The 137,009-nt window shown below is 46.5% G+C and overlaps 4 protein-coding genes and 1 long non-coding RNA gene across 7 annotated transcripts in view; 2 read left to right on the top strand and 3 right to left on the bottom strand.

Annotated features, from left to right (window-relative positions):
- PROK1 (prokineticin 1) overlaps positions 1-9,647 on the bottom strand; it is a 9,717-nt gene extending 70 nt beyond the window's left edge. The window contains exons 1-3 of the mRNA XM_039537616.1: positions 9,517-9,647; positions 6,290-6,415; positions 1-1,439 (exon numbers count right to left, since the gene is read on the bottom strand). The exon at positions 1-1,439 is cut by the window's left edge and continues 70 nt beyond it. Coding sequence (XP_039393550.1) covers positions 1,320-1,439; positions 6,290-6,415; positions 9,517-9,588 — 318 coding nt within the window. The 5' untranslated portion in view covers positions 9,589-9,647 and the 3' untranslated portion in view covers positions 1-1,319. The remainder of the gene's footprint in view (positions 1,440-6,289; positions 6,416-9,516) is intronic.
- Positions 9,648-38,923: 29,276 nt separating this feature from the next.
- LAMTOR5 (late endosomal/lysosomal adaptor, MAPK and MTOR activator 5) lies at positions 38,924-43,212 on the top strand. Its single transcript, XM_039534090.1, has 4 exons — positions 38,924-39,400; positions 40,410-40,471; positions 41,406-41,523; positions 42,838-43,212. Exons 1-4 carry the CDS (start codon positions 39,366-39,368, stop codon positions 42,896-42,898), a joined length of 276 nt encoding a protein of 91 aa, XP_039390024.1. The 5' UTR covers positions 38,924-39,365; the 3' UTR covers positions 42,899-43,212.
- Positions 43,213-46,332: 3,120 nt separating this feature from the next.
- On the top strand, positions 46,333-61,899 carry SLC16A4 (solute carrier family 16 member 4). Its single transcript, XM_039536021.1, has 9 exons — positions 46,333-46,344; positions 46,617-46,787; positions 48,709-48,841; positions 49,648-49,791; positions 50,658-50,819; positions 51,510-52,097; positions 56,346-56,557; positions 57,311-57,404; positions 61,255-61,899. Exons 1-9 carry the CDS (start codon positions 46,333-46,335, stop codon positions 61,404-61,406), a joined length of 1,668 nt encoding a protein of 555 aa, XP_039391955.1. The 3' UTR covers positions 61,407-61,899.
- Positions 61,900-72,199: 10,300 nt separating this feature from the next.
- RBM15 (RNA binding motif protein 15) lies at positions 72,200-80,139 on the bottom strand. Of its 2 annotated transcripts, XR_005597500.1 has the most exons (2): positions 76,408-80,139; positions 72,200-72,933 (listed from the first exon to the last, which is right to left on the bottom strand). XR_005597500.1 is itself a non-coding variant. In XM_039534088.1 (1 exon), exon 1 carries the CDS (start codon positions 79,961-79,963, stop codon positions 77,096-77,098), a length of 2,868 nt encoding a protein of 955 aa, XP_039390022.1. In that variant the 5' UTR covers positions 79,964-80,139; the 3' UTR covers positions 72,230-77,095. The 2 variants fall into 2 exon arrangements, 1 of the variants encoding a protein (XP_039390022.1); XM_039534088.1 differs by having other exon boundaries at positions 72,230-80,139.
- Positions 80,140-83,735: 3,596 nt separating this feature from the next.
- On the bottom strand, positions 83,736-136,695 carry LOC120403244. Of its 2 annotated transcripts, none has more exons than XR_005597501.1 (3): positions 108,310-108,661; positions 91,450-91,660; positions 83,736-84,157 (listed from the first exon to the last, which is right to left on the bottom strand). It is a non-coding gene; the product is annotated as an uncharacterized LOC120403244 (long non-coding RNA). The 2 variants fall into 2 exon arrangements; XR_005597502.1 differs by lacking the exons at positions 83,736-84,157; positions 108,310-108,661 and adding exons at positions 135,833-135,995; positions 136,521-136,695 and having other exon boundaries at positions 91,360-91,660.
- Positions 136,696-137,009: the final 314 nt, after the last annotated feature.

Here is a 137,009-nt window from a genome sequence, read left to right as displayed (position 1 = left end):
AAATTCCACTGCAAACAACCAAGTTTTGCAAAGCATTTTGATTTGATGGACCTGTAGGTTCTCACAAAATATGGTTCTATCAAAGTTTCTCTGACTAGCTGAGACTTTCAAAAATGAAATGGAAAAAAGAACTTACACTATTTAGTCTGCAATGTTGTAGTAGCTGTGTGGGTCCCAGGATATGAGAGACACATGCAGGGGTGAGGTAATAGCTTTCATTGGACCAACTTCTGTTTGGTGACAGAGACCAGTTTTTGAGCTCCACAGAGCTGGTCTTCAGTTTAGCATTTCACTGTGGTTGGTTAATGAAATTATGCTGGTTAATTTCACCTGCTGTTTATTTTCTGTTTCAGTTCCTATTCCCCTGTACTAGCCTGATTGTAAAGCCTGTACTTGCTCTGATCAGTACTTGCTCCCAGAGTAGATGCACTGGATACAACAGGACTGCATGGAGCAGCTGTTGTTGGTGTGCAAGGATGTGGGGTTTGGCTGCAGAGGCCAAAGTTCATCTTCCATTTGCAGGGTGGAGCTCTGGTGTAGACTGCATGGAGCAGATCAGACAGTGGATGCCATAAGCTGCAGCCTGCCTCTGCCTCCAGTCTTGTATTATTTTTATTCAAGCATCTCAACTGTTCAGTATGAGCTCAATGCCTTAACCCCTGTGCTGTTATTCTCATTATTTGTGTGAGAAATCACTTAAGCAGATGAGTGAGGGTTACACAATTTGCCCTAATCTTTTAATCTTGAAAATCTTTCTAGTAAAACCCCTTTGTTCCGCTATATAAAATAAATGTTGGGTCTGAAGTATTGTTGACAGCATCCCTTTTGTTACATGCAAAGTGGCGTTTTCAGAAGATGTTGGGGGAAATTTTCAAAGGGCAGTTAGGCACCCAACTCATTGAAAGTCAATGGGAGTTAAGCGAGTACGCACAGGCTAGTGGACAAAGCACTGGACTTGGACTGAGGAGACCAAGGTGCTATTCCTGGCTCTGCCACTGGTCTGCTGAGTGACCATGGGTAATTCACTTTGCCTACTTGTGCCTCAGTTTTCCCCATCTATAAAATGGGGATAATGATGCTAACCTCTTTAGTAACGTGCTTTGAGATCTACTGACAGCAATGCTAAATCAGTGCTTAATGTTATTTGTGCCTTTGAAAATCTCCCTCTGCCCATATTTTTTGTCTTTACACTCACTGTGTAGAATAATTGGTGGTGGTGAAGAGAAATAAAAAAAAGAGGCGGCAGGTGGTGCTCATTTCTGAGAGTAGTGCTGCCCGGTTCTCCAGCTGGGAAGGGCTCTGAAGCGCCGTCCTGTTTGCTAAAAGTCTATGTTCTTGAAGTCTACTGAACACCGGAATCGGCCATCGATGAACCTGGAGCATATAAAGTTTGGCAAACACGGGCAAGTGTGGTGTTGGCGTTTTCCAAGGAAAGGGACCTTGAGGAGAAAATGGAAGAGACAAAAGACACCACAAAGAATGTCAGAACTTCAACCACAGAGCAATGCTAGGAAAATCCTTGGCTGGGTGAAACAGACTCCTCCCTATCTTCCTGTAGGGGTTTCATGTCCAGTGACAATGAGTCAAATCCTGAAGTTCTTTACTCTGGCCCCAATCCAGCAAAGCACTTAAGCTAATGGATAACTTTGGCCATGTGAGTAATCCCCACTGGCTTCAATAGGACTGATCAGATGCAGTGTTGTCAATGCCAAGTGTTCAAAACTCAGGAGTCAGGTCCCCAAAACTCAGGAACTTGGCTGGACAAATCACAAGCCTTTTTAAAAGAGGCTTGGCTTATTTAATTAGCCTCCTAGTTTGAGTTTTTAGGGGGCACCCGGGTCTTGCTTAACCAGCTTTTCTTTACAACCATGGGGGTTAACAATTGCCTCTTTTTAAAATGGAAGCTGAGGTTCTCGCATAATGGCATGACTCCAAGAGCTGGGGCCTCGTGTAAAAACACCCGCTGCTACCCAACTGAAAAGAAAATGGTCAGAGTTGGCAACCCTGCAAATCAAAGTCTAATCCCCCTCGCTGCCAATGGGATTCCAGGCAAGAGTAAAGGGTTGCAGGATTGGGCGCTTGATCCTGACTCGGGTATCCTCATTAAGCTCATTTGGACCAAAGCCATCTGAGGCTCCCAACTCAAAACTCCTTACAGTCATGAGTGAATTTAGCTTGGCAACTCCCGGGAGTAGGGTGACCAGGTGTCCGGTTTTGGACCAGAACCCCCAGTCAAAAAGGGATCCTGGTGACTCCAGTCAGCAGTGCTGACCGGGCCGTTAACTGTCTGGTTGGCAGCGCCACACCGCCATGTAGCAGGGCTGGCAGGCTCCCTGCTAGCTGCCATACCACACGGCTCCCAGGTTGGGAAGCAGCCGCCAGGTCCGGCTCCTAGCCTTAGGAGTGGCCAGGGGGGTGCATGTGCTGCCCCACCTGCAGGCGCAACTCCCATTGGCTGGGTCAGGGCAGGTGAGGAACTAGCATGAGTGCGACTCATGAGTGCTCAGCAGGTGGCTGTTGAGGGGTCGTCGGGTGTCTTGACTGTACAGGTGGAGAAATATGGTTCCCCTTTGGATCTTCCATTAAAACATGCTAGTTTCACAGCCCTGCCTGCATGATCCCCTGCCCAGCCCTTCCACGCTGTGTGCCGCTTGGGCTGTCCTCTCACATCTCACGTGAGTCGGTGTTAGGCTGTCCCCCCTTAGGGATGGGCCTGGTCGCTGTACGTGTTCTGAACAGAGCTCCCCGTGCTCTGTACACAAGTCGAGCCCCATTCAGTGCCTTGCAGTACGTTGCACGGCAAGTCGTGAGCTGAGCTGGGAACAGAACCCAAGGGCCCTGCGTCCGAGCCCACTGCTTTCACTATTGGACAATGCTGCCTCTTTCCGCTGAATCTAGGAACCAGCATTTTCACACCGGGGTGTATAAAGTTAGGCCTTTGAAGTGGGGGTGGAGGGGCTAAGGCACCCAATTTCCCTTGAAAGTCACTTTGGCTTCTTTGACAATCCCAGTGGGCAGTGACATAAGAACAGCTTGACTTCCAGAGGTGCTGGGGTCTGCAGGAGGCCCCCCACCTGTTTCTCATTCTGTTCTACTTCACTTTTCATAGATTTAGAGATTCCAAGGCCAGACGGGACCTACTATATCTCCCAGGCTAGAGAACTACCTCATAATAATTCCTAGAACAGATCTAGTAGGAAAACATCCATCGTGATTTAAAAATGGTCAGTGATGGAGAATCCACTGTGACCCTTGGTAAATTGTTTCAGTGGTTAATGACCCCCCCTGTTAGAAATGTACGCCTTCTTCCCAGCCTGAATTTGTCTAGCTTCAACTTCCTCCCTGTTACAGGGATGGGAGGGCCAGCCCCTCAGCTGGTGAAGTTCCATTGAAGTCAGCCATGCTGCCTGCATTCAGACCCGCCCGCAATGAGTACACATCATTCCCAGGAGAGTTAACTGAACTGTGGTGCGCAGTGCTCCTGATTCTCCTCTCCCCTTTCCTGGGGCAAGTCCACTGGAGCCGGTCCTGACGGACACGCGTGAGAGCAAGATCAGGCCCTGTGAAGTGTAGTGGGAGGAAAAGTTTGGAGTAAGGAGTCCTGTTGTGTGGGTGTTTGTGACTGGGGACTAATTGCATGAGATCTCTGGGGGCAAAGGGAATACTGATTAATTTTCTCCTTACCTCTAGACACTAGAGAATCCATAGGGACATAGGCCTGGAAGGGACATGCTGGGTTATGGGATCCTGTCCCTGCTATTACAGGCAACCCTGTCAGAATCCCATTCATACTTACCAAACTCCACCTTCAAATCACTTGGGTTGTTTGACGCGCCCTCCCCCCCAATTTTTACTGGGAGGCTGTTCCAGAACCTCTGATTAGAAACCTGCTTCTAGTTTCCAGCCTCAGTTTATTCCTGGCCAGTGTATCCTCAGTTGTTCTTGTACCAACGCTGTCCATTAGCTTCAACAGTTCTTCTCCCTCCCTGATGTTTATCCCCTGATGTATTTAGAGAGCCCTGGGAACCCCTTGACTGTCTGGAATATATAATCCCGGGCAAGCTCTCTGCTTTCCCCAGGTGGTTCAAATTTGCTTGTAAACCTTCACCTGCCACTCGAACTGCTGCATCCTTGCTCCATCTCCTGGTGGATACAGCACATGCTAGAGATTAGTGGCTGGGCCCCATGTAAGTTAACTGGGTTTTGCTGTTTGATTATGGCGGGGGAGGGTCGGGATTTCACCGCTGGGTTCTATGCCTAACTCCACCAGTGGCTGCGTGACTCTAGGCGTCGCAGTGTTGTAGCTGTGTCGGTCCTAGGACATTGGAGAGACGAGATGGGTGAGCTAATATCTCTTATTGGTAAGAGAGACCTGCTTTTGAGCCACAGTTGCTCTAGCTTGTCTCTCTCTCTTCCTCCCCTCCCCCCCCACCCCCGAAGTTGGTCCAATAAAAGATATCACCTTGCCCATCTCCTCTCTCTGATCCTGGGCTAGTCACGGCTAGATGTTCAAAAGAATATGCTATCTGTTTGGGTGGTAGAATAAACGGACAGATTTCTGCAACAGCTTGGCACGCTGGCCCCAGCTGTGCCCTTGGCAATGCTGGCCTGGAGCCTCTGATTATGCAGCCATTACAGGAGTAGTCTCATTTAATAAAGGTTGCAGAATCTAGACCACTGTGCCTCAGTTTCCCCTTGCTTTAACATGGGGATAATGCCTCCCTCAGAGGGAGACTTATACAGCACATGGAGGGTCTCAATAATGAAAGGGGATGAGCGGGGCAAATTATTGGGATAAACTATCCCTTGGCTATCAGCAGCAATCGTTGAGCTGTGTTTGCTGAGATTCGACATTAGAACAGCCAGGGTGGAAAGGGCTTGGATTCCCCAATGTCTTCTGCTTCCTCCTTCGCCTCTCCTCCATTTGTCCTCCTCATCCCCACCCCCCCATCCTCTCTCCCTCATTTCTGGCATTAAATAGAAAGGTGAGGAGCTGATAGATGTTTATCTCCTGACTTTTCAAAACAATCCCTTATGAAATTTAAGCCTCAAGAATTTATCTTTATTTCCCCTTCACGGTGATTTTAATAAAGTCTGATCCCTTTTGAATCTTCCCAATCTCCTGCAGGCTGATCCCGGGCAGAGCGCCCTGCATTATTTACTGAGTCTCCCTCCCACGAGATCAATATCTGAGGAGTTATTAGCAGAGTCCCTCAAAGGCCTTAGCCACTGGTGCTAAGTACTCCCACTTTGGGGTAATCCTAAGGCTTTTGTGTTGCATGCTGGACAAAGCCACCGAGTTTTGAAGGTTCACAGATGTTATCCTGGCTTCTGGTTTGCTTTGTTGAGTATTTAGAATTCAATCTCAAGTGACAAAAGCACCTTTCTTTAAATAAACTGAATGCACAGATTGAGCCCCCTGGAGCCACGTGCACCGCACTAGTTGAGCTGTTAAACAGGCTTGTACAGCTCTGGCCATAGGTCAGCTGTGACCTGTAGAAGCTGTGACAGGTTGATGTTAGTAGAGTGCTGTTTGAGGATCTAGCTGAAAGCGTGAGTGGTCATGGTAGGGGAAGCTGGGTGTCAGGACTCCTGGATTCTCTTTTCAGCTCTGCATGTTTGGGTAAGACTCTGTGTGCTGATGCAAATATGGGGAAACCGAGGCACAGATTAGGTACCACAGGCCATGCAGGGATTCTCAGAGTTTGAGAGCAGAGCCCAGGGTGCTTGGGTCCCAGACCAGTGCTTGCCCCACTGGCATATACATCAACAGATGGATGGCATTGTGCGTCCTGATCCCTGGAAGTCCTTCAGACTACAGTGTGGTATATTAAACTGTAAATTACAAGCTGCCCCTTTAAATCCTAAGGGGTTTCCTAGTCTTGCTAGTAGGCTAGGGGGCTTTGTAGGGATGTCTGCAATTGGAGTCCCACTGTAGAGAGCCAGTCTAGAGTAAGCTAGGATGAGTTGTGCCTCTGTTTTAGGGAGCAGCCTGTTTTCTCTCTCTCTGTGTTTGGGTTCTTCTATATTTATCGAGAAATAAGGTAATGTTACATTGCAGAATTCTTTGTGCATGCCATGAACATACCTTACAGTATCTGGTTAGCAGGGTTATAGCACTGCCTAGACTAATGCGATGTGCCATTTAAAAAAAAATACTAGCTTTGAACTCATCCCTCCCAAAGAAAAGTAGATCTAGAAAATACAGATGCAGCAGTATTGAAAAAGATCAGTCCCTGGGCCATTGCTTAGACTAGGCTGTGAAAGGGTTAAGGCTGCTGGGCCATACCTTGTGACTGAATGGGTGGCATTCATCTCCTTCCTGTCCCAGTGGAGTGCACATCCTTAGCCCTCGAAGCCACAGGCTGATTGCACAGCATGTCCCGGCTCCACACTGCAGATCCCTCTCACACGCCTAACGGGGAGGCAAAACAAACCAATTAGCCAGAGGTGCATTCAGATAGGCTTTAGTGTGTGCCAGGGAAAATTCCTGTTCCAGGAGGATCGGTAAATAACTCGAGCTGGGCTGGCAAGTGCTTCAAAGACCGGCATCAATTCTTAATCGGAACAAGAGATGCTTTAAAAGCAACACATCTCAGGTTAAGTTGATGAGGGCTTGTGATGAGCGAGAATCCGATTCCGTCTAGAACGGCTTTACATGAGCTCTTCTGACGCGTTCAAGACTCCGATGCCAACAGAGAGGAAAGATCTCTGTGCTCCTGAGGCTGACAATTATGACATACAAGGTGAGCTAGGGAAGCCAGCCATGCTGAGTTCAGGGCAGCCCAGCATTAAACCAATAGCTACATAATAAAATAGTCACTTCTTTGTTTGCATTACAGTCAGGGATCAGGATCCTGGCAGAAATCAGTGTTGCTCCCATTGCAATTAACAGCCATGCTGATTTACACCGGCTCAGGATCTGGCCCCAGATCTTTCATTCTCCAGAATCTGGGAACCCAAAACTGAAAGCTGGGAACAGGGAACATGTAACCAAAGATCATGGTTCTAGGCCCAAATAGTCTAGGAAATGCTGAGAGCTAAAGGAAGTTATTTTCTTTTGACAATCTGTACAGATTTTAACTTTGGAAAGCAGGGATCCAATTAGGCATTTGAAAAGGGCCCCTACCTGGCATTCTTATTCCCCGTATCCAAAGTCACCAAGCTACTGTACCGTGCAGAGTGACGAAATGCCCCACTTACACTGGTTTGAGACAGTGGTATCAGCTTGCTTGATATTAGCCAAATCAATGGGAGATTGGCCTGAGAAAGGGCCACAGGTTTTAGTTTCTCAGCTGCTAAAATTACACGTATGGCTAGAATCTGATCCCCTCCCTCACACGGCCTGGGCCTCTTTATTTCACAAGTGATCCTACTGAAATCAGCGGGAGTTTTTTTGCTGCTTTTGAGAATCTTTACAGTTTACTTGGTAGTGGAGTGTCATAATTTCTAGGGCTATTTTTTTTATTTTTTTTTAGTGTTCCATTTAACAATGGATGAAATGAAGTGAAAAAGGCCTTTGTTCTGTGTGCTTTATCAGATTAAGGATAGCCACTAGATTTTTAAAAGGAAGAATATTGGAGTTCACAATGGAAACCAGTGGGATAGGATTGCAATCTCTTCTGGAGTATTTACGTGTGTGTGTGTGTGTATTGAGAGAGACAGAGGAACTATAAGTTTCAATTTTTAAAACAAACTAGATTTGATCAGTAAGGTGTAAAAAGCATAAACCTTTTAGAAGGAGAGCCTGATGCTGATCCTATTTAAGTCAATGGCAAAACTCCCAGCTGTGGGACGAGGATAGGGCTCAAATTGCACAGAAAGGCAGGTGTGAATCTATTTTTTGTGGGGGCGGGGGGAAACAAATTGTACATTCTTTTTTTTTTTAAATGAAGTTCTCTTCTTTAAACAATTTCTTGGACATAAGTCTCCACTACAAATTTATTTGCAGGGAGAAAAAAGGGATAGTCGAGACTAGGATTTGCTTTCTGTCATGAGAAAGTGAATCTGCTTTTTCGTACTTTAATCCTTTTCCGAATTCATGTCTCTGAAATGGAAAACAAGGGAAGCCAGGAGTTTGAAATGTAAAGAAACATAAGGGGCTGTGGAGTGATGCTCAGGAATCTCGCTATTGCTCTGTGCTTGGACTTCAGCCTGGCCCCTCCAACGGCTCAGAGTTCACTGTCACACAAGAGCAGCTTAATAATATCATGCTCTCACATAAGCAGAATTTGTATGCCTCCAATGCAAATGAACACTATTTAAATACATTGCTTGGACTTTTTGCCTCTCTCCTTTTCTCTTTAAATTTGGATTTTTTTCCCTCTTGAGATAAACTCTTAATTCTTTGGATATAAATTAATGAGACTGATGTTAATTGGGATGCTAGGGCAGATAGGCTACATTGACTTCAGTGGAGCTAGGACAGCTTATGCCAGCTGAAGATCAGGGCCTCTTGCTGAAGGTGCTGTGTTCCTATCACATCTAGTGAAGTCAGTGACCGTTCAGATGCTAGTACCTCCTGAGATCAAAGCCCCCAAAATACTCATGGGCCCGTGTCTGTTAACACATCCTGACCTTTGTGTTGAGTTTGTTAGAACTTGATATTTTTCTCAGCTTGAAAACTTTTTAACATTTCTCCCCTTCCCTCTTTGACTCAAATACCAGTTTATGGCATGCTAGTGTTATGAACAAGAGCCAACAGTTCCCCAGCCTGATTTTTATCTGCATACATTTCTCTCTCTCTGGATTCATAGCTGATAGAGTATAAAAGATCAGTGAGTAAGAATTTAGTGTTTAGTCTAACTCATAAAAAGTACTGGATCCTTGTATCATTCAGCTAGCCGTGTCTCATTCCAGAGAGAATTTAATTAGATGCGAGTGATCACAGCTCAAAAAGAAATCATGTATAATTAAAACCATTATTTGTGTTACTAATAAACCTCTACAGAAACCAAACAAATGTAAAAATCATAACACATTTTTCCCTATTTATTTGATTTCTTTAATTTTTTTTCTATAACTTCCTGCTCAAATGCAGGGGTGGGGGAATCAAGTCTGTTTCACTTTTTGTTTATAGTCCCTGTCACTTTCAGATTCACTGAGCAGCAAGTGCTGCTGGAGGAATGTCGATTTAGTTCAAACTAAGAGTTTCCATCAGAAAATTAAAACCACGCAAGCATTTCTCTTGGGTTTAGGATTGCTTATTTTTTATCACTGATCTGTTGGGACCAAAATTTGAGCTAATACACACACACAATGATATTTCATTATAATTAATATAAAGACTGCTTATATCGTCAAAGCATCAGTATACATTTTTGCTGTTCGTATTCTTATTTGAGCTTTCAGGAGGAAATTCTTTTCTGAATTACAGAAAATAAATATTTTCACTGCTAAAGATGCGATTATCTTCTCTGATCTTAGGGGATCTCATACCACCCACATCTCAGAAGGAATACAAGATCTCAGACATGTTCAGATGTCACATTAGATAGGCAAGAAAGTCAGACTTACCCCAGTGATGACTGCACATTTGTAAAAAGTTATTAAAAGGAAGAAGCACAAGATTTGGATGACCGTTTTCATGGTGACTAGGAAAATAAGGAAACTCTTGTCTCTCTGGTGTGCCAGACTAACCGTGCAGTGTCTGAAGTCCTTGTCCCCTTTCTCCTCGCTCTCCTCCTGATGAGATCTGAGAGCACCCTCCCTCGCCTGGCTCTGTATATAACATTTCAGCCCCTTCAATCTCCTTCACTGATGTGATGTTTTTTTCTGATGATCTCAGAATAGGCAGATGAGACCCAACTCTGCTGATAGGGGGATGGTGGAGGTGGGGGCGGAATTAATAAACTAGAATGAGGAGAAGACTATCGTTCTACCCTTACAAATTATGCCGTTTTAAAATGATTTAGAAACATCTGGATTTGTTTTAAAGTGTCCTCCTATAGCCACTATAAATTTGTGTTAGCATAAAATTAAGGGTTTGCACCTTTTTGCAAACACAAAGACACAATTAGGCTGATTTCTACCTCCCCCCCTATGCTACTGCAGAACATGCAAAGTGTTGGTATCCGTGATAAGTGTGTTTAGCGTGTTGTGTGGGTGTGGGGGAGAATTGTGAGATTATATTATATCTGAATATAGTATAAGCAGCAAAGAGTCTTGTGGCACCTTATAGACTAACAGACATTTTGGAGCATGAGCTTTCATGGGTGAATACCCACTTCGTCGGATGCATGTAGTGGAAAATTTCAGGGGCAGGTATATATAAGCAAGCAAGAAGCAGGCTAGAGATAACGAGGTTAGTTCAATCAGGGAGGATGAGGCCCTCTTCTAGCAGCTGAGGTGTGAAAACCAAGAGGAGAAACTGGTTTTGTAGTTGGCTAGCCATTCAGTCTTTGTTTAATCCTGAGCTGATGGTGTCAAATTTGCAGATGAACTGAAGCTCAGCAGTTTCTCTCTGAAGTCTGGTCCTGAAGTTTTTTTGCTGCAGGATGGCCACCTTAAGATCTGCTATTGTGTGGCCAGGGAGGTTGAAGTGTTCTCCTACAGGTTTTTGTATATTGCCATTCCTAATATCTGATTTGTGTCCATTTATCCTTTTCCTTAGAGACTGTCCAGTCTGGCCGATGTACATAGCAGAGGGGCATTGCTGGCATATGATGGCGTATATTACATTGGTGGACGTGCAGGTAAATGAACCGGTGATGGTGTGGCTGATCTGGTTTAGGTCCTGTGATGGTGTCGCTGGTATAGATATGTGGGCAGAGTTGGCATCGAGGTTTGTTGCATGGATTGGTTCCTGAGTTAGAGTTACTATGGTGCAGTGTGCAGTTACTGGTGAGAATATGCTTCAGGTTAGCAGGTTGTCTGTGGGCGGGGACTGGCCTGCCACCCAAGGTCTGCGAAAGTGTGGGATCATTGTCCAGGATGGGTTGTAGATCCCTGATGATGCGTTGGAGGGGTTTTAGCTGGGGACTGTATGTGATGGCCAGTGGAGTCCTGTTGGTTTCTTTCTTGGGTTTGTCTTGCAGTAGGAGGCTTCTGGGTACACATCTGGCTCTGTTGATCTGTTTCCTTATTTCCTCATGTGCGTATTGTAGTTTTGAGAATGCTTGGTGGAGATTTTGTAGGTGTTGGTCTCTGTCTGAGGGGTTAGAGCAGATACGGTTGTACCTCAGTGCTTGGCTGTAGACAATGGATCGTGTGGTGTGCCCAGGATGGAAGCTGCAGGCATGAAGGTAGGCATAGGGGGGGGGTTTTTTGTATAGGGTGGTGGTGTATGTGTCCATCACTTATTTGTGCTGTGGGTGGAAGGGAAGTGACCTGTAGATTGGTCCAGGCTGAGGTTGATGGTGGGTGGGGGTGATTGAAATCGTGGTGTTGGTTTTCCAGTTTCCCATCGGTCCAGATGATGAAGATGATGATGATGAGATCAATGTAGTAGTAGGAGTAGAGAGAAGGGAGCTGAGGAAGAAGAGAGGGGGCATGCGCCATGCGGGTGCCCCCTGCTGATCCACTATATATATGATATCATCATAAATCAAATGTGTGTGTGTTGTGTTGTGTGTGAAAGGAGCAGAGCTCAGCACTGTGGTGTCATGTGGCATCATCTGTCCTACCTGTTGTATTCCATCTGTGTGGTGTGTGTGTGTGTGTGTGTGTGTAGAGAGCCTCAATGGATGATGGTATGCTGATGGGGATGGCTCAGATGTGCCACCACCCTATCTAGCCAGCTCTCCCGTGACACCACTGACCACTGATTCCTGAGAAATGCATTGACTGACAGAAAAAACCACCAAACAAAAAGCTCATGCTCCAAAACGTCTGTTAGTCTATAAGGTGCCACAAGACTCTTTGCTGCTTTTACAGATCCAGACTAACACGGCTACCCCTCTGATACTTGAATATAGTATGTAAATATCCTAATGTAGGTTTGAAAATATTCTGTGTTTATATTTGAAATATCTTCCAAAACATTTTAAGTCCAGGAAACAATATGAACAACACACCTGTTTAAATGGATACATAGGCAGATAAGAGAATTATAACCTGTGAAAAGTCATATTGCTATTTCACATGATGGTCCAATGGATGGAAAATGCAGCTGGGTTTCAGGATACTTCTATTCTATTCCTGACTCTGCCACTGACCTGCTGTGTGACCCTAGCCAAGTCTCTTCACCACACTGTGCCTCAGTTTTCCTTCCCTCTAATACTGGTTGAAATTCAGAATTTCTGCTCCATGGGAAATTTCAAAATTTGTTTTCATTCCAAACTGGAACAAAACCAAAAAGTTTCCCCAAAATGAAATTAGTTCAATGAACTATTTCAGGTCCATCAAAATGTTTTTATTTCTTACAAAACCAAAAAGTTTTGTTCTGATTTTGACTTTTCAGTTTTGTTTACATTTTGAAATTATATTCTTTTAAGCATATTAAAGTCATTTTAAAAAAATCAGAACATTCCATTCTGAGGCAGTTGAAACAGAATGTTTCATCCTTATCTAAACACTTTCACTCTCCACCCCCAATGAAATGATGTTGAAATTGACGCATTGCAATGGAAAGCATCACTTTTTCAACAACCCGGCATTTTCACTGGAGAGAATTTCTGACCGCTCTACCTCCCCCGCCCCCTTCCCCGCCCCTTTGCCTGTCTTGTCTACTTAGACTGTAAGTTCTTTGGGCTGGGGCTCTGTCTCTCAGGCCTTGTCAACCCTTGTGGCAGCATGGAGGGAGAGTGTGGCAACACGCAATAGTGAAAAGCAGCCTGCATCCATGCTGTGTTGTGTAGCAACACTCAGCCATGAAAGACTCTGGCAGCAGGAGCTACACTGCTTAAAAAAATAACAATGTAGACATGGGTGGCACTTCCTGAGTGTGCAGAGAGCTGTGTAGGATGCTCTAAGTGTTCAGGTGTGTCTGTACTCATCTAAGCAGTGCCTCCCTGTCTACACTGTTCTTTAGCCCCATGCTAAGGGTGCATATGGTGTGTGTTGTCTACACACCGCTGTATGTGTACACAGAGCCTTACTCGATGTATGTGCAGCACCTGTACGAAAGGATCTCAGATTTGGCCTCTAGGCACCACTGTGATGAAAACAATAAGACAGGGATAATTACATTGCCCTTCCTTTGATAAATGCTTTGAGGTTTACAGAGGTAAATATTACTGAGGCTAATATTACTGAGGCTGATGTTTGGGGGTTTTCCAAGGTGCCTGAATCCCATTTGGAGTTAGGTGCCTAACTCCCATAGGTTCCCTTTTGAAAATTCCTGTCTGTAGGGGCTTTCCTGTCCTAATGAGAGGAACCTAGAAGCCAGATGCAGGCCTGGGTTCCAATGTTCACTGGAGTCAGTGAGTCTTCCTGGTGACTTCAGTGGGCTTTGGAGCAGAAACCTGGAGAAGACCACATTTGTCTGGATCAGGTCCTATCGTCAGGCTGTATTCATAAGTAGGCTTGGCAGAATTCTGTTTCTGGTGGGCTTTTTCCAATTTCAACAGATAATGTCTGTTCATTTTTAAGCATTTTTTTTTCAATTTTTATCAGTTGTTTTCACAGTTGCAGGAAATTATGGGGGTGTCAGGCATTAAGGGGGGGTGAGCCCATTATTTAATGACAGAAGACATTGTGAGTTGAAAAGTTAAGGCTTTTTAACCCTTAACACACACACTGTCATCATCACATGTCAAAATATACCAAGTAAACAGCCCTCCGTGAAACTTGAGTACGTGCTCAACCCTATTTTTCTTTGCTAGCTGTAAATTTCAATTCACATTGATCGAAATATTTGTGCGTACAGTGAAATTGAGGCCTGAACCACATTTACCAATACAAATTGAATCCTTCCAAGCATTTTCAGAAGCTTGTTAGTAGCTGCATTTTATTCCTTAACCCTGATAAACCCCACATAGCAGCATGAGCAAGAACCACTACCCATGAGACTCACTCTAGGGGCATGGCAAACTATTCCCTTCCCCTTTCCTGGCTTCCCTTCTACCAGATCATAATCATAGGTTATTAGGGACCTCAGAAGGTATCTAGTCCAACCCGCTGCTCAAAGCAGGGCCAATCCCCAACTAAATCCCCAAATTGTCCCCTCAAGGATTGAGCTCACAACCCTGGGTTTAGCAGGCCAATGCTCAAACCACTGAGCTATCCCTCCCCCTATGCTGCATGTTGTCCCCTCCCCATCAACTCTCTCGTCCCGCTTTTGTCCAAGTGTATTTTTTTAAATCATTTTATCAGAGAAAAAGTTAAAGCATCCCAGAAAAGGTTCCGAAGGAACAGTCCAAAAACCTAGTGGAGGGAACAATTAACAAAGTGGCTCCAATCCTGCAAGGGGTTCTGCTGGCTGGCAAGATCCATGCACCTACATGGAGCCCTATTAACCTCAATGAGCAGAATAACTTGCGGGAGAAGGGTCTCTCCCTGAGAAGAGGGGAAATGTTCTGAAGTGCCGGTCGAGGCTCAGATGGGCATATTTGTCCCATGGATATTAGAACACTTCCATAGCTCATCTCACAGCCTGTCGCATTAGCAGGGTCAGAGGCAGGCCAGCATCACTGCAGGATGATTCGGTCCCATAAGGATGTCAAGAATTACCTCCATTCGCATTAGCAAAGGCGGCTTGGGTGACGTCTGTGCTAGCTAATTCTCTGCGCAACTCATTCTTGCAGCATTAAATTGTCTCCTAAAATGGATCACCGCTTGCTAACGAGCCTTGAAGTGCCTTGTTTCTCTGTGCCTGCCAGCCACTGTGTGCGGTAGACAGAAGTCCTCCCATTTGAGATGGGGACATGTTTGCTTGCTCTAGGAAACACTGGGGCAGGCTTCAGAGGGTGACACTGTTTTCTCTGAGAGGAAGGATGGCTCTGTGGTTAAGGCACTGGCCTGAGCAGCAGGGGATCTGAGTTTAATTTCTGGTTTTTGCCACTGACTTCCTGTGTGACCCTGGGGATATCATTTCACCTCTCTGAGCCTCAGTTATTCACCTCTAAAATGGGGATGACAATACTTTAGTCTGTATTGCCTGTTTTTATTACCATAGCACCCATGGAACCCATTGTGCACGGTGCAGTATAAATACAGAACAGACGGTCCCCGAGTGTAAGCTTTTGGGGCCAGGGACTGTCTCTAAGTAGGTGCATGTAAAGTGCCTAGCACAGTGAGGCCCTCATTAGAGCTGCTTGGGAGTTTTCTGACAATGTTTGTTTGGGTTTTTTTTGTTTTTGTTTTTTCCCCCCACCCTACTGGAAATTGCTGATTCATCAAAAACAAAACCATTCACTGGATAGGGTCAGTTTGGACGACTCTCTCAATTTCAAAACATTTTCTAAATTAAGAGTTTCATTGTCCAGGCTGAAGTGACTGTTTATTTAAAAATGTTAGTTCTGACTTAAAAAACATTTTTTTAAAGACTTGATTTTGACTTTTAAAAAAATAAACACGTCTTTTGAAATAACTGAAACAAAACATTTCATACAACCTGAATGCAGTTTTGTTTCTGATTATCAGTTCACAAAATATATAAAGATTTGACGTTTTAGGTCAAATGACTTTAGGTTTTGTCCTGACTTGGGGTGGGAGTGAATTTTAAAATCTCCAGCTCTTCTAGGACTGGAAAACCTTCCCCATCCTCAAATCTCTTTGAGGCCTCCCAGGGCTACTGGAATACAACTAATATTGTAGGGGTATCTAGGGATCACTAAATGAAATTAATAGGCAGCAGGTTTAAAACAAATAAAAGGAAGTGTTTCTTCACCAATGCACAGTCAACCTGTGGAACTCCTTGCCAGAGGATGTTATGAAGGCCAAGACCATAACAGGGTTCAAAAAAGAACTAGATAAATTCATGGAGGATAGGTCCATCCATGGCTATTAGCCAGGATGAGCAGGAATAGTGTCTCTAGCCTCTGTTTGCCAGTAGCTGGGAATGAGCGAGAGGGGATGGATCACTTGATAATTACCTGTTCTGCTCATTCCCTCTGAGGCACCTGGCACTGGCCACTGTCAGAAGACAGGATACTAGGCTAGATGGACCTTTTGGTCTGACCCAGTGTGGCTATTCTTAACTAATTCCAACAGTACCGATAGACTTAGCCCCCGAATGCACTGTTCCCAGTTCCTATCCCATGCACATTCTGGGGTCCCTGAGCTTCTTGGGCCAGCTCATCTCATTTCTCTGTGCTGTTCCTCTCCCACTGGTGGGGTTCATCCCTTGCCGCTGGGACAGAGAAGACTCACAAGAATTGTTTGAGGAACATGGGGAAATGCTCTAGAAGACAGGATGGAAACTCAAATGAATTAATTTGCTGCTCCACAGTGTCTGTGGTAATATGTAAAAGGGGGGGAAATGACACCAGACACTAATGCAGTGAGAAGGAGTGATGGGCTTCAATTAACAGCAGCAATATTCAGCTGGGATATTGTGTGTGTGGGAGAAACAGTGTTAAGGGGAAGGACGCTCATTGCAGAGCAGAACAGTTTGCCTAATGAGGGAAGTCCAGCCAATGGTTAGGGGAGAGGCCGATCCTGCTTGATGTAGAACCCTGGGGCAGGTGATCTCAAAAGGCAGCTTGTAATCCATGGGTCAAATTCTCTATTGGGGTAACACTGGGTTTATACTGAAGCAACAGCCAGTATGGCCACATGTGTGGCTCAGGTGTGTCTACACATGCAGACCTAACGGAGAGCACATAGGCTTTACAGGGTTGTAACATGGTTTATAGCAGACAATTTGGTCCAGTCCAGGCAAAGCAGAACTAAGTGTTATCATGGTTAAGGCACTGATTATTGCATTGCCATGGTACCCTGACACCGTAGATAAGAGTGAGTAAATTGGTCCTATGGATATAAAGCCCTAAGAGGATCGGTCCTCCTTGCTATATTTAAAGTACCTGATTCTGACCTTCCTCACGTTGGTGCTATGAGAGTGCTATGTCTGTAGACAGGTAAGCAGAAAATGTGCCGCAGATGGTGCTCAGAAGCATTGTCCAGGGGTCTGAGCGAACCCGTCGTTTGCTGGTGTTGTGCCCTGCAATTTCCTTCCTTTTTGCTGCTCTTTACAGACCTCACTGGAATGACGCCTGCTTTGCACAGGCAGGAGTGAGCCAACTCAGCACTGATGCCTCCTCCCCAAGCCTTGCATTGATGCCACCTACGTGTTAGGGAGCCCACTATAGCATCTTAGGTTGGTGGATAATCAGCCTGCTGCCGCAGTGACCCCCTAGGCTGTGGAACTTACTCTCCCATAATGGCCATCTCAGTCCCTCCCTCCTCACATAGACAAGTTCTTCGTCATGGGTGTTTATTTAGCATGATCACCACCACTGGTCCCTTATTTCCTTCTCCTTCTCCTTTGTTCTGTGTCAGTGCCTCTCTCTCGCTCTTTGCTCTCTTAGCCCAGGGCTTTAGGAAGAAGGTACCTTTGTTTCAGCACCCTGAGGACCTGGGCAGGAAAAGAGGAGTCGATGCACTTCACGAAGGCACCCAGAGCCAAACCCTCCTCTTACGCTGCTCCAGCTTGCACCCGAGTGATGGAGAAGAGAATCTGGCCCTTGATATTATTAATTAGAGATGCTGAACCACAAAAATTCAGGCCCCAAACTAGATTTCAAATCCAACCCCCCAGAATTCAGGGACTGCCCTTATAAATCACAAGACTGGCCATCCGTCCCCAGCCACATGTGTTCTTCATTAGAAACTACCTCTGCTATGGATACTAATACAGACAAGCATTGCACTAGTAAGTAGAAATACCGGAAGGACCTGCTTCAAAAAGCCCATCAGAGTGAGTTGGAGTCCTTGCATTGATTTCATCAGGCTTCGGGGCTCAGGTGTAGAGTGAAATGACTAGAAAGAAACAAATCCTGCATCTTGGCCGGGGCTTAGACTAGATGACCCTTGTGGTCCCTTCTAACCCTCTGATTCTGTGATTCTAAAGTGAAACTGACTGGCTTTAGTCTAAGTCACCATCTAAGATGAGTGAATTACAAATAAAGTACATGAACAGCAGAGAGAAAAAAGTGCATCCCTCCTGTTTGAATTAATCCAAGTAATGCAGAAAGGGGATTTTTAATATATAGGATTTTTATGTTGGCAGTGTCCCTTTCAAAAAGCAAATGGGGAAATCCAAAGAGCAAAATAACATAAACAGGGGAGGCTGTGGAGCACTGGAAATCTAGGGTAAAATTCATCCCTGGGCTGTGGACCAATGCCAGGCTTCAAAATTGGCATGAGGTGGGACTTAAGTGGTACCTAGGATGTATGCTGAGTGAATCTCCCCCTAAGAGCTTACAGAGATCTGATATTATACACGGCGTTGATGCACGTTGGGAAAAGTCTATTTCTGCAGCGGATGTTCCTTTCCTCATGTAGAGAATGATTGGGTCCGACCCTGTTTGATGAGAACAGACGGGTACAAGAGAGGCTCTACCTGGCTGGGCAGAGGGATCACTTGCACCCAGCCCAGTTGCTACTGAATGTGTGACATAAGCTCTTTGCTTCCACTAGGCAAAATTACCCCTTGTGCAGAAGGCCAAAGCACAAAGCCCAGTCAACAATGAAACCCCAGTTAAGCTTCTAAAATAGGATGTAGGTGATGCTGAGGCCTCTCTGGCCCCTCTGCACTGTGAAGAATGTCTCTCTTTGTAAACTCAAGGCACAGGCTCATCCCCCGCCCCCACCACACACACACCCTGGTCCTTTCCTTTCAGATTTTAAGCACTCACTGTAGGCCCTGAGCCTGCTATTTTCAGAAGTGCCTAAGAGAATTAGGTACCCAGTTCTCCCTGAAAAATCAGTGGGAGTTGGGTGCCTGGCTCTCATAGCATGCTTTGAAAACCACAGCCTTCCTGTTTATCTCACACGTAGATGGGCAGGCCACTTAATCACAGCCCCATCACACACACTAACTCAGCAGTCACATCCATAACCCACCAATGAACTGCCTAACAAGTTAAGTGCGGAGAAGCCGCGTTTCCAGTTTGCCAGAAAGAGCCACTTGTGGCCGTTGATGTATTAACCTCAGACAAGTTGTGTGATAAACCCTACAGGCATCTGCATCGCTCCCCAGGGGCTTGTGGGGCCTCGGCTGGCCGTTAATCAGCTACCAGCCTGTGTCTATTCGGCTCTGTAGCATTTGCTTTATGGCGACATTTACTCATCCAGGAGCACGGCTGCCTCTTGCCACTGGTGCAGTCAGCAAGCTTGTGCGGTCCCTGGGCAAGCCCAATATTATTATTATTAAGTATTTATAGAGAGCTGTAAATTTGCATGGCACTCTACAGACAGCAAAACGCTTCCATGCCTGCCCCCTGGGTAAAAATCCTGGCTCTGAGGCTGAGATCCTCAGTGGTGAATGTCAATATCTCTCTATCGGCTTCAATGGAGTTATGCTGATTTATATTAGTTGCGGATCTGACTGCCAGGCCACAGAACTCAGCGCATCCCCTGGAGACAAGCCTATACACCTAGCCCCCAATTCTCTGCATTGCCCTGCAAGCCCTTGGGTAGCACAGGGGTAACAACACCCCAGGGGTTCCTCCAACCAACAGCTCTCCCAGGGATGCCTCTCAAGAGCGGGGCAAACCACAGCTGGGGTGGCAGCATAAGCTATCTGCCAAGCCCACTGGGATGCAGGGGGGCGGTGATTTTTGGGCAGGGGAAGGGGAGAGAATTCGTCAGGATCCATCTCCTTGTCTGCTATCTCAGACAGGTTGTACATGGGCAGTCAGCCTATGCCTCTGTGGCCACACAAATTTTCCTGTATCAGAGGGGTAGCCGTATTAGTCTGGATTGGTAAAAGCAGCAAAGAATCCTGTGGCACCTTATAGACTAACAGACGTTTTGCAGCATGAAAGTCTATAAGTCTATAAGGTGCCACAGGCTTCTTTGCTGCTTTTACTAATTTTCCTGGGCTCACTCATGTTTGGCTACCCGAGCTGAGATTTACAGCTCCCTGCCTCAGTGTAGACGTACCCACAGAGAGTCTGAGATGAAACAACCGACCCAGGTCTCCCACAGCCCAGAGCAATGTTCTAGCCACAAGATCACCCTTCCACTCTGCTAATGGTTCACCGTGGCTTTCTCTCCACATTCCATGTCATCGGTAGAGAGACCAGCTGACCTGTGGGTGGGGCTTTTACCTGTCCTATTGGGAAAGCATCTCCCAAGGCTTTGTTGATGGGATCATCACCTCACACCTAACTCCAGGCCTCCTAAACCATGAAGCATGTGAGACGCCGGCTCACCACTCCGTGTTTCTCTAACATTCTTGTGCGGGGATATATCACTGCAATTACCTCCCAGCCAAATGGGCTTCACCGGAGCCGCTCTCCATCTCAAGTTGATTGGCCTGTCCTTCCATCTCGCGCTCTGTTCCTCCGTGGCTAATTTTTGCTTTTGCTCTTGAGCAATAGTGGCTAAACCAGGCGAGCGCAGGAGATACGTTAACACACTCAGGGTTGTGTACCTGTAAAGAACAGCAGGAGGGTTTTATGTTAGGGTGACCAGATAGCAAGTGTGAAAAATCGGGACAGGGGTGGGGGGTAATAGGCCTCTATATAAGAAAAAGCCCCAAATATCGGGACTGTTCCTATAAAATCGGGACATCTGGTCACCCTAGTTTCTGTCAAAGTTCAAAACTGCCAGAGCTCTAAGGCCTGGATCTGAAGCTCGCCGAAGTCCATGGGAGTCTTTTCATGAACTCCAATAGGCTTTGGATCAGGTTCTAAGTAGAGTGGGAGACCTCATGCAATGCAGAGAGAGCTCCTGAGCTGGGAATCGGAGCACGGGGGGATGGGGAAAAGGGGGGTCAACAGTGCAAAACAGGGGTTGATGGTAACGCTGCATCAATGTGAACTGTTTGCTGGACACCTCCTTCTCCACTGCTAAGTGGAATCGCAACCTCAAGAGGTTTTTAAAGCCCTCAATTAATATATATTTATATTGCAATAGGATCTAGTGGCCAACCTGGCTGGAACTGCTGGGTGCTGCACAACCATCTAGAAAATGACAATCCGCGTCTTGAACAGCCTGTGTCCATTTGGTAGATGTGGGATATGTTAACCGTAGGCAGAACAGGCTCATATCTGAAAGCGAGCACCCATGTGCCTAGAATCCCATTCACACAGGAACTCTGCATACCTTTCAAGCTTCCTGTTGCTCTGCTGCATTATTAGGCCTGGTGTTACTTAGTTAACTCAATGATTAAGACAGAAGGGGCAAATTCATAAGAACGGCCATAGGGGGTCCGACCAATGGTCCATCTAGCCCAGTATCCTGTAGTCAATGCCAGGTGCCCCAGAGGGAATGAACAGAACAGGCAATCATCAAACAGAGGCTAGAGACACCATCCCTGCTCATCCTGGCTAATAACCATTGGTGGATCCAGAGGTGAAAGTAAGCTGGTACGGTCTGGTATGGCATACTGGCAAGAGCCAGTACACAGCCGACTGTACCAGCACGGGACAGCTTCCCTAGTCCAGCAATTTAAAAGGGCCCTGGGCTCCCGGCAGCAGCTGGAGCCCCTGGCCCTTTAAATTGCCACCAGAGCCCCAGGACAGCAGCAGTGGCCAGGAGCCCCAGGACTCCGGTGGCAATTTAAAGGGCCTGGGGATTTAAAGGCCCCACCCCTTCTGCTAGAGGCCCCACCCCTTCTGGTCGAGCCCCCCTTGCTCAGGACCCCAGCCCTGCATACCAGTAAGTCCCTTAAGTTACTTACACTCCTGGGTGGACCTATCCTCCATGAACTTATCTAGTTCTTTTTTGAACCCCATTATAGTCTTGGCCTTCACAACATCCTCTGGCAAGGAGTTCCACAGGTTGACTGTGCACTGTATGAAGAAACACTTCCTTTGGTTCCTTTTAAACCTGCTGCCTATTCATGTAATTGGGTGACCCCTAGTTCTTGTGTTCTGGGAAGGGGTAAATAACACTGTGACGTCCCTATTTACTTTCTCCACACCAGTCATGATTTTATAGACCTCTGTCAAACTGAAAAGTCCCAGTCTTATTAATCTCTCCTCATATGGCAGCTGTTCCATACCCCTCATCATTTTTGTTGCCCTTTTATGAACCTTCTCCAATTCCAATATATAGAGGCAATATGATATTTTCTGTCTTATTATCCATCGCTTTCTTAATGATTCCGAACATTCTGTTTGCTTTTTTGACGGCCACTGCACATTGAGTGGAAAACATAATCCCAACTATACATATACAATGATGGGGTCTAAATTAGCTGTTACCATTCAAGAAAGAGATCTTGGCGTCATTGTGGGTAGTTCTCTGAAAACAGCCAATGTGCATTACTTTGCATTTATCAACACTGAATTTCATCTGCCATTTTGTTGCCCAGTCACCCAGTTTTGTGAGATCCCTTTGCAACTCCTCGCAGTCTGCTTTGGACTTAACTGTCTTGAGTAGTTTTGTATCATCTGCAAATTCCAATCTCATTTACATTGGTGTAAATCCAGAACAACCCTAAGGAGTTCAACAGAGTGACTCCTAATTTACAGCAGTGTGAGATTGGAATCTAGCCAAGGACCCACAATCCTTTGCAATCTCTGTCCACTCCACTCCACTCTCTCCTCACTGTGCAAAGGCCTTTCTGATTCAACAACTTCTTTCTCCTTTAACCCCTTGCCTGCACTCCTCACTTGGACCCACCTCCCACCAGGGCCGTCCTTAGCCATAGGCAGAACAGGCAGCCGCCTAGGGCACCACTAGGTCTGGGGGCACCGCTCTGCTGTGAGCCCGGACAGATGGGAAGCAGTGGAGCATGTAAGAGCAGGCTGCTGGGTCCTAGAGAGAGCCGAATGCAGCACAGTCTGAGGGAGGGGATTGGCTGCTGGGGTCTCTGGGAAGGGGTGGGGGAAGGAACTCACCTGTAGGGTGACCAGATGTCCCGATTTTATAGGGACAGTCCTGATTTTTGGGTCTTTTTCTTATATAGGCTCCTATTTCTCCCCACCCCCCATCTCGATTTTTCACATTTGCTGTCTGGTCACCCTAGGTGGGGGTAATTGGTGCCTATATAAGAAAAAGCCCCAAATATCGGGACTGGACCTATAAAATCAGGACATCTGGATCTGGTCACCCTAGCTGGGGAGTGCGTCTCTCCCCCGGGCTGGCAGTGATCCATCTCATCTGGGGGGAGCTGCACAGGGCAGGATGAGCTGCTGTGGCTCCATGGGTGCCCCGTCCCTGAGATCAGATGCTGTGCTAACTTCACCATGGTCATTGGGCTGGCGGTGGTGCCCATTGGCGTGTGATCGGAGATGAGGGTTTGCTGCTGCTGTTGCCACTCTGCACCCCAAGAGGTGGATTTTGGTGTCCTGCAGTTTTCCACCTATCTCCTCCTCTACTGCAGCTGTTGGACCAGCAGGCTGTGGGGTGAGCCAAGCATGAAAGCAGTACTGAGTTGCAATTTAGATTGTCATTTAACAACTTTGTTTGCCAAAAGAGCTTGCTAACAATCCTGAATTAAATTTCAATATTTTTTTAAAAAAAAATCAATATCTTAGCCAAAAACAGAAAATTAAGTTGTTGACAATTATTTGTGACAAGTTTGGTATGGGGAAGGGAGTGGGCCAGTTTTCATCAGAGAAACAAAAAATGTTGACTGACTTTCCTATAGCCCTGTTACTGCTAAATAGAGCCCTCCAACAACTGTAATATGCTCATCTCCTTACTAATGTATAGAGCAGGGGTCGGCAACCTACGGCACACGTGCCAAAGGTGGCACACAAGCTGATTTTCGATGGCACGCAGCGGTGGGCTGAGCGGCTCAGCCCACCACTGCTCTGGGATTCTGGCTGCTGCCTCATTGCCACCCAGGGTCCCGGCCGCCGGCCCCACTCAGCACCCACTGCTGGCTTGGGGACCCCCAAGGAACCCCAGGCTGGCAGCGGGCTGAGCAGGCTGGCGGCTGATACCCTGGCTGAGCCACTCAACCCGCTGTCGGCCTGGGGTTCCAGTCACTTAGCTGGTAGTGGGCTGAGCAGGACTAAATTCAATGAAATACGAAAACAAGAGCAACTAATGACAAAGTGCAAGAACCTAGAACAGTGGTCCCCAACCTTTCACCGTGGCAGTGGACGAGCATCCGCCGAAATTCGGCGGCATTTCAGCGGCGATGCCTCTGGATGACGCTGCTTATCGGTGGCAAGCGGCATCATCCAGAGGCGTTGCCGCCGAAATGCTGCCGAATTTTGGCGGCATTTCAGCGGATGCTCATCCGCCGGCCAGTATGCAGGTGCACTGAGAGGCCCCTGCGGGCGCCATGGCACCCACAGGCACCGCATTGTGGACCCCTGACCTAGAGAGCCTCCTGAAGCACGGCGATCGTTTTGATTTAAATGGACTTGAACTGTACAAAGAATTGAGTACACGGTCATCAATGTTGCCACATGCAAAATCGATAATGGACATTGTACAGTTTACTCATATCAGCAAACTTGTTGACATATATCCTAATGTGTACATTGCCACTCGTATTCTACTGACAATTCCTGTAACAGTAGCATCAGGAGAATGGAGTTTCTCAAAACTAAAGCTCATTAAAAACTATCTCTGCTCTACAAGGAGTCAGGAACACTTGACTGGTCTTGCTATTCTTGCAATCAAACAAGACATCACTTTGTCTTTGTCATACGATGACATTATTACTGATTTTGCAGCCAAAAAAGCCAGAAAGATTGCTTTTAATTAAAAACAAATCCTTGTTTCAATACCTCTTCATATAAATTTCCAATAAAATGTTGACAAATTAAAAAAATTACATTATTTGCATCATTCTGTCAAATCAGATTTTTTTCTATAGGGCTACTTCTTTAGTGCTAGTCCATCAGCATTACAGTGTGCTTCATTAAGTTAAACTGGTTTTAATAACATGCATGTGGCAAGTTTTCCAATAGTGTAAGCTTATGTTTGTGTTGCTAAGAGCAAGACAGGCACAGGGGCACCAGTTTAATAATCCTGCCTAGGGCACCATAAATCCTAAGGATGGCCCTGCCTCCCACTGTCATTGATATTTATTGTTTGTATTGCAATAGGGCCTAGATGCCCCAGGCATGTTTCAGGGCCCCATTGTGCTAGGAGCTGGAAAGACAGCCCTCTTGCCCCCAAAAGCTGACCACCTGACACATCGGGGCTAATTCTTTTCTGCGAGGGAGATTAAAACGATGGGGCCAGATGCACCAGTATGCTCTGGCTGCAAAACTGCTCTAATCCCAGTTTAACTGGCCAGTTCAGCCAGGTTTATGCCTCCTTGGCCTGGCTGGAGTAGCACAAAGCAGGTGGAGTGGTTGATACTGATGAAGGAACTTGGCCTAGGCTGTTGGAGGGTGTTTGTGAAATTAAGAGTCAGATGGATGGACAAAGCGAGTGAAACAGAATGATACCTCTGCAGCTCACTCTGTATATTTCAGATGGATTTTTCCACTGGGAGCAGAACTCCTTTCTGCGAGACTATCAGCGAGATGCTGCGTGGTCTATATATTTAATTAGTCTGTGGTCTAAAAATACCCTAGCAGTTTTCTGCACTGGAGTCCAGTCATTCCTTTGAAGCGGCAGCTGTTCTAATTCATCTTAGTGCTTCAATAAGGTCGAACCCACGTGGGCCCCAACTAATTACTTCCAACCACAAAGAAAACAAGGCAGCAAAGGCCTGGCCCAGGAAATGACCTGAAATCAATCACTCCGATGATTTTCCCCCCTCAAGGATTCCTGTGGGGCAGAGAAGACCTGGGTCCTGGACCGAATCATGCAACTGGGGCTTTTCAGTCCTTTTTGTTTGTCTTGTTTCCTTCAGCTATTTTCTGGTCCTAGATTCCAAGGCGGGAGGTGTAATTCCCAGCGCAGGTAGACATACACGGGCTAGCTCTGCTCCAGCTAGTGCCTAAAAATAGCAACGTGGCCATGGTAGCACAGGCCGCAGCTCAGGCTAGCCATCCGGTACGTACCCAGGGGGTTGTACTTCAGTGGCTAGCCCAAGCCGCTGCTCCTGCGGCGGCCACACTGCTATTTTGAGCTGCTATCTCGAGCATGTACATCTACCCCAGCGTGGCATCACGTCTCCCAGCGGCTGCACAGACACACCCAGAGAGGTTTAAGTGACTTGCCCCAGATCACCTAAACAAGTCAGTGCCAGAGCTGGAAACAGAACCCAGGTGTCCTGCCTCCCCTCTGTAGCAGGGTGGACCCCTGCTCCTGCCCTGAAGGAGTTAAAAACAGCCCTGGGAAGGGGCTGTGGCTGGAGAAAGCAGCCTTTAGGCTGGGGCAAGAAGCCTGGGCTGATTGGGGAAAGTAGGCTCAGCTGTGGCCATGCTCCAATCAGGCCCAGCTGGCCCCTATAAGAGGCTGTGAGCCAGAAGCCAAGACAGTCTCTCTCTAGCTATACAGGGAAATGGGCCTGGCTGCAGGGAGCTGGACATACGGTACCTGAGTGAAGCAGGGTTGGGGAGCTCTAGCCTGGAAAGCCCCAGGCTGCGGCTTAGCATTGGGCTAATAGGTACTGGGGGTTGCAGAGGGCAGCCCAGGGGTAGGCCAAGGCAGCAGGTCCAAACCCTCCTTGCCAGTGATGAGTGGCTGATACTGCAGCCTGTCCCAGGGCGTGGGGCTAGACAACGACTGGCAGTAGCCATATACTGAGGCAAGGTGGGGATAGAGGGTGGGGGTTCCCTGGGGAGGGGAGACCCTGAGAGAAAGGGGTTACTGCCATGGGGCAGCACCCCATGGTAAAAGCGCACCGGGTCCAGGGAAGGACACGGGGGCCAGAGGACAGGCGGATCACCAGCCTGCAGAGGGTGCTCCAGAGCTGAATCGAGCTAATTCCCAGAAGTCACCAGCAGGAGGCACCGCAGGGGCGAGTCCGACCCCATTACACCCTCCCTCAGGACTTTCCAAGCCTTGCGTCTCTTGCCCTAGAGACGGCATCAGACAAAGTGCATCAGTTCTGCGACATCTGCTGCTGGAAAGCAGTGTGAAAGCTGCACCAACTATGCTGATGGATGGCATTTCTCAAAACCATTTAAAAAAATTCCTTCACTTCCCCTATCAATAACATTTTAATTTTCTCCTCTGACAAGCCAAGATCTATTGAAAGGAGATGAGTGAAATGACTGCAGCAAGCACCTTATTTTGTATCTGAGGCTCTCCCTAGTACTCTCCATAAATCAGACTCTTACTTTCATACAGTGGCTTTTTCAGAGGTTCCTGGGGGGCAGAGGGGAGCCTGATCCCTTGTAGAGGTAAAACGTTTCATGCTTAGCAATTATCAGAGTGTATATTTGTGATGGGCTAAAACCCTCAGAACTCAAAGCCACAGGAAATAGCTGCATCACAGGCTCTGGCTACACTTGCAAGCGCTGGCAGGCGCCAAGCGCGCGCGGGCAGTAAGTGTAGCCAAAGCGCCAGCTGGGAGAAACTCGCTGCGCTGCTGTCTCCTCTCTCCCTGTGGGAAATAACGCTGTGCGCTGGGTGGCTGGCCAGCGCTGGGGCTTTGCGCACACTGGCGCTTAGCGTAAGCGCTTTGCAGCGCTGCAGAGGGTGTGTTTTCACACCCTGCTGCAGCGCTGCAAATTTGTAAGTGTAGCCAAGCCCTGAGACGCTTAGGACTCACTTAGATTGTAGGCTCTTTGGGGCAGGGACTGTCTTTTTGTTATGTTCGTACAGCGCCTTGCATAATGGGCTGATCTATGGGTGGGGGTGCTACTGCAGTACAAATAATAAATATGTTTACTAATAATGGTCACTCCAAACAAGACACCCCTTCCCTGCTTGCTGAGAACAATGGGCCTGATTTTCAGGTCCCCTGTTCAGTGCCGGGATGGAGATGGGGTAGTTGAGGTAGCTTGAAGACTCTCTTTTCATTCTAGAGCTGTTCAAAGGGCTGCTCAAGTCCTTCAGCATAAGTCACTCAGCCTCAGGGCTGCTCTACCTTACGCTCGGCTTCCCAGAAGACCTAAGGCTTCAGCCAGCACAGACGAGGATGGGGAGGAAAGAAGTTACCATTATCCCATGTGGGGAGAGTCCCCTCACTCCCGATCTTCCTGCAGCTGCTCCAAGGGAGGAATGAAGAGGCTGGTTTTACTACAAGCTGTTTTACTACAATGTGTCATCACTCCCACCTGCCAGGCTCCATGCAACCTCCAGGGTGAATAGAGACCCGCAAGGAGTCTCCACTCCTGCCATTGAGCTGGGGGCAGAGCTTAATTTGTGCCAGGGCTTGCGAGGGCTAAGCCCCAGTGCCTCTAGGCTTGGCAGTTCATAGCCCCGGCACCTCTGGGCTTGCTGCATAAACAAATGAGAAAGGCGGGGTCATTTAACAGTGCAATAAACGAGGGAGCAGCATCTCCGAGTTGGGCTTCTTGCAGGGATAAGTCACCTGTGCAGTGGAACTCACAAATAAAATTAACGTACCGCCATTTAAATGTGAATGGGGCCAACAGGCCAATTTTCACAGCTACCGCTGCTCTAATGTTTTCCCATTAGAGATTATTAGCCTTTATTGGGCAATTGAACCCACATCTCCTGAACATCATGCTAGTATTTTAACCACAAGATTAACCTGCATTGCATGCCCAGGTGCTCCAGCTACTGACCTTTACCTGGATTACACATCACTGGTGGCTGAGAAACAAGAACAGAGGTTTGGGTCTCCAATTGTGACTTCTTAAATCAAGGAGAGGCTGGTGCTGAGGGATGAACAATGCTAATTCAGAGCACATGTCAAGTGCTTCTCTTCCTTGTTCTCCAGCTGCTATTACCCTTCAGGCTCTTAAACAAAGGATATTCCGGCTCTAGGGCAAATGAAGGGACCTTCTCCAGGATGATTGACAGAAACCAGCTTCTTAATGGCAGAAATCTAGTGTCAGTTATGCACTGCTGCTCCCAAGGACCACGACAGGAGAAGTGTAGCAGAGTTAACAGAGTTGCTGTTCAGAAGACAAGAAAGCAAAGCTTGACCCTTACCCACTGCAACTGTAAGAGGAGCCTTTGAAATAAAGATGACCCCTGAACTGTCCTCAGGGAAATCTACAGCAGCAGGAGGGTTGTAACCCCCACACCCCAGCATTACTTGGCTGGAGAAATTATCTGGCCTTTGACGGAGCGTGCTGATAAATGTATGGAGCTTTTGTCCCGGCCACTGCAGATTGAATCACGTGGTTCTCCTCCGTAAGAGGCTTGTCTGGCTGGCTTCATAAAGCCGTTCCCAGGATAAAATAAAAGGTTTGTGTGTTATTTGTGTATATAGGGCTAAAGGCCGCAGCTGTGATTGGTGCCCATTATGCCAGGTGCTGTACAAACACACAGTGAGAGACAGGGCCTTGCCCGCAAAGAGTTTACAGTGGAAATAGACAAGTGAGACCAAGGATGGATGAAAGCAACATGACACAACAGTTTAGGACAGGAAATGGAGAAAAATACTGTTTCCTATTGAAATTGCAAAGGGATTTTAGGGCGGCAGGATATAATCATTTCAGTTATAATTTGGCGAGGAGGTGGGATTGTTGGTGTTTAGAGTGCAGTCAGCCAAAAACACCAATCAAGACTGAGGTCCTATTGTGCCCGGTGCTGTACAAACATGGGGATACCCGCTTCCACTCCTACTCTCACATAAAAGGCTCTGGGATCTTCAATGTCCCCCAACTGCTGTGTTAAGATTTTGGGGGCTCTACCAGCTGGAGTTGGCCCTGAATAGATAAGCCAGAAGAGAGAGATGCAATTCCAATCACTGTCCCTTGAGCCATCTGGCCCCTCTGCCTTCTCTTATTGTGGAACGGAAGGTGATTGGTTTTGTGTTGTTTTGTTGTTTCTGATCAGTGCACTGCCAGGATTCTTTTCTGGCTGGTGCACCTCAGCTGCCCTGGGATCTAATCGAAAGGTCTGTCTTTGTTGCCTGTCTTCTTTGTTCTCTGCCAGAAATATTTAGTCATGAGGCTTAGCCACATAAAAACAAACACATTTTCAGCTGGAATAAGATGATCTGAGGTTGATACAACCTCCTCTTTGCCACCCCATCCTCAGGGGGAGCCATTTGCCAGAAGGGGCCATTCAATCTTCTAATCGGACCTCCTGCATAAGACAGGTCCTTCAATTCTACCCCCTCCCCATCCCCCCAGTATTGCACCCAATCACTTGTATTGGGCTAAAACATCTCTTCCGGAAAGACATCCAGATCTGAAGCCTTCAAGAGATGGAGAATCCACCGCTTCCCTTGGTAGTTTGTGCCAATGGGTAAATCACCCTGACCGTTAAAAAATTGTGCCGTACTTCCAGATGGATTTCGTCTGGCTTCAGCCTCCAGCCACTATTTCTTTCTCCTTGTGCTGAATTGGTGATAGCCAGGTTGATGGGCTCCTCCAGTTCAGCGGAGGAGCCCATGGACCTGGCAGCTAGGGAATTGGGGTACAAAGCAAATAAAACTTCCCTGACACCTGGGCTGAGGGTGTGAGGGGAAGCTCATCCTAGGCCCATCCTTAGGTGGTGCTGACTGCGAATGGGGCATGGCCAACAATGTGCTGACCTGGAGCATCCCCTTAGCAGCCTTCAAGGCATCTCTGGAGCCCAGAGTGCAACCTGCAACTCCCGGATAGGTGGCAGACAGTGCTAACACCTCCTCACCCTCCCTTGGTGTGAATTCTCACCCTCACTGGGGCACCGTGGAAAAGGCTGGTGATTAGGGTAGGAGGGGTAGAAGGTCACCATAGCAGCCGGCATAACCCCATAATGTAGATGCAGCCTACACTGATAGAACGGGGTTATTCTGTCAGTGAAGGAACAACATTTCCCTTGGAAAACAGCAGCTGCGCGGACGGAAGCATATAGCATGGACCAAGTCTGAATTAAAACGTGAGCTAACACATTTTCTGATAAAGCCCACCTTTTAGCCCGGTGTAGACATAGCCTCAGGTCTGGTGCATATGAGGAAGGGTTTGCTGGTCCAGCTATGCCGGAGTAACCATGCTTGTCTGCAGAGCAAGTAACAGGGCTGCACACCAGGGTGTGAGTCTACAACCCACTAGCTTGCTGTGCCGTAACATCCCACGAGGACACTGCTACAGGGCACTGAAAGGACCGGAATGCAGCTTACATTACACCTACTTGAAAGTGTAGATTCACACCCTGATTGGCCACACAAGAGCTTGCTATGTAGACAAGCTCTGTATCAGCAAACCTTCCTAGGGGAGATGCAACTTGTAGACCAATTCCCTGAATGAAATAAACTAGACAGGCAAAAAGACTTTGTCTGCCCTCGGGCTTTTGCTGGCATTGCTCTGGTGGTTAGGTGGGTGGCATTTTCCTCACTCCTAACCAATGTAGCTTGGCCAGCAAACTTTTAAGTGTAGATCAGGCCTTGGAGAGACATTTCTAAGGGTGGAAAACAACCTTCCCATTTAGCATCTTCATCTGGGACACAGCACATAGTCATCGCCGGCCTGTCTGAAATATCTCCAGAGAGAGGGAGGGAGGAATACGGATCATTTACAAGCATGAACCCTGACGAATTTGGCAGCAAACTGAATTGCCAAGGGGCATGTTTGTTGTGTGACTTCAGAAGCAGCCACTTGCCCTGATTTCCCCTGGGAGAAGGGCGTAAATAAAAGTCTCCCCTTAATCCTGGCCTTGTGAACATTCTAATTCTGACATTTCCAAATCAATAGGCGCCATCACTGGGGTGACTCTTCATCCTTTGCTTGACTCATGGGCTGTGCATTGTTTAGGCTTGCTGCAGCCAGGGCCTCCTTTGTGCTGCGACGGATAATCTCTCTCGGGGGCTGTGCCCGTGCCAGTGAAGTTTGCTCTGTTTTCCTTCTGTCTGGCATTGTGCCTTGGGTGAGCTGAAAACCAGAAGGTGAATGTTATAAAGCCAGTAGAGCTTGGGCACTGGAGCCCCAAACTATCACTAGTCCTCTGTTTCCCCACAACTTCTTAGCATCTGGATTGGAGCTACAGCTAAGCCTGAGCCACAAGGCTTTCCAGAAAATGCCACCTCCTCTCCCCCCACTATTGCTCATCTCTGACTGGTACAGAGCCAGGCGATCCATGCTGCAGAAGCCTCGACAAATTCTGAGCTCCTCAGCCTGGCAAAACTCGCATGTAAATCAAAAGGAATTTGCGTGTGTGAAGGCTGGGTAGAACCCGAGCGCCCAGGTTTTTGTCTGATGTTGGTGTCACCTAGTTGACTTTAGGCCTGATTTACACTAGGATGAGCCAGAGGTGAATCAGCCCCACCGTTTCTTTCCCGCCCTGTGCAGCCTCTGCATACCTTCTCTGTGGAGCTTTAGAAGTAACAGTAACCGTTCTCTTTCCCTCTCCTCCTTGCTGTTTGTTTTGCTTTCACCCTCTCTTCTTCTTCTTTTTCCTTTACGCTGCTTTTTCCTGGTGGCAGCATTGAGAGTAGGGAGGACCAGACCTCCCTTTCCTCTGCAACAGGTTCCAGCGCCTCCTGGGGGGATTGCCCAGCGTTCCCAGGTCAGCCGGGAGATAAAATCCCTCCAGTGTGTCCTGGGTCGCCCAGTGGGACGTGCCCGGAAGAGTTCCAAAGGAAGCCTCCTGGCGGGCATCCTTATCAGGTGCCCACACCACCTCCTCCCGATCCAGAGGAGTGGTGGCTCTACTGTGAGGCCCTCCTAAATAGCCGACCTTCTCCCCCTGTCTTGGAGAGTAAGCTCAGCCACCCTGCGGAGAAATCTCCTTTCCTTCGTTTGTACCCATGATCTCGTCCTTTCGGTCATTACCCAAAGTTCATGACCATCGGTGAGGATGGGGACATAGATTGACCCGTAAACCGAGAGCTATTTCCACGAACTCAGCTCCCGCCTCACCACCACGGATCGGTACAGCGCCCGCATCACCACCACTGTCGCACCAATCCGCCGGTCGATCTCCCGCTCCCGCTTGCCATTGTTCATGAACAAGACCCCTAGATACTCGAACTCTTCCATTAAGAGCAGCTGCTTCCCCCTCACCTGGAACGAGCAGTCCACTTTCTTCCAGGAGAAGCCCGTGACCTCTGATGTGAAGGTGCTGACTCATCCCAGACGCTTCGCACTCAGCAGCAAAATGTTCGAGTGCATGTCGGAGATCGCAGTCTGAAGAAGCAAGAAGGACAATCTCTGCAAGCAGCGGAGATGCCACCGCCACGTCCCCGTACTGGATGCACTCCCCAGCTTGGCTGCGCCTTGATATCCCGGTCATGAAAATCACAAACGGGAGTAGGGACAAGACACACCCTTGGCAAAATCCAATATCCACCGTGAACTAACTCAACTTGATGCCAAGAATACGAACACAACTCTCACTCCAAGAATAGAGGGACCGGATAGCACGCAAAAGCCCGATGCTCCGGTTCTACCCGGTCGTCTCACCAGCAAACTCTTTTTGATTTAAATGTGAGTTTTGCCTGGCCGAGGAGCTTGGAATTTGTCCCCAGGAAGCCCAGCCTCCAGTGAGCTTAAAAGGCAGAGTCCCACTTGCTGTGAATGGTTGCCAATGAACCAGAAAATACAGGCATGCAAAATACCCTAAGAGAACAGCTACCAACCCCTGCTCTCACCGCCTCCAGAAGCCCAGCTCTGCGCCCTCCCCTCTGGGAGCTACCACGGGCCAGGCAATGACTCAGGACTTGTATCCCCAAATTAAAGAGCTGATGTCATTGGCCAACATGTGTATCTTCCTACAGATCCTGTTTTCAGGCATGGGAGCCATCCTCAGAGCTTGGGTGGCTAGAATACTTGTGAGGTGTAATGACAGCTGGATAAGGGGTATGAGTCCCAGTGAGACTAGAGAGGTTTATGGGTGTAATGTACAATGAAAGGGGCTGGTCAATTATACTTCCAGAGGGTCCCTCTTGACTGATCACTGAATTTGACCTGGGATCAGCTCCATAAGATGTCATAAGAGATTTTCACACCTACAGTAAGTGAAAGTTTACCTCCTTACTAACAAAGCGCATGTCTCATGGGCTCTAGGGTGTGTGTATTGGTCATTAGAATACCTATAATGGCATCTTAGATTACAGAGTGCCTTCAGACTTTATACATACAGTCAGGAATCACTTTAAGCCCTGAAATGCAGCTACCTCTGGGGTGGAATTTGGCAGCTGCATACCAGCATATAGCAACATGGTGCAAAAGTTGCCCCCCCTGCCCCTATTGAAACCACGGGAGGAAGAGGATGCAGCTCAGCTGGTACAAATGGACATAGCTCTGAAGTCATTGGAGCTGTGCCATTGATGCCAACTGAGGAGTGGCCCTGCTGCTTACAAATAGTGCTGTGGGATCTCAAATACTAGGTGGTTCACATGGACACCACTGTTAGCTGATGAGTAGCTCAAATGGCCACAAGTGGTCATGTCTCAGGTTTACCATCTCCTCACTGTATTTGGCTTAGCAGTGTCCATGTGCAAATAGTAAAGGGTATCGAAAAAGATGCTCACACAGAGTGTGTGTTAGCCTGGGAGGATTTGCTTCTATTTCATTGTGGTTACAGCCAGGAGTGCCCTACCACTTACCAGCCATCTCAGAACAACCTCTATGAGTTTTTGCTGCCCTTTGGGTAAACAATTGATCAATATGGCTGGGGGTCCCGGTTCAGTTCCAACCTGACTAATGCTCAGTTCTTCCCCCAGGAAGCATCAAGTGCAGAATTCCCCCCTTCCTCCATCATTGCAAAATATCTTTCTGCCAATGTCACCAAACATCGATCGAAGACATCAGCTGCAAATTACTGTGAAGAGGCTGTGTGCCCATTTGCATAGATGTCGAGGGAGCATTAATTCAGAGCGTCATTAGCCCACAGGGGCAGATAATGCTTCAGAATGTCTTCTGATGGGTGTAAGCAACCCCTGATTAGATCTGGTCTTCGTGGCGTTCCTCATGTCGAGGCTTTGGGATGCCAACCCAGGCACTATTTGCTTACACGAAAGAAAGTGCCTGACAATGAACTGATGCCTCTGCAGTGTGAGCAGATGACTTTCCCACCTTGCTCCAAATAAAGTCTATACACATGCACAAGCACAGACTTACCCTCTTTCTGAATAACACCAATAACAATGGAGAGTAAGCTTTTGCCCCCAGATTTCCTGCAGGGTCTCCTTCTCTGTCTCTACTTCCCTCTGACCAGACAGTCACAACTGCTGTTATGGCAATAAGTACCAGAGTGCCGTTACACAGAGCTGTACGTGTTCTTTTTCTTAGCATGCGAGCAGTGTTCGGTCCTGGAATACATGCCCTATTGTTTTTCAATATTGTGTTCAGGGAAGTTGTAGAACAGCTAGCAAGGTTCTTCACTGCCTTAATCTCACCAACTAGCATCATTTATTGGGGGAGAGTTGCTTGCTGTTAACTGGGCATCGGCGGCTGGGCTGAGATTTCAGAAATAAGGGATTGCCTTTGTGCCATTTGTGCCCACCTCTGTTCCAGGTCTGCTTCAGCATAAATAAACAAGTTACATGATGAATAAATCCAGACTTCCTATCACTGAGATGTCTGCCAATGGGAAGCTACCCTGCTGGGCCCCCTAACATCTGCTGCTGCTAGGCAGAGAGGTGATGCTATCCTGGTGGAATGAACACAATTGCACTGCGGGGCTGATTCAGATGCTTTCTTCAGGATTCCGGGTAGGCTGGTAGAGGAGCATGTGCCGCATTAGGTGTGTGTATGTGATGTGTACGGAATGAGTTGCAGCTGTAGGGTGAGCAGCTGTAGCGTGGAGCAGTGCAGGATTTCAGAGGGCAAGGGAATTGCCCCAGGGTGGCTGGATGATGGAGGAGGTCTGGCTCTGTTTCATATCTCCGTGTCCACAGAGTGATAAATCTTTATCTCCCGCAAGTAATTGATGCTGCCTGCCTGCGCGGGCCAGTGCCACTCTGACAGATGGGATATTTTGCCGCTGGCAATTGGAACTATCAAGGGAGGCATTATTCTCGCTGCCTCTGACTTTCTCATCAGGGAGAGAGTGCTGAAGTGCTAGAATTAACGTGCCATTTGATTTAATATGCAGCACCCGACACTCAATTCAGATCATTACACTGGAAAGCTGGGCCCGACCAACTGGGGCTGTCCAGTAGGGGGGAGGCTGGGATATCATTTCTATTCCAGTCAAGGGAGGGGAGGGGGACTGTAGTGTACAGGAATTGGATAGTATCCCTTTAAATAAAATAAATGGTCCAAATGAGAAGGTACTTCCCCAATGTGGGAAGATTTGACTTAGCCCTGGATCTGACCATCCCTTAATGATGTAGTTTTTGACTTTGAGCTTCTGGCTTCTGAAGCACCTTGCCATTTAAACCAGTGATACCCAAAGGTGAGTCAAATGCAGGTCACTTGGCCTCTGATCTTGATCACTGTTCTATGGGAGCAGATCCCTGAGCCTGCATAAAACTCCAATTTCATTCATCTGCCACAGCTTGCAGGATTGGGCCCTTAGTTTAGATATGGATGTGGGACGTGCCCTGACCAATGATTCTAAACTGCAAGCCTCAGGCAGGAGCAGAAAATAGCTTCCCCTGCCACGCAGGGCCCCATTGGCCTAGCAGGAGCTTCCTCCCTCCCCCCCCGCACCCCTGCCAACTATAGAAGTCAAACTATGCCTATGGAGTAAGGCAATCACAATGGGGCCCTAACAGAGGTTCTTGGGTCTCATCTGCATCTCCCAGGAGCTGAAATCCTATAATAGATGAGAGGCTTCAGCACCAGCCGAATGGTCTTGCATAAATTTCCATCAGCAACCTATGTAATGAATTTTCCATTCATTTCCAGCGGCTAACTCCATTTGCTGTGGGGACGGGGCGACTAATGGCAATTTGATCCGATCTGCACTCCCACCCAGCCAGAGTCACGCTGCCCCGAAATGCGTCACCCTGCAGCCAAGGAGGCATTTACGCCACTGTCTCTTACGCACGGCATCTTCCTTTCCGTTTGTCATGTCCGCCCTGCGTCAATAGGGCAAGAAACGAGGGTGTCCGTTCACAGCGCCAGAAGCCAAGGCCACGGTCACCTTCAGATTCCAGGCTTAATAGGGAGGACAAAATCCCAACTCTATAGATTCTGGGTCTGACTCACCATTGTCCTGCACCTTGGGTCATCACTTACACCAGTGGGCGGAAAACACGACCATTCTGATTTGGGAGCATTTGACACCTGTTTCCCAGCAGTATCAATGACAACACATATTTATACCTGCCTCTGGAAATTTCCACCACATGCATCTGATGAAGTGGGGTTTCACCCACAAAAGCTCATGCTCCAATACGTCTGTTAGTTTATGGTGCCACAGAACTCTTTGCTGCTTTTTACAGATCCAGACTAAACACGGCTGCCCCTCTGCTAAATGACAACACAAGGTGCAAAGTAATGGAGTCAGGCTTGGTGCAGGGTAGCTGTTTCCTCAGCACCTCCTGTTGGGACAAGCTGGAGGCAGTAGGAGTTATGAGCTCCCCACACCCTCCATTCCAAGCAGTTGGGGAGGCTTGGCTTGGAGTAGCGGTGGTTTCACCAGTCAGCCCTCCTATGCCGTTGCCTACAGTGAGTGCTGCAGGGACTGGAGTAGCCACGAGCTCCCATGCTACCTGGAACACAGTCTCTACATAGCTATTGGCTCGAGTTTCTGTATCTTTGTGTCATTTGCTGCTACGGTAGGTCAGGTATTTTGTCTGGAAAAGTTTCTGTAAACCGGATTTAGGTGTGCAGTTCCAGTCAGTGTGGTCTCTATGTGGATGCAAGTGTAGTGCCCTCCAGTGGGGAATGAAGAGCTTCACACCTCTGTAAATGAACTCCCCTATTCTGTCACTTCCCAAAAACAAGTATGTTAACGTATTAAACACCTGCCATGTATTGGTGATAAAGATCTTACACATGAGATCAATGACCTAGAGGAGGAGGCTGCAATGGAACAGGACAGACTAAATTGGGCATCTGCAGTAGGATTTTTCATTCCAAAGCAGACTACTTGTGGGGGGAGGATAGCTTAGTGGTTTGAGCATTGGCCTACTAAACCCAGGGTTGTGCCTTCAGTGCCTAAGGGGACCACTCAGGGATCTGGGGCAAAATCAGTACTTGGTCCTGCTAGTGAAGACAGGGTGCTGGACTTAATGACCTTTCAGGGTCCCTTCCAGTTCTACAAGCTAGGTATATCTCCATTTATTATTTATTATATACTCATCAAGCTCAGACTCTCACAGTAACCAACAGTTGATATCTTAGAGAAGTGGCTCTCAACCAGGGGTACATGGACACCTGGGGCTACTTGGAGATCTTCCAGGGGGAACTCAACTCATCTAGATCAGTGTTTCTCAATTGAGGGGTTGCAGCCCCCAGGGGGATCACAGGACAGGTCTAGGGGGGTTGCAAGTGCAGGCTGGCAATAGGGGGTAGCAAGCAGGGCAATTGCCTGGGGCCCCATACCACAGGGGGCCTGCAACACTAAGTTACATGCTTCAGCCCTGGGCGATGAGACTCGGGCTTCAGCCAAGGCTCACAAGTGAAAAACAGGCTCAAGTATTGCACCGAAACGTAAGTACAATATTTATATTCCAATCAATTTCTTTGATGGTAAAAATGAGAAATAAGTAATTTGTCAGTACTAGTGTGTCTGTGACACTTTCATATGTTGATGTCTGATTTTGTAAGCAAGTAGTTTCTAAGTGAGTTGGACCTTGGGTTATGCCAGACAAATCAGACTCCTGAAAGGGTGGAAAAGTTGGGAGCCACAGTGCAAGAGTGACCAGCTGGGGGAGTAGAACCTTTAGTTCAAGTCTCCCCCTGGGCCCCGTGAGAAAGGAGCTAAACAGTGTCGGTGCTGAGGCTTTCATCCTGCAGCAATTCCACTTTAATTATCTGTTAATTGGGCCAAAGGAGAGGCAAGTGTGGGACGCCTCTATAGGGCGGCGGATGGGGCACTCTCGGGATGCTGAATCCCGTCTACTTGCATTGCCAAGCTGTGAAAGTCCAAAACTAGGGAGTCAGACCCCGACTCATCCTGGGACTGGCCCCGGCCGATTCCCAACTGGTTTTGGCCTCAGTCCGGCGGGAAGCGGCGCTGTGCACCGGGCCACCCGCCCGGGGGGGCTCCCTGGCCGTGGCTGCCGGCCAGGCCCCCGGCACGCAGCAGCACCGAGGCGCTTGCACAGCGCAGGCTCAGGCCGGGCTGCGACTCTACCAGCCGTGGGCCCCGCCCCTGCACCGCGAGCCTCGGTCACGCGCCTAAGAAATTTGACCCTCCTGCGCCGCCGTCGGGCAGCTCTACTGGTGTCTATCACGGGGGGGGGCTGCACAGGAGTAGCTGCTAGGGGCGGGCGGAAGAGAGAGACCGAGATCCCCCCGCACCGGACGGTGGCGCAGCCGAGTAACATGGAGGGAACGCTGGAGCAGCACCTGGAGGACACGTACGTGCCATTGACCCCAGCGGGCGGGGGCACTGACCGGGGGGTGGAGGGGGCACTGGCCGGAGGGAGGGGGACGGGGGCGCACCGGGGTGGGTTGTATTGGTGGGGAAGGAGGAACGCTGGGGGGGGCGGCACTGGCCGGAGGGAGGGGGAACGCTGGGGGGGGGGCGGCACTAGCCAGAGGGAGGGGGAACGCGGGGAGCACGGGGTGTTTATTGGCGGGGCGAGGGGGAGCACTGGGGATGCTGGGGGCACTGGCGGGGAAGGGGGGACACTAGCAGGAGGGAGGGGGAGTGCTGGGGGCACTGTTGAGGCAGGGCTGGGGGCACCTGATTGGTACTGGGAGGGTGATTGGCAGGGGGTTCTTTGGGGACACCAAGGGTGGGGTGCTAGCGTGGGGAGGAGGGAGCATTTGGGCTACTTGGATGGGGGCACGGCCTGGGAAGGATCTGCAATGGGCATACCTGGGTAGGTAAGAAGAGGGAGTACTGGGGTGAGAGTGATTTTTGGTTGGTAGGAATTGGGGAATGATGATTTTATGGGATAGAGAGAGTAGGAACTTTTCAGGTGACTGGCAACTTTTGCTCTTTTCTCCCTGGTAATTGAGAACCCTCTCTTCTCCCTCATCTCTTTTCTCTTCTGCTTCCACGGAGCAGGGTTTCCTGTTGACAAAAGTCCTAGAGCTTTTCTGCTCTCTTGCTCAGATGGAAACAAACCCCCATTCTGAACAGGGGATTCTCAGTGAGGCTTACCCCGCTCGCTGACTGAGATGGTATCAAATTAACCAGCATTTCTAAATAATGAAATGCATTTTGCAGTTATGAAAGTTCCTGCTTTCCCTCCACCCTGAACTATTTTGACAAGGGGGGGGGCTGTTATCAGGCTGAAAAGATGGCACTGCTTAAATTGTTTCAGATTTAGGTGAGGCTCTCACTGCTGTCTTGATGTCTCATTTGTTTCTTTCCCATCTAATGCTTAAATTGCTGATCTCAGGTTTTATCTTTATTAGAATGAAGAATCCTTCAATAGTTGGAGTCCTTTGCACAGATTCACAAGGCCTGAACCTTGGCTGTAAGTAACAAAGCAGCTTATTTGCTTCAGAAAATGGGGCCCCTTTCCACTTTCATGTTGTACCAGGAACATTTTCATGTTGAAATAGTGTACATGCTTTAAAATACACACTAGAAAAATAAATCTGCTGTCTGTCAGCTTTGGGCAGATCCCTGCAGTTTCTGTTAAACTCTCCATCTCCTACTCCTTTAAAATCCCGTGTTTTATTCTTGCTCTCTCCTGTCCCAATATTTGAAATATCAAAGTGTACATGGTCTGCTTGCCTCTCTTTACCAGTGGTTGCCAACTAACTCATTTTTTAAAGAAAACCCACTAATCTGTATAGGGGGAACAACTAGCCTTTGTTTCAATAATGAACCAATTTGTATGGCTGTAGCTAGGGTCCCTTGGTGCTATGGACCAGGTTTCTGTTTGTCCTAGCACACAGAACAATTGAAGTATAAGACACAGCTGTTGCTGATTTGGTAACAGGTATCATCTGATTATGGCCCAGTTAATTAAAAGGTGGGGACAAAATGTGGAATGAGGAGCCCAAGAATGAATTGTAATTGTAAACATTGCCATTGACATAGGTATCTTTATGGGTTTATAGGTAAACAGATTAGCTGCCTCTTTCAGTCAAAATTAAAAGAATGGGTTTGCCTGAAATAAGGCAGCATTGGATACTGAATATTAGGGTATGCTACAAATATGACTATATAAATCCACCAAAATCACAGTTGTGATGACTGTATTTATCTGGGAAGAGTACAGATAACATGGTGGTAAGCACTGGCAGGGAAAACGCCTTAGAATGCATTAGCAATTATGGGGATAACCTGAAAAATGGGTTCAATTAGTGCACATAGTTCAACTAAATTCTTGGGCTGGCTGGTTATGTAGTTACTGTCATGTAATGAGGGGTTTTACACTTACATAAAGATGTATTTTATAGGTCGTGGAACCCTTTCAGATGAACATGCAGGTGTGATATCAGTTCTAGCCCAGCAGGCAGCCAAACTAACTTCAGATCCTACTGATGTTCCTGTTGTGTGTCTGGAGTCAGATAATGGGTGAGCATCTGGAGCTGTATGTCTATCATTCCCTTTTCTTTTTGGTTTGCCCTGTATCTTATCATTAGGATCTTCTGGGAATATTAGATCTTTAGAACAGCCTCCTTCACTTCTAGGTGGTTCTGCTCATGTGCCCCTGGTTACAGTGACAGATAAAAGGCTACAAAGCTTTACCCCCAGTGGCACACATGGCAGCAACTCTAGGAAAGTCATTCTTGCCTTTCTCTGGAGCTGGAATGTGGATTGCTTATTAAAATTGAGGCCCTAAGGCATTGGTGAATGTAACCTTGTTTCTATACATACTGCATGCTTCAAAAAGCGGAGAGGCTGCTGCCAGATACAAGGATGCAATACTAGCTATTAGTCATTCCTGCAGCATGTTTGTAATGGCTATTTAGACCTTATGATCCTGTTTTAATCCTCCTGAAAACTTTTCACAAAAGAAGGGAGATTTGATTCCCAGGAATCTCCCACTTCAAGCTTTTGAAGTACCTGGAGGTGTTGGTGTTTGGGGGGGAAGATTAGAGCCCAAATGTTTTCAAAGTAGGCAGAGATGGAAAATGGAGTCCTAGTCCTTTGTGTACAGGATCTAGTCCAGGGTTGTTAACAATTTTTTTGGTTGCCTCAGTGTGGCCACTATGACAACTTTTCCTAAAATGCCTAATTAACTTTAGAAAAAACAAATTACTGTGATTTGGACATACGTATGTGCATATTTATGTATGTAGAGTTGTCTCTATTCTTTACTGGACCTAAACAGAAAAACACAAATAATGTGCTTTGCATGTTCTGGGTGTTTTTTGTTTTGCTTTTTTGTCTGTTCTTTTTAGACTTGCTAGCTAGTAAGTCTGCATCTGGGAAAAGTAACATTTGTACGTGTATTGTCACTTTTCACAACAGATTTACTTAGCCCTGGTTGTAGGGGGAGATGGACAAATTAAGCTGTGGCTAGGGAGGCAGCAGGGGCCAGGGCAATGAAGGTGATAGTGAGCCCTGCACTTCAGGGGATGGAGCCTGCCAACATACAGCTGCAGTCTGCCACCCTAGGGCAGAAGCCTGAGCCCAACTGCCTGGCCCAACCCCTGCCAGCAGCCCTGGGGGAGGGGCTGCTGTTTCCCCCACCCTCACTGCCCATGAGACAGTGGCTGTAAAAGCCCCTGGTGGCTGCATTTGAGAAATGCTGATCTAGTCAGTGCTTCCTCTTTGACAGCATGCAGCAGATACTAAACTTCTGCTACATCTTTGCTAGTGACCTGCAGATTAGCTGCACTGTAGTAGCTATACCTATCTTCAATAACTGTTTGTTTATTTCAGGAACATCATGATCCAGAAGCATGACAGCATCACTGTGGCAGTGCACAAAATGGCATCTTGACCTTTCATACATCTGCTTGGTTCTTTTCCACCCTTGGAGCAACTCCTTGTTGTTGGACTGATCTATTTCCTCTGCTGATCATATCCAGAAAGTGCTTGCAGAACTAATTTTGGGCCAATCTTAAATATGTGGTAGCTTCCCTCCTTATTTAAACTGGTACTGTACTTCAGTCAGAGTCTTTAACTTCCAGCATAGCCCAGAACTTACTGTCAAGCATGGACTGTGGTTTAACTTACCTTACTTGTGTAATGATCAAATATCCTAACCTGTGGCCTTACTTGTTGAATTCAATAAATTATCTGAGATGAAATACACAGCTGGCTATGTAAGCTTCAGTTGAATGCTGGTTTATCTGAACCTCTGACTAATACTATATATAGACAGACTTTTACAGATATGTCATCTTACAATAAAGATCCCTTGCACTTCCCAATGGTCCTCTCTCAAAAACATCAGGCAAGCTCTGATTTTTTTCTAAGGTAAACAAGCAGAAAGCTTAACTCATGTAGGTTGCCTTTATACATCAAAGAAAGAGCCAAACCCCAGTAAGATTCTTTGTAGGACACCTTTAATCCCATCTGGCTAAAAATACATACATTTATAAACAGTTTCCTTGTCTGTTACAAATGTCTTCGTTTAAAATCGAAGTATTAAGTTCAACAGCACTACTTACTGTGTTTTGTGTCCTGTGTTACTGTTTTGACACTGGAAATGGACTTGTCAAGCTGTCAATTTCACACCAGGATTCTCAGACTTTAACTCCTAATGATACTGTTAAAATTGCAAACACTGCAGGGGAAACATTGTTTAACAACTCCCTCCCTTGGTGGTCAAGTATATATGGAAATATTTGTTTTATGTATGGTAAAAGCTTACTTACAAAACCTAGATTTGGGGCCAAATTTGACCTGAGAATGTCCCAATTACTAAACCCATGGAGGTACAAATCTTTACTGCATGGTTTTAAATCAGTATAAGAAAGGTGACCTTAAGTAGTGGTGGACTCAGAGTGGATGATGTCAACATCAATAGACAATACTAGACCCAGTGACTTTTAACATGACATTAGCAGGAAAATGGTGCAACTATTAGTCCTAAATCTCAGAGCAATACAATCCTTGATAGGGGCATGGCCAAAAGGATCCTTACTTTTCAAACTTCCTGTTTGACTGTTAAAAGCTGTTCCTCTTGCATTTGGTACTCTCCAACCTCCTGTAGTGCCAATGGGGACTAGGGAGTACTCTTATATCTCTGTTGATTATCGTCTCTCACCATTATAGCTTTGACCAATACCCCATCTCAAATCTCTTGTAAGGAAGTGAAATGTCAAGTAGTTCAATTTTCCAAGTGATCAATCATAGTTGCCAAACAATGCATTAAAGAAAGTAGAGTATATTCTTAAACTGTCCAGGATGCATTAAGATCCTTAGTTTCATTGTTATCTGGAATGAATACATAAAGTTCAGTGCCACATGTAGTTACATAGTTACTTGAGGAGAAAAGTTACATTTGCTGAGGAGCAGACACAGCAGATGTATTCTCTTCCCCCAGCCCTTCCATGCTTATACCAAACAACATATAGTGAGAAAATGTGTCAACTCTCTGCTAGTAAGGTAAGTTGTCAATTTTTTCTTTAAATTCATGTTTATAGGCTCTTTGCCTTTTCTACCGATTGTTCTTAGCTGGTATTTTGGAGCGGGGGGTCAAACACAGTGATAGTGAAACAGTTGAGGCTGCTATGCCAAATCTGAGCTCTGACAGGATCTGTGCTGGATTTTTAAAAGAAGGGGATCAGAAGCTTTTGGTGTTCCAATTAAAATAGGGTGGGGCACAGAATCTTTACACAGCAGAGTGGATAACTGCATAAGGTAGAGGAATAAGAGGCTGAGCGTTGAGATTGGGTAACACATGAATACTACATCCACTGACTGTGGGTGGTGGTAAGCTTGCTCCCATTGTTTGTTCTCATGTAACAGATTTCCTAAGCCACTTCCAACGGGAGTCTCTACAGCCAGAAGAACCTCCACACTGCTGCACTGTAGCTTATGCCACTTTTTCCTGAAGTGAACTGAGCTGCTGCAGGAGAGCCGAGGATTGCGGATGAGGGCAGCAGGTCTCACCTGTGGCCACTGACTGCGAGCTCTCCTTCCCCATTTGCAGCACAAATCTGTCTGTGTATATGTCTCCACTGCAAAAAAGATGTTTTCCTTTGTTTTAACAGTGTGATAATACGTTAGTTAGCCTACAGTAAAATCCTAGAGGAGACAAGGTGCTACAAGATAACCACGACATCAACATTATACCTCTATCAGTGGTTGACCTCATCGAAAAACTACAGTGCTTTTGCCTCCACTAGGGTTTTTACAGCAGGCTAGCTAATGCATATTAGTTTCGCTGTAGTAAACACACACCATTTTGGGCAATTAAGACATTGCTTTAGCCTGGAAGTGTTTGGGCAGGTGCCAAGCCCCGTGAGTGTTTCCAAGCAGTCCTTGTGTCAGGACTATACAAAACATTCATCAGTGAATTAAGGAATATGATCTTGCTTATGGTACCTGCTATGCAGCAGGGAGGGAATCCCTCTGTCTCTGGTTCCCCATCTCTACCTGCTGTGATTGTGACACACACACACACACCCTCTGGTTTTGTGCACTGATGCCACCTACTGGCCTATGTGGCGACTAACAAGCAAAACCTCATGCCTGCCCTCAAGCCTTCCCTTGCAGTTTTTGGGCAGCACTTTAAGGACTCAAATTTCCTCCAAGCAGGATACTTTTAGCAGAGAACTTCATTTCCCCACCCTCGGTCTTGGGTAAGGGGTGGGGCGGAAATGCCTTGAATATGCTAATTACTTTGAGAGGAGGGATAAAGTCCAAAAGGCCCTGCACTTAGGAGGCTGCACTTTTTTTTTTTTGGGGGGGGGGGGGGCTAGCTCTGCCTTCTTTGCTTCGTGGCTTCTTTTAGAAGAATGAACCTTGTGTTCTCCAGTGCAGAGAGGAATTAAGGAACAGACTTAAATGAACTAACTCAGGAGGCTGTAGCTAGCCCCAAGAACAAATGAAGACAGATTATTTTTCTTGATCTTATTTTTTGCAGCATTTTATGCTATGCATCATCCAGACGGTAAGAGAAAAGCTTTGGGTTACAATCCCGCTAACTCCCTTGCAGGTCTCAGCTGCACTATGAGGCAAAACTCCTAGAGCAAACTCAGTGACAGACAGAAACCTCACAGATAAATGGTGAAGGAATAAAATGGCATAGATGCAATGGTGTTGGGAAGAGGTTCAGAGGGGCACTGAGCGGGGTATAGTCAGACAGATGGTGAAGCAGGCTCCCTAGTTCTGGCACAGACTGAATTATGTATAAATACACCAAAGGAAACCTATCTGAACATGCAGGCGTTGTCTTTACTTGGGGACAGCTGTAGTCTAGAAATGAGTAAAAAGGTGAGAGTTAAGACCTGAGTTCCATCTCCAGCTCTGCCACAGTGTGAGCGTGCAAACCTAAGTGCCTCTTTACCAAAGGTATAACAATGCCTAACCAGCTTTAAAAAGCAACTTGTGATCGCTGACTAAATGCAAAATATTGTCTCCCATGTTAGCAGCAGCAGAGGCTGGAGAACAGGAGCAAAGATAGATGGAAGCAAGTGTCAGATTGTTTGTTTTTTTAAAGTAGGTCAATCCTGCAAAGTGAATTTTGAGTCTTGTTTACCTAAAAGAGCCTGATCAGTAAGGTGAAGTGTGACTATTTCCTGAAATTCTCATTTGCAGGAGCAAGGAAGGGGGCAGAGGCAGAAAATCAGCCAACAGCAATGGAGGAGGAGGAACAGCAACCCATACCACCCCCTGATGGAGGATGGGGATGGATGATAGTGCTTCACTTCTTTCTGGTAAGTAGAGAACTCCCGAGGGTCCCACAAGGTTAAGTCCTGGAGGAAAGAGATGCTTTCACCGGTTGTGTTCTCACACAGAATGCTTTTTAGACAACAAAACCAACATATGATGCACACAGGGTTGATTCTAACATGCTCAGGGCAGAGATTAATATTGCCAAGGAGGGCGGGAGTCCTACTTTAATGAGTCTAGCACACTGGTCTGTAACTTTACAGGTAGAGATTATGCTCACAGTGAAATGTGTAACTAGTTGTAAGAAAGGATTGATCTCTGTCCTTCATTAAAAAGCAGTTGGACTTGGTACTCTTTGCTTGTGACAGTCCCCCCCCAAGTCTCCAGAAGTACACATTGTTGCTGTAGAGATCATACAGCTTTCCTATTACTTCTGGTTAGCTTGATAACCATAGAGGAACCCAAGTCTGGTCTCCTTCATGAGGCTCTGTGGGGAAAAAGGCTGCAGATTCTCAGCTAGTGTAAATGCAGTTGCACCAATTTACAACAGCTGAGAATCTGGCAGGGATGGCATTTACCAGAGCTGTTTTTTAACCAGGTAAAATCGTGGTTTTTACCAACTAGTTAGTCCCAGTTCAAAGTATTTTCTATTTTAAAAAAAACTGTTTTATTAATGTACACCACATTGCTTAACCTTAGTTACATAGTCAAAGTATGGTTTCATAAGGCAGAAGATTCAGAGATTAATTTAGATTGTTGTACAAATACAAATTAAAACTGCAGTATACATAATCCTAAACATCAGAACGTCTGTATACATTTTAGTTTGGTATTTTCTCAAGGAAGTTAGGGGTCACGACTCATTTTCATATTATGTAAACAATATATTTAGCAATTTGATAAGTTTTTATATTTCAGTAATTTTCATTAGTATTCTAATAACTACTTAATTTTTCCCAGTTTAAACTGGTATTTACCAGTGCTCTGTCCTAAACTAGTTTTTCCCAGGAAATTGCCAACCCTGGAATCTGGCCCCCAGTCTGTATACAAAAATTAATTGCTAAGCGGCTGCAAAATGATAACTCATTTACCTGCAATTTGTAAGTTAACTATATCTACTACTTAATGTTATCATTGCCATAAGTACATTTTGACCATGGATGTCAAAAGCACTACACAAGCTTGTTTAGCTAAGCCTCCAAGGTAGGGAGCCTTATATTACCCATATTTCAGAATGTCACAGCTCAAAACAGCAACGCTGTGAATAGGAGCCAGGCATCCTGACTCAAGTGTGTTTAGTATATTATACTACCTGCTTTATTTACCAGTCAGCTACTGGAAAAAGAAAATTAGGCAGCATGGCAATTTCTGACAGGGAAATCTTTCCAGTGCTCATGCCAAAAAGCCAATCAGTTCTGATCTGTCAATGACTCTTGAGATTTCCAAGAATTCAAACACTCCACTACTGCTTGTTAAATCACTGACAGTAAGTGTTTAGTTATTTCAAGATTTTTTTCAGTCTCTAGTTTTTATAAGAACTAGTTACAGAAATATGTCAAATACAGTTCAAAGGAATCTGAATTTTTAAACACCTCAAATGCAATGCCATTCTGATCTGTTGGAAAAATACCCATACTGTGTAGGCTTTGCTCCAGTTAGAACGTGGGCACCACTGAGACCTAGTCACTGAATGTCTCTCTCACTATACTACCAGACAAGTGTCTCCATTTCTGTCACTAAGCAATGCTGCTAGATGGCTTAGATGCAATATTGGGAGGGGACATTTCTAACATGCAATAATGGGTGGAGTGTGTGTATATATGGGGAGGAAGGGGGATTTTTTCTTGACTCTAGCCTGTCATCAGCTTTTCTCCCAATACGTGATTCATCACAGTCCTGAGGAACAGGGAGAAGATATTTTTCCAACTATGTGCAGCATTTCACTTGCATCTGCTTTGGGTTTAGGTAAACGTGCTCGTGATGGGAATGCTGAAAACCTTTGGAATTTTCTTTGTGGTCTTTCAAGAAGAGGTGGGAGGCTCTTCAGAACAAATCAGCTGGATCGGCTCCATCATGTCCTCTCTTCGCTTCTCAGCAGGTCAGCAGGGATACGTAAGGTTCAGAAAGTAGCAGAGACAGGTCTCTAGTCTTTGAATTTTAAGTCCATTTGATTGCGTTAAATAGGTGACATGAAATGACCTGCCTAACTCCTAGTGTCTACATGACAAACTAGTGCAACTGGTACATTTGTTGACACTCCTAGAGAGTCCAAAATTAATTGGGCCTGGACGCTGAACAACCCTCCAGGGCTAGAGGGCAATCACTCCAAAGCAGGGTTCAATAGCACTAAAAGAAGCGATTACTGGTACTATCATACCTGTTCTTTGAAGACTTCCGTCTGAAGGGCTGTAACTCTTGGCTGACTATGGGGAACTCTTGTCTACACTAGCACTCTAGGGGAGCTGAACTGGTGGTGGTAGCACAGGGAAATCTTTAAACAGGGTTTGCATAAACACAGCCTTTGACAAGTCACTACCCTTCGCTGTACAGGATTGGCTATGCCAGATCTGATCTATTTAGCACGGTATCCTACCTCTACTACCCAATCTTTCAAAGTAAAGCAGTCTCTCCCACCACTAAATAATCCTATTTAACTGAGCACTGCTGTCTAAAGGGAGCAGGTTAAGGAATTCCTTCCTGACCATCTCCAAACAGGAGATTTGATTACCTCTCTCTCCACAGAGCATAAAATGAGCACTTCTTGTAGCTCTGATGGAATTCTCAGAGAAGGGTATGAGAATATCAAGAATGCTATTCTAGATGCTACTGTACCGTGAGCTGTTTATATATATGTTTTCCTCTAAACCTTCCAACTGCTTACCTCACGACTGACTTATCTTCCAGGTCCACTGGTCACTATAGCCTGTGGGAAGCTGGGGGACCAGCTGACTTCCATCATTGGGGCAGGCCTAGTTAGCAGTGGTTGTCTGATCAGCACACAGGCCACTAGTATCTCCTTCCTGTGTGTGTCTATGGGACTTCTACTGGGTGAGTGTAACCTCCTACAGCTCACAAGTTTCGCTCTGGCTGCCTTTTTGCCACTTTCCTGAGTGTTTGATCAAAGTATTTACAACAGGGCACCAGCAGATCCAGATAACCATTAAGCCATGTGGCTGCTTGATTATCCTATTTATATTAGTGTATCACCCAAAGGCTGCAAAAAGAAGAGTTTCTTTCCTGCAGGTTTTACATTCAGGAAGGCCTACTGAAAGTTTTGACTTACTAGAGCCACTATGTGAATTTAAATTTTTTGTAAACCCATGATGTGTAGCAAAACCTGGCTTTTTAAATCCCTCACTGAAAAGAAACAATATGCATCTGTAAAGAAGCCAGTTTCTAAATACCATGGGTGAAATCCTGATCCCATGGACTTCACTAGGGCCAGTATTTTACCCAGGGCCAGCTAAAGAAGCAGGTGCTGGGGGCAGCACATCCAGGTCTTCAGTGGTGGGTCCCTCAGTCCCTCTGAGAGCAAAGGGCCTGCTGCCAAAGCTGCCGAAGAGAGGAGTGATGTGATCGTGCTGCCGCAGCTCCCACACACACACTTGGAGCAGCAGAAAACCCTGTGCACCTTGGGGAGCCATGCCATTGAACTTTACCTGGGTTCCCAGAAAGCACTATTGCCAACCGCCAATCCCTGCTACTTTGCATTGTTTCTAAACAGGCACAGCTTGGGCATTTCCTTGTGTGCATCACATGCAGTCTCCTGTCTTCACAATACAGCTGTTAGTTGAGATGACTCACTGAGGGTAGGTCTTGAACTAGAAGCTCTGCTCCTCACTTGCATGAGATGAAAATTCTACTCCACACGAGTCACTGCTTGGGCACTGACAATCTTTCTTCTTCTATTTCAGGGCTAGGCTTTGCTTGCTTGTATCAAGCAGCTGCTGTGATGACTGCCAGGTACTTTAAAAAGCGACTGGCTCTATCCAATGCAATCGCTCGCTCAGGAATGGGACTGACATTTATACTAGCACCTTTCACTCAACTTCTGATAGATTTTTATGGTTGGCAAGGTAAAGTGGTTTTGCCGTTTCCACATTTCACCATCAGCACCTAGAAGGGATTGTTATTTTAAAGACTGAAGTTGTGGGGTTGGTTTTTGGCACCCCCTTCTTCTGATAGAGGGGCTAAGCTACTTTGTTTATTTTTGAGACATCAGGAATGGCAACTCTGGTCATCTCTGGGATTGTTAAATTTTTACAATATCCTTCTTCCAAAATGTAATCAGTCACTGAAGTTATATTGGTATTAACCAGTGACTACAAATTCCTCTCTCATTTGCTAAACTTTCACACTTTCTTGCAGTGTTGTATTTTCACCACTCAGCATGGCATCTGCCAAATGAGACAGGAACTGAATTTTTAAGAATACAAGTAGAGGAGGAAAAAACCTTTTAGTTCTTTCCTTCCCCTTTTTTAATTTATTAGGCAGGGCAATGGGACGGAGAGTAGCTATGTTTCTTATGAGTTTATCTGCTTCCCAGCTAGAGTCTCTGTTTGACATTTCTCAAGCAGGAAGGTGACTTCACCTTGGGAAGAAGTCAAACAGAAGGCCTGACACAAGACAAATACTGTTTTTCCTTGCAGCAGATCATTCCGTGTGTTCAGTATGAAAAAAGAGCCCATTCTAAACAATGTTTGTGTACTGATCAAAGCATTAGGGTGGAAAAAACACTTATCTTCCTTCCCTCTCTCTTCTCTCAGGTACCTTACTGATCTTTGGAGGGATCATGTTAAACCTTGTGCCTTCTAGTATGTTACTGCGACCTGTTAACATCAAGAATCTCCAGGACTTTTCTGGTAGAAATGTAGACAGTGGATCATTAACACAAAGTAAACGTCCAGCAACTCTTACAAGCCACCTAGATGAAATTAGTACCACAGAAACACAGTTTAATACTAGACTGGATTCTCCTATGCAAGATTCCACTGTCACAAATGGGCTCCACTCAGCTGGAACATTAGGATCACTAGTTCCAGTGAACTCTGCTGGTTTGGAAGGGTCTGAGAGAGAAACCTCCAACTGCTACGCTCCTGGCGGAGACAGTGACAGGGCCTGCAGCTATAACAACCTTCCACTGCAAAAGGAATGGAATTCCCACTCACGGCCAGTTCCCTGCAGGCAGCCTCTTCTTGATTTCTCACTGCTGAAAGATCCCTTCTTCTGTATTTTTGCCTGGTCATTTTTGTTCAGCCAGCTGGCCTACTTCATTCCCACCTTTCACCTGGCAGCAAGAGCCAAAACCTTAGGCATAGACAGCATGGATGCCTCTTACCTCATTTCAGTGGCTGGTAGGCAAGAGTCTTCTAACCTTATTTTAAAAAGGTATTTATATTTACACAGTGATACAGAGTAGGAAAAATGTAATAACCCCTGAAATAAAAAAAAAACTGTGTAGCAGTCAGCCAATCCTAAAAGGGAATTGTTGCTCAGTGCTCAAGGCAAACAAATGACAATATGTCCTAGGAGTAAATTCCTTTCTGCTCCTACATCTGGATTATACCCATAATTGCAGAGAGTTAATTGCCAATTTTTAATACTCATAGTGGCAGCAGTCTTTTGACCCCAAGTAAGATGCCTTTGGGCAGAGAAGGAGAATGTCAATTACCTCTAGTGGTTTAGCCCAAACCTTACTCTTTCATTTTTTTAAATTAAGCTACCAACACTCCTTGTTCAAGTCTTTATAGGACCCCTTTTAAGTACTTAACACACCATGAATAATTGCCTGTTAAGGAGCTTGGGGGCAGTGGTGGCTAATGGGGAAAAGGATATACCACATCTGAGGGTAGAAGCCAAACTCAAAGAGCTTAATGGGACCAAACTGAGGAACATGGCTAATCTTCAGCTAAGAATATTAGAGGAACTGGCACATGAAAGTGCAACCCTAAGGGGGAGGGATAGCTCAGTGTTTTGAGCATTGGCCTGCTAAACCCAGGGTTGAGAGTTCAATCCTTGAGGGGGCCACTTCAGGATCTGGGGCAAAAATTGGTCCTGCTAGTGAAGGCAGGGGGCTGGACTCAATGACCTTTCAAGGTCCCTTCCAGTTCTAGGAGATTGGTATATCTCCAATTATTTATTATAATAAGGATTTTTAATGAATCTGTAAATGTGAGGGGGGTCATACCTTATGACTGCAGAATTGCAAATATAGTATTTAAGACAGGAAAAGTGATCCAAGCACCTATAGGCCCATTAGTTTGGCATCAACTGTACGTAAGGTCTTTGAACAAATATTTTGAAAGAGAGTAGTTAAGGCCAAAGGTAAATGGTAATTGAGATAATGTATACATGACTTTACAAAAGGTTAAGTATGTGAGACCAAACTGCTCTTTCTTTAGGTCTACTGTATTTCCTTTGTCTAGAAAATTTGGTATATTAATCTACTTGGATTTCAGTGAGGCATTTGATGCAGTGCCACTTGGGAAATTAGAGAAGAGGAGGATTAATATGAGAATCAAAAGGTGGGTAAGGAACAGCTCAAAGGGGAGACTACAACAGGTCATGCTGAAAGGTATACTGTAATGGTGGAGGGAGGTTACTAGTGGAGTTCCTCAAGGATTGGTCTTGGCACACCACTTATTTAACATTTTCATGTGTGACCTTGGCAAAAAAAATAGGTGTGCACTAATAAAACTTGCAGATAACACAAAGTTGGAAATATTGCAGATGTGGAGGACCCCCAGAATATCCTACCTTGAAAACTGGAGTAATAGAAATGGGATGACATTTAATAACACAGAGTGCAAGATCATGCACCTATGGACTAACTAAGAACTTTTGATGTAAGCTGGGGCCATAGCAGTTAGAAGCAACAGGGGGGGAGAGACCTGCATGTACTAGTCAGTCACAGGATGATTACGAACCACCAATGTGACCGTGGTAAAAAAAGGACTAATACAATACTAAGATATCAGGTGAGAGAACACTTTCCTATTTCTATTGCAATTATTATAGAAGGCACTAGTGAGACCAGCTAGAGCAGCAGTCCCCAACCTTTTTGGCACCAGGGACCAGTTTCGTAGAAAAAAAATTTCCACGGACCTGTGGGATGGTTTTGGGACAATTCAAGCATATTACATTTATTTTTGTACTTTTATTTCTATTATTATTGTAATATATAATGAAATAATTATACAACTGACCATAATGCAGGATTAGTGGGAGCCCTGCCCCCTATCTGACCCCCACCCACTTCCTGCCCCCCCCCGAATCCCCGACCCATCCTGCTCCTTGTCCCCTCACCATCTCCCAGAGACCCCCACCACCCTGGGACCCCCTGACTGCCCCAACCCCTATCCCCCCGCTGAGTCCTGACCCCCATTCCCTGCCCCTGACCGCCCCACCAACCTCCGCCCCCTCTCTGTGCCCTGCCTGTCCCCAGGACTCCCTGCCCCTTAGCCAACCCCCCGGTCCCAGCCTCTTACCCCCGGCTCCCTCCTCACCGGGAGCCTCAGCGCCTCGCCCAACAGCTGCAGCGTGCCTCCGGCGGAGCCTGAGCTCCGTCCTGCTCAGAGCTGCATGGTGAGGGGGCGGGGCTGGGAGCTCCACACCAAGCAGAGGCAGCTGAGCTCAGCCCAGAGCTCGCAGCCCCACCCCCTCACCACACAGCTCTGAGGGGGCAGGGCTCAGGGGCCCTGCCGGAGACACACCACTTGATGTGCTAGGGGTCGGTCCGCAGCCCGGGGGTTAGGGACCCCTGAGCTAGAGGACAATTCTGATCTCCCTTGTTTAAAAAGATGAATTCTAACAGGAACAGGTACAGAGAAGGGCTACTAGTCTGAGACTTTGTTTTGTTAGTCTAATCTCCTCAACAAGCCAAAGAATGAGGGGACAAATGATTGCTCTCTATAAATAGAGGGATAAACAGCAGGGAGGAAGAGGAGTTAAGGACCTATGTTGGCACAAGAAGAAATGGACAAACTGTGCCCATCACTAAGTTTAGGCTTGAAATTAGACAAAGGTTTAATCATCAGAGAAGTGAAAATCTCAAACAGCGTTCCAAGGGGAATAGTGGAGGAAAAAACCTAACCATTTGTAAGACTGAGTTTGACAAGTTTATGGAGGGGATGGTATGATAAGACTGCTTACAATGGGACATCCATGACTGCTATTAATAAATGTCTCCAACTACACATGATGGGAAACTAAACAGGAAAGGCTCTGAATTACTATGCAGAATTCTTTCCCAAATGTGGCAGGTAGGTCTTGCCCCAATACTCAGGGTCTGATTGTCATATTTGGGGTCAGGAAGGTATTTCCCCCAAGGTTGGACTGGAAACGAGCCTTCCTCTGCCTTGTGGGGCACAGGTCACTTGCTGATTTGAATTAGAGTAAATGCTGGATTTTCTGTAACTTGGAGTCTTTAAATCAAGATTTGAGGATTTCAGTAACTCAGCCAGAGGTTATGGGCCAGGTTCTGTGGCTTGCAATATGTAGGAGATCAGACTAGCAGATCATGATGGTCCAAATCTGGCCTTAAGGTCTGAGCCTAAATCAAGTTAAGAGCACAACTCTTCCCCCCCACCCCCTACTTTTTTTTTTTTTGGCGCAGTGAAGACAATGCCTTAGGGTGCTACCTTTATCTTCTCCCCTAACCCTCCCAGCCACTGTGTGCACAATGGCTTCTGTTGTGAAACACTTTGCATTTATGTAACAGTTGGAGGTTACAATGGCACACTACAAACTGAAAGAAGTTTACAGGCCAGCCTACTTTAAGTACAGCTGTTGTGCATGAAGCCTGTCAGCCTCAAAAATCAAACCTTTCTAGTTTCAAAACATGCAAGTAACATTACATTAAGAAAGTAGCTCCACTCTAGCATTAAAGAGCCCTTTACTGTACAAAGAAAGTTTACTGAAAGTGAAATCAACATATTTGGAATGTTATTTAGGGGATATTTGGGCTAAAGAGGCAAGTGATCTAGGTTAAGAACACAATGGTTAATTTGCAGATGACATTGGCAGGAACAGAGGTTTGTGCTCAAACCACTTTCTAGCCAATAGGATATTCAGTGGTAATCAGCACTTTCCTGAACTTGAGACTAGTTCATATAACATACCCAGAAGGTAACGTGTATTTTATTAAAAGTGGCCCTGCACTTTAAAGAATGTTCGATTTATGCCCTTTTTTGCTTCTTCATGATGGATTAAGGTGGGGTTTGGTTTTGTTTGATCAGGATTGCCAAGTCTGGTTGTCTCTGATTTTGCTGGATGTCTTTGTGCATGTGTCATGTTTACTGTAACTGTCTCACCCCTTAATTTAATTTTTAAAGAGCATCCTCTCTCAATTCCAGATGCCCACTGGATGCTTACCAAGCACTGAATAGAAAAACACGTACATTTTAAAACAATCTAAGAATCCCATCCTCATCTCTTGTGATGTCGTATCCTAAATGTAAAATACAAGCAGAATTCTCTTGACAAACATTTCAGGCAAATTTTTTTGTACATTATGAAGAATCAAGAAGAGCACAAAACTGCTACTGAACAATTTCTAAAAGATTTGGCTAGAGCCTTCACAAGAATTTTCTGTTTCTCTCTAGGGATTATAGAGACAGTCAGCCAATTGCTTTCTGGCTGGATTGCTGATCAGAACTGGATCAAGAAGTATCATTACCATAAGACTTACCTTCTTCTGTGTGGCATCACTAACCTGCTCGGTCCTCTTGCCACATCCTTCCCATTACTTATGGTCTACACAGTAAGTTTTGCCATTTTCTGTGGAGGATACCTGGCTCTGCTGCTCCCTGTGCTGGTGAGTAAGGGATCTCATCAAGAGGTAATACAGTAATGCTTTGCACTTCCAATTGAGTATCTCAAACACCTGAAATCCTATGGCCTGATTTTCAAGGGTACTGAGCATCCACAGCTGCCATAGATTTCAGCCTGAGGGTCCTGTGCTCAGAACTCTCAACATCAAACCAGTAAACTAACAAGGTTCCCAGTGGTTTTAGGATTACAGTGTCATATGCAGGCCAGACACAGCAGAGGCACAGTATTGGGAGTGCCCTCACAACCTATTTCCAGTGACCTACCTCAACCACTTTGCTTCCCAAGTCCTGTCTCAGTGCTATTGTTCCAGCTTAGGTATTGCACTCTGTCCAGCAGAGACTATGTGGAGAACTCATTCATTTGAAACCTAAATCAATATTGGTAAGGTGAAGGGCTCTGAATGCCTATGACCAGTATAACATTGCACAAGCAAGATTTGTACAGATATATAGGCTACATGAAAATGCAGCAGCATCTCCAAAGAGTGAGTTTAAAATATCTTCAAAGATGTAAAGATTACTAATTTCAAATGTTTGTACAGCCCAGGGCTAGAAATGCATCAAGCATCCTAGTGATGTCAGCACTGATCATACTGATCTCAATCTTGGGTTTAATTCTGTATGGACAAACTTTCAAACTATAATCGAGTAAAGAGGAGACTCCCCAGAGAAACATTTTTCATTCTAATGTGTCTGTACATTATATAAAGTAATAATAATTCTGGTTCCATGAACAGGTAGATTTTGTAGGTGTCCCCAGACTCCACAGTTCTTTAGGATTTGCCTCATTCTTTGCTGGGATAGCAGCCATCGCTGGACCTCCTATAGCAGGTAACATAAGCAATATTTTCCCTCTATCCTCTTGATAGAAAATACTCTCAATTCTTCTCTAGCATCAAAATACTTACTAGGAAACATTTGAGAGTCAAGATGAAAGGTAATTAAGATGACTTTTTTCTTCAAAAGATAAAATTAATTTCTAACAAAAATTAACATGCAAGTGAATGAGTTAATGATGGTAAACCACACACCATTTTCTTTAGCTCTGACCCTCCCTTTAGGGGAAGGAAGAGGAAAGAATTGTATGCATCTAAAGGAGACTCAAAATTATGACTTTACCCAACTCAGGCTGTTATTTCAGTTTAACTTGATGCTGAAGGGATCTGAAGAGGTGATAACATGGTCCCAGCAGCATGAGGGGTAGGTGCTTTGCATAGAGCAGAGGCGACCGAAGTGGTTCCAATTGTCACCTCCTGACTTGACTAAAGATTCAAAATCTCTACTACTAAACAGCGTATGTAGGCTCAAATGTAAGTGGGAGCCTTCCCCCTCCCCTCCCAAAAAATACCGTCTTATTCTATATATAGTGTGTGGTACATTTTGGGGGCTATATTAATATAAATATTCAGAGTCAGATATTTCTTTATCCACTTAGATTGAGGAGAAATTTGCATGCTGTTTCATGCACCTCTGCCCAAGGCAAAGCCTGTCCTTCACTGAACCTTTCACCTTACCCTCATATCTGGATGTGTGGTCAGCATCTTCAGCTATTCCCAGGCTAGCATTTTACAGTGTATGGATAAAGCTGTGAGGTCAAATACCAGTGGGTGAATGGCATTCGGTCACGCATCTATCTTGTAAATAGACCAGGAACGTAGAATAAAAAGTGCCAAACCAAATTCTGCATTTACAGTTTGTTGTATGCATCCCCACCCAATGATCTGCTGCGTCTCACCTGGTCACATACTTAATTCAAAGTCTGCCCTGAGTACCTTATATAGTGAATTACTTCACTTTCTGCATTTTCTTTTGTCTATGCATCATACATGCTAACATGGCTATTGCACTTTCAACATATCTTCACTAACTGTTGATGTCTCTTCTTTCTAACAACTAAATTATTTTTAATCAAACACTAACCATTAATAGTTTATTGGGGGGGGAGGAGGGTGCAGGCTATACGTATTAGTCTGGCAGCTCCTGGCAGTCCAAGTCCTGAGACGGGAAAGGACCAGCAACAGGCAGGAGAGGCAACCAGAAATGAAGCAATCTAATTTTTCCAGCCCCCTCAATTGTGTGCACCAGTTTGTCCCACAAAGGGAAAGGGAAGATGGGATCGAGCACATGATTGTATGTTGGATCCTATGATCCAAGATCAACTCTGCAATTTTTCCCTCAAATCAAGCCACTTAAGTATGAAAGCTGCATATGCTAGAAAATATTAACTCTCCAAGACTGCAGAAGCATGTGCTCCTTACACTTCACATTGAAAGTTAATTCTGGTGAAAATGAAAGAAGCTTGTTACTGCTCTTAAAGATGGTTCTAGGGTTTCTCTTCTTTTGACTGTGATTAAATAAACTATTCCTAACTTATCTACAATACTGAAGTCAAGGCTCATTTAAAAGATATTTCCATAAACTCAAAATATCTAGTACTCTTAGTACAATATACACTATACATAACACCAGTAAGAGGTGAAGGATGCATATTCTGCAAAACAAAAAAACTATCAAAACATGCATACTAGAAAAAAAAAGCTATTTACCTGAAAGACTTGTTTCCTGCTCCTAGGTCCAAAGTCAAAAGCAGAGGTTGTCCACCCAGAGATAAAAAAGTTTGAAGCTTCACCAGCAAGTAGGAACCACTTACCTGGACACCTGTTTAAGCTGTGAATACTTCTGACATTCTAGAAATGAAATTAAAGATAACACAGGAGAACAAAACAGGCTGATTCTTAGCGGCACAAACAAGCACTGGAAGTGAACTATGTTAAGCTTTACAGGAACAATACAAGGGGTTCTCAAACTAGGGGTTGCAAGGTTATTACATGGAGGGTTGCGAGCTGTCAGCTTCCACCCCAAACCCCGCTTTGCCTCCAGCGTTTATAATGGTGTTAAATATATTAAAAAGTGTTTTTAATTTATGGGGGAGCGCACTCAGAGGCTTGCTATGTGAAAGGGGTCACCAGTACAAAACTTTGAGAACCACTGAACAATACAAACCAACTACCATGCTTTTAACAAAACAGTTACAATTCAAAGCAAAAAGGCAATTTACAGAAAAAAAGCACAGCAGGCTCCTCCAGCTCCATTAGTGGCAATAAAAGGAATGATAGCTATACTTAAACATATAACATAGGCATATGCTGTGAGGGGTTAGAGTGTTTAGTTATGGAACAAGGATTTATCAGCACTACTTACGTTTAGAGACATGCTGCTTTTCTGGATTTCCACAGGAAACTGCGTCCCCTTTAGATTCTCTCCCATTCACTGACTAATCCTTCTGCAACACTGAGTGGCTAGCTGCAATCTGCTTTCTCCGACTAGTAATAATAAAAAAAAAACATTAAGACATCTCTTTATGATCAAAGTCTCTCAGATGCATGTGCTTCAGAATGTACTGTAATGCCAGCTGGTAAGAGGTGATAGGCAGGCACCACCTACTGATGATTTTGAAAACAGCTGAGTTGAAAGGAAAACGTGAATTTGTGTTCTTTCCTTTATGTTAAGTAGGTATTTTTCAGTTTCTCTGTAAGCTCTACACATAATGGGTTTAAAAACTGAAGCTCATGTCTCTTCATTCTGGACATCTTAATCCTGTGATTAGAGCTTAAGTAGCCCACCCATCTAAAACATAGCAAACTTTTGTACAATTTTGAAGTCATCACATCCTATGAAATAAAGCATTTACCTCATCCCATTAGATTACCCATAACTTGTCATTTAAAACCTATAAGTTCAGGAAGGGCCCAAACAATATCCCTGAGAAAATGAAACAAGATGTCACCGTAGTGAAGTGATATGATGCAAGGAATTGAAATATCACAACTAGTTAACTCGAGTTCAGAGCAGCAGTTAGTGAGATGCAACTATTGGCTCAAACTCCTATTAGCCTTCATCCTCTTAAAATGGCTATTAAAAACATTTAAAAATATTGATTTTTTTTCCTCTTCACATTTTCCTATTTTTATTCACATCTAAATTTGAGAAATTACTTGCTTTTCCTATTACGGTCTAGGCTCTCCCCACACAGACAGAACCCCTGACTAAAACAGCCATGTGGCCAAGGAAAAGTAGGGGCTGTTATGTATTTTTCCTGATGGGAGACTAGTTTTTAGAACCTCTGATATACTGAGCCATATCCTGAATTGGGGTAACTCCACTGGCTTCCATGGATCTGTGTACGTTTACACTAGCTGAGAAACTGACCCATCAAGTCTTCATCTTGTCTCAGTGCTGTTGTCAACATGCCTTGTATAGCCAAGTGTCTGTCTACACTGCAATCAGAGGTGTGACTGCAGCACATGCAGACGTACTCAAGCTAGCTTTCATTTAGGTAGCTTGAACAGTGGCAACACAGGGATGTCATTGAATTTACCAGAGGCGGCTTTTACCAAGTAAAATCATGTTTTTTACCACCCATGGAAAAAACTAGTTAGTCCCAGTTTAAAGTATTCTCTATTTCCATTAATACACACCGCATTCCACTTAGTTTTAGTTACATATTCAAATTATGGTTCCATAAGGCAGTAGAATATCTGTATACATTATGGTTCAGTATTTTCTCAATGAAGTTATGAGTCATAACTTATTTCAGTTTTCAGTGTTATTATTAAACCTTGGAAGGTTACTATGTGGGAAAGTCCAGCAGCTTTAATAAGCAAACTCTCATCCATTGCAGGTTGGCTGTATGACTACACTCAGACATATGCTTGCTCCTGTCTCTTTGCTGGAACATGTTATCTCATCGCACCCATTTCCTTCTTCTTCGAGCCTTCGGCCCATAAATGGAAGCTACGGAAAGAAAAGGAGTTGAACGAAGTGACCACTTAGCAGAGAGGCTCTGCTGCAGTTGAAAGAAAAGAAGAAGCCTGACTTCAGTATATGATCAGAAGGTGATAATTAGGACAGACTTTTCACTAATTCATAAAAGATGGTAGAAAAATGAAAACTGACATTTGTCACAACAAAAGACTCAAATGAGCTTATTATCCATAAATGTTATTTCATGAGCGAGTGGTGTTTAAGATCAAGATGAGCCCAGCAAGATGTGCATTTTGGCTAACAAGACTTTTTGTTCCTAAAATATCCTCAGTTTGGCATGAAGTCTAGTCATCTCTTAAAACAACTTCACTGCTTCTGTTCTTCCTCCAGTGTATATTATCTCATATGTTTAACATGATTAGTAAGAGCCTTTGTGTTAAGCAATTCATTTCTGCTTTTCCAGCTTGCTTAGCCAGTGTCCTTAAGCCTGAAGGGCAATCTAAACCCAGTCAACCCAAACATATGGAGTTAAAAACAGACTCACCTTTCAACATAAAGCAGATAAGGCCCTCAAAAGTTAAAAATCTTGTTAAAAATATCTGGAATAATGATCCAGGGAAGAGAGTGCTCTAAAGAGGATTAAAATTTAAGCTTCAGAGAAACAGAGGGAGTCCATAAAAACCTGTTTTTCTGCACCAAGGAAACAACATTGTGACTGCTAAAAGTTCTCCTGACCATTGGCATAGTGCATCTTTGTTATAACACACAGGATGTTGGAATCAAACAAATTTAATTAAACAAGGCACTAAGATATAATATTAAATTCAATCCTCTGTTCATACAATATAACCAATTGTTATTTGATGTGCTGAGTATATTTTCATTAAAAATTTAGCAACACAGCTGGAATTCCTGAGTTGGAAAGAAACCTTTAGAAAAGGAATGGGACTAGAAAAGAGACCCTTCTGAAACCAGCAACTCTCACTTCTAGCCCCATAAGTTACTATACTCCCATATAATGCAAAAGGGAAGGTATATTAGGTCAGATGGTCTTTTCCTGTTATTTGTATAACAATGCCCTGAGGCCCAACCCAGACTGTACTAGACACTGGGCAAATGACTTAAGATAATTTCCAGTCCAAAGATTTTACTGTCTAAACAGAAAAAAAAATGGGTGGGAGGTAGAGAGGTGAACACATTTGCTCAAGGTTACACAGAAGGTAAGCAGCAAGCTACAAACAGAACCCAGGTCTCTGGGCTACCCATTCAGGTGCACTGTGTACCAGGCCACACTGCCTAATGTGTCATACAATAGCAGGTTTAAAAGGACTGTAAGGCAGATATCAAAGGCTCCTCCGATCTCCTTCCCATCCCTCCAAGTGACTGGGGCATGCACACACTACATTCAGCTGTCAGAGCCAAGGCAAAAACTTTAGTTTAACCTTATCTGGTTGGGCCTATGTATTAAATAAATCTCCAGACAGTCTAAAAGGATCAAGAGGTGTGTGCACATTGCAGGGAATATACAATATAGTCCTACTTTCTCCTAAAGGTGGAACCTCCGAATATTCCCTAGAAAGGCAAAAAACTGTGCATGTGCTCTAAGGGGGGAGTGAGGTAGGGGATTTCTCCCCAACTCATGGCAATCAGTGCAGTTCTTTACACATGATCAAGCGTCTCTAGAGTTAAACATCTAATTCCATTTATGCCCCCAAATATCTTTAGTATCCATTATGCCCATTAAATATCTGGGCATATTGTATTACTGTTCTCACTTAGCCTCCATTCTTCGTGTTTACCTAGACACTTCACACCAGTTTGAACATAGCAGCACGAAAATGTTTAAAGCGATCTCTGAAGGGCAAGATCTAATACAGCAGCTTTAGCTTTCTTCACACTACAGTGACTTCAGGCTTTGCAATATCTATCATCAGCTATTTGAAAACTATTAATTGATCTGGAATCTGCAGTATTTTAAAATGAAAACTATTTTGGTTAATGGCACAATCCATCTTCTATCATTAAAAGAATTTTCCATTACAGAAACATTTCTTTAACACGCAATTTCAAGCATGAAAGTAAATGGTGTATATTTAACAAAAAACTACCAAACATTACAAGTTTATTAAGGATCTGAGACATTGCTGAAGGCAAGAAAACTCACTTAAGGATAATGGGGCCAAATTCGGCCCTCATCTAACTCCACTGATTTAAAAAAAATCTGTGCCTGCTTATACCAGGGAAAAATTTGGCTTTAAATCTGCAATATTTTTCAAATATAAATGATATTAAGGTGCCTGATTTTTCAAAGATTCAGAATTCTCACAGCTTTGAATAATTTCAATGGAAACTGCAGGCAAGGAACACCTCTGGTAGTCAGTCCATTAATCTCTAACTGTATTATCAAATGTTACCCTATGATTTGGTTGAGTGAATTAACTCTTAATAATCTGTGACACAAGAAAGATGTACTATACAGGGATTTCAGAGGGATAGCTTGTTTGAAGGAGGTATAGCTCAGTGGTTTGAGCATTGGCCTGCTAAACTCAGGGTTGTTAGTTCAATTCTTGAGGGGGCCATTTAGGGACCTCTGTCAAAAATCTGTCTGGGGATTGGTCCTGCTTTGAGCAGGGGGTTGGACTAGATGACCTCCTGAGGTCCAAGCACACTAGCCTGGATGAAGAGCGCCTAGAATGCCATATACCTTGATCTTCACTATGGCAAGTGAGGGCCTCGCTAGATACCCCTTTCTTAGGCCTCACTCCTGCTGCCAGGCAAGACTAGTGTGGCAGCTGTGTAGCAGCGTTCACTAATGCAGGATCGGGTTCCCAGGTTCTCCATCTTGCTTTTCACTTTTAAGTGGTCATTACACTGCACCTGCACTGTGTATGATCAAACAAATATCAATAGGCCACTGAACACCTTTCAGGAAGTAATTGCTTCCATTAGCAATGGTTGAATCAATGACAAAGGCTCTATCTCCTCATTACCTTGAACCATGCAGTTCATTTCTTCCTCTGCCAAGCCTACCCTTTGCATGTTTTTAGGCTCCCCGTGGATACTTTCATAAGGAAGAGTGAAATACAATTCTTATAAGCAATGAGACTTATAGGAGTTGATTCATATTGTTGTTCCTATACTTGAGAATCTGTCTAAGAGCAGCTTTTGGGAGATGAAGTGAAAGACCAAAAGGATAAATACCACAACGTAAGGTATGACCAGACTCAGAATGGCAACAAGACTCAATGTGGTGATAGATCATTCCTTCAGCCTGGGATAGTTAAAGGTGCCTAAAGGAAGTAAGCACAATCCCCCCTCCCCTGCCACTTGGGCCATCCCCCTTCACCAGGCAGGATTAGTGTTATAGCGCCAGGGCAGAGGGTGCTAATGCGGATGGTCAGGGCAAGGAGGAAGCAGCAGAGAAGGATGCTGGCCTATGATTTTAGCAAGGTACAGTTGAATTTCATTTGTGTCAGCATTTTTTAAATCAATTAGCACAAAATCCTTGACTTTTACTAAACACTTACTGCGACTGCTCTCATTTTTGATAAAAATGCAGTAACAAATCTAAAACCTTATGGCTGTTCACCATGACTGATTAAAAAAAAATCACTCATCTTGGTGGCTTTCAATTGTTTCTGTAGAAAAAGAGGTCAAATTTGCAAAAAATAAAGTTAATGTAAGAGTTTATACAGTATTTTAAATCCTTACCTTATATATCTGAAGACCCAGTACCTGTTTCCACAAAAGCAGAAATTATTGTAAATTTGTTAGTACTCCGTCTCTCAGTTGCGGGCTTTCAGTTCCTGCTTCCATATCTGTGGAAACCTACATTGGACCATCAAAAGTCATGGCAAAGGTTTAAAATATAGCTTTAGACAACTCCAAGCTACACAAAACAAGTCTTATCCCTGCCTCATAATTTGCATAGCAACCTTTTCAACCAAAAGAGTTAACAGCCAAACATAAGACCTTATGTTGTCAATGTCAGCTGCTGACTGCTTGCTAAGGTAAGGCCTTGTCTATACAGGGAAACTGATTGGAATATTTATTATAGAATAAGCACAGTGATTATTTCAGCATTAAGTGACTTACTCTAGAAGAGTGTGTCCACATGGGGAGCTATTCCAGAACAGCTTATTCCAGTCAATCCCCCTGTGTAGACAAGGCTTAAGTGACAATTTCCAAAGCCAACTGAAGAATTAAAACTCACTTAACATTTAAAAAGCTGAAGGCAGCATGGCCAAGCAGTTTGAGCACAGGGACTGAAGTCAAGGACTCCTCACTTCAATCGCAGCTCTGCTATTGGCCAGCTGTGACCTTAGGCAAGTTACATCACTACTGTACCTCCATTTCCCTATGTACAAAATGGGGCTAATGCTATTCACTGCCTATAGGGATACTGTGAGAATAAATGTTTGCACAGATGTTTCAAAATGTAAAGCGTTTATAGTGAGCATTAGTTATGGGAAATAAAAAGCATATTTAAAGTTTACAACTTTTTAATAAGAACTCATTCTTTTTAGTGGCTATGTTGGACACCCACACTTTTTTTGGCTGATTTAAGGTACACACCAATACACCCAAGGTTGAGTACTTGACAGAACTACACCCCTTCAGCTACCGCTTATTTGTGCCCTAACGGAGAATAACATGATGTGAAAAATGATAAAAAGAAACTCAGGAAAAGATGTGACAATATGGCTTCCCATCACCCAGGCACTGGGAAGCAGGATGGTTCTCCCCTCCTCAGTCCGTATGGTTGTGACTTGATTTGTCCCCATACACAAGCACTGATAACAGGAATGCTCAGAGCTCTAGAAACAACATTCCCTAAATAACATGAATGTGCATCTGTGCTCATCTTTGGTTTAGATTAAGAAACAAAAGTTTCCCAACAGAGTTCTCCAGAGCAAGAATGGGAAAGTTTTTCTTTAAAAAAAAACCAAACACAAAACTCTGTAGTTTACTGCATGCTTGAAAACCTGAGAAAACAGAGGTGAGCTTTTCAAGAGTGCTCAGTGTTGGTTGGTTGCTTCTGTTTCCACAGAAGTCAATGGGAGTTTTACCACTGACCTCTGTGGGAACAGAATTAGTCCCGCTTGGGAGTTTTCACTTAGGTTAAATTCTAGGTTTTAAAAGATTGACATCTGTCCCTTTAAAATTATTCTGAACTAGTTGGTGAACTATTGGCATAATACATGGAAGACAAAAAAATTCTGTCTAATCTATGGGTAAAATTTTCAAAAAGTTTTTGAAATCATCTAAGTGACTCAGGAGCCAAAGTCCTTATGTAATGCGGATTGAGGCTGCCTCCTGAGTCACTTAGGCACTTTCTAAAATTTCACCCTACATCAGTGGTACTCAGCCTGAGGCTTGCGAGCCACAAGTGGCTCTTCAATGCGTCTCCTGCAGCTCTTTGCAGCACAGGATATTAAAACGCTGTGGTTAATAATTAAATCAATCTAAGTTATTAACAATCAGGATGCTTTTACTATGTTATTAACCAACTGTAGTTAATAAGATAATACTTGGTCAGTCATTTTGCTGTGAGAATGAGAATACATACATACACACACACACACTATTTAATGACATACTGTTTAAATATAGTACCATAGTAAATGAAACAATGAATTCACACTACTATGGCTCTTTTGGGTAATGCTGATCACTAATTTGGCTCCTGAACCACTGAGGAGTGAGTATCACTGCCCTAGACTATTTTTTCATCTGGGCCAGCAAGGACTAGGATCACAGCCTGGGCTAAGACAGACAAAGAAGAGTGTCTATGTTGCTCAATAGCAACTCCTTCCCAGTCTCACTGAGTGGTGTCACCACCAAAAAAAAAGGGGGGTGGGGGAGAGAAGAGAACCATCCAGTCCAAGCACTCTTGAGGCACTGAGATGAAGCTGTGGGAAAAGAACAGCTGCACCTATTGGGTTCCAGGAACTGGGCAGGCGGAAGCCCTCCCACTGCTAAAGGATCCCCACCCCCACCAGCCTAAGGGGAGGATCTATAGGACCTGAAAACCCAACAGAGTTCGGGAGACAACTAATAAAATAACAAGGACAGGAGTGCAGTCAGAAGATCAAAAGAAGGCAGCCTGACGGGGACACCGAGCAGAGAACCCTGGACAGTCAAGGGAGCCAGTGGACGCCGCCCAGAGGAACTCTGCACGGATGCGTGAACGGACAGAGGACTGGAAACAAGCCCCACAGTCACAGGAATCCCCATTGGCCAACCTCCTCTCCCCGGTTTTGTAGATGGCCGTTTTAGCCAGGGCTAGGAGGAGGTTGACCAAGAGGTCCCGTGACTTTGTGGGGCCACGGACAAAAACAGCTGCAGCTGGGAAAATCCCTACGGACATAGAGGATCTAGTTTTAGATGCTAAAGTTCAGTAAACACTATGTGAACATTCTAGAGCCAACTGCTTTCGTGTGTGTAGAGATCTATATCTATAAAGGCCATATACATGTGGAATCAGTACCAGGCAGTCAGGGTAGATTTCATACTTCCTGGTCATGCCAGGTCCTTCTAGTCTAGTTCGGTTTGAAATGAGAAAGACTAAAGGCATTTATTAAGAACTATTTGACAGCTAGGAAGCATGCTGCTACATCTATCCTCATTTAAAATGAATGTGTGTGTTGATGAATAGATATGGGATTGATAGACATGGAGAATGAAGTCTTTCATTCATCCATGCAACAGTGGCAGTTCAGGAAAACAACGTTAGCTTCCTTACATTGCCCCACCAATGTCTTTAGTACCTGCTCCTGTATTTTTCACTCCATGCATCTGATGAAGTGGGTTCTAGCCCACGAAAGCTTATGCCCAAATAAATTTGTTAGTCTCTAAGGTGCCACAAGGACTCCTCGTTTTTCCTGACAGAGTGGTGATCTTTTAGGGCCAAAAAGAAGGTTCATTTTCAATTCCTTCTCCACTGAGATTGACAAGTTCATAGCTCTGAATGGAGACTCATTTCACACATGCTGACTTGGCCTAAATTTGAATAATTGACTAAGAGCAAGTCCTTGGCTACAATGAGCTAGAGAGTCCTGAAGCACTAGCAAATTCAGATCTTCACAATAACTTTTGGAAGCAGTAGCCCACGGAAGGAGAGGTATTTCACACAACAGATGTCCACCTGGCACCCTAAATCTAGTCAAGAAATAGAACAATTTAGGGTAGTCGTATCTAAATTTGATGTGATTCAAATGTGGGACTTGGAGATTAGAAAGAAGGTGCAGCCTAAACATGAAATACCTAAAAGCTCATTTGTTGCACATTGCAGAACCCACAAGGAAATAACCAATGCAAGGTTGCTTCCAAGACTAGACATCATTGTCATGTGCTGCAGAGATACTGCCCTGAACAGGACAGCACATGTATCTCTTAGTATTAATTTAGATAATGCTGCCAACATGATAGATACTTTAGTCATTATAATTAAATAGTCAAAGAAGACACTGAGAATGCAGCAACTCTGAACCAAAGTTAAAATCTGAAGCCAAACTGATCTTCAGTTCAGGATGTAAAACTAATATGATTGTGACTCATTCTCCAGTCAAGTTTGTTTTTTGGATTTAAGTAACATCACTAGAGTAAGCTCTTCACTGGAGGCAATACAAAGACTAGCCAGTGAAAGGAATCCAGACTGTTTCCCATATAATTAGTGGTCTGTTCCTGTTTGAGATGCCCTGACTTAATGAGAATGACGTCAATTAATACCCAAACATCTCAGGTCCCTCATACAGGGCCCAAGCTCCCATTAGAAAAGTCAGTGGAAAAAATCCTTTATGCTCAAAATGAAGTTAGATTAGGTCCTCCATTGGTTTGTGGTTTACTGGAGTGAGAGCTGAATAGTATCTTGTTATCAAGTGAGCAATAACACAGCTCAAGTGAATGGCTGGCAGACTCCTTCAGTTCCAAAGTAGTCACATTCCCCACTCTTCTAAAAGTATTTGTCCAAACTACTCACACTCTGAAAACCACCGCACATATTGTCTTTTTCAGTTCTCTGGGAGAGTGTCTCGCTATGATCTAATTTCTTGCCATTCTGCAATAAAATGTTAGTTGTATAGCGCTAAGTCTTACACAAACCTTACTGTGAATGTTAGCAGCTTTTCAAGTTTAACAGCAGACTGAAATTTTGTCCTTATTTACAACACACCTTCAGCAGATAAAGAGCACAGTTCCAAAGAAACATGGGTGTGAATTAAAATAGCCAATTCCCCTCTTGTTTGGCTAGAATCAGTTAACACAGCAGTGCAGTTAAATGATTCATCTTATAAATCCATTTTCCCATTAAACTTGTTTACCTGAAGTCCCACTAGCCAAATTAATTCAATGCATATAAGCACTGTTAACCTTTACAATTATTAATTTTAACAAAAGTGTGCAGTTACCTGGCACGTTAAGGCATCCCTCTAACCAATCCAGAGGGGCTGAACAATCCTGTGAAGAAATAACTCACTATTACAGAACAGCCATTAGAGAATCACCCTGCACCACATACCAACACTAATTAAAATCACTGGGGTATAAGTATCTACTAATACAGGGCGAGTAGAAATAATCTCTTAATTAAAGGAGATTCATACTGAATGTTGAATACAGCTAGAGGGACCTCTTATGGATTAGCCTCTAGGGGCACCACATTGCATTTGCAGGAAGGACATGAAAAATCAGATAGTAAATGCCAGATCACTGATCCACCCACCCAGATTGCCTGTCTCCATTATCTGTCTTCTTGAAGATGGCCCAATTATTTGGATCATATGAATAAAACTCCATCTCCCTGGCTGGGATTGATAACCCAGCCATGTCAATCACACCTCTGATTCACAGTACTACTACAGGCCCAAAGTCTACATATCTTTTGTAAATGGAATTAAAATTATTGTACCAAATTTAAGATTTAGATGGCATATCTGAGCAAGGTGGGAGAAGAAACACTGAGTAAAAATGTCTTATTCCTGACTACAATGAATACAAACTTGTGGTGGGAAAAACTCCATATGAAGCTGGAATTTTCTAGTTATCACATATCTAGAACAGCTCCAGAGCATTTGTGTTATGCAGCTTAATCCTACACTTATACCAGCATACCACAAACAGATGAGCAGTCCTCAGTGTGCCCACATTCACAAACACCCACCCTCCCTGTGCCAGTGTTAGCCCATTGGGGGCCTTAAGCAGGAATATTTCCCACCCCCTCACAACATACACTAATAATTAATAGGGGGCCCCTTGAGCTGCTTGGAGCCCTAAGCAACTGCTTAGTCTACTTATGCCTAATGCCAGCTCTGCACACGCGCACACACAAATTAAGTAGCATTCTGGGTTGTTAGTGTTTTCATTCAAGCATTAGGTGAAGGATATGGGGTATGTCTATGCTGCAAAAAAAAGACTCATAATTGCAAGTCTCAGAGCTTGGGTCTACAGACTCGGGTTCACACCACAGGGCTAAAAATAGTAGCGCATCCATTACCCCTCAGACACTGAAACCCATCACCCCCACCAGATTTCAGAGGCCACGCTCTAGGCCAAATAGGAACAGCCACACTATTTTTAGCCTTGTAGCAAAAGGCCCGTCTGCAGACCTGGGCTCTGAGACTCATTGCCACAGGTTTTATTTTTGAAGTGTAGACATACGCTAGGTTGCCAGAAAACCTGAGGTTTTATTCAGGAGACCAGTGTCTTGCACCCCCAGTTGCTAGAGGTGCTTTGCATCCTTTAACATGAACCCCCAGGACCAAACTAAAATGTAGCATTGAGTGGTACTGAAGACTACAGTCCAGTCCCCAAAGATTGGTGGGTCATGGCTCTTTGACATGGAGTGAACACGTTAGTAAAAATTAGTAGGTAACCTCGGGGTGGAGGATAAAGAACAAAAAACACTTAAATCAACATAACCTTCTCCCTATAAATCACAATTCAGTTTGACCTTTAAAACCCCCCTTACCTGTTTATAAGAGATTTATACAGCTGTTTGCCACGGGAACGGACACCTTGCAGAACAAAATCGTGGCATCCTTTGTTGATAAGCACCTGTTGCCTAGCAATCACCCTGCATGGATGAAGGACAGGACTAGGGTTCTTTATCCACAGTAGATTACGGTTTCAAGGTAACCAGAGCAAGCTCGCATCTCAAGGTGTCTTCATCTGCATGTCAGACAGCGACTAGTTAATTCTAACAAAGACTGGCAAACATAACACGAGAGGTTTCTGAAGCCAACGATGCAGCAGTGTTAGCTTCCTCTTGAGCTCTGGTGTTGTCAAATGCCCCGAAGTCTCCTGCAGCAAACATGGAGTTGTACTCCTGTACTGGAACAGCCTTCCAAAGCTCAGGAGCTCCCGTACAGGATAATGCAGGAACTACAGCATACAATTTTTTCAAAGGTGCCTCCATATTTTCCTCTCACAATCTGTACTACAAACTGAGGTGACTGCAAGCAAATGTGCAGTCGTACCTATGAAACGATCAGGGTGCATGCACATCCAAGGCGTGTGGAACATTTGCTTCAAAACCAGCCAAAATAAGGCACTGATACCAATGCAAACGTTTTAATTACAAACTAGCTCTCTGGAATTCTTCATCCATTCAGAACTAAACCCATCACTGCATAACTCTGCTGAAAAGCCCCTGGAGATGGAGGAGCTCCTCAAAGTGTGTCAGGAAAGGTTTTATTAACATCATTTAACACTTTTAATGAGACTCATTTTTCTTTTCTTTTGGCAATTTGGTGCAAAGGTTTACGTGCATGATTCAAAGCAATTTCAAACTTTTTCTTCAAATTAAAAAAAAATCAGAACTAAAGCCAAACAAGTTGGGTGAACAAAATAAATCAGAAACTTAAAATTCAGGAACTCCAGCTCTTCAAACCAGCGAAGCCCCAGACTTGCACACCGTTCTGAGGCTTTTATGGTGTTTTCCCTGCTTCTTGCATGCCCGCATCAGCACCGTTTCCTCGTAAAGATGAGGAGTTAGCAGCAAATGACCCCCTTCATTGCAATCAAAGGGAGGTGCCACAGCAACACAATGAACTAGATTCTTCAGATCTGATACAACAGGCTGGTCAATATGAAAGTGATGGTCTCCCTGCTTCTTGCTCAAGACCCACAACTATCAGATCAACAACTGAGCAGCAGCAGCAAGTACCCCTTAGCTGCAAACAAAGGGGTCAAAGGTTTGTCGTCAATTCACTTCCAGGCAGAAAAACATTTTCCTCAAAAGAAACAATTTATTTAGAATGAAACAAAATCAGCTCAACTGTGAGCGCATGTTTGAGTGACAGCTACTTTTAAGCTGTGTGAGCCATAAAAAGGGTATTCCTTTACTTTTCCAGAAATCTTGTGTACACAGCACAAAGCAAAGAGGTCATTTTTCCACTTTAAAACACGGGCATTGGCATCACAATAGCAGATACACAACTTTTTTTTTTAAGCTGCCATTTTAGTAAAATGCACAAATACTAAACAGATAAGCTTTCTTCCATCAAGAGGCCCATGTAAATTCCACATGAGCCACAACTTCTCTTCGCAAAGGTCCGTTAGAGCTTGGAATCCCATATTATCTTCCGCAGTCCACCAGCTTTGCTTGCAGGAGGAAAGAAAAGGTAAACATTTGTACTGAAACAACAACAGGTTTTCCCCTCCCCACACTATACAGATGAACATAAAGAACAACAAGGCCTTTCTAAGTATTCTACTTGGACTTTGAAAAGCACCAATACCACCCACCGGCACAAAACCTTGAAATGAAGTCACTTTCTATATATAAATGCATAACAAGTAGTGCAGGTTTTTTTGGACTGCTGTTAAACTAGGTTTACAGGATTGAAGATATACAGGATTGAAGATATTCAACAGGTTTCTAACAGCTAACAGAACATGTCAAAAATCAGCCATGAGGAAAACCAACTGAACGGTTTATAATTCACTTGATTTTCCTCAAAGGACATTTCCTGAAGGCAACTTCTCAATAAAAACATGAAATGTAGTGTTACATGTTGATATCTTCTCATTTTGCTGTATAATTCCAATAGCAGGATGCACTGTAGCCAAGAGGTCAACTCAAGGATGCACTTAATAAACAAAACTTAAGATGTTACTATTCAAGTAGTATTTCTAATCCACCATTTTCATACAATTAGAACTGCATGAAATTAAATTCATTTAACATTTTCAAAATAATATGGTTTGCTTTGCTTAAGTCTTATACAAAGACTACTTTTATGTCAAGTTTAATGATTCATTGGAGTAGCTGTCCTTGGTTTTTAACTTGTGGAAAGTCATTAAGAATGGGAGGCAGGGGGAAAGAATCCCAAATCCTCCAGTTACACGGCAATGATTTCTTCAAGTCTGGTATCTTTTCATAGTAGGCTCTTAGCAGGCTCCTGATAAGCACTGCTGTCAACACTGAATTGGGAAAGGATGTCCCCACAAGCCTTCACGCAAAACCTCAGAAGTCTTTAGACTCTCACCCCACCATTTTGTCCTCCATTCCCCACTAATACTCAAGGCCCTACACTCCACAGCTAACATCCGCTAGATGGTTCCTTAAGCTACCCAAGGAACTTGTGTTCTCTCTTCTCTGCCCTCCATAGGAGGCTGCTTCCAAAATATCTTCTTGCCAATGGTGGTTGAAGGGACATCTGAGAACTCATCCTTCTTTAAAAAGGCTTAAGACCTATTTGTCTGTGTTGCCTATACCTCATCTCCCCTCTGCGATCCATGCAAGGGTGACATCACTGTCTAAACCACAGAAGTCTATACCTTGCAACAGTTTGAGGTAGCCTTGAGATTCATGCCACTGTGCCAGCAAACAGACTGTACACTAGATTCAAGCAAACAAAGCCATTGGCTAACAGCCAAGAGAGTTGTATAAAGTTTGCAATTCGTAAAAATCTAAAATATTAACAAAAGTATGAGTCACTTGAGGTTCTTTCCCCAAAGCATAAAGCACACTATGAAATGATGATTCAGGAAAGGGACATCCCTTTTCCACGCTAATTCAGTACATTGTAACTAATGAAATATAGGAACATCAGCTGCACACAGCATTAGAAAAGATACTGAGCTCTTACCAGAGCCACATAATGACAAATATAACCAGAAAATGTAACTCTGCTAAATCTGTTTTACTCTATACAGAAGTGGCATTAAATATGGACTTCTGCTAGCAGTCAGCTATGGCAAAGGAGGTTTAAGTGGACAGTTACTCCAATGCTGTGCGCTTCTATAGCGCAAGGGAAAATACAGTCAAAAGAGCTGTATTAGAATTGATGCAGCCTGTGGCTAAGTGCTGTGTCAAAATGTTGCCTGTCACTTGTTTTGACTTTATGTACCCTTAAAGGGTTTTCAAATCCTTGTTTGCAAAACAGAACCGCAAATAAACCAGATTTAACAGAAGCAGATACCTCATTAAATAAGAAACCAAGAAACCTGGAGTATGAAGTACAATCTTGTCCATCCCATGTTAATTTTCAGTATAGCACATCTCAAGCTCATAGAAGGCAGAGATAATGAACATGACTACTTAATTTTCAAGGAAAAATGAAAGTGCATCTAGAATGCGCTTTCCTAGGAGGACTTCCTTAGGTGTTAGTTGTCAGAGATTTGTTGATAAGTGTACTCTGACCCCAAGTTTGGTTGGTTTCTTTTTCTTTAAAAAACAAAACAAAAAAAAAACCACCAACAGGTGTCTGTTGCATATGACAGTAAAATACTGTTCTTAGCAAGTTTAAATGTTGAATACAAATAAGTTTACTGCTAGTATTTTACATTTTTTAATTCCCAGTGGTAAAGCTGGATGGGTGGTCTTTAAAACACTAAGAGTAATTAACCCAGGGCTTTAAAGTGATTCTAACTTCCTCCTGCAACTCAAATACAATGAGGAAACTCACTGTAAATGCAACAAATGCTTAAAGGACAATGAAATGGGCAACACGGCATCTGTGATGAATTACATGATAATATGCAACATAGACACCTGCTAAATAAAACAGACATTCTTTGTCACAAGTAGTGAATATGCTAAATTACCTACAACATATGGATCATCCCTTATGTAATTGGTGCCATTTCCAAAAATACCACAATTCTCACTGTTAATAGCAAGACGAACAGCTGCATTCTGCCTTCTATAAGCCTATTACATTCATGCTGAAAGACAATCCACAAGTCCTGGATTTTACTTTCACTGAACATTAAGAGTATTAAATGAGGTTTGTAATTTTAGTTTAGAAAAAAGGAGTAGCAAAAACTAGTTTTAGTCAGTAGTGAACAATGAATACACTACAGGGTCTGAGTAAGTCAGTCAGTGTCACTTTTACACAGCCGCATTTCAAAAACCATAGTTTAAACCTAGGGAAAAAGAAGACCCAAGTTCAACATCATGTTCTTGTTTCTACAAAGAGGTTTGTAAAGTGTAAATAAGTATATTCATATTTACACTTCATTTGGGGACTAGCTAAAGTGGGGGCTTTAAAATGTTTTGATTCTGTTTTTTTCTAGGTTTTATCAAGATAAGGGAGAAAAGCAGAGAAAAATTTAAATGAAAATGAACTAGGTTTGTTGAACAAGGTGAACTGCTTTTTCAACATTTTGGAGAACTTTTAATACTCTGCCAAGATGCTAAAAAAACCACTGCAGTTCCAATGACTATGAAACCTCACATAATGCCCACTCTATTGTACCTAAAACAAGTAGTACTCAGAAGACAGACAGCAGTTTCTTTCTATTAAAGATAAAATGGTGATGAAAACTTTACATAGTTTAATTTTCACAGAATTAAAAGCCCTCTCTGAAGAGTATACTTGTTTGGAGTCTGCACTGTGGAATCCACTATACCTGCAACTCTGAAAAAGGCAGTAAAAATAACAAAAAACCTCATCAAATGATTAGTTGTTCTTAAAGCACCTACTTGTTTCTTGCATACTAGAGTAAGCACAAGACATTCAAGGTTTGTAACAAAGTCCTCACCTATTTACCAAAATGTTGTTACTGCTACAAACCCAAAGTGCATACATGGGATACAATGGAACTCATAACAGGAGGAACACACCTGTTAAAAGCACACCTTCTGGGCATGCATTTCTGTGGACTGAGTGAAATCCTCAAATTAATACCTACAAAGGAATTCAATGTTCAAGCTACAGTGTACCACAAGATGAGGTGCTAGTCGCTTAAAAGAAATCAACCTTGAGTCAGTCAACTCAAAGTGAAACCATTCAGGTGCCTGATAAAGGACTTATTTAACTTAGGGCTACTGGTCTAAGGCCTTCACAGAATTTCAAAGACTCAAAATGAGTCAATGCCAGTCCACCATCTGGTATGTGGTTTTCTGTTTAAACTACTTAGTGCTTTACACCTGGTCTTTTAAGTTTGTAATTCTAGAGGAGTTTATAAACCTGCTTTTTAAAAAAAAAAAGATCAAATGAAAAAAGTTAAAATTAAAAAAAAAAAAGGGAAATTTTCAGTTTTAGTTGAAGCAGGCTTAACCTCCCTGCTACCCTCATTGATAAGGGATCCTCAAAATATCCTACTCAGGCAGAAGGCTAAACCTTCCTGGCTTCTAACTATAGAAAAATGTAGTTACAGAAAAACAGGTGGGGAAAATTGTCTACAAATAACGATCTAATTAAAAATAATTGTGGAGTTGGCTAAGGCTGTATCCCATAGCACCTGGCACACACTGGAGGGGCTGTGTGGAGGAGAAACCGGCAGGGTTGGATACAGAAAAGACAAGGGCTTTAGGATGCACCACGGACAATGATCATGACCAGATAGTCGTCCTCTGATTTGGCCAGGGCCTTGGCCGTGGAGTCCAGGAACTGCTGGGAGAAGTCACAGGGTGGGAAGGCGTGCAGGACCCCGCTGTTCTCCTTATCTTTGTTGCCCCCCACAGGGAGGCTGATCACTCCGGCAGCCTGCTTTTGCTTTAGATAGGACACGAGGTTCCTGAGAGGCCTCTGTGTGGAGGTGGTGGCAGCATCACTGGCCCCAGATGAGGAGCGGTTGTCCGAGGTGCCAGGCACAGCCAAGAGGATGGCATAACCATTGGGTCCCGCCACTTTAATACGGCGGGTGACCTCATCCAGCTTGGGCTGGTCCAGGCGGAGACGCTGGGTGATCTTGAGCTGGGCCACTTTGCCACCAGTTGCTCCCTCCACCAGGAGGCTGCTAGCTACACTGAGGTCCCCCTGAAGCAGGTGCATGTTGGACGGGAAGTTGCTATTCTTCAGCAGGAGCATTCCCTGCCAAGCCAGGCATAGTTTGGGAGCCCCGCCAGCCTGTGACGTTCCATCTTGCTGCTGCTGCTTCTGGGGTGGAGGTTTGAGCCGGGACCCGCCACCACTGCCCCCTTCCGTGGTACGCTCATCCTTTTTGGCTGGGCTCTTGCACTCCTGGGCAGCTGCTGCAGTGGAGGTGCGGTGCTTCCTCTCTCTTTCAGCAGAGTTTTTGCGGTCACGCTTTTCATTCTGACCTCGTTCAAGACTGCCCCTGCGTGGTTCCCGAACAGGTGATGGCCGCTCCAGCAGGAGCAAACGGGAGGATAAGCGTTCTGTTTCACTAGCATAGCGCTCCCTGCTCCCACCAAGGTCAGGACTGCGGTCTGGGGGAGAGGCCGTGGCTAAACAATGTCGCTTCCGGGACACAGATGAACGCTCGCTATCTGGAGAGCGGTCTAAGTGCCGGCCACCATCCTCTGCCAATCTTCGCTTCCTGGGTTGGTCCCTACTGCTGCTGGTGCCACCCAGCTCCCTCTCTCCTCGGTCCCGTTCCAGGGACCAGCCATCCCGCCGGCGCTCCAAACTTTCCAGTGGGTCATAGGCAGCTGCTCGATTGCTCCTGTCCCGTATAGGAGGTGGTGGTGGCACCCAGTCTGCCTCAGGATAGAGATCTCTGTCGCGGTCTCTATAGAGCAGTGGTGGTGTCCTGTCCCGTGCCCCCCGAAGTGGGTCTGGGGGAGCTCCACGGTGTGCCCCAAAAGCAGCTGCCTCTGCTACTAGCTCATAGTGGGCAGGCGGTGGTAGGGTCAGCGGTTGCAAGTAGGGTTGCTGGTAGCGATGCTCAGTGTCAGCAAAGTCCACTCGGAGGCGGCGGTCTGGGCCACCCAAAGGGAAGCCACGCATGTGGGCACAAGCAGCCTGAGCTGCGTCCAGGCTCTCATACTGAATGTAAGCCCATGAGTCTCCCTTACGATAGTCAATAGTGCGAATGGTGCCAAAACGGTCAAACTCCCTTGCCAGGGCAGCCAGTGGCACCCAGGGGCCAAGGCCACCCACCCAAAGCCTGGTGGTAGGAGTGGCTTTGCCATAACCAATTTTGATAGGGTTGCGCAGCAGCACCTTTCCAGACATAGCTAGCTTGGCTCGGTGTGCCATGTCCAGATTTTCAAATTTGAGGAAGCCATAGGTGCTGGTCTGGCCACGACCTGGACGCTTGATGTCCACTTCTGTGATGACCCCAAAGCGGTCAAAAGCCCGGCGCAGGTCCGACTCGCTCACTGTGATGTCCAGGTTACCCAAGAACAAAGTGCGGTTGGCTCTCTGATCATCCTCAGGACTGATCTCCTCTTCACCAGCAACTCCTGCACCACCTCCTCCTCCTCGGAAGCCCCCAGCCGCTGCCACTCCAGCCACTCGCTCCAGCCCATACGCTGGCCGCACACGGGTATCATAGAAAGCCCCGTAGTCCCGCTCCCTCTCCAGCTCCCTAGGCAGGGGAGGTGGCGGGGGCAGGCGGCCCAGAGCGAGTTGCTGTAGCCGGTAGTCTCTGTAGCCCAGACCCCCTCCTCCACCCGCCGGCGACAGCGCCCTCTGGGTTGCTCCGGCCGGGGGGTGCCTGACAGCTGCGGCCGCTGCAGCCGCCACGCCCACGGCCGCGGCCCCGTAGGGAGAATGAGAATCCTTGTCCAGAAGGGCCGGGGAGCGGCTGCTGCGGCGCCGGCTGCTCCCCCCAACGTAGACCGCTTCGATCTTGAGCGGCCGGTCGTAGAGCACCAGGCGGCCGCGGGCGTGCTTGGCGGCGCGGGCGTCCTCCGGCCGGCGGAAGTTAACGAAAGCCACCCGCTCGTCGCTGGCGCCCGTGCCCGGCGGGAGGCGGCTGATCTTCACGCTGACGTCCCCGAAGCGCTTGAACTCGTGGAAAAGCCCGTCCTCCACCGCCTCGTCGCTCAGCGCCGAGCCCAGCTCGCTGATCTTCAGCGTCTTGTACTCGCCGCTCCCGCCGCCTCCTCCCGCCCCGGCCGACTCCGACGAGGAGGAGGGGGCCGGCGGCGCCCGGGACTCACCCCCGCCGCCCCGGCTGCCGCTGCTCCGGGACGACTCCGCGTTCTTGCTGCTGCTGCTGCTGTAGCCGTGGCGGCCGGAGCTGGCCGCCGCCCCCGACTCGTACTCGCGGCTCCCGCCCCGGCTCGCCTTGTCCAGGTGCAGGCCCCGCCGGCTGCTGCTCTCGCCGGAGCCGCCCGCCGCTTTCCCCCCGTTGCTGCCGCCCGCGCCGGAGCCGCCGGGCTTCTTGCTGCTCCGCTCGGCCCGGGCCGAAGAGGAGGAGGCCGAGTCCTCGCCGCCGCCCCGGGACCGTTTGGCCTTGGCCGGGGAGCGCTCCTTGCCCTTCATGGCGGCAGGCACCTCCGGGACGGATTCCCCGACTAACCGCCGTGCTCACACACCCGCCGCCATCTTGGAACCTGCCGCGGAAATGAACCCCGCCCACCTGTCACCCATTGGACAGTTAAATCATCACCCGCTCCCCTCATTGGATTTTGAGCCTGTCAGTAATAAGTGGCCCTGGCGTTCCCAAGGTTCGCTAGCGGAAGACCCACCCTACAGCATCACATCTAGGTTGTGATTGGCAGGGAGGTCTGTCTCTCGTTACAGATTCTCGCGCTCTCACGGCTCACTAGCGGATGACCCACCTCGAAGGCTCTTATTGGACAGCTCTGGAATCGCAGAATTCTGATTAGACAGTCACTCTGTCAATCCTAACGGTTCTCGCGCTCTCGTTGCCCTACTCTTTAACGTTCCTTGGTCAGGTGGCATAGTCTCCTTTCTATGATTGGTGGAGCCATCTGTCATTTCTAACGGTTCTACTTTGTGGCGCCAGCATCCGGCCCCGCCATTTCCCATTGGTCAGAGAACGCTTCACCCCTTACATTTAATTAGATGAGGGTTCCCTCAATCTTAACGATTCGTCGCGCGCCACAGTGATCCCGCCCCCCCCGCTCTCATTGGTCACCCAAAGCCTTTCCCTAGCAATATGGTAGAATGAAGTCCATGTCTCTCCCGTCTGAGCGCGGGTCGTAGCCTGTCCCGCCCCAAAGTCATTACTGGTCGGTTGAAATCTTCCCCTACCATCTGATTGGATGATAACGACTGGCCCGCTCCACGGATAGGGCGAGGGAGACGTCAGTCATGCTAAGGCGGGCAGTCAGGAAGGGAGCACACGCACGTGTTGCCTGCTGTGCCCGGCCCCGCCGGCCGCCCCATGCCGCCTGCCTGCGCTGGGGCGGGGCGGGAACTGGGTGTCTTTCCCCCCCCGAACCCGGCACAATTCGAGATTTTGGCATTTTTCTCTGACTCAGACGAAAAGTCAAAATCTCGAAAACGTTCTCGAGCCGGTGATCGGGGGAGGGGGAGATCTCAGGATCGGGCCCGGTAATCACGTGAGCTATCCTGGGGTTGGGTCCACTAATCTGGGGCGGAGACCAGGATTGGGCCCAGTAATCCTGGGAGAAATCCTGGCATCAGGTCCACTAATGTGAGGGAGCCTGGGATCAGGCCCACTAATCCAGGAAAAAGTAGCTCATGTCTGATAATTGGGGGGCAGGGGCAGGATCCGTCTGATAATATGCAGGGGAAACCCAAATTTGGGTCTGAGAAGCCTTGGGAATACCTGGGCTCAGGTCTGATAATCAGGGGACAAAATGGGTTTGGGTCCTGTACTTCAGTGATAGCCCAGGATTGGGTCTGATAATAGGGGGAGGGGCAGGATTGGTCTGATATGGGAAAAACCCATGTCATGGTCAATAGTCTGGGGAAGAACATCTGGATTGGATCCAATAATATGGGAAATACACCGGTATTGGGTCTGATAATCTGAGAAAAAACTCAGATCACATCACTATACTTGGGGGGGGGGAACCTAGATTGGTTTGATAATCTGTGGGGGAAAAAAACCCGATTGAGAAAAGGAGATCAGGTCTGTCAACATGTTTCTAATATGACCTTTTCATTTGTATAAATTAACTAAAATTCTGAAATAAAATGTCCCTTTGAACTAGTAAAATGATATTTTTGTTTTGCAAATGTCCAAACTGGTCATTTCAACAGTTGCCCATTGTTTTTAATTAAACATTTATTAAAGTGGGAGATTTGTCGAATCCAAATCTTTCCCACCAGTGGTTTCAGTCCCTGCCCTGAAGAGCTAACAATAAACATGTGAGATAGGGTGGGAGGGAAAAAAAGCATACAAGCTCCAAGCAGATGGTGGGAGCTGAGCCACAGAGCCCTGATCCAAAGACCACTGAATTCAGTCAGAGTCTTTCCACTGATTGAAGTTGAAACGGGTTTTGGATTAGACCCAGGGAAATTAAGCAGCTCACTCTAGAGCCCCATAGAGAGTCTGTGGCAAAGCCAAGAGCCAAACTCTAGCGTTCAGTTCCATGCCTTAGCCACAAAAGCACCATCCTTCTCTATTTTCTGTGTCTCTGGAGAGCAGAGACAATGAAATGAGAGAGGTTTTCTTTTTAAGGAGAAAGATTCTGTGTCTTTTTAAAACCCCTATTGCCAAATTCTCTTACTTCAAAGGGCATCACCCTCCAAATGTGAGACAAGAGGCAGATGTGGATGAATGGGCTGATTTTCCTCCTCCTTTAATGGCTGCCTTTCTAAGGGATTGCAGCAGCTGTTTCCTCAACCCTCTTAAAAACATCACTAACCATAGACGGCAGAACTAAAGGGGGATTATTAAATAGCTTGCTACAGAGACGCTCTCCCTTACTAAATTGTATTGATGGGACTGCTGAGCCCTGGCCCCGCACAATTCTTCTGCCAGTTATAAAATAGCCAACGTTAGAAACAATCTAAGGGGAAGAAAAAGAGTGAATAATTAAGTCACTGCTACAGTATAATTTAATTATTATGTTTGCATCTTAATTTTCCTAATCCTGCCCCCCGTCTCCAGGTAAGGGGCTGAATACAGTGGAACTTATGGTATTCACCTGTGCTGGGACCTGCATCTCCTGCATGCAACACATAACAATAACTCGCTCTTATATAACATTTTTCATCAGTAAAACTCAAAATGCTTCACTATCTTTAATGTTTTTATCATCACAATACCCCTGTGAGGCTGGACAATGCTATTAGCCCCACAGTACAGATAGGAAAACAAAAAGGCTAAATGACTTGTCTGAGGTCACACAGGAAATCAGTGGCAGAACAGGGAATTGAACATTGGTCTTCTATGGTGCTTCAGTCATCAGCCAGGCTCTGACGAAAGCATATAACCATGGGAGTAGAATCCACAAACTTATAAATGAGGCAGAGAATTGCTTGAACTGGCTGGCACTTGGCGCCTGCAGGAGCAATGAGGTTCTCCCAGAAGATGAGATGAGACTCGTCTTGGAGAAAGCTCAGCCAGTCAGAGAAGCATTTGGAGCTGTGGAGAAGGCACACAGGGAAAAGCGGCAGGAGGCGCAGAATGGGCGGGCAGACTTCATGAGCAGCACCCAAGCACTGCACCATTACTTGCTAGAGCTTGTATAGCGCTCTTCTCATCCTGTGCCTTCCCCTCCCTCCCACAGGAGCGCAGGGGGAAAGGGGAGCTCCAGAATGCCTCTCACACCCCCATTTGGACACCCCATGCTCAGGGCTTTGTGTCTAGGGCATGCAGTGAGACTGCTTGTTCTCAATTCCCCACCCTGGTTTTGGGGGTGCGGCTCTGGCACGCACTGATGGGGCCTATTCTGCATTCCCCAGTGATCTCATTGCTTGTGGTATGAACTGAACAACCTCTCTTTGGTCTCAGGGCTGTTTGCCTGAGTCATGTCCATTCTCAGTCCCCTTACAGTCGCCGAGCTGTTTGCCTGTAATACGGACTAAGTAGACCCAGTCTCAGCTCCCCTCTGACTCAGCACACAGGGACTTAGGTGTGGCAATACGCAGTGTTACCAGCCCTCAGTTTTAAATGCTTAGGAAACCATTGGAAGAACAATGGGATCCCCTAAACCTGAGTTAGGTGCTTAGGCTCCCTCTTTAGTGAATGGGGAGAGACGGGCACCTAAGACTGGGATCTCCTGGAGATGCTGCTGAGGGGGTGGGGGGCCATGCTAAGCCCAGCCCTTCACAGAGTTTGGTCCCTATCTCCGCTTGTGACCCTACCTCTGCCGCCAACAGTCCTGTGGATATGTTGCTGCTGCTTGGTTATATGAGGTAGAGCTGTCCTTTGCTCTGTATATTCTAGACGTGGGTGAAAGGATAGAAATGTACCAGTTTACATGTGCTCCACATTCCTTTGTGTAGCTTAGCAGTGTGGCGGAAGAGTGTGTTGATTCACACCGAGATTTCACAGGAATCCTTCAGAGAGATCTCTAGGAAACTTTCCTGCAGGTACTTGCCAATCCTCTGCTGTAGGTTCCTTAGCAGAGCTGCTTTGTTCCTTCCCCCTTTGTAGGAAACTTTCCCTTGCCAATCGGCAATCACTTGTGCTGGGACCAAAGCGGCACACAGGAGAGCAGCATAGGGTCTGAAGCTGCATGATGCATCCTTGCTTACCCTCTGGAGTGAGATATTGGCTTCAATGACCCCCACCTGTGGAAGATGGTGGCAGAATTTACATTACTGTCCCTAGTTGTCTGCAGTGATCCCCTTAAAAAATCACCCAGACCAGTGGTTCTCAAAAACTTTAGCAACTCAAAGACCCCCATTTTGATTTAAAAACATTTCACGGACCCCCCAAACCCCCTGCTCAGCCCCAGACCCTCCACTCCATCCCTTCCCTCAAGGCCTCACCTCTTCCCGCTCCACCCCTGCCCCTCCTCTTCCCACCTCCTTCCACTCCTTCCCCCGAGTGCAGTCTGTCCCCACCCCTCCCTCCCAGCACCTCCTGGACGCTGCTGAACAGCTGTTCCCTGGTGTGCATGAGGCGCTGAGAGGGAGGGGGAGCAGTTGAGGGAGGGAGGGGGAAGAGTGATCAGCGGGGCCTGCGGACCACCTGGAGTACACTTGTGGAACCCCAGGAGTCTACAGACCCCAGTTTGAAAAACTTTGCCCATCTTGAGCACCAAACATCACTCCCCCACCCCCTCAGGCCATGTTTAGGGTGTGTTGCCAAGGGACAGTGGGAAAGCGATTTGTAAAAAGAGGTATATTTTACTATAATGATTAAGTGCTGTATGTGAACTAACAATCATGCTTCTATTTCTTGTGCTTCAGCAGATGTGGCCTTCAGGGGAAACCCCTATACACCGTCGGAGTGCCTCTGCTAGATAAGGAAGCGCCCAAAGTGCAACAAGGAGGACAGGTGCAGGCTGCTATGACCATGGGAATATTTTCCTCAGTTAGGGCTAGCCAGCCATAAAGGCAGCACCAGCGCACTTTTAATCTGCCAAAGGCACATTCTGTGGTCATTCTGCACCTGCTCAGCCTATTGTTGAAGCACTCCTTGCTGCTGTCAGGTTTCCTGTGTAAGACTTCATGAGCCATGGGAGTAAGGGGTACGCTGGGTCTCCCAGGATCACCTGGGCATTTCAACATCCCCCATTGGAATCTGGGAAAGAAAGTCCCTGCTTGCAGCTTTCTGTACAGGCTAGTGTTCCTGAAGATGGGCACACAGCAGGTCAGGCAATTCTGATTCCTGTTCAGAGTGGAAGTTCATGATATACTGCATGAACATCCGTGATGTGTGCTTTACTGTGACCACAACAGTAGAGAGCAGTGTGGGATCCATCCTTTCAGACAGAGATGGCGGGCGCACAATAAACAGGGGCTGTTGAAGAATGCTGCACAATGCAGTCAGAAGCTCATGGAATGATGGGACAGAAAAAACTGCATCATGGGATGTTGAGCCTGCCCCCATGATGCACTGGGATCCACTCCACTTTCCCACAACTCCGAGCTGCAGAAGGTGGCGAGTAGCACAATGGGATGCTACCTACAATGCAATGCTCTGACTGTCGATGCTAGAGCACCAACTGTGGATGCGCTCTGCCAATAGGAGTGTTGTGTGAACATGCCCAAATGATGTAATTATACCGTTTTTGGATTATCAGTGTAACTTGCATCGACAAAACTGTGTATTGTAGCTTAGTGAAAGCTGATGGTTCTGCTTTAACCTGCCCTGCAGTATTCACTTTTTGTGGGTTTAAATTACACACCCTAATCTTGATTCAAGCTAGTTTTTGCAGTCTCTCCTTCTATCATAGTATCAGGAGAAACAGGAAAGGAACCAATGGGAAACCAAGTGTGGTTTATTGATACTTCAAACTCAAGACCTAATACTATTCAACTCTAGAGTTGGTTGAAATCTGTTCATCAGCAGAAAGAAAGAAAGAAAATACTTGGTTTTGTTGAAAAATAAAAAATTCTTTGTTGAAAAATCAAACTTATAAAAGTTGAGATCCTTTTGAATTTTTTTCCTGAAAATACATACATTTTTTCACGTAGTTCTACTCAGCTCTCTGCTTACTCACCTGTGAAATAAGTCTGATAGTAGTTACCTATCTCACTGTGATGTTGGAAGTCTTAATGAATGGTGAGCACCTTAATAATACTTAGGACAGTGTTTTTCATCTCCATGCACTTCACTGAGGGGGTGGACCCAGTATCATTTTCCCTGTATTACAGACTTGAAAAGTGAGGTACCGAATGGTGAAATGAATTGCTAGTGATCACAGAGCAAGTCTATGGCAGACCCAGGGCTAGAACTCAAAATTCCTGACACCCCATTTTGGGCTGTAGACACTCTATCCAAATGAAACTTTAATACTAGTTAAAGGAAATACTGCAGTTATTTTAAAATGTCCACAATCTCTTCCAATGCTGGAAATCTAGACACTAGAGTAGGGTGCTAATCAGGAGAACCAGAAAGTGAAACTGACCAGTTTTGTTTCCGGAGTCAACTTGATGTACAAACAAAGCAAACAAAGTGTGTCACAACAAGGGGAAGGCAAATTTGCCATAATCGGGGGCGGGGGGGGGGGGGAAGAATTCATTTGATAAAGCAGCAATTCTATCCAATCAGTCCTAAAAGGTCTGAAATATCCAGTTCTGCTCTCAAGAGCGGAAAGTATGATGGTCACTTACTGTGTTTCTGACTGAAAAGTCATTAATCCATGTGTCACGTAGCCATGGAAATAAAATGACTCCCCAGCTGCAGATTAGTACAAACCAGAGGTGGAACTGAATGAGATTTTTTTTCCTGACAGTCCACTGGATGGCGTTTCTCCCCATCTATCATCTCTTTTCAAAGGAGCTGGTATCCTATAACACAGGGATCTGGGGGCTGGATTTCAAATTAGGGGTAAAGAACCCCAGTGTGTTAGTCTTCTTTATGCACGACATGCCTCAGGTGGCACGTGACCAAGATTCATCACCAAATTTGGTCCGCTGGTTGGATCATTAGCTTCCCCGGCTTAGGCCGGGTACTGACAGGGAGTGTGACATGAACACTGATCCATGCCCCACAAGTGTTAGTAGGGACCCAGGAGTGATCAGAAGTGTATACTGGAAATATAAATCTGGCTATGTCTGTGTCTATGGAAATTAGGGTCTCAAAGTTACCTTAAGATGTGTATCAGAGTCCGACCTGCATGTAATTAGTTGCACAATCATAGGGGAGGTAGGCTTATGCAGATATAATTGTCCTGGGCTATATGGAAGACGCATGCACAGAGGTATAGCCGGTGTCCTAGAAACAAATTAAGGGTTACTCAAGAATCTATTTCCAAATCACATTGACCATTATTGTCCATTTGGAGCTGCTTTACTTGGTTTGGAGTAGGGTGAGGTTGCAGGAGAACATATAAGACTTGATTTCAGTTTTATGGACTAGATTCTGAGCTGGTATAAACCAACAAAGCTCCCCTGACTGCTATGTTAATTTGCAACAGCTGATGATCTGGTCCTGTGTCTATTCAGAATTTGTGATGGTCCTATTTTCTTCATCTGCTGCAGTTTAGAAGTGAAATATACAGTAATTACTTAAAAGCATCAGCTGATGAGTCATAGTTTAAAAGACACATTGGGTGAGTAATGGCCATGTATCCTTGAAGGGCCATCCACAGAGTAATGTGACATTTAATGTGATTTCAATTTTGCTTCTAAGTTGCTCTTTTTAAATTGGATGTCCTGCGATTTTCCATCTCCATTTGAACTGCAGTCAGATGCCTGATTTCCGTAGAACGAGTCCAATTGCTGGTTGTTCAGCAGCTTCAGTACATTGAGTAAGAGTTTTGGCACTGATGAAAGGAAAGGCAGCATTTTGGGAGCCCTGGAAAATGGAGATTTTTAATCAGCCCACGAGGAGGGGTATACTGCAAGCAGCAATCTTCCCCTCATGCTTATTACAGAAGTGCTCTGTATCTGTACACAGTTAAGGTGTCAGCAGATGGTTCTTAGGAATATGTTGCATGTTTTGTGGGTTTTGTAGGACCAATGAAACTTGTCTACTGCAAATGGCTTCCTTTGGTAGCTCTTTGCAATACTGCTCGAGGTGAGGGGGCATTTCAGACTCCATGCCCCTTGAAACACAGCCTTTCTACTAGGCTTGCCCACTGATGCTGGTTGTGGGGATGGGTTTTATGATGTGTGCACATGACCACCAAATTCATTTCACACAAGGACACTCAGCACCTCCATGACTAGGACTGGCACTAGCAACCTTGATTTTACAACTCAGGCTGCTCCCAATGGACTCAGACATCTAGCCCCACCCCGTTCTGTTACTTGGAATCAAATCTGACAGGGAGTTGAGAGCCACCACTCACCTGTTTCCCCTCATCCTAAGCCATATGCAGCTTGTGACAGGGTTCACTCACCACTGTGGCGCCTCCCGCTGGCAGTCTTGGGGATTAACTCAGCATGTTAGTGCGCCCTCTTCGGGTGGTGCCTCGCCACTGTCACTCCTGCTCTAGGACCCACATCTCTCCGAGGACCATGGCATCCTCTTCAGTGGCACAGCGCTCCGGCCCTGCCACACACTCTGCTCCCCCCCTTTCGGGGGACCTGCAATCCACTGTTCAGCCACTTCCCATAGTGGCTACTGCAACGAGTTGTCTGGCCAGTTTCTCGTGGCATCAGCATCCTGTTTGCTGTTGCCTCAGGGCCTCAGCCTGCAAACCCCAGCAGCCAGCTGGGAGCTGCCTCTCGCTCCCCATTAGCAGCACTGCTCTGTCCAGGGTTCTGGCAGTTCTCTCAGCCCTCCAGAGACATAGTCCTTCCTCGCTAGGCTCCCAGCAGAGAACTGCCTTCCTCTGCCCTTAAGTTCCCTTTTTATATGGGCCTGCTTGGCCCTGATTGGCAGCTCCCTTCAGTCCTTCTCTGATTGGCTGCCTCCTGCACAGCCTCCCTAGGGCTCTGTTAGCCTCTTAGAGTCCAGTGTGGGGCAGGCACCCCATCACACAGCTGTTGCTGCCGCTCCATTCCAAAGAGTTGATCTTGGAAAAGCAGAACAATCAGTTTGACACAGGAGGAAATGCAATGAGGATTACCGGGCCAGATCCTCAGCTGGTGTAAATTAGTGTCATTCCATTGAGTAATGTTGATTTACACCAGCTGAGGATCTGTCTTCTGACGGGCTGGAACTGTTATAACCATCTAGGTTTCCATTATTCAGGAAGTTGCATTTTAGTCTCAGCTGGTGCTTAGAGATGTCAAAATACATTAATGTCTCATAGACAAGGCCTTGAGAACATCCCAGGAAGGAAGATTCACTAATGAGCAGTCCTTCACTGTGACCAAGTGCTGGGAGGGAAGAGAAAGGTTCCCCCAATTCACCAGCCGAAGAGGGCAAGTCTGTTGATGACCTTCATAATGCCCTGGGCCATCCCTGCTAGACCTCTGACCCTGGCATTGGAACAAAGGTTGCTCAGACAGGATCCTCCCCAGGTTTGCCCTGAGCCAAGAGAAGGTGTGATGCCCCAGGCTGTGCGGCTACCAGTGCCATGCAGACATGTCTGTAAAGCTCCTTCTTTCGTACATCACAACTGAGTCTCTTTCCCAGGAACCTGGGACATAACACCACACCTCTGCTTTTCCATGTGGAAGGAGCGGTGAAACCCCGAACCTCTAAACATGCCCCTCTGGCTCTCTGTGCCTGGAGAGTTGTCTCCCCTCTCCCCCACCTCACTCCCGCTGGTGGGCAAGCCTTGCTCTCCTGCTCTGATTGTCCCATCTGGGTGAAGCTGTAGACTCCATTTCATTTTGAAATACATTCTTGTGCTGAATTTGATTGGCATTTGGCCTTCACTTGCTGAGCTTCGGCCTGTAGGATGGCCCCCAAAGAAGGCATCTCCTAACAGCAGAAAGAACAGGAGTACTTGTGGCACCGTAGAGACTAAGGGTATGGCTACACTTGCAGCCGTACAGCGCTGCTGCAGGAGCGCTTCCGCGGCAGCGCTTTGAAGTGCGAGTGTGGTCACGGCGCCAGTGCTGGGAGACAACTCTCCCGTGGGGATTAGTTTACAGCGCTGGGAGCCGCGCTCCCAGCGCTGGGGCAGTGTTTACACTGGCGCTTTGCAGCGCTGTAACTTGCTGCGCTCAGGGGGGTGTTTTTTCACACCCCTGAGCGAGAAAGTTGCAGCGCTGTAAAACGCCAGTGTAGCCAAGGCCTAACACATTTATTTGAGCATAAGCTTTTGTGGGCTGCAGCCCACTTCATCAGATGCATAGAATGGAACATATAGTAAGAAGATATATATACATACAGAGAACATGAAAAGGTGGAAGTTGCCATACCAACTCTAAGAGGCAGAGTAACTATGCAAAGCTTCTCCTAATCAGTAGGTGCCTCTCCCTCTAGCTGGAGTAGCCAGGATCGATAACATGAAAATAGCCTCATGATTATTTATGAGTTTTCTTCCAACAGGTAGAGGCTTAATTCTCCTCTCATCCACTCTGGTATAAATCAGGAGTCACTGACTAAAGAAGATGTGAGAGAACAGGCCAACACCTTCCATACCAGTGGCCAGCAGAGGGCAGAAACTGCACATGAATCTCCTGACCCTGATTGTTCCATTCAGTGGCCAATCTCTTTCACTAGCCTGGGTTAGCAAACCTGGGACCCTCATCCTGCTGGAACTAAGGGAATTCAAGGGAGCCAATGGGCCACTGCAGATTCTCCCCAGTGAGACGTGTGGGGCTTGGAACATATTCTGTCATCAGGGTTGTTCATTCTGATTATACCCTTGGCATTATTTTTCAGTCAAGTGGTTAGTGCTAGAGCTTAATAAATAATGAGGGAATGTATGGAGCCATTAGCATGATAATTGTTCACTTTCTACCCTAACCCTCAGAGACTGATGGAGGAAAAAGCAAAGAGAGGAGTAAGCTAGCTTACAAGTCACAAGGCTTGGGTGATCTGATCTCACATGTGACCAGAGAGGTTCTGGTGTTAAGCTCTCTGCTGGGACATGCTGAGCGATAGACCAGAGAGGAAGGATGGTTCAGTGGCTAAGGCATTAGCCTTGAACTTGGGAAACCTGGGTTCAAGTCCCTGCTCTAGCAAAGCCTTCTTCTGCAAGTTACTTTGCCTCCATTTCCCACCCGTACAACAGGGATAATAGCCCTGCCCTGCCTCAGAGGGTAGATGGATGCATTTAAATCTATGAAGTATCCCAGTTGTATTTATATGTATCACAATCTCCTTGCATGCTGGCACATTGCCAGAGAGAGACAGGGATAAGAGAGCAGTACAGTGTCATGACATGATCAGTTTGTCCTGCTGGGCAAATAACAAACAGATGGCAGCTCTGCCCAGGAGAGAAGCACAATCATGGCATTTAGAACCAACCTGAACAATGGAGGTTTGGGTCTCAACTGGGCTCACCCTGTTGTTTGGGCCTGTCAAGCGCCTGGATAAAGGCTGATTTTCTCCCTGCTCTGACCTGAAATCCAAAACCTCCAGCAGGCCACGTTTCGGGGACAAACGATGTTTCGATCTCTAAGCAAACAGCAGAGTTCATCTGTGTCAGGAGAAGCTGTGAAAATCCAGCCGGTGGCACGATGCTCAGTGCTCAGCGGGAGCGTGGCAGGCGGGGGTGTGGGAGGTTTTCTGGCTCAGCCAAGCGACCTTGTCGGGAGAGGAAGGGATGTGGCCTGTAGCGAGAAGCATGGCAGTTACGTGAGTGGAGCAGCTGGGGGACGGGATTCAGGGTGAAAAGTTGATGAGCATGAGGTGCCCAGGGAAATGGCTGAGCTTGTCATCATCAAAATGGTACCAAGAGGACTCAAGAAACTCCTCCCCATGTGCAGCCCTGTAAGCAGGCACTATAGGCTCCTCTCACTTATACCAAGTATCAGAGGGGTAGCCGTGTTAGTCTGGTTCTGTAGAAGCAGCAAAGAGTCCTGTGGCACCTTATAGACTAACAGACATTTTGCAGCATGAGCTTTCGTGGGTGAATACCCACTTCTTGCATCTGAAGAAGTGGGTATTCACCCACGAAAGCTCATGCTGCAAAACGTCTGTTAGTCTATAAGGTGCCACAGGATTCTTTGCTGCTTCACTTATACCAGTATCATTTCATTGACTTGGGAGGAGTTACTCCTGATTTACACTCATGTCACTGAGAGCTACATCAGGAGGACATTTTCCTGCTGGAAAATCCCAGGCCGACTCAGTCCATTCCGCTGCCTGTGGAATCCAGTGTCTTCATGATACCCCACGTCTGACCATCTCCAGGCAGCTCTTCCCCAGGAAGCTAGGTGACTCAGGTCTAGAATGGTCACCCCCAGACCCTAGGGATGCCCCCCTGAACAGTTTGGGCTGGCTGTCAGGACAAACTTGCCACGCTGCAGCATCGTGATTTTCACATCATGAGATTTTCTCATGGGGGGGAGGTTGCGGCGTGGTAGCACCTCACAGTACCGTGTCCACATGCATGTCGACCACGCTCATCACATCACATCACAGCGTGGTGCAAAGGGCACTGTGTCAGCATGCCACAGCAAAATGCACTGTCAATGTGAGTTTGTGTGTGTGGTGGGGGGTTGGAACCCAGAGCTGAAGGGAAAGGAGGCAGAAATGCCACTAGAGTCATAGGCTCTTCTTAAAAACCTCCAGTGATGGTGATTCCACAACCTCCCTAAGCAACCTGTTCAGTGCTTAACTACCCTGATAGTTTCCTAATATCTAACCAAAATCTCCCTTGCTGCAACAAAGCTGATGATGTCTGTCCTACTACCCCTGTGGACATGGAGAACAATTGATCATGGTCTTCTTTATGACAACCTTTTGGCTTTGCTATTGCTATTTTACAATTGCTATTGAGTTTTATGTGGAAAATGCTCAGAGACTCTGGTGCTCGGGGGCAGAATAAAACCCTAAGAGAGAGAACCATGCCTTGTGGTTTTGCACCTGGTTCAGAACTGACACAGCTGTTGGGGTGGGGGAGATTTTCCCAAGCACTCAGGACCCAGCACCTCCCTTCATGACACTTAGTGATCTGATTTCCCACATTGCTCTGCACCCACAAATTCCCTGAGCGTGCGTGCTGAGCCCTTCTGAAAATTCTGGGCCATGCAGACCAGGTGGGAGTTGGAAGCAGCACGTTAGAGATGCAGAGTTAGGGCACAGGGAGATTACATGGTTTGCTCAAGCTTTGTACAAGGAATATGCGACAGAACAGACAATGGAACCCACATCGTTCGAGCACCTTAAACACATAAGCACCCTCCCGCTCTGGTATGGAGGCAGGGTTGTCCAGTGGTTAGGGCATGAGCCCAAGCTGTTGGAGACCTGTGCTCCATCTTCCCCAGGCTTCCTATGTGACCTTGAGCACATTACAGTCCCTCTGTGCCTTGGTTCCCCAGCTGTACAATGGGGATAGTAGCCCAGGGGTGTTATGAGTTCTAGGTTTTGGGATGTGTCATACTGCAATAATGGAGGCCATATGAGTAGCATAGATAGCGAGCACCTTGCTACTTAGGCATCGGCTGTGTTAGCCTGTGTCTTGCTTACTCGGCTCTCTTTATTCTGCTGTGCCACACCAATTCTGTGCCCCCTGGCTGCAGCTTGATTGCCCAGCTTCTTTTCTTCCGCTCCTTTAGCATCTCCGTCCCCTACCAGGGGGCTTTCAGAGAGGTCATTTGCGATACACCCCCGTGGGAGCATAAAACAGACACAAAACAAACCTCTTCATCGCCTCCGAAAGGTGCCAGGTCTGTCTAATGCCTCTTAATGAGTTGGAGCGATGAGTAATCTGGGCAAGGTTTCACTTTGCAGAAGAAAATAAAAAATCAAGAGAACCCAGGGGCTGCCAGCTTAATTTGTCATTTTAATGAGTGAACTCAGAATGCATGATTTGAATGCAGCTTGCTGGCAATCAATAAACTCTGTGGGTCTGTAACAGGACACTCAACAGCATTCAGACTGCTGGGGCCCCCAAAGTCACTGCAGGCATCTAAGAATCCCACTTGTCTTTATTAAAGCATCCACCGTGTCTTCTTCCATGCTGCCACGGGAGAGCGAAGAGACGGCACGTCAAAGCAAATGAAACACAGGGAGAGGATGCTGAGAGCCCCTAAGGTCTTGGGTTTCCATGACAGAGCTGCTGGCTCTCAGCAAAGCTCCGCGGTTGTTCAAGGAGACCCTTTCTTGCAAAGGAACTGAATCCTCCTTGAGAGGATGAGCTGTGAATAATTCATGGCCTCCGGTTAATCACATGGCCCTCCTGAGCTCCAGGACTGGGAGCTGAGGACTAGGGCTAGACTCTGGGAGACGCGGGACGAGATGTATGGTCTCCTAGTCCTTCGCGCCACCCTGGTGTTAGGAGATCTCTCTCCTGCCCTTGTCCTCCGGTGTGACCAAGCGAAGTGTCTTCTCTCCTCTCCCAACCTGATGTGTAGTGAGAGGGGGACAAATACATTCCCTCTCCCCACCTTGAGGATGGGTCCAATGGATTTTCTTTCTCAGCCGTCCTGGTATGGCTGGAAAGATAGATAGGAGATAGCCCAATCCTTGGGCCAAGGGCAGGTTTTGACCCCAGGCCCTTTGCAGTGAAAAAGAACAAGGTACAGTCATCTGAGCTAAAGTACTAAGTCTAATTGCCAGATGCAGCGTCAGCTACCGACACTGCCTTTGTGGAGCAACCAAGTAGAGGACAATGAGTCACACTCAACCAAAGCGAGTTTCATAGACACAGCTCAGAGGAACAAAGAGCAGCCTGGGGGAAAACTACGAGGGGAAAATGGCATCCCACCCACTTTCCATACAGGACGTGGCATTTCATCTCAAAACGTGAGATGGGTAGAAGGCCACATCTTCCAGGGCACTCCTGGGAAAAGAAGGATGAACTCCAGGCAGGGCAGCCAATGCAGTCCCCTTCCCAGGGTGGAATTTGGTTTTACTGTAGGCTTAGGCTCTATTCTTAACTTCCCCCTGCTCTAGAGGAGCTACATGGAGCATGTGGGCTGCATCCGCCCCGAGGACTGTAGGGAAGTCTTCCATCATCACTGGAGCACCAATGCAGATGGTAGCAACTGGGCTCAGGGATCTTTATCATTGTGTTCTCTAACCGTGCTCTGTAAGACATGTTGGTAAGAAGTCTGATGGCTGGTCTACACTAGCGCTCCTATTGCTGATGCAATGGGGTGAGAGTTCCCTAAAATCCTCACCACAGACAAGACCAGAGAGGGCATCATTCTCCACTAGGTGGGATGTGTCCAAAGTGGGACCTTGCAGCTAGCTTAGGGAGGGGGACTTTCTTCTGCACATAGGGGTGTAGATGAAAATTGGGAGTCCCCCTCCCATTATGTATGTCCCCATCAATTCCCAGGCTGCCTTAGGCCCAATTCAGTGGTGATGTGTAGGAAAGCCTCTGATATTGACCGTATGGGACAGACCCACAGCAAGAGTGAAGTTTATTGACTTCAGCGGAGCGATGCCAAATTTACACCAGCTGAGAATCTGGCCCCGTGTCTCTCAACAGGCCCAAAGGGGATACATGGGGGAAAACGCACACGATCATGTCAGCTTATGGTTTGCTTTTTAGTTCTAGTGTTATTCAGCCCTCAAAGGTCTGATGCATTGAGTCCCTGGCTCCATCACACAGCCTGGGCTTTGTAGGGTAAGGCCTGGTCTACACTGGGTGGAGGGGTTGATCTAAGATACACAACTTCAGCTATGAGAATAGCGTAGCTGAAGTCGACGTATCTTAGATCGACTTACCTCCCGTCCTCACGGCGCGGGATCAACGGCTGCGGCTCCCCCGTCGACTCTGCTTCCACCTCTCACCCTGGTGGAGTTCCAGAGTCAACGGCAGAGCGTTCGGGGATCGATATATCGTGTCTAGATGAGACATGATAAATCGATCCCCAATAGATCGATCGCTACCCGCCGATCCAGCGGGTAGTGTGGACGTACCCTAAGGCATCATTATTTTGCAAGACCTGAGCATCTTACATTCGGAGGCCTTACTGTGCCTAGGGCCAGGGGCTGCGAGTCAGGACCCCTCCCCAGTCCTCCTCTCAGTTTTTTGCCTTGGCTTCTCCCTTTGTAAAATGGGAACCGTTACCTCCTTCTGTCTCAAGGGGTGTGTGGCCAACGTATAATTAGGTAATGTTTGGAAAGTGCTTTGAGATCCTCAGATGAATGACACTGGCCTAGCGTAACTCAGTGTTGCTCCACTGAAGTCACAGCGACGTCAGTTTACAGCAGCGGAGGAGCTGGCGGGCTGCACGACAGCTGAGTGCTATTACATTTCCCTTCGCTGAACTGCAGCTGCCGCTCATTTGCCCATGTTCCTAGTCTCTCCAGCTCATTAGGCATTTCATTACCATTTCAATGCTGTACCTTTCTGTGCTTTCCGCCCCAGTTTTGGATGATCAGCAGTTTCATCAACTTCTGCACATTCCCTTTCCAGATCACAGATGCACAAATGGAATAAAATCCCTTCTTAAAGGGACAGTTGCTGTGGGGCTCTTCTAGTCACCTCCTTCCACCTCAAACTGCTTCCACTCAAAGCACCCTGGCCCAGATCCTCAAAGCCTTTAGGTACCTAACTCCTCAACCAATGAGGAGCTAGGTGCCTTGGGCATACAAATCCGCTCCCAGTCTCTAACCACCATGGGAGATGGTATCAGAGGGGCAAAGCCCTACAGTTCTTACTCATGCAAATTGCATTGGGCCACAGTCTGCTGGGGAATGATGTAACACTTTTAAACTATATGTTGCATCCCCACTCACAGCCCATGTGGAGGAAAACAGCCTACTACTGATACCAGCTGAGGGAGTTATTGCTTTAGCTCAAGCAGTAGCTGTGCTTTGGCACAGAAGATTTAAGTTTCAAACTCTGCTAATGACCTAGTAGTGGGGGGTTACTATGCTGGATTCCTGAAAATCTCATGGGGGTGGGGGTCAATAGGAGCTGGAGGTGCTCAGGATCTGGCCCACAGACAAGGTCTGAACCTGGAACGAAACTTTTGAGAGGCTTTGATATGTTTGCTTCACTCTTTCCCCCTTACTTCCATACTTGCTGCTGCCTCTGCCTTTCCAGGATCTGGCAAGGATGGGGAAGTACCAGAATCTGATGGGAAAGTGCTCCCGTGATATTTCCACCCCACTCTGGAAATAGCAGAAATCTTGCCAGGAAGCATGTTCTCATATCACTACTGCAAAGCCAAATTCATCTCTCCTGGGAATAAGTGGGAACAGCTCTTCAGGTCAACAGAACTGCCCTCCACTTCTCACAAAGGACTCAATTTGGCCCAGTGGGTTCAGATAGTTGGGATCAACTTTGAATGACCATCCTCATTTTCTGGAAGCAAAATGCGGTTCTCGGTCACACCAGGTGCAGCTCCTTGACTCCATTTGTGTGGGTGTAACCATCAGAAGAACTTCACCCTGGGATTTTATCCAACCCTTTCGAGATTCACCCATCACTGACCCAGTCACCTTCTCCTTCCACGCCCTGCCCGTGCAGAACTGTTGCCTACGGAGTATTCTGCACGCTACACTGCCACATTCCTTCTCGCTGACCTTGTCAATTAACCCACTGTGCTGCTGTATCATAAGCCATTTCCACAAACATTATTGTGTCCAGAGCTCCTCATCCATGGACGGTGAATTCTTGTGATTTTTTTTAACTGACTTGGTATATTTTTAAATGACCCATGAAGCTATTTCGGTTTAATTTCCCTTTTGGTTTTCTCCCTCTGTCGGATCGCCCCGCTCTCCAGAGATGGCTTATTTTCATCTCTCTTGCACATGAGACAAGCTGGTTGGATTAAGACAAAAGCCTTTCCCCCAAAAAAGATTAGACACACATGTGTACAAATAGCATCTGCAGCTCTCCAAGCTAAGAAAACAATGATAAGGGCTTTTGACCCTCATGCCTCAGGGTATAAACTGACACCAGCTGGGGGATCAGGATGACATTTTCCATTCCGTGGTATGCCCAGGTAAATGAGTAATGGGGGCGGGGAAGAGGTATTTCCCTTTCCTTTGAGCACAAGCGGGCTAGGAACTGAATAGGGTTTTATGGGTTCCATACCCAAGAGCAACTCTGAAATAATTTGATTTTAGAGTAAGGGAAAAACAAGAAAGAGCCAGGGTAAAAAGTGTCCATGGTAGAGACCACAGTATCTTTGTGTGTCTTCTCTGTAATAGTCTAAGTCTATCTATCTCTCCCTTCATCCTCTGTCTCGGCACCTAAGTCATCTATATGGCATCAGTCACCTCTGTAGCACCTAGACATGAGTTGGTCTTCACCCTTCACTGTAACGTGAAGGCAGGTCAGCCCAGCCACTCTGACATCTTGACCTGCTGTTATTGTGACTGCCTTCATTAACTATTTCCCCTTCCATAGGAAAGTTTGTTTCTAGATACTGGTCTCCTCTTTCTCTGGTCTTACATGTGAGGACCAAACAGGGGCGGCTCTAGACATTTTGCCACCCCAAACAGGGCAGCATGCCGCGGGGGGCGCTCTGCCGGTCGCCAGGAGGGCGGCAGGCGGCTCTGGTGGACCTCCCGCAGGCGTGCCTGCGGAGGGTCCGCTGGTCCCACGGTCCGCTGGTCCCGCGGCTTTGGTGGACCTCCCGCAGGCACGCTGGAGCCGGCGACCGGCAGAGCGCCCCCTGCGGCATGCCACCCCAATCATGCGCTTGGCGTGCTGGGTTCTATTCCCGGCTCTGCTACTGACTCACGGTGAGACCTTGGTCAAGACACATCAACTCTCTGTGTCAGTTTCCCCAGCTGATAGACGCGGGGTAATCGTACTTCACCAGGATATTGGCAATCTAGTTATTAATCTATGTAAAGCATGCTGAGACTCTCAGGTAGAAAATGTATTTCTAAGAGCATGAGCTCTTTGGGGCAGGGACTGAGTGTGTGTGTTTGTGTATATACACAGCAGCTAGCGTATTATAGATACTACCAGAATATAAATAAAAATAAGGGGAAGCGAGATTATTACTTGGCACTGCTTGAAGAGAAATCATTTAATGTACGTAATGTGCCCAGCTCCCTCTAGCAGTCCCTGCCTCCTGCTTTGACCTCTGGTAACTTATGCACTTGAGAAAACTTTTCTTCATTCATCAGCGCTCCGGGTGCCATTTGCCTTTCAGCCAGTGCCCCTTGGGCTTGTGCTCTGTTTCTTTCACACCCAATTAACTTCACACAGTGAACTCCATTCCTCACTCCTGCCCAATGCTTTATCACTCGCACAGGAGTCACCCTCACCCGGGATTGCTTTTATTTTTTGCATTTCCTTGTTCATACACATTGACCTGTTGTTTGCGACCTGTGCATGTTTATTAGGGGGTGGCATCTGCAGCCCTTGGCGCTACCACCGTAGATGAGGAAACGCATTCCACTTCTCCTCTGTGCATTTCCCTCCATCGTGCTGCCCTGTAGATTTCATCCAACACTTTGGATGAAAGTCCTTCATTCCAGACTTTCCTCTGATGAAATCCAGAGTTAGTTTTACCTGCTACCTTCGCCTCCTCCTCAGTCACCTCCTAGCCCTTTGTATTCAGTGAAGTGCTGCATCGCTGGTCTGCGTTATGCAGCAGGAAAATGGCAGCTGTGTAACCCCCTTTGAAATTTGTCAGCTCCTGGAATCATACTGGACTGAGCCTCCAGGGGAGGGGACCTACCCTATGGATGACAACAACCACCATGGCTCCAGAGCCTCTGTACCTTAGAATCCGGGGCAGGGACAGAATAGATTGGACAATCCTGCAAAACCCAATAGGAAGGCTTCTGCTGGGGTGATTGATACAGGCAGTTTTTGGGCCAGTTATGAAATAGGACTGCTCAGTCCCCTGGTGGGCAGGCACAGACTGACACAGAGGCAAAGAGTCTAGATGTAGTTAGTGTTGCTCTTAGACTCACAGACATTAAGGCCAGAAGGGACCATTATGATCAGCTGGTCTGACCTGCACATCGCAGACCACAGAATCTCACCCACCCACTCCTGTAATAGACCCATAACCTCTGGCTGAGTCACTGAACTCCTCAAATCATGATTTAAAGATGTCAAGTTACAGAGAATCCACCATTTACACTAGTTCAAACCAAAAAGTGACCCATACCCCATGCTGCAGAGGAAGGCAAAACACTCCAGGGTCTCTGCCAATCTGACCAGGGAGAAATTTTTTTCCCAACCCCAAATACGGTGATCAGTTGGACTCTGAGCATGTGGGTAAGACCCATCAGCCAGACACCTGGGAAAGAATCCTCTGGAGTAACTCAGAGCCTTCCCCATGTAGTGTCCCATCACCAGCCATTGGAGATATTTACTGCTAGCAGTCACCGATAGGCCACATGCCATTGTAGGCACTGTGTGCAGTCCCATCATGCCATCCCCTCCATAAATTTATCAAGCTCAGTCTTGAAGCCACTAAGATGTTTTGCCCCCATTGCTCCCATTACAAGGCTGTTCCAGAACTTCACTATGATGAAATCTTCATCTAATTTCAAGCCTACCCTTGTTGATGGCCAGTTTCTATTAATTTGTTCTTGTGTGCACACTGGTGCTTAACTTAAATAACTCCTCTCCCTCCCCAAATGTATTAATAAAGAACGATCATATCTCCCCTCAGCCTTCGTTTGGTTAGGCTAAACAAGCCAAGTTCTTTGAGTCTCATCTCATAAGTCAGGATTTCCATTCCTCTGATCATCCTAGTAGCCCTTCTCTGCACCAGTTCCAGTTTGAATTCATCTTTCTTAAACATGGGAGAGCAGAATTGCACATGGTATTCCAGATGAGATCTCACCAGTGCTTTGTATAACAGTACTAACACCTCCCTGTCTCTAAATTCTAGGACTGCATTAGCCTTTTTCATGGCCACATCACATCGGTGGCTCACAATCATCCTGTCATCAACCAATACACCCAGGTCTTTCTCCTCCTCTGTCACTTCCAACTGATAAGTCCCCAGCTTATAGCAAAAAATTCTTATTGTTAGTTCCCAAGGGCACGACCTTGCACTTTGCACTATTAAATTTCATCCCAGTTCTATTACTCCAGTTTTCAAGGTCTTGGATCTTTTGAGTTTGGAGCTGATTAGAAGCAGCAGAACAGCTCAGGGTGTCTCTGCTTAGCTCCTGGTCCCCACAGAGAAAGACACTGAACTGCTGTGGGATCTAGTGCATGGTCAAGCAGTTTCTGCCCTAGAGAGAGCAGTGGCCAGAGAACCAGTCCAAGGCTGGCTACTGAGAGCCACCTGAGACCTCCACAAGACTCCGAACTAGGGAGCCAGGAGAGGGCCCCCTTCATTTTCTTTAAGCAGACAAAAGTTTGCAGCGCTGCTACACCCATCTCCAGACCCATCCTAGGTATTCCATCTGGCTGGAAGAGTGCCAGGGTGAGAGCTGGGGGTTGTGGTACAGTTGTGAATGGGGGGAAAGTTTTGTTTTATTAGTGTAGTATTTATTAATTAACCTTAGCCTTTCCTTCCCTACAGCCTCTATTTCCTGCCCACAGTAAGGTCCCATTTGTTACACTGTTACTTAGGGGTGTGGCATTTATTTGTCGGGGGTGTGGATGAATGTATTTTGTTGTTTGTGCACTGGGTCATAGTCCTTGTTAAGGGTGATAGCATTAGTCATCCCCAGGGACAGCCGCCTTTGTGTTCCAGGCATAGTGTGAGGGGGTCGCCATGGGTGGAGGCACCATGCGTCACAACAAAGAACCCAGGACCCAAACTCCTACAAGGAGAGTGGAGAAGCCGCTCCAAGTGATAGGTATCGGGGAGGGGGCTTGAGCCACACATTGGGGAAGGGGCTACAGACAAACAAAAAGGATCCAGTACTACACTGGAAGGCAGGGATCCTGGTCTCTGCTGAAAGTACTAGAATCCATCATAGTAAGAAATGAAGTCAACACAGTTCTTTCCCCCTCCCCTGGGACACCCTGACTGTGAGTTTTGTTCAGGAGAAAGTTGTACTAAATATTTGGCAACAGGATGAAATGTACATGCCCTGAGCCAAGATTTAAGCCTAGATATCCAGAGGCAAAAGGCTAGTGAACTGACCCATTGTGCCACCTAGTTCTCGATTCCTCTGTCTTTTAGGCCCCCAATCCCAAAGTCCCCAAAGGTCTGTACAATTGAATGAAAAAAATTATAGCATAATCGTCAATTACACCCACTTGATATGTTCATGCTGGGGCGGGGAGGGTGCTCAGAAATGCTGCCAGCTGCTGGCCAGCCAGAAGTTCTACCTTTTCCTGTGATCTTTTTGCTAGCCAAGTGATCAAAATAATGAATTATTGCAAACTGTGTCATTCCAGGTTTGGAGTTAGAGGTCCCCCACCCTTGTCGCTCTACACAAGCACGGAGGCAAGGACGGAGTCCCTTCATAATCCAGGAGTGTTTGGATCTGGGGTTTTGCTTACTGCCGCTCTCTCTGTAATACCACATTTTAACTGTTAGCTTGTCCACATTTGAAGATCTCAGAGTGCCTCATGAAATATAATGAAGCGAAGAGGAAAGATGCCTCACTGAACAAACACCAGACCTAGAATGTAAATGAGCTGCATCACTAGGCATGGGATCAGAATCTGAATTTAGTTAGTGCTTAAAATAAACCCCATAGAGAGTTTTGGGAAGGGATTTATAATCTTATGCTTCAGGTCTAAAGCTAGTCTCTGAGGAGACTTTAATGGGTGGTAGAGGGGCCCACATCTTCTGTAGGTAATGTTTTTGGCTCTTCCCTCTGAAATATCTGGTGCTGGCCACTCTCCCAGACAGGAGACTGAGCTGGTGGACTATGGGCAATTCCTATGTTCATGTGTAATCAATATCAGCAATTTCTCTTTTGGACAAATGTCCCAACTAATATGACTGAAATTATGCTCCCAGTGGGTTCTGCTGCTGCCTGATTAGCAGCAGCACTAGGGCTCAGCCCCTGTGATCGGAGCTCACCTAGCTAGGTCTGTGTGCCACCACCAGCTCAGTCTCCTGTCTGGGAGAGTGGCCAGCACTCTAGCAATGGGGGAGAATAGGCTGAATGCTGAAGATCAAGACCCATTCATAGATTCTAAGGTCAGAAGAGACCACTGTGTGACCATCTAGGATCATGCCCATTGCTATTAAAAATCTACCAGCCTCATCCCAGCCACCATCTTCACTCCTCATGTCAGAGAAAGGCTGTCCAGGTGAGGCACAGACCTATTGTCCCTTTCATCTAAGGATCTCAAAGCACTTTACAATCACTGCATCACATTCATCCCTGCTGTAACTCAACTGAGGCCTCAGTACCAGAAATCACTCTGGCCCATTCATTCATTATTATGAGTAGTGCTGAGGAGCCCCCGTCCATGACCACATACCTACACACTGTAGAAACACAGAATCATTACACCTCACAACAGGAAATTAGTCGAGATCTGGAGAGAGGAAGTTACACATAAGAACAATATTGTCAGACATATTTGATGAACATAATTTGTTGCGGAAGAGTCAACATGGTTTTAGTAAAGGGAAATCATGCCTCACCAATCTACTAGAATTCTTTGAGGGGGGCCAACAAGCATGTGGACCACAGGGATCCAGTGGATATAGTGTACTTAGGTTTTCAGAAAGCCTTTGAAAAGGTCCCTCACCAAAGGCTCTTACGCAAAGTAAGCTGCCACAGGATAAGAGGGAAGGTGCTCTCATGGACTGGTAACTGGTTAAAAGAGAGGAAACAAAGGGTAGGTATAAATGATCAGTTTTCAGAATGGAAAGAGGTAAATAGTGGTGTCCCCCAGCATAGGTGCCAACTCCGTGGATGCTCCGGGGCAGGAGCACCCACAGGGAAAAATTAGTGGGTGTTCTGCACCAACCAGCAGCCAAGCTCCCCTCCCACCCCACCCCATCCCACCTCCTCCTCCCCTGGTTCCTCTGCCTACCTCCCAGTGTTTCCCGCCCGGCCATCGCCAAACTGCTGTTTGGCGGCGTTAGCAAGCTCCGGGTTGGGGAGGGAGGGGGAACATGGCACGCTCAGGGGAGAAGACGGGGCCAGGGTTGGGATTTGGGAAAGGGGTTGGAATGGGGGCAGGGAAGGAGGGGAAGAGGCAGTGCAGGGGCAGGGCCTCATGGAAGGGGTGGAGTGGGGGCGGGGCCATGAACAGAGGTGGGGGGGTCAAGCACCCACGGAAAAGAGGGGAAGTCGGCGCCTGTGTCCCCCAGGGGTCTGTTCTGGGACCAGTCCTATTCAACATATTAATAAATGATCTGGAAAAAGGGGTAAACAATGAGGTGGCAAAATTTGCAGATGATACAAAATTACTAAAGATAGTTAAGACCCAGGCAGACTGCAAAGAGCTACAAAAGGATTTCTCAGAACTGGGTGACTGGGCAACAAAATGGCAGATGAAACTTAATGTTAATAAATGCAAAGTAATTCACACTGGAAAGCATAATCCCAACTATACATATAAAATGATGGGTCTAAATAAGCTGTTACCACTCAAGAAAGAGATCTTGGAGTCATTGTGGTTAGTTCTCTGAAAACATCCACTCAATGTGCAGCAGCCGTCAAAAAGGTGAACAGAATGTTGGGAATAATTAAGAAAGGGATGGATAATAGGACAGAAAATATGTTGCCTCTATATAAATCCATGGTACGCCCACATCTTGAATACTGTGTGCAGATGTGGTCGCCCCATCTCAAAAAAGAGATATTGGAATTGGAAAAGGTTCAGAAAAGGGCAACAAAAATGATTCTGGGTATGGAATGGCTTCCGTATGAGGAGCGATTATTAAGACTGGGACTTTTCAGCTTGGAAAAGAGATGGCTAAGGGGAGATATGATTGAGGTCTATACAATTATGACTGGTGTAGAGAAAGTAGATAAGGAAGTGTTGTTTATTACTTCTCATAACACAAGAACTAGGGATCACCAAATGAAATTAATAGGCAGCAGGTTTAAAACAAACAAAAGGAAGTATTTCTTCACACAATGCACAGTCAACCTGTGGAACTCTTTGCCAGAGGATGTTGTGAAGGCCAAGACCATAACAGGGTTCAAAAAAGAACTAGATAAATTCATGGAGGATAGATCAATCAATGGGTATTATCCAGGATGGGCAGGAATGGTGTCCCTAGCCTCTGTTTGCCAGAAGCTGGGAATGAATCACTTGATGATTCCCTGTTTTGTTCATTCCCTCTAGGGCACTTGGCACTGGCCACTGTCAGTAGACAGGGCTAGATGGACCCTTGGTCTGACCCAGTAGGGCCATTCTTATGTATAGCAAGCCAGTGGCAGATCTGGGAATGGGAACCCAGGAGTCCCTTGGCTCTAAACACACTCTCCCTCCTTAGTGCTGTTACGTTTTGGGATGATAGAACACAGAACATTAGGGTTGGAAGGGACCTCAGGAGGTCATCTAGTCCAACCCCCTGCTCAAAGCAGGACCAATCCCTGGACAGATTTTTGCCCCAGATCCCTAAATGGCCCCCTCAGGGATTGAGCTCACAACCCTGGGTTTGCAGGCCAATACTTGAACCACTGAGCTATCCCTGGGGGCATTAAAGGATCACTTAGCTCCCTCCCACACAGTGGCTGGGCTCTGCCCACAGGTAGGCTAGTCAGTCCGAGATCTCCTTTCTGTTCCACAGGCTGCACAGAACATGAATGGGTTGGGCACACTGCAGTCGTCTGCTTCCTGCTGCTGTGAATAAGAAATACTTCCATTGACAAAACAGTGGCTTAGAGCCAGCTGCTGACACCACTGGGGGCTGCTCCAAAGCCTTGATCCAGTCAGGCAGCAAACAAAGTGAAGCAGTCTAACACCCTCCCTGCATATTCCACTCACCACATCCCACTGGTTTGCTGTTAGAAAATGCAGGTGGGGAGGAATGGAAAGAGATGTGTGAATGCCCTGCAGCTGGGAGAGGGAAAGAGGAGGTGGGGCGGATTAGCATGAGCCAATAAAAGAAAAGAAGAATGAGTGACAGAAAGAGAGAGAGAAATGGGCAGATCTCAAGGGCCTCATTCAATATTTACTCAGTTTTAACTCAGGAGGAGCATGGCATAAAATATTATTATAACAGTCGTCTTGAGCACTTATGCAACATCAATATTAAAGCCTTTTACAAAAAGATGGGTATCCATCACTGCCTCTTTCCAGGAGAGGAACAGAGAGGAGAAATGCCCCAGCTCATGCAGTGAGAGCAATGGGGGTTCTGACTCCCAGTCCTATTCACTAAGCGACCCATCCCATCCAAGTCAATGATGGTTCTATTGATTTCAATGGGAGCAGAAGCAGGATCCTGGCACTTACACCACTGACCTGGTAGGGCACTGTGGAGCCACCCCAGGATGAGCTCTGGTGAGACTACGTCTGTTAGTTGCAGTCTCCCCAGGGGCTGCGCTATCCCTTGCAGGAGAGATGGGATGTTCTAGTGCTTAGGGCTCTAGTTTAGGACCTGCAGATCCTGGGTTCAGTTCCTTTCTCTACCACAGCTTTCTTCTGTGACCCTGGGCAAGTCACTTTGCCTTTTTATGCCTCAAGTCCCCAGCAGTAAAATGGGGATAATTGCCCTTCCTGACCCCACAGAGGTATTGCAAGGCCTTTTGCCATGCACCTTTCCCCTCTGCTGGGGATTAACTCCCTGCCTCCTCCGCCTCTCTCTATGGGGTCACTGCACTTTCTCTCTTCAGCTGCCCGGTCCCAACTGCCCATCTCCAGCTGCTGTGAAAACATCCAGTTCCCATGGTCCTCGTAGAGCAAGATGAGTGGCACAAAAAGTGACCTGTAGCTATTTCCACAAATAGCCATAGCCTATTTGCCCCTTCATTTTCCATGGGGCCATATTATTTCTGTAGCATTCAGTAGTCAGGAACCCTACACACCAATGATTTTTCACACAAACACCGATTTGCCTGAAATTCATAATGAAAGTGCATCCCTTGCTCCTCCTCACTCTGCTGTTCTGAAAAGTTTCACCATCCAGGTAAGGAACAGAAACAATAGCATGTGACTGAGGACCAATCACACGCTACGAATATCTTCAGAGGGGAAACAAAACAAAAAAAACAACAAAACCCACAGTTCACAAATACGCCAGAGGCTGAACTAATATGGAGTCCAAGCCACACTCCCTGTAACCTGCTTGTGGCAGCTAGTCCACATATGCAGGACAACAATGAACCTCCTACACTGGCAGTCGTTTAGCTGGGGCTTTAGACCAGCATGCTTTTAGATGCAGAGGCCACGGGTCTGATTCCCAGCTGCTTACAACCCTGCCAGGGCCCCAGCCTTGCATGATGAAGAACAAAGACACCTGGGCAAGCAGGACTGTAAACGAGTCACTCAGAGAACACAGGGTTCCATTTGCTGCATCACAGCAAATCTGAGCAGCTCAATTGCCATCCCTTCCTCGGCTAACAGGGCATCTCCTTCAACTGCCCAATTCCAGTTGTTGTCCCCAACAGCCTGATTCCACTGTCGCTCCAACGGTTGCACCTGCGGTATATGAACGTTAAGCCACAGTGACTGCCTCTTTAAGTTCTGGATCGTTCGGAGGGGCAGCGTGAAAGTGACCTGTCAGTTGGCAGCAGCTGGAGTTGAACTTGAGACTGAACCCCCCAAAATGGAGTGGGCTGGGTGTAGCTTGTAAACAAGGACTCGCTGTGCTAAATGGATTCCTTTCTGTCATTACTTTATTTGTTGTTATTCTGAGCCAATTAAAGTCATTTTACTTAATTAAACAGGGATATTTAGCTGATTGGATTTCTGGGAGACAGAGCAGCTGCCAAACTGACATGGGCCAATTCCAGCTGCTACTCCGCAACCGTCCAATTCCGACTGCCTGAATGCACAGTTCCAAGTGCCGCTGCCCAATCCACTGCCCCTGCCAGACTGCCCCATTCAGATGACTCAGTTCCAGCTGCCAAGCCACCCTGTTCCAACTGACACTGCCCAGTTCTAACTCGCAGGCCCTGCTGACCAGTTCCAAGTGTCCTCTCCGTTTGCCCAAGGAACCCTAGTCTATATTTGGACTGGGAGAATTTAGGAGGTGGCTCCATCTTTCCTCTAGAATCATGGGACGTGCACATCTCCCTGGAGCGTGAAAGCCGTCACTCCTCCTTGGATCCCACGCCAGTAGCCAATGCACATCGCCACACTCCCAGGTACTCTTCTCTCTGACAAGGGATTTTTCACCTGTGCCCCAAACTCCTCTGCACTGTCTTGGCAACACAATCTGTTTATTCTGGGACTCGGTGAGTTTCTGTTGCTCATGAGTTTATTGGCTGCATCCGTCTTAGGTGCAACCTGCTATTACTGACATGTATGCTAATAATACTTCACACTTACATAGCACCTGTTCTCTGCGAGCAGGTCACCAGGCGGTTTCCCAGGACAGGTAGGTGTCAAAATCCACATTTTACCAGTGAGAAAAGTGAAACACTCAGAAGTTGCAATTTGTCCAAGGTCACACCATAAAGCACCAGCCAAGCAGGGAGAAGAACTCAGGAACCCTGGATCCCATCCACCAGATAATGCTGGCTAACATAGCCCCAGGTGGCGAGCCCACACAGCTGCATTGTGACATGGAGATGGCTATTTATGGGACTGTTGTCATAGCATCAGTCAATCCATCTTAGGGGCTTGTTTGGTGGCAGCCTTGTGGTGTTGCTATGTGTTGGTGTTGCTATGGGAGACCATTCAGTGTAGTAGGGCCAGGAGCTAAGAGCTCAGAGAACCCACTGCAGGCAGATTCACAAACAGTGTGAGCCCCTCAACAAAGTGGGGGCAGAGGAGTGGACCACATACCTCCAGGGGAATGAATAGGCCCAAGTCACAGCACAGCCAAACAGCTATACAGGGCATTAAGCTGCGCCCACACCAGGTTTCTTGTGCCAGTTCCCAGGGCACAAGGAAGGCCCCTGCAAACTGAAGCAGGAAAGCATAAACACACTCAGGAGTACATTTAGGCTCAGCCCGTTGGGAACATGGCTGCATTCCTTTTCTTTCGACCCAGAGTCAGGTGGAGTTTTGCCTAGCTAGTATTCTTTACCTTCAGTTCTGAGCGTGCTGGCTGCTTGCACACATGTGCTGATGCCCTGGTCAGCTTCAGATCTACTCAGCTGTTTGCCCTATGTCACCCAGAGAGCTTCGCCTTGCGCTCGAATGCCAGCTGCTTTTAGAGTGAGAGGATGAGAGTTCTAGCCCAGCCCTCCCTGGGAAGTCCCAAGGGGCATGGCATGCTGAAGGACAGCTGGGACTCCTTAGCGGGCTGGGGTAATACCAAGTGAAGAAATAGGTAAAATGCATTGCAAGTTAAACAAAACCCTGAAGATTCCTCGGATCCTTTCTCATGATGAGGCTCCACAGGGATGGGGTGTCTGCTGTAGTTCCACAGCTTTTGTCCCAGTATCTAGCAGTCCCTTTGGGCACAAAAGAGCCCTTATTCCATCAGCTGAACAGGCACCACCCTGAGCTGCCTGGTACAGGAGTTCCAAGGACACTAACTGAGTAAGGTCACAACGCACAGCTATTGTGTAATGCGAAGTGAGCTCACCCAGCTTGATGGTCGTAGAACGTCCATCCCCTCTCCTTGCTTGTACAGCCCATTCAAGCTGGGTGACTCTTGATCTTGCAGATGGAACCTGTAGCTTCCTGTGAACTGGCATTCTCTGGTGGGGTGGAGAATAATGGAAGCAGCGGGGCATGTGATTCCGATTCTTGTCCGATCTGTATTGTTTTCAGCTCCAGTGCCGCCACCATCTCTCCCTTTTTCTCTTTCTGTTTCCCCTGGGGAGTCAGGCAGGCAGCTGAGATAATTTACCGCTTAATGTGGGCAGATGGCTTAATTTAAAGAAAATCAGAGAGGATGGAAGTGAGTCGGATGAGATGAGCCTCCCTCGGAAAGGATGCAGACACAATGCTGATGCTTTGCCCTTCCCTAGCGCCTCTCATCTGCAGATCTCTAAGCACTCTGGGGGGAGTTTTCAAGGCTTTATAGAGCATGTGTATGCCCAATTTCTGATCAGAATTTGGCATTTAAATCCCTCCTGTGGCTTTGAAAATCCAACCCTTTCCATGCATTAATGTAAGTCCCCCAACACCCCTATGAGGCAGGTCAGTATCATTATTCCCCTTACACAGGTGGGGAAACTGAGTCACAGAATGGCAAAGGGACTTTCTCCAAGCCACACAGTGAATCAGTTGCAGAGTGAGGTATATAGAAGCCATGAGTCCTTGAGCTTGGAGATACAATGCCTACTTAGAAGACTTCAGCCTAAGGAGGGAATATGATAGCCACATGCTGGTATTTGATCAAGGATGGGGGCTTAAGAGGTATTCTTGAAGTATATTGCAAGCATGGGCCAGCATGGATGAGGGTTTCCACCTCTCGCATGTAGGATTCTGCCATTTCAAAGTGGCCAGAGGTGACCCTACATCGCCATAAGTAAAAGAGAGGCACATTTCAAGGAAAGCTGCAGGTCCAGTGTATTTTCTATGAGCCATGATGATAGATCCAGTGGGAGATTTTCCAGGGTACAAAGAGCAGTTAGGTAACCAGTTCCCATTCAAAGCCCCTGCCCTGAGGTGCCTAACTCCCATTTCCGCCTTGGGAGATTTCCCCTCCATCCCCCCTTGCTCCACATATGCTACTTTATTTGAGGAGGAACCCAATCTTTGTTTAGTTCTCACTCTGCCCTCCACCTCTGCATGGACAATGGTTTTCCTTTCCCACCAAGGAAAGAATCCCCAGTGTTAAATAATAATTATGACAGTGGAGGACAGGAAGTGAATGATCCTGTATCTTGCTGAAACTGGCCAGCTGACTATACTGTGGTCACCCAGACTCAGCCGGGACTAACACCCTGACCCTTTTGAAAAGAGCTCTGATCTTTAATCCCTTCTTAAAACTCTCCTGTGCTTGATACCTACCAAAACCTTGACAACTGTTAGGCAGCTGATGAGCTGAGACCACTGCCGATCATTTCATTGTCTCCGTGTACATCCCCCATCTGTCTATCAGTCTTCACCCTTAAGCATCGATTGGAAGCCAGTCAGGGCAGGGGCCATCTATGTGTTCTGTATTTGTACAATGCCTAGCACAACAGGGAATTAGGTCCATGGCTGGGGGGTCCTGGTATTTTGTATTGCAATAGTGCCGAATAACTACACGTGGTCAGGCCCTTGATTTTACCCCACATCCAGCAGCACAGCCTCATGCTGCGGCATTGGTTCACTATGAACTTAAGGGGAAGAAAAGTGAAACAAAGATGCTGCACCATGGGGGTGCACATGTGATAGACATTAAACAATCAGCCCCCTAAAAATGTTCTACTCTGAAGTCTCCCATCCAAGTCCTAACACAGCCCAGATGTTCTTAGCTTGGAAGGAGCACATGGCAATATTAAGACCTAGACTCAAGTAGCCAATTTATAGTGCGTAACAGCACCATTTAGGAGCCATGCTACAAATCCTTATCTGCCAGTAGATGGCACTCTTTATAATCACTCGCTATATATGGCATGCACATCCATTACAGCTATATTACCTTTATATTTAGCATTCCTGTAACAGGTGGCCTGGCTGGAGTTGACTGCTTTAAAAAGTTGCCCACCCATGGAGTTTCAACTGTGAGGCTCTGTCAATTCCTGTTCCCTTCTCAGTAATGACAGCTAATAATAATACTAATAATACTTAGAAATTTCATGATCTGTGTAATGTAGGCTGATCACAATGGTTCCCTATTGCCTTAAAATCTATGACTCTTATTTAGATCACTTTACAAAAGAAAGTCAGTGTCATCCCTACTCCACACAGATGAGGAAACTGGGGCACAGAGAGATTAAGTGATTTGCCCAAGGCTGCAGACTAGGTCAGTGGCAGAGCTAGGAACATGGTCCTGGTTCTCCTGGCTCCCAGTTTAGCAGCCTATCCCCTGGACTACACTGACATCATCTCTCAGAAGCATCCCTGAATGGCTGATCCTTGCAAGAATCCCCCACTGACATGATTGATTCTAGCGAAGCATGGCTTGATATTCCACCCTCCTCCTCCAGCAAGCATAATTTTCCTTGCCATTAGTCTAATTATCTTCCATATCCTGGCTCCCCACCTCCTCACTTCCAGCCTGATTACACAGTAGGCTCGGCCAGAGCCGCAGGGTGCTGGAAGGATGCTCAGTGTCATATCGACATGGAGCAGCTGCTTTGAATTGTGGCTTTTGGCAGTGATTAGTGGGGATGATAGACAGCCAGCGCTCATTTCTCTTGCTCTGACTCAGAGGCCACAACATGCTGCAGCTCAGAATTTCAATCAGCCCAGGCAACGCACAGCCACCTGGAACCTGGAACTGGTGTGTCTGAGTAGCCAGGACTGGCCCTTTCCTGCCTCTAGAGAAGCCAGTTGGGAAGCGCAGAAGACCTGTCCTCCCTGTCGGAGAAATGGATTAAGGGTCTGTCTACATTGCAGTCAGGAGGTGTGATGGCAACACGTGTCGGCAGACCCAAGCTAGCTTTGATCTAGCTCGGGCAAAACTAGCTTGAACAAATAGAAGTGAAGCCACCAGTGCGATCACAAGCAGCTCTATGGGCTAGCCCTGCTCACCCAGGACCCCGGGTACATACTCAAGGGGCCGCAGCCCATGCTGCCAGAACTTCACTGCTATAGTTACGCGAGCTAGCTTGGCTCTAGCCTGCTCAAAGCTAGACTGAGTATGTCTACGTATGAAGCAATCATACCTCACCGTGGTAGTGTAGACATCCCACAGTGTTGCTTGAATTCAACCCTCTTGTATATTTCTAGTGGGGCTACAGAGTGGAATAATAGAATCAGAGACTATCAGGGTTGGAAGAGGAGATCATCTAGTCCCACCCCCTACTCAAAGCAGGACCAGTCTCCAAGAAGGAGTAGAGGGGGAAAGTTTGGGGTTCCTTTTCAGAAAGCTGGGTCAAAGCAGTTGGCATATTGCTGAGGAAGAGTGGGATGGAGGTGCAAAATTTGGGGACTCCTTAGGAAAACTGCGGGGAGGCTTTGGACAATAAATAGGCTGCCTCAAATCTCCATGGGGATGTGGCAAAATGTGTGGGCCCTTTGAGAAAAATCTGGAAATCCTATCCAATTGGGAGACCCGGCTCAGCTGACCGGTTTGATCCTGTCTTAACCCACCCATCCCATGGTTATGATAGCAACCACCAAATCCACAATGGCAGGGGATTATCAAAAGTAGCCACGTGAAGAACCAGACAGGTGTTTGAGACTCATGGGTCTGCAGCAGGCACTAATCCACCCAGGTATTCTATGAGGAGGTGATTAAACCCAGAGGGTTCTGTCTCTGATCAGGATGGTTACTACAGAAATATCCTCTAATAATGACTCTCATTCCAGCCCAGATGCCTCCCAGAAGGCACCATTCCTTCCCCTGGATGGATCAAGCAATGCCCAGTTAAGACAACAGACAGAGAGGAAAGCCCTGACAGAGAGAGGGGCAGCAGGTCGAAGCCTCGACCTTCCCCATCCCACCCCTTCTTCCCATCACTCTTTGCAAGGCTGCATCTACATCTCAGCAAAGTTTCAGCTGTAACCCAGCGCAGATGGTCTCATCCCTGTTTGAGATTCTTGTCATGGCTATGCAGCAGGCTGGCATGCTGAGCGAGTCTGCCATGCAGCTGTCACAGCTGATTTCTCTAATGAAAGAGGCCTTGCACTCCAGCCGAGTGGCTGATGATGATCAGCACGATGGGCGAGATGTGCTTTTCCCTGCATGAACAAGGGTCATGGAATTCCTTAGCCAGAAGGAAGAGCTAGTGGGGTCTGGAATACAGCTGTGCTGCCTCGGGCCATACAGGCAACCTCCTGCCACACGACAACCTCTGGAAAGTGGGAGGCCACTTGTTCCAACCAGTGCTGGAACAATAGCAGCGTGTAACAGGAATCATGAGAATGAGCGTGGTTCATTTAGAGGGTGCGCCTATCAAGGAGGTCAGCTTGCCTAATGGGTAAAGCACTAGTCTAAGTGCCTGGAGATTTGGGGGGTGTATTCTCAGCTCTGCTACTGAGCAAGTCACTTTGGGCTGGATTTTTAAAATGTATTCAGGAGCCTAGTGGGATTTCCAAATGCACCCAGCATGCACCTATCTGAATCTTTAGGTGCCTAAATTAGCTTTAAAAATTTGGCCTGTTGTGCCTCAGTTTCCCCATCTGCAAAATAGGCATTTTGAGACCAATGCTATTAGCCAGCAGGGTCCCCTTCCAACTGTGTGTCATCCTCTCCTGTTGCTGGTTCTGGAGAAAATGGCCTGAACAAGCAGGAGGAGAGAGTAAAGCTCCCCTTGAATTCTCCCTCACAGACAGCAGAAGCTTTTGGTTCCCAAGAAAGTTATTTTGCAGCCTCGGTGCCCATCTACAACACAGCCCCTGTGAAAGGGGAGGCTGCCCCCTGCTTACTCATCCAGCTGCACCCTGGCTCAGCTTTGAAATGGATGGGGAGCCTGAAAGGCCAGGAAGCCTGCTATTGGACAATCAAGGTGCTAAAGGAGCATTCAGGGAAGATAAGGCCATTGTGGAGAAGCTAAATGAAATCTTTGCATCGGTCTTCATTACAGATGATGTGAGGGAGACTTCCACACCTGAGCCATTCTTTTTAGGTGACAAATCTGAGGAACTGTCCCAGATTGTGCTGTCAGTAGAGGAGGTTTTGGAATGAATTGATAAATTAAACAATAATAAGTCACCAGGACCAGATGGGATTCACCCAAGAGTTCTGAAGGAACTCATATATGAAATGTCAGAACTACTAACTGTGGTATGTAACCTATCGCTTAAATCAGCCTCCATACAGATGATTGGAGGACAGCTAATGTAACACTGATTTTTAAAAGAGGCTCCAGAGGTGATCCTGGCAATTACAGGCCAGTAAATCTAACTTCAGTACCAGGAAAATTAGTTGAAATTATAGTAAAGTACAGAATTATCAGGCATAGATAAACACAATTTGTTGGGGAAGAGTCAACACAGCTTTTGTAAAGGGAAATCATGCCTCACCAATCTATTAGAATTATTTGAGGAAGTTAATAAGCACGTGGACAAGGGTGATCTGCTTGATATAGTGTACTTATACTTTCTGAAAGCCCTTGACAATGTTCCATACCAAGGATTTTTAAGCAAAGTAAGCAGTCATGGGATAATCATAGAATCATAGAACTTAAGATCAGAAGGGACCATTATGATCATCTAGTCTGACCTCCCACAAGATGCAGGCCATAAAAGCTGACCCACCCACTCCTGAAATAATTCTCTCCCTTGACTCAGCTGTTGAAGTCCCCAAATCCTGATTTAAAGACTTCAAGTAGCAGATAATCCTCCAGCAAGCGACCCCTGCCCCATGCTGCGGAGGAAGGCGAAAAACCTCCAGGGCCACTGCCAATCTACCCTGGAGGAAAATTCCTTCCCGACCCCAAATATGGCGATCAGCTGAACCCCGAGCATGCAGGCAAGACTCTCCAGCCAGACACTCAGGAAAAAGACTTTCAATATCCCAACATTGACCCTCGGTACTAATTACCAGTGGCTGCACGTTATTGACCTATTGACTAAATCACGTTATCCTATCAAACCATTCCCTCCATAAACTTATCAAGCTTAATCTTAAAGCCAGAGAGGTCCTTCGCCCCCACTGTTTCCCTCGGTAGGCTGTTCCAGAATTTCACTCCCCTGATGGTTATAAACCTTCGTCTAATTTCAAGCCTAAACTTCCCGACTGCCAATTTATATCCATTTGTTCTCATGTCCACATTAGTACTGAGCAGAAATAATTCCTCTCCCTCCCTGGTATTTATCCCTCTGATATATTTAAAGAGAGCAATCATATCTCCTCTCAGCCTTCTTTTGGTTAAGGAAAACAAACCGAGCTCCTCAAGTCTCCTTTCATACGACAGGCTTTCCATTCCTCGGATCATTCTAGTGGCCCTTCTTTGTACCTGTTCCAGTTTGAATTCATCCTTCTTAAACATGGGAGACCAAAACTGCACACAGTACTCCAAATGAGGTCTCACCAATGCCTTGTATAACGGGACTAGCACCTCATTATCTCTACTAGAAATACCTCGCCTAACGCATCCCAAGACCGCATTAGCTTTTTTAACGGCCACATCACATTGCTGATTCATAGTCATCCTGCGATCAACCAGGACTCCGAGGTCCTTCTCCTCTTCCGTTACTTCCAACTGGTGCGTCCCCAGCTTATAACTAAAATTCCTGTTAGTCATCCCTAAATGCATAACCTTACACTTCTCACTATTGAATTTCATCCTATTACTAATACTCCAGTTTACAAGGTCATCCAAATCATAGAATCATAGAATCATAGAATCTCAGGGTTGGAAGGGACCTCAGGAGGTCATCTAGTCCAACCCCCTGCTCAAAGCAGGACCAAACCCAACTAAATCATCCCAGGAGGATATCCCGATCCTTCTCCGAATTGGCAATACCTCCCAACTTCGTGTCATCTGCAAACTTTATCAGCCCACTCCTACTTTTGGTTCCAAGGTCAGTGATAAATAGATTAAATAAGATCGGACCCAAAACCGAACCTTGAGGAACTCCACTGGTAACCTCCCTCCAGATCACCTTTCAATACGACCCGCTGCAGTCTCCCCTATAACCAGTTCCTTATCCACCTCTGGATTTTCATTTCGATCCCCATCTTTTCCAATTTAACCAGTAATTCTTCATGCGGTACCGTATCAAACGCCTTACTGAAATCAAGATATATTAGATCCACCGCATTTCCCTTGTCTAAAAAATCTGTTACTTTCTCAAAGAAGGAGATCAGGGTGGTTTGGCACGATCTACCTTTCGTAAAACCATGTTGTAATTTGTCCCAATTGCCATTGACCTCAAGATCCGTAACTACTCTCTCCTTAAATATTTTTTCCATGACTTTACATACTACAGATGTTAAACTAACAGGCCTGTAGTTACCCGGGTCACTTTTTTTCCCCTTCTTGAAAATAGGAACTATATTAGCTAATCTCCAGTCAAACGGTACAACCCCCAAGTTTAGAGATTCGTTAAAAATTATCGCTAACGGGCTTGCAATTTCACTCGCCAATTCCTTTAATATTCTAGGATGAAGATTATCCGGGCCGCCTGATTTACTACCGTTAAGCTGTTCAAGTTTGGCTTCTACCTCGGATACTGTAATTTCCAATCCCGCACCTTCATTCCCATCAATCACTCTGCCACTATTCCTAAGCCCTTCATTAGCCTCATTAAAGACTGAGGCAAAATATTCGTTTAGATATTGTGCCATGCCTAGCTTATCCTTAATCTCCACTCCGTTTACAGTTTTAAGCTGTCCCACTTCTTCTTTCTTGGTTTTCTTCCTATTTATATGGCTAAAAAACCTTTTACTATTGGTTTTAATTCCCTTCGCAAGGTCCATCTCTACCCGGCTTTTGGCCTTTCTCACTGCATCCCTACACCCTCTGACCTCAATAAGGTAGGTTTCTTTGCTGATCCCTCCCATCTTCCACTCCTTGTACGCTTTCTGGTTTTTCTTAATCACCCCTCTGAGATGCTTGCTCATCCAGCTCGGTCTAAAACTGCTACCTACGGACCGTTTTCCCTTTCTTGGGATACAGGCCTCTGACAGCTCCTGCAACTTCAACCTGAAATAATCCCAGGTGTCTTCTGCCTTTAGATCCCTAAATATGTTAGTCCAATCCACTTCCCTAACTAGTCGCCTTAATTTAGTAAAGTTAGCCCTTTTGAAATCATAAACCTTAGTCTCAGATGCAATTTTGTTTATCCTTCCATTTATTTTGAACCGAATTAGCTCATGATCACTCGAGCCAAGGTTGTCCCCTACAACCATTTCCTCAACAAGGTCCTCACTAAGAGGGAGCATCCTTTCCTGGATCAGTATCTGATTAAAAGATAGGAGACAAAGGAATAAGGAATAAATGGCCATCTTTTACAATGGAGAGAGGTAAATAGCAGGATCCCTCAAGGAACTGTATAGGGACCAGTGCTGTTCAACATATTCATAAATGATCTGGAAAAGGGGGTAAACAGTGAGGTGGCAAAATTTGCACATGATTCAAAATTACTCAAGATAGTTAAGTTCAAATCTGTGGAGAAAGTGAATAAGGAAGTGTTTTTCCCTTCATATCACACAAGAACCAAGGGTTACTCATAGAAATTAATAGGCAGCACATTTAACACAAATATAAGGAAGTACTTCCTCACACAACACAGAGTCAACCTGTGGCACTCGTTGCCAGGGGATGTTGTGAAGGTCAAAAGTATAACTGGGTTCAAAGAATTATTAAATAAAAGTTCATGGAGGATAGGTCCATCGATGGCTATTAGGCAGGATGGTCAGGGATGCAACCCCATGCTCTGGGTGTCCCTAAGCCTTTAAGTGCTGGGACTGGATGACAGGGGATTGATCATTTGATAATTGCCCTGTTCTGTTCATTTCCTCTGAACACAAGGGAGCCGGATGATCCTCCAAACTGCCTGATCCCAGCTAGAGGCCTAAAGGGGATTTTTAGGGTGCTGGAAGGAGAATGTGGGGCCATGGCCTCAGCAAGTGTAAATCAGCCTAGCGCCGTTGAAGTCAGTGAGTGAAGCTACACCAATTTACCCCAGAGGAAGATCTGGCCCTTGGAGTTTGTTTTTGCTTGCCGTTCCCACTTCTTTCTTGGCCCATCCAGACCGGCTTATCTTCCCACTCAGCTCTGCATCAGACCTCTATTGAGTCATCCACCCCGGAGCACCGAGGTGGGTACCACTGTCTGCAGTGCAGCTCCAGGCTGAGACATCGGGCTTAGCCTTGAGTCAGAGGAGAGAGCATCCCCTGCTAAGCCATCCACCCCACTCCCTACAGCACAGCACATCCCTAGCATGGCTCTGGGGCTGGATACCACTTCCTGCAGCACAGCACCCCCCTAGCACCATGCTGAGACACTGGGTCTAGCATTGCCTGAGAGGGGAGCATGCTCCCTGCTGAGTCACTTTTACTGCTCCTTGTAGCACACAGCATGGGGGCCATAGGGTCAGCACTGACTCCCAGGACAGAGTGCCTCTACTGAGCCAGCCACCCCACCCCCTGCAGAACAAGCCCCGCTCCCACCACACTGAAGCATTGGGATCAGCACTGACTCCAAGGGGACAGCTCCCTCTACTGAAATCAACAGCATCAGCTCCTGGTTTCGCTTGCTCTCCAGGTACTGAAATGTCCTAACCCTGCTTAGCCTGGGAGCTCTGACAGGATCACAGACACAGGATAGTCTCGGCTGTGGATTAAAACATGCCTGGATATGAGAAATACAAGAGGAAAACTTGACGTAGATGCAATGCCTCTGGCGTTTGATATACCCACCGGGGCATTCTTGTATCTAGAACTTCAATACAGTAATCTGGGTTATAGCTACTAGATACAGCTGTTTTCTACCAAGCCCTCTGTTTAAGTAAACATCCTCAAGACAGATGTTCTTACCCGGTAACTGTAAGCAGCAAAGTCTCTTTTGGCTTAAACGTCTAATATCCCAGCCCTTCACAGGGAAGGGGGATTAGGGAGGGAGAGTTATAATCAGATGAAAACAACTCGTTACCTAGCAAATGAGCTGTTTTAGGGGCGGAAAGTTGGGTGCAGGGGGACAGCAAAGGTCTGGGAAGCGTGGGCCTTATAAATCTATTTTCGTTTATTATTAGAGAAAACATGCCCACTCGTTGGCTATCAGAGGCTTTACCTGTGAGAGTTACGGCAAAATTGACGAGCGCTGTAAAATTAGATTCTTAATGCCTCCCTGACACCATCTCTCTACACAGCTGCCGCTGTGTGGTGTATTTGTAACCTGAGAAATTGCAAAGGCATTCCACTACTCCCTGAAAGTCCCTTGAACATTTTTTAATGATGCATGTTCCTTGTTGCCTTCGCTTAGAATCGAGATCCTTTCAAGTCAAACGCTCTTTGATTAGGCAAGGAAGGCAGACGGTAAACACTGGCCCCCGGTTCCCCTCCCTGCCCAAAAGAGCTAAATTTAAAAGAAGACAGAGATGGTATGTAGCACAAAGATATGAAAGTCTAACAGTTTCCCTGACTATGGTAAAATCTGGAGCAGTAACAACAAACCCTCCAAAATCCTGTCATCAAAAGTTTACCAATGCTATTGCAATTGCTATCACATGCCTGAGCAGTGGGCCTTCTAGTCCAGTGTCCTGGCCCCAATTCACCAAGGCACGCACCTAGGTTTAAGCTGGTGACTAGCCCTATTGATGGGGCCCTACCAAATTCACCGTCCATTTTGATCAATTTCATGCCCAGAGGGTTTTTAAATTGGTCAATTTCACATTTTCAGATGTTTATCTCTGAAATTTCACAGTGGTGTAACCATGGAATCCCAACCCAAAAGGCACCCAGAGGTGAGTCTGATCCCCCATGCAAGGGAAGGGCTAGTCCTGTCCCTCCCCAGCCCAGCAGGGACTTGGAACTAGGAGCCCCCTAGCCGGGGCACTCCCAGCAGCAGGGGGGTATCGGACCCCCTCCACAAGTCTCTTCCAGCTGCAGGAACCCCCGGGGATGGAGCTTCCTGCAGCAGGGAGAGGCACTCCAAGGTGGGTCCGATCTCCCCTTGAGAGCGAGAGTTCTGTCCTCCCCCAGCCCAGTGGAGACTTGCAGTTAGGAGATCCCTGGCTGGGGTGCTCCCAGCAGTAAGAGGGAGATCAGATTTCACAGGGAAGGGCTCATTTCACGGTCCGTGACACGTTTTTCACAGCAGTGAAATTGGTAGGGCCCTACCTATTCATATCATGTGCTTAGAGGTGAGACACATGATTAGTTACCTTGCCGAATTGGGGCCCCCGTCTCAGACAGTGGTTAGTACCAGCTGCTTCAGAAGAAGATGCACTCAGTTATGGAATAATCCATCCAGAAGGGAAGTTTCTTTCTAACATCACCAAGCTCCAATAGGTAGAGGCTGCCTTATGTCCTGAAGCAGGAGGGTTACAGCATTTCCAGTCTTCAGGGCATTTTTAAAACACTTTCACATGACGCACAGTTAGCCTGTGGAACAAGATACCAGCCACAAGATACCAGTGAGGCCAAGAGTTTAAAAAGACTGGAAGTTCATGAAGCTAACAAGACTATCCAGTTGGAATAGTTTCCTAGAGTTTGAAGCCCCAGAAGAGACAAGTAGACCATCTAGTTGGACCTCCTGTAAACATACAGCCATTACATTTCACCTCCCATAGCCCTATTATTTTAATAGAAAGCCCAATTATTTTAATCACACACTTCAGTCCTCAGGAGACTAAACTGTTGTGGCCACAGGCAGAGAAAGGAGAGCCTGATCTTCCACCAATGCCAGAGGCTCCTGCAATAGCAGGGAATTTATTAGGCAATGCTCAGAGGATCCTAGCAGGCAAGCCACACTCCATGGAACACTGAGGACCCTGGACAATCTGACCAGGAGGAAAATTCACCCTAAATTTGTCAATCAGTTTCACCCTGAGCATGGGAGCAAACACACACCAGCCAGGCATCTAGGAAAGATAAATCTCTGGGCCATCTCAGAGCACTAGTCCACCTTGTCCAGTGTCGTATCTTCAGCGGTGGCCAATCCTGATATTTCAGAGGAAAGCAGGGAAAAAGAAACCCAAAACACATCTGGTTAGTTGTGCATCGGGGAAAAACATTCCTTCCTGGCCTATGCAGACGGCCGACTGAAGCATGAGATTTGATTATAGTCATAATACAAATCTTCATGTGTTATGAGCATGTTGAGGGTAACACAGAACTCCCTGATCTCTCTATGGCTATAAGGAAGGGGATGGATAGCAGGATTCATAAATTCACAGACACCAAGGCCGGAAGAGACCACCACAATCATCCATTCTTCTGCGCACACAGGCAGTAGAATTTCCCTCAGAAGCTGGATTAAAGAATAGCCTTTAAAAAGATCCCTGATCTTGTTTTAGAGCCCAGCACTTCCCCTGGTGAGCTGTTCCAATGTGTCATTCCCCTCGCCCTAAGGAAATTTCATCTTATTTCAAGGTTAAATTTGTCTAACTTCAGGGCATAACAAGACGCTGGTCAGCAAGGCTGAAAAGCCCTTTACTATCAGATCTCTTTGCCATGTGTAAGTACCTAAACACAATCAGCTCTCAACCTTCTCTTTGATGAGCTGAATACGGGGAGCTCCTCAAATCTCACATCATTTTTTTTCCCCCAGCCCTTGGATCATTTTTGTGGCCCTCCTTAGGACTCATTCCAGTATTTCCACATCTTTCTTGATGTGTGGACACCAGAACTGGACAAAATATTCTTACAATGCTGTGTCCAGAGACAAGAACACATCCCTGCTTCCACTTGATATCCCCCCGTTCATACATCCAAGGATCACTTTAGCCCGTTTTGTCACAGCAGAGCTCATGTTGAGGCGATTATATACGATGATCTCTAAGATCTTCTGAATCAATGCTCGTCCAAAACAGACTCTTTCAACTTGCAGGTATCGTCTGCATTCTTTCCCCCCAGATTTATTATTTTGCATTTGGCTATATTAAAATGACTTTTATTGGATTCTGACCATTTAACCAGGTGATTCAGATCACTCTAACAATTTATTTACTACCCTGCTAATATTTGTGTTATCTGCAAACTTTACCAGCAAAGATTTTGCATCATCATCCAGATAGCTGTAAAAATATTAGAGCAGCATTGGACCAGCAACCAATCCTTGGGGACCCCACTAGAAACAGCCCCCTTCCTTGATGTCTCCTCATTAATAACTACATTTTGAGATCTATCAGTGAGACAGTTTTTAATCCATCTATCCTGTGCCATTAGTTCCATATTATGCATGGGGAGTTTAAGTCAAGTGCCTTGGAGAAATCCAACTATATTATATCAACACAGTTGCCTTATTCAATCAGACCCATAATCCTACAAAAGTTTGTTTGGCAAGATCTAACTTACATAAAACCATGATAGCTGGCATTAATTATATGCCTATCCATTAATTCTTTGTGGATAGAGTCTTGTATAAATAGGCTTGGCAGGATTAAATTTTGATCATTTTAATAATTTTTATAGATAATATTGTTTATTTTAAGCTATTTTTATCAAATTAAATTTTCACAGCTGCACCAAGTTATGGCAGGGTGTCAGACAATAATTATTTAATGACAGCAGACATTAAGATTCAAAAAGTTAAAGCTTTTTAACCAAACACAAACTGTCAACATCACCTGTCAAAATATACAAGGTAAATATACTTAAATCAGACTCAGATTAGTTCTCAAGCAGCAGGGATTTTTATTTTGTCTATCAGTACATTTTTATTATGATGGATGCATTTTTTTTGTCAGTTTGTGGGCGTTCAGTGAAATCAACATTTACAAATAAAAATTGAATCCTCCCAAACCTACATATTAACTATGACATTATTTTACCTGGGACTGACAACAGGCTAGCTGATCTCTAGTTCTCTGGGTCATCCTTTTAAAACATTGAAACTACATTGGCAGGACTCCAATCGTTTGGAGTTTCCCCAGTAAAGATGAAAAAAATGAACAAGAGTTTTGGAAGGGCTATAAACCTTCCTGCTTCAGGGCATGAATCAACCTCTAACTAGTTGAGGTCAGGAAGTAATTTCCCCCACAATTGTCAATTGAGGAGATAGGTGTCTTGCACTTTCCTCTGAAGCAGACACTGTTAAGAGACGGAATCCTGAGATAGATCCCAGGTCTGATGCAGTCTTGTAATTCCAATGTTTCTGTGTTTGTCGTTTTTTAGCATGTCAATGATCCTACTTTAGTTCCTCCACATGCTTTCTAATCCACATGAGAAAGCAAAATGCTGGGTCCTAGCCCCAACTTTCAGCAAATATTTAAGTGTGGATAATTTAGAGAGGTTTCATATTACAAAGATTTTACTACTTTTTCCTTTTTTTTGCTCAGATCTATCTTACATTTTATTTACTGCATGAAGGATGATCACAAATCATCAGAACCTAGATAGAGGTCGCAAGAGAAATGATCAAAGTGCGTTGTCGGTTGCATTTGCCTTGATTTTGTGGGGGAGGGGGGTTCCCTTGCTAGAGGGCAACATTCAGTCATTCACAACGAGCATCATTGGTACTGATGCCCTGATCAGTAAGGGAAGAATTTTTAAAACAGCTTTCTGAGCCCACAATCAGGGTCAGATTTTCAGGACAGCAAATCTGGGGGTGGGGGGATCTTCCCCGAGGTGTCACAATGAGAGCTGAGCTCTTTTGAAAATCTAACCCTGACAGCAGGGGCTGAGTACTTGCAAATCTGTCTCACCACTAAAGATGGACTATGTAATGGGACTGCCCAGCCTCAGTCCTGTTTAGTCCTCAGTTCTAAAGGCTCTCAGCAAAAGAGCCATTGCCTTGCTCAACTGTCCCAATGAAGTCCATGGGGCGAGGATGACACATTCGGTATGTCTACACTGCAATCAAACACCCGGGGCTGGCACGAGTCAGCTGACTTGGACTTGCGGGACTTGGGCTACACTGCAGTGTTATAGCCTTGAGCCCCGTGACCCCCAAGTCAGCGGACACAGGCCAGCGGCAGACGTTTGATTGCAGTGTGGACGTACCCCGAGGTAGCCAGGCGCTGGTGTTTGAGTCTCAGCTGGCATTTGATTGCAGAGTAGTCATACCCTGAGGTAGCCAGGCCTTGGTCTTTACAAGGCACGGAGAGGCAGATGGGAAGCCAAGCTGACCTTTTTAGAGGAGCCTAAATGAGACAGGTACCTAACTCCGATTGGATTTCAAAGGGAGCTGGGCGCCTCGGCGTGAGAGCTGAGGAGCAGGCAGTGGAAACACTCTGTCTGCATCCCGGAGTTCAGATCTAGGCACTCTCCAAAGGCAATGCCTCGGCTGATTCACCCATGGGTCCGTGTGTGGAGGGGTGGGGGAGCAGTCTCTTAGGCAGTGGCAGATGGGAAGCCAGGGCAGTTCATAGAGCACTGGTGCTATCTGTGCTCCTCATGGCTCACTCCACTAAGCCAGGGGGCTGCTGCCTCCTGCCCTCTAGGGTAGTGCCAAGCGCAGGAAGTGGCAAGGGAATGGGGAGGTGGCCAAGGCCTGGATTGCTGTGATCAGATCTGCATCAGAGAGGAAAGGCGCCCGGTTGGTGCACACAGAGGACCAAATCCCTAGCTGGGGTAAATCAAAATAACCCCATTTGCAAAGGCTGATTTACACCAGCACGAGTGGCGCTGGAGAATGGGCTTTTCCCTTTTCTTCCCTTGAGTTCTGGGTTCCCGTTGCCCTGACTCACTGCTCCCTAAGACAAGAGCTCTGGCCTAATGCAGGTGCTGCATAACCGGCTGCCGTATATTCTCCAGTCCCTTTCACTATTCAGTGTCAGCCTCTCATCTGCTTCCATTTCCGTCCCCAGTGCCAGCTGCTTCCTCCAGAGGCCACACTTCCCTCTCCTCCAGGAAACAACTTCTTGCCTCTGAGCTATCCCCTTTGAGATACCAAAAAAACCAACAACCCAATGCAGCCCACAACAAAACCAAGGCCTATTCCAATCGCCCCTCCTCCATTACACGCAGCGTCTCTCCGCTCGAGGGCTTCTAGGAAATCAGTCCAGCTAATGGGTGGATGAAAAGGGCTTTTGTGACATGCTTTGTGTTTTCTAAGCCATGGAAAGATATTTCTAATTATTGCACAAAAAGGGGCTCTCAGCCGTGCACTCCTCCATTAACCGGCTCGGTGCAGCGCAGCCAAGTGGCTGCAGATCCTGGCCCCGCGCTGTCAGAGCCACACTGCATTTGTGTCTAAATGCTTCCCTTTCCCGGCAGATTCATTCCTTTTATGATCATGTTTGCCGCTTCTTCTCCCACCTCCCTTCCCGTATGGCTGTCCCTCCTCCGCCCGCCCCCAGTCTCTCTGTTCCTCACTTTGCCTCTATCACACTTACTCCCTTGCATTTTAAAAAACCCTTCATGAGCTCACCCCAGCCGATCTCACAGACCTTGTGTCTCTCTTTTTATTTCCTTCCCTGCTCCCTCCACTCACCTAGTGGTGACTCAGCATCACTGGGGATACAAGAGCTTTCTCCTCTGCAGTTCCTGGAAATAGACTTTTGGCTGGTTTCATCTGCTCTCCAAGGGCCAGATCCTCAGTTGGGATAAATCAACGTTGCTCTGATGCCATCACTGGAGCTACACTCAAATTTGCTTAACTTAAAGGCCCAGATCCTGGACCGTGGCCAAGGAGCACTTAGTGTAGCTCAGGATCTTGGGAATTCTGTGTCAGGCTAGTTCCCAACATGAATTAGAGCAGCCTGGGGGCTGCTCTAATGTACACTGGCTGCTAACAGCCCCAAGAAGCTATTCTGGAAGCTGCAGGATCAGCTGGGTGTAAGGAAGCCCCAGCCCCATACACTACAGGAATCCACCCTTTGTCAGCTAAGCCAGGTTTAGAGCGACCCTGATCTTGTGGGTTAGTGGACAGCTGCCTCATGATGGCTGAGAATCAGGCCCAGACACTAGTCCCATTAGGTTACACTGGGCCAGAGTCTCAGCTGGTGTTAAGTTGGTGTAGCTCCATTGATTTATATCAGTGGAAGACCTGGCCTATGGGCAGTCCACCCACATGAGGAATTAGCCAGATTTAACTTTTTGATACATCACCTCACAAACTTATTTTAACAGACAAAATAATTTTGAAAAGCCACTAATTGTGGCACGAAGTAATAATTCACTCTAACTGCAGTTAGCATGTCTCTTTCCCGTGACTAGTGTAAGGCACAATTACATTTTTGGAACAGAATCAGTCATAACAATTGATCCTAGAAGGCATCTGTACAAGCACATGAAAAGACAACTATGTCGATTGCCACATGTCCTACAAGCAAGCATCAGGAGAGCAGAGAAACACATACAAAGAGGAATCACTTTCAGCAAATTCAAGTATTTAACAGCCTGCAGCAACACTACCCAACTGTCATGACAGGACAGGAGGATTTGCATATCCCTTGGGAAACACAGTGGGAATTTTAGGGAGGCAGAGCATAAATCTCAGAGCTGGAAACTGACCAGGGCACCAGGATTCTTGCAGAATATACTGTGTTTGCTTTAATGCCACGTATGCCCAGGGTCCTTGGTTTTCCACGGGGCTGGGCAGAGTCTTGGGGGAGGAAAAGGCCTTGTGCAGCTTATTTCTGGGAAAGTCACAGTTCATTCCCTGCTCTGTTCCTGGGGCAGTGCAACCACCTGCTGCCCCTTACTTGGGGTGCATTTCAAGATGCCAGTCTAAGCCCGTGAGCTGGGCACAGAGAGACTATCAACGTCCTCCTCCTCTAGGATGTGGTGCCTCTGAGTACACAGCTCAAGATTACACCGACCTTTCTTGCTGCTATATCACACTGCAGACCCATCTCTGTTCAGCAGGCCAAAATCCCTAGCGTGACCATACGTCCCGTTTTGGCTTGGACAGTCCCTTTTTTAGGCCCTGTCCCGGCCGTCCCGAATTTTTTTACAAAACTGGACATTTGTCTCATTTGGCAGAAAAAGTGGGGTGGGACCCCTAGTGGGGTGCAGAGGAACATGTGGGGGTGGGGATGAGTGGCAACGCCAGCCCTGCACTGGAAGGAGGGAAAGGGAGAGTGGATCGGGCTGGCCAGTCTCACATTCAGGGAGGAGAGGGGGGGCCACAGGCAGTCCCGGGTGCGGGTGTGCGGCGGGGGACTCGGACCACCAGTCCTGTGCATGGGGGTTAAGGATCTGCAGGGGAAAGGGGGGTTGTGTGTGTGTGTGTGGGTGGGGGCTTGGGCTGGCCCCAGGTGCCAGTGGGGAGGGGGACCTCAGACTGGCCCAGCGTGGGCAGGAGGCTGGGACGTCTTGGGTGGCCCCGTGCATGGGAGAGCGGCAGGGGGTCTGTTGCAGGTGCCAGGGAAGGGGACCTCATCCCAGCTTGGTGGGAGGTAGGGAGGCTTGGGCCAGCCCTGCATGGTGGGGAGGGGCTCAGGCCAGCCCAGGGGTGTCCCCTTTTCCCTTTGGGAAAATATAGTTACTCTAAGTATCCCCCTAAAACCCTTTCAGCATTACAGCCTCCTGATACCTCCCTCCAACTCGGTCTCTGGCGGTGCAATTATTTCCCCCCCCCCATCTATATCATCTTGCATTCCCCTTTCCTCCCCCTACCCCCAAAATGAATTTCTGCCTTTTACACCCGTGTAAATACAGTCTGGCTCGCTGCCCCCCTCTAGTGGCTAGACCACATAAAGGTCTAAGGCTGCTGCAGACTTTGAGCCATGAAAAAATAAAACATCTTTAAAAGGAAAAAAAAACAGTTTAACCTTATCAGGGACCACAAACTCTAAAATCATAAGATTACTGCACTACCGGGGAGAGTTACTGTTGTTTGGATGTCGTAACTGCATATCCACACGGCAGCATGTTTACATTTTTTTTTAGTGCAATCTTAATGATGACGTTCCTGGTTGAAAAAGATCTGTGGGTTACAGTGGACCACAAATTTAATGGGAGTCAACAACGTGATGCAGTTGCAAAAAAAAAAAAAAAAAAAAAAAGGCTGGTACCAGTCTGGGGTGTATGAACAGGAGTGTCATATGTAAGACACAGGTGGTAATTGTTCCGCTCTACTTGGCACTGGTGAGGCCTCAGCTGGAGACCTGTGTCCAGTTCTGGGCTCCTCACTTTAACAAAGATGTGGATAAATCGGAGAGAGGCCAGAGGAGAGCAAGAAAAAAAGAGAAAATATTTGGAAGACCTGACCTATGAGGAAAGGTTAAAAAAAAAAAAAGAACCGGGCATGTTTAGCCTTGAGAAAAGAAGACTGAGAAGGGGACCTGCTAACAGTCACCAAATATGTTAACTGTCCTCTTTATAACAGCCCTTATCAATTGTTCTCTGTGACCACTGAAGGTAGGACAAGAAGTAATGGGCTTAATCTGCACCAAGGGAGATTTAGATTGGATATTAGGAAAAACTTTCTAAGGGCTGGTCTACACTAGGGGGGAGTATCGATCTAAGATATGCAACTTCAGCTACGTGAATAGCGTAGCTGAAGTCGAAGTATCTTAGATCGATTTACTTCGGGTCCTCACGGCACAGGATCAACGTCCGCGGCTCCCCATGTTGACTTCGCTACCGACGCTCGCTCTGGTGGAGTTCCAGAGTCGACGGGAGCGCGTTCGGGGATCGATATATCGCGTCTAGATGAGAAAAATCGATCGCTACCCGCCAATACAGCAGGTAGTCTGGACGTACCCTAAGTCTCAGGATAGTTACACTCTGGAACAGGCTTCCAAGGGAGGCTGTGAAACCCCCATCACTGGATGCTTTTAAGAACAGGTTGGACAAACACCTGTCAGGGGTGGCGTAGGGGTTTACTTGGTCTTGCTTCAGTGCAGGGGGCTGGACTAGATGACCTTTCGAGGATCCTTCCAGCCCTGCATTTCTATATTACACTGCAGCCAGAATGTCAGCATTCATCTCCAAGCCAATCTGAATTAATTTAGGGAGCGAGATTTTTATTACAGGCTAAATGGAATGTTTCACTCATCTAACTACCCAGAGAGCAGCTGCAGCTTTTAGCCGCAGCTCTGTGGAGTCATGCAGGGGTTGCACGAGGGAACACAGCGCCTACTCACAGGAGAGTTACTGCATTAGTATTATTAGCAATTATTTGTATTACAGTAGCAATACAAGATCCTTATCAAGGACCAAGGCCCCCTAGCAATAGACACCTTACAAATAAGTATTTACATTGATCGTTATTAGGGTTGCCACAGCACTAGGGTGCCCAGCCATGGACCAGGACCCCATCCTGCCTACTGTACTGATGCAGAACAAAACCACAGCCCCTGCCTCAGAATACTTACTGTCTAGAGGTGACATCCTAGCCCCACTGAAGTCAATGGGAGTTTTGCCACTGACTTCACTGAGGCAAGGATTTCACTCCAGGGGTCAGATGAAACAAACAGGTGTGGGAGGAGGGGATGGGAGGAAGAGTAAATGGGGCACAGAAGAATGGACTTCCAGGCTTTCAAGTGATGGAATTTTGTCTGAAAATATCCATCCAGTTGGGCAAGATTTGCTCTTTAACCCCCTTCCCCATCTCCCGACACACGCCCGCTTATCACTCATGCTTTTACTACCTGTTACGCCCAGCCTCACTCAGCAAAGCATTTAAGCATATGCTGATCTGTGGCCTGCCTGCCAAGAGACCGCTCTGTTATTTCAATGGCCCAGAGGATGGTCTGAACGCAGGCTCCAGGAGCGGCGCAATCTTAGACAGGAAGCTCTTGCGGGGCAAGGGCCGTCTTTTTTGTTCTACGTTTGTACAGCACCCAGCACAGTGGCGTCTTAGTCATAAATAATTCATGACTGAACAGTGCCAGATGCAGGTGGCGATTTAGTGGTCATGATAGGAAGCTGGTTGGGAAGATGCAGGAGCAGGAGGTCAAAGAAATTCAGGGGCCGTGTCAAACACCTGAGCGTGCTGGAATGCCGTAAATTCATCACAGAACATTTATACGCCTCCGATCCTGCCTCTCCCCCGACTGCACCTCGCTTTGAACAGACTGGAGTCCCTCATCGTGACTCCTCAGCGTCTGCACACAAGAAAGAAACAGCGCCCCCTGAAGGAAACCTTGCCCCTTGGCAAGTTTCAGCAGGTGACTGAAATATTAGCATCAGTGGATTTCTGGAGTGCTGCAATTTGTCTGTGCCGCACGCTGTTCTGCAAACGCCATGTTCTCGGAGCAGAGAGCAAAAGATGAAGAATTGTTTGTGCCAGAAAGAAACGAAAGGCTAATGATGTAGAGAACGGTGAGCAACAAGCAATGGCAAGAGGCAATTCATTTGTGCGGGGGTTTGAGGGTTGTTTTTTAGACTCTTCAAGACAGAAAATGGATGTTTGTTATAATACAAATATGCTGGAGAGATGGATTTTTACAAGGCACAAGTCAGAGGGACACCAGCTGGTAGGAGCAGCTTCTGGAGCAGCCAAAGCAGGGACTTCTGCACTGCAGGGGAGGGGGGCCTACCCCTGTCCCCAGCACCCCTCAGAAGTGTATAGGGAAGACCCCTCACAGTCTGGACAAAGTAGAACCCCATGGTGCCTCCTCTTCCCCATGTTGTGGCTTTGAGGGAAAATGGAACAGAGGAGCCAGCCAGAGACTCCAGCCTTCTCACCAAAGCGGGGACCTTATCACATTCAGAGAGCACTGTACAATTTTGATTGGACTTTCTGTGCCCTATGCTGCTTGGCTGTTTGCACCAACCCTCTCCCTGCCCATGTGACTCAAGGACTCCTTGACGCTAACTGGCAGGGGACATGGAGTGGTATCTACATAGTAGTTCACCAAAGAGTGTCATGTGAGGTCACTCTTGAAAGCCTGTGTCACGCTGGTCCTCATAATCATTGAGAGATGGATGGATGCATAATTGTGAAGAATTATGTGTAACTCCTGAAAATCATGTTCTGTAGGTCTGTGACTTGGAGTGGTCAACAAAAGGCAAGAACCAGGTTTCTTTCCGGCAGCTGATGTTTATCTATTGGTCTGTCCACATGTAAATTGAGTACTGCATACTTCACACCAAACGCCTATTTACAGTCTGAGCAACGAGCTAATCAAGTAATTGCAGGGGAGATCCTAGACAGGGAAACACAAGCAGTGGGGGTTTGCAAGTTAGCTGGAAAAAGAGACGATTAAGGGGGGACACGAGAGAGGCCTACAAACTCCCGAATGGTGGGGAGAAAGTGAATGGGGAAGTGGTATTTGCTGCTTCACATAACACAAGAACTAGGGGTCACCCAATGAAATTAATAGGTAGCTGGTTTAAAACAGAAGGAAGTACTTCATCATGCAATGTCCCGTCAACCCGTGGAACTCATTGCCAGGGGATGTTGTAAAGGCCAAAAGTATAACTGGGTTAAAAAAAGAATGAGGTACGTTCATGGAGGATAGGTCCATCAATGGCTATTAGCCAAGATGGTCAGGGCCACAACCCCATGCTCCAGGTGTCTCTAAATCTCCAATTGCCAGAAGCATCTGGCAATGGCCATGGTCAGAGGCAGGATATGGGCCTAGATCAGGGGTAGGCAACCTATGGCACGTGTGCCAAAGGCGGCACGCAAGCTGATTTTCAGTGGCACTCACACTGCCCGGGTCCTGGCCACCGGTCTGGGGAGATCTTCATTTTCATTTAATTTTAAATGAAGCTTCTTAAACATTTTAAAAACTTTATTTACTTTACATACAACAATAGTTTAGTTATATATTATAGACTTAGAGAAAGAGACCTTCTAAAAACATTAAAATTATTACTGGAACACGAAACCTTAAATTAGAGTGAATAAATGAAGTCTCGGCACACCGCTTCTGAAAGGTTGCCGGCCCCTGGCCTAGATGGACCGTTGGGCTAATCCAGTACAATTGTTCGTATGTTCAAGTGAAGATAATGGATTTTTGAACTATAACTGTGGAGACAGAGACAAACACTGGGGAGTGAAGAGGACAGTGTGCTTGGCTTATGAACAGAACACCCCAGCCAAGCCTGGCTGTGACACACACCAGAAGCATTGGGGGCACACGTTTGCTCTGATGATGGGACAGTGTCTTGGTAGGAGAGCTGAGGCTCTAGTAGGTGTGTTATGATTTTATTTTTATTGTATCCTTTCTTTCCAATCTTTCTGCTTACGCATTTCAATCTCTGTTCTTTGTTAAATAAACATATAGTCACTGGAAATCCAAGTGCTGTGTTCTGTGACATAACAGGGAAGCTGGGTGGCCTATTCCTTTGGGACCAAAGGATCTGGGAATTCTGAGAGCACCCAGTGGACCAGGGGCTGGGCACTCCAGGGAGATGCTTGGAGGGCTCCAGAGTTGGATTGTGCCTATTGCTAGGCTTCTGTCCTGCACTTAGAATGGAAGAATCCCATGCACTGCTAAAGACTAGGGACTGAATGGCTAGGCAGCAGATCTGCAGAAAAGGACCTAGGGTTTGTGATACAGCATGGCCAGAGGGCAGCAGGAGAGGGTTAGAAGGGAGCCTTATTCCCTGTAAGGGGAAGAAAGTTTGCTATAGATTAATTAGAGCACCTGACGCCAATTAGAGCACCTGAAGCCAGTCACATGATAAAAACCTCTGCTTCAATCAGACAGTGTGGGAGTTGGAGCAGAAAAGATTGGTGTTGGAGCAGAGAACAGTTTGAAGGGAAGCAGAGGACAGTTTGGAAAAGTGCTGCGGTGGGCTAAGAAGTCCAAGACCCTAGGTAAAGGGGCACCTGGCTTGTGCAGAGGGAGGGCAGGAAGCCCCCCACAAGCTGAAGGGCAGGAGAAGGAAGTAGCCCAGGGGAAGGATCTGTCAGTTCAAGTGGTTCACCACTATCCTCAGGGCCCCTGGTCTGGGACCTGGAGTAGAGGGCGGGCCCAGATCCCTCCCTCTCCACTCCACTCCCCTAGGACACTAGTGGGGCAATTAATATTCCAATTTAGGGGCAAGAAATGGTGCCCTGAATGCCCCCCCAAAGAAGAGAAAGCGCGAGACCCATCATAATAGTGCTGGCAATTTGCCACAGGTTACAGTGGACGAGAAGTTGAATATGAGTCAACAATGTGCCCTTGTTGCCAAGGAGGCTAATGGCATTTTGGGCTGTAGAAGTAGGAGCATTGCCAGCAGATCAAGGGACGTGATCATTCCCCTCTATTCGGCATTGGTGAGGCCTCATCTGGAGTATTTCATCCAGTTTTGGGCCCCACACTACAAGAAAGATGTGGAAAAATTGGAAAGAGTCCAGCAGAGGGCAACAAAAATGATTAGGGGGCTGGAGCACATGACTTATGAGGAGAGGCTGAGGGAACTGGGATTGTTTAGTCTGCAGAAGAGAAGAATGAGGGGGGATTTGATAGCTGCTTTCAACTGCCTGAAAGGGGGTTCCAAAGAGGATGGATCTAGGCTGTTCTCAGTGGTACCAGCTGATAGAACAAGGAGCAATGGTCTCAAGTTGCAGTGGGGGAGGTTTAGATTGGATATTAGGAAAAACTTTTTCACTAGGAGGGTGGTGAAGCCCGGGAATGGGTTACCTAGGGAGGTGGTGGAATCTTCTTCCTTAGAAATTTTTAAGGTCAGGCTTGACAAAGCCCTGGCTGGGGTGATTTAGTTGGGGATTGGTCCTGCTTTGAGCAGGGGGTTGGACTAGATGATCTCCTGAGGCCCCTTCCAACCCTGATACTGTATGATTCTAACCTGTAAATCAGCAGTGAGGCCTGGAATGCAGGGCTTGTGTTGGGGAACTGACTCACCGCAGGCACAGCCGCGGCTTCCTCCCGCTAAGGGCAGGTGCCTCACAATCCTGGAAATCCGCGAGAAGCAGCCTACCTCCCTCCAGTTTCTTCATTTCTGCTTCACTCCTCACCTGCAGCTCTTACCTCTTCTCCCCTACCCTGTCCCCTTCCCTTCTCCCGGAGCTGATCCCCTCCTAACTAAACCCACTGATCCCAAATCTAAACCTAAATCCTGCACCCAAATCTTCATGGAATTAACATGCAGCTTGCTGCCATCACTTTGTTCACTCCGCTGGTGCGTCCTACCTTTCCCCCCGAATCCGGTGTCCGTCTGGTATATTTAGATTGGAAGCTCTCTGGGGTAGGGACCATCTCCTACTCTGGGTTTGTGCAGTGCCTGGCACAATGGGCCCTCGCTCTTGGTTGATCCTTTAGCACTACCATCATAAACATGATTAATAACAGCCAGATGTGCAGGTACATGCCTGCCGAGAGATGGCCCAATGGTCAGAACTGGAATGGGCTGGAACTTAGGAGACAAGTTTAATTCCCTACTCTAGCACAGATTCCCTGGGTGATCTTGGGCAAATCACTTAGTCCCCAGATTTTTGAGGCTATCTAGTGCCTTAGAGAGGAAGGACGGTTCAATGGTTAGACCACTAGTGTGGGACTTGGAAGAGTTGGACTCAAGTCACTGCTCACCACAGATTTAGCATCTCTGGGCCTCACTCTCCCTTCTGTTCAGTGGGGAGAACAGCACTGACCTAGCTCACAGGGGGCGGGAGAGTGGAGGGGGCTGTGAAGATAAAGACATTAAATATCAGATGCTCAGACACAATGGTAAAGTGGGGGACCTGTGGTGGGTGGGTCTTGTGGTGAAGGCACTGGACCAGGACTCCTGAAATCGAAGCTCTGCTCCTGCATCTAACACAGACTCCCTGTGACGGTCAGTCTCTTCCTCCTCTTTAAATCTAATCCTTCCCTTGGCTGTTCAGACTGTACCTCTTTGGGTCAGGGACTGTCTCTCACCAGGCACGCCCAGTGCCTAGCACAATGGGGCCCTGAGCTCAGTGAAGACTTTTTAAAAATAAAAACAAGAAACAATAATAAAGCTGGGACTGCTGCCGATAGCTCCCATTTTAAGCAGCTCTGTGCCTCAGTTTATCCCGTCTGTAAAAGAGCAGGGATAATGATACCAACCTCCTTTGTAAAGTGCTTTGAGATCTACTGATGCAACAGGCTATATACAGACTAGGTGTTATTATTAACCGTTGCCTCCCAGGATAGCAAGGCTTTAGACAGACTACTCCAGCAGGTCAACAACAGGTGTGCTTGACGCACAAGACTATCCAGGTATTTCAGACAGAGATCTTCCATTTGCAGTCTTTCCGAGCTACACATCACATCAGAGGCATCAGCTTTCATTTCAGGATGTCCAAGCCTACATCTGAAAGGCTAGTCCTGGGAGCTGACAAAATCCTTAGGCATTTATAAAGCATGGCAGATTGGAAGAGAGTTTCCCCAGTGCAATTCCTGCTCTTTAAATTAAACATTGGCATCTATTTCTTACCTTGGCAAATCCAATAAACTTGCTGCACTAAATTCTTTAAATGGAAGGTCTCTGATCTGAAGGGATCTTGTGTTGCATTTGGTTTCCTGCATTCTGTTTCCAATGCAGCTCCAGGGTCAGATTTTTCTCTCGCTCACACTGGTTTAAGGTCCCCGTAGCGCCACTGAAAGCAAGGAGGGTTATGCTGTGCAGATCTGGAGTGAGAATTGGGCCCAGAGTGTCTATATTTGGCTTAAATCATATTCATACTGAGAAGAGAGACCCAGAACCTCCTGGGAGTGAATAATGATCAGCGCTGTGTGAGGTTGGGAAAGTTTCAAGTCAAGAGGAACTCAACTAGTTTGGACCTGACCTGGTTTTGTGAATTGAGCTCAAGGTGAGCATCTTTTCCATCCCCCGGGCCATTTTCACAATCAGCCAGGCTCATGCAGGCCATTGTTTTTCCTACATGCACCCAGACTGACTCACGCAAGCTGGTCCAGGTCACACACATTTGTGTATGTCATGATCCACACAACAGCATTCTTCAGGCAAATGGAGGGGGTGTTGCAACTCATACATCACTCACATCACACACTCCAGCAGTTTCCACCTGCGACAGGGCAAAACTCACCCATTTGAGCTGAGGCCCTGTTGCTGGTTGGGTTTCCCACCCCACCCCACCAAGGCGATGGGGCCCTGTACTCACCCAGCCTCCCGTCCATCAGCAGCACAAGGTCCCATGGGCATGTAACCCTTCCAGAGCTACTAAAGGTTCATTAGCATGTGGGGAGAGACACAAACTGATAAGCCCCCAGCTGACTTTCCTTCCTTCCTTCCTGGGGCCTCTGGCAAGTCATAATCCAGCTGAACACCCACAGCTGAGTTGCTAATAAGAGTTCCAAAGTAATCATTAGCAGTCCAGCCCACCTTCCCCTGGAGGGACTTAGGCAGGCAGCAGCCAGAGGAGCAGTCTTTGCTCTCAGCCATACTTTCCTCCTGGAGCGGACATACGGAGATCTGTACTTCTGCCAGGGCTGTTGCTAATTGAGCTGCATGTCCCCTTTGTAGGCCCTTCTTCCAGGCCTGACGTGCCCCACAGGTGCGTCGGGGCAGGGCCGCTTGAGCCCCGAGCAGGTCAACAACCTGCCCCTGGCCTGTGCATAGTTTGTACAGCCTCTCACAGGCCCAGCTCGGA

The sequence above is a fragment of the Mauremys reevesii genome, linkage group 4, assembly GCF_016161935.1.
Source record: "Mauremys reevesii isolate NIE-2019 linkage group 4, ASM1616193v1, whole genome shotgun sequence".
Taxonomy (NCBI): domain Eukaryota; kingdom Metazoa; phylum Chordata; order Testudines; family Geoemydidae; genus Mauremys; species Mauremys reevesii.
This window is presented reverse-complemented; position numbering and strand designations above follow the sequence as displayed.

Bases quoted from the DNA above. Each gene is read 5' to 3' on its own strand.
- LAMTOR5 (XM_039534090.1), top strand. From the start codon at position 39,366: ATGGAGGGAACGCTGGAGCAGCACCTGGAGGACAC. The intron at 39,401-40,409 runs GTACGTGCCATT...TATCTTTATTAG, and splicing joins GAGCAGCACCTGGAGGACAC to AATGAAGAATCCTTCAATAG. The intron at 41,524-42,837 runs GTGAGCATCTGG...TGTTTATTTCAG, and splicing joins TGTCTGGAGTCAGATAATGG to GAACATCATGATCCAGAAGC.
- SLC16A4 (XM_039536021.1), top strand. The intron at 49,792-50,657 runs GTGAGTGTAACC...CTTCTATTTCAG, and splicing joins GTCTATGGGACTTCTACTGG to GGCTAGGCTTTGCTTGCTTG. The intron at 57,405-61,254 runs GTAACATAAGCA...CATCCATTGCAG, and splicing joins CGCTGGACCTCCTATAGCAG to GTTGGCTGTATGACTACACT.
- RBM15 (XM_039534088.1), bottom strand. From the start codon at position 79,963: ATGAAGGGCAAGGAGCGCTCCCCGGCCAAGGCCAAACGGTCCCGGGGC.